The 139823-nt window shown below is 50.9% G+C and overlaps 5 protein-coding genes across 5 annotated transcripts; 2 read left to right on the top strand and 3 right to left on the bottom strand.

Moving 5' to 3' along the window:
- The first annotated feature begins 27851 nt into the window (after nucleotides 1-27851).
- LOC117038886 (inositol-trisphosphate 3-kinase B-like) lies at nucleotides 27852-43953 on the top strand. Its single transcript, XM_033135854.1, has 8 exons — nucleotides 27852-27978; nucleotides 30889-31397; nucleotides 37104-37188; nucleotides 38114-38327; nucleotides 39533-39737; nucleotides 39994-40095; nucleotides 41324-41395; nucleotides 42802-43953. The coding sequence occupies exons 2-8, from the start codon at nucleotides 30987-30989 to the stop codon at nucleotides 43045-43047; spliced, it is 1335 nt and encodes a 444-aa protein (XP_032991745.1). The 5' UTR covers nucleotides 27852-27978; nucleotides 30889-30986; the 3' UTR covers nucleotides 43048-43953.
- Nucleotides 43954-46756: 2803 nt separating this feature from the next.
- On the bottom strand, nucleotides 46757-83263 carry ATG2A (autophagy related 2A). The gene is made up of 42 exons (XM_033174106.1): nucleotides 82973-83263; nucleotides 77483-77645; nucleotides 77208-77360; nucleotides 76898-77000; nucleotides 76127-76298; nucleotides 75812-75958; nucleotides 75378-75474; nucleotides 74946-75107; nucleotides 74340-74482; nucleotides 73654-73729; nucleotides 72544-72784; nucleotides 71569-71719; nucleotides 71225-71329; nucleotides 70393-70557; nucleotides 70027-70264; nucleotides 69481-69583; nucleotides 69132-69294; nucleotides 68609-68751; nucleotides 67133-67296; nucleotides 66730-66884; nucleotides 65715-65865; nucleotides 65254-65447; nucleotides 64549-64629; nucleotides 64215-64321; nucleotides 63628-63720; nucleotides 62686-62756; nucleotides 62361-62437; nucleotides 61366-61536; nucleotides 60317-60443; nucleotides 58886-59097; nucleotides 58385-58614; nucleotides 57347-57482; nucleotides 55770-55985; nucleotides 54461-54562; nucleotides 52357-52441; nucleotides 51729-51864; nucleotides 50840-50912; nucleotides 50072-50154; nucleotides 49636-49757; nucleotides 48884-49038; nucleotides 48309-48464; nucleotides 46757-47404 (listed from the first exon to the last, which is right to left on the bottom strand). Exons 1-42 carry the CDS (start codon nucleotides 83141-83143, stop codon nucleotides 47168-47170), a joined length of 6030 nt encoding a protein of 2009 aa, XP_033029997.1. The 5' UTR covers nucleotides 83144-83263; the 3' UTR covers nucleotides 46757-47167.
- Nucleotides 83264-89159: 5896 nt separating this feature from the next.
- Nucleotides 89160-102460, bottom strand: LOC117061533 (solute carrier family 22 member 6-A-like). Its single transcript, XM_033174387.1, has 10 exons — nucleotides 101911-102460; nucleotides 100206-100309; nucleotides 98274-98428; nucleotides 95614-95782; nucleotides 95035-95158; nucleotides 94225-94337; nucleotides 93520-93734; nucleotides 92986-93094; nucleotides 91755-91958; nucleotides 89160-90160 (listed from the first exon to the last, which is right to left on the bottom strand). The coding sequence occupies exons 1-10, from the start codon at nucleotides 102325-102327 to the stop codon at nucleotides 90079-90081; spliced, it is 1692 nt and encodes a 563-aa protein (XP_033030278.1). The 5' UTR covers nucleotides 102328-102460; the 3' UTR covers nucleotides 89160-90078.
- A 6918-nt stretch (nucleotides 102461-109378) lies between these two features.
- On the top strand, nucleotides 109379-126708 carry PPP2R5B (protein phosphatase 2 regulatory subunit B'beta). The gene is made up of 13 exons (XM_033174386.1): nucleotides 109379-109604; nucleotides 115390-115586; nucleotides 116398-116499; nucleotides 117042-117134; nucleotides 117996-118126; nucleotides 119851-119910; nucleotides 121099-121207; nucleotides 121402-121455; nucleotides 122985-123035; nucleotides 123202-123321; nucleotides 124269-124396; nucleotides 124971-125072; nucleotides 126510-126708. Exons 1-13 carry the CDS (start codon nucleotides 109406-109408, stop codon nucleotides 126655-126657), a joined length of 1494 nt encoding a protein of 497 aa, XP_033030277.1. The 5' UTR covers nucleotides 109379-109405; the 3' UTR covers nucleotides 126658-126708.
- Nucleotides 126709-129052: 2344 nt separating this feature from the next.
- On the bottom strand, nucleotides 129053-133116 carry GPHA2 (glycoprotein hormone subunit alpha 2). The gene is made up of 3 exons (XM_033135787.1): nucleotides 133009-133116; nucleotides 131109-131293; nucleotides 129053-129280 (listed from the first exon to the last, which is right to left on the bottom strand). Exons 1-3 carry the CDS (start codon nucleotides 133103-133105, stop codon nucleotides 129179-129181), a joined length of 384 nt encoding a protein of 127 aa, XP_032991678.1. The 5' UTR covers nucleotides 133106-133116; the 3' UTR covers nucleotides 129053-129178.
- Nucleotides 133117-139823: the final 6707 nt, after the last annotated feature.

The following is a 139823-nucleotide window of genomic DNA, read 5'->3' as shown; positions in this document are numbered from 1 at the left end:
GGGCACAATGGCCCCCCTGTGAGGCTGTTTTCCTCCCCAGCCCCAGAGGCTGCAGTCATGTGAGCCTCCGAAACGAATGGGCTGGCATCCAAAGCCTCCTTCCTGGAGGCAGAGGGTGGTTGGGACTCTTTCCGGCCCAAGGTCAGGTGATGGGAGACACAGAGGAGCATTGACCGCTTTGGGGTGGGGTGGGGAGCGGGGAGGCTCCTCAGAGAATATGTCCCATCACTCCCCCCCCCCATAAAAAGGACAGAGCCTTTCAGAGGCCCTAAGCACTAAAAAGATTGTGGTGCCTTTATCCCCTGTGTAATTCAAAATGAAAACAATACCAAACAGTAAAATATTTGTATTTTTTTTTTTTTTTTGGAATGACACAAAACACGTCGAAGTGGACGCATGCGCATGTCATGCGCAACACATGACAGGATCTGATTTCCTCGCATTCTGTTTTTCGCTCTGCTTCAGGAGGTTAGCCTGCACAATGCGTAATCCAGCATGAAGTGGGTGCCTTTCCTCAAGGAACAGTCCTCAAGGTTAACGCCTGGCTGCGAGGATTTAGGGCAGGGCAAGGGAAGCTCTGGCCTGATCCCGCTAGGAAGCTATAGTAAACAGGGCCTCCGGTCAGGAAAAGGAAGCCATTGCTCTCTCAGCAGCACACTTGGGCTGTGGAAACTCCAGGCGCCTGGCCTGACATCACGACACTCTTATGTCCATTGCGCAGCCACCAACGGAGCAAAGGCGAGGAAAGAATGTGTCACTCTGGCCTACATGTGCTGCTGAGTTAGGCCACAAGCATTGTCATCTCCTTGGCCGCCTGATGCCATCTCTCTTGGGGCGGGTCTTTAGAACAGCCCAGCCCACCACCTGTGGCTCAGCCGCAGCCCAGACACCCAGAGATGCACCCACCTGGGAATCCCTGGGTTGGGGGCACCATGATCAGAAGTGCCCTCCCAGTGGGATCAGGCCAAAGGTTCTGCACCCTGCTCTCCTTGAAAGGTGGGGTTGGGAGGAACCCCCGAGGTTCATCTAGTCCACCTCTGCAATACGTGGATCACGGTGGACAAAAGGGTTGAAAGGCCCCCAGGTCTGACCTGAAGTCTCTCGGTTTGCCTGGCCCCCTCCTGGTGGCACGGGGGGGGGAGAGCTTGAATCTCCAGGTGGGTGCGAGTGCCTTTAATAGTAATAGTAACAACAACAACAACAACATTTATTATTTGTACCCCGCCCATCTGGCTGGATTTCCCCAGCCACTCTGGGCGGCTTCCAACAAAGATCAAATACATTACTGTAAAATATCACACATTAAAAGCTTCCCTAAACAGGGCTGCCTTCAGATGTCCTCTAAATGTCTGGTAGTTGTCTATCTCTTTGACATCTGAAGGGAGGGAGTTCCACAGGACGGGCGCCACTACCGAGAAGGCCCTCTGCCTGGTTCCCTGTAGCTTTGCTTCTCGCAGTGAGGGAACCGCCAGAAGGCCCTCGGCGCAACCATTATTAAGAACAACCATTATTAAGAAGACTGTGCATGCAGTTTGCAAGCTTCAGCGTAACAAGGAGCTGGCTGTAAATTGCAGCACAGACACACTGGGGAACCTGCCCTTTTCCCCTCCCCATCCCTCTCCCAATTAACCTCCATCTCCAGGGCATGTCCCATGACATCACTGCAGGCTTCCCTCTGCAACATCACCAGGGGCCGCCCCAGGATCTCATGTTTGGATCCTGAAATCTCAGGGTCTGGGATGCTCTTGAACTTGCAACCCCACCGGCCAACCACATGCCCATTATGGGAAGCTTGCAATTGTGATTCCCACCAGTGCTTTGGGAAGGCCCCAGACTCCACCCTGCCCCAGAGAGCTGCTCCAGGGCCGGAGAGGGCCACTTGCCAAGGAGGAGGCAGGCACACCCCGTGTCTCTCTCAGCAATGGTTCCTCCATCCAAACAAGCCGGTTTCCATGCCAGGGAAGGAAGCAGAGGCTGGGGACTTTTCCTGTTGACTTGGGCTCAATCATCAGCCACAATGAGGCCTGAAACAATGGGGGCAGGGTGGCTTTTAACCTGCACGGGGACAGGGGATGGGGGCTTTCATCCCCGCACTTCTCTGCAAAGCGAGAAAGGAGGCAGAGTCCCAGACTGTTTAAAGCTGCAATTCCCAGACTCCAGGGACCACAGTTTGGAAGCCCCTGATCAAAAGTGTTGTTGGGGGGGGGGGGATGACTGAGGGAGAGTGCATTAAACCCGGCTCCAAAATTACCTCCTTGCTCCACCGCTACTCCCCTTGTTCCTGACTTCTGGAAACTCACCATGATGCATGGGTCTGTGTGAGCTGATGGGTGGGGTTCAAGGAGCCAGGCCAAACTGTGAGGCACGCAGAGGCCAGCTCCACCCCAGGATCAGGCCAGCTGCTGTCTGCATGTTCTTGGTGCTTCAGTGACAGTGCAGAGCAGCCGGCAGGGAGCTGTTGCTCCGGTGCAAGCCAGATTCCCAACTGCATAAGGCTGATTACATGCCTGTAACTTAATCTAAAGAAGACAGAAGACCTGCCTGCTGGGGAGGAATCTTCTGATTCAGCCTCAGCACTGGATTCCCCAACAGGCAGACAGAGCATGTGCTTAGGGCACCAGCAAAGCAAGAGTAGAAAAAAATGATGTGGTTAAAACAAAACAAAAACAAAAAAGCATTGAAGTATTCAACATGGGAAAAATCAGAACTTTGTTAAACTTCCATATTCTCATATATATTTATTAAATTTTCTGTTTTACAATTTAAAATACTCATTTAACATCCTTAATATATCAATGACTTCCCTTCTTCTCTTTCCATGGTTCATTTTACAAATCATAAATCCTTTACAAAAACTATACCATTCAGTATTCCATTATTGCGTCCATCAAAACTTGTTTACACTGTTTTCAGCTAGACTTCCATTTTCTCCACTCCACACTTATCTCCCTCCATTGGGCCCCTAATGCTCGGCTTGTTCTGCAGGGGGCTGCGCTCCCTATGTAGAATCAGGACTGCAATTCTGGTGCAGTGCTTTGGTGGGAAATGGTGGCCTGCGGTTATTTTAACCAGCTTTGTAATAAGTACAGAGCCGGCCAGAGAAATTCACACCTCGGTAACTTCTGGGATGGGCTGCTACAATCCATTCTACTTGGGGCTGCCCCAGAAGTCTGTTCAGAACCTCTCATTGATCCAAACACATCTGACAGTCCCAGCATGCAGCACAGGGTATTTAATTTCACCTGTAGTTGCTGCTCCATTTCTGAGCTCCATCCCAAGTGCTGGTCCTAACCTTTTAAATCTTCTCCTCTCATAGGTTCCCACCAGTATGTTTTGATCAAGGCCAGACCCCAAACTCACTGCCCCACTGCCCTCTGAGGTTTGGCAGTTTGGCTTGTGTGTGGGGGTATTCCTGGTACCTCAGTTGTGGGGCACCTGGGTCAGTCACTCCCTGCTCCTCAGAACTTCCCTTTTTCCGAGGGAGGCTCTGCCCATTTTCAAAAACGAAAGGAGGAAAATGCAAAACATATAGTTCACTCTCACCTAGGAAAACAGGCCTGGGGGTGGGGGTTGAAATGTTGCATATTTATTATTTAATTGCTGCATTTATATATTGCCAGTGCCTTCCTTCAAGCTGCTCAGTGCAGCAAGCATGAGTCTCTTCCCACCCACCCAGATTTTATCCTCACAACAACCCTGTGAGGTAGGTTCAGCTGAGAGAGAGAGAGGTGTTCCAAGGTCACCCAGTGAACTTCCTGCTTTGAGTGGGGATTTGAACTCACCATCCCATTGCACTTGCCTGACCTTTGTGCTCTATCCATCATTCCAAATTAGCTCTGCTTTCCTAGTTACCCCCTTCCACCCTTGTTGACAATTGCTTCTTCTTTTTCTCCTCTTCCTTCCTTCCTTCTCAGGCCAAGGGCTGCTTGGCAGGGAGGGCGCAGAGAGGAACATACTTGTGCCCTACAAAACTGACAGCCAGGAGACAGGAGGGGGACTGGCTGTCAATTCATAGGTCATAGTAGTGTGCCCTCAGACTGGTTCTGCCTGGGAGCACCACTTCTTCCTGGTTGACCCATCAGAGGAAATGGGGCACAAAGCCTATCCATGCTCTTTTCATGGGCAGATGGGTCATAGCATGAGATCCTGGAGAGCTGGCTCCTGTCATTTTAGACAAGGCCGAGATCAATGGGTCATTGCAGGTCCCTCCCAGCGGCACAATTCTATGGAAAGGCAGCTTCCAGTGGCAGCACCCACAGCTCAGTGGGCAAAGCAGCTGCTTGGCATGCAGAAGGTCCCAGGTTCAATGGCCAGCTGCTCCCGTGATGGTAGCAGGTGATGGAGGGAACAGGTGATGGAGGAGCTCAGGTGGAGGTAGCAGGCGATGCAGGGACCTGAGGCACTAGAGAACTGCTGCTGCAGAGTAGGCAATACTGGGCCAGATGGACCAACAGCCTGGCCTGGCCTGACAGCATCCTGCCTTTCTGAGGGCACCTCCAGACAAGCTGTTATTGAGCTGTTATTGAGCATTGATCCAGATTTGTTTTGCCCGGAAATTGCACATGGCTGTTATACGGCATTGCCATCTAGTGGTTGTGATGGGAAACAACATGGGGGTGGGGGTGGAAGCATGTGATAATGCGGTACTCATATAACCTCACAAAAGTTTTGTGCATGCTCTATGAGCATCTTTCCATGCACATTTTGTGGGAACAAATCAGGAACAACCTCTACAGGATTATTTTGTGTCAAAGTCTTTCCCGGACGTCACCAGTCCCACCTCTTCAGTGAAACACCTTCCCACATGGCTTTGCAGTTTCTTATCAAGCCCTCAAGAATCCCCCTTTATCTCCTCCCACAAACGGTGCTCTAGGCTTGCAGGGCAGCTGTCCCATGACACATGTGCCACACAAAAGATGAGACAGCAAGGAAGTATAACAGAGGGGCCAGAGAAATAAATGCATCCACCCCCCCTCCTGTACGGAAATGGGTTTTCTAAAGCAGTCAAATTTTAAAAGCATTACCTATCAAAATGGCCGTTGGGCTGCTGCATTGCGGGGTGGGGTCAGGATTCTTCCCTGAACCACAAGGTAGAAAATAAAGCTATATCAAAGGCTTGCCGTTCTGAGCAGAATTATAGAATCATAGAATGCTGCAGTTGGAAGGGACCCCCAAGGTTCATGTAGTCCAACTTCCTGCAATGCAGGAATCCCAGATAAGGAATCACTGACAGATTGGGGCTATCCAATCTCTGTCAAAAATCCTCCATTTAAGGAGAGTCCACCACCACCTTCGGACCGACAGACTTTCCCGTCAGGAAGTTCTTCCTAATATTCAGCTGGAATCTCCTTCTTATGACTAGAAGACCACTAGAGTCCTTTCCAGCCCTACAGTTCCACGAAACTTCCTCACTCTGTCCATCCCTGAGCACATGATCCTCAAAGCACCTGGGTGAAAAGATCTCTCCCCTTTGTCCTCCTGGTTTCTTGGTGGCATCCAGATGCTTTTTTGGGTGCCCATCCAAAATAACAGCCCCCCCACTGGAATGGCTTGAGGCTTCCACGTGGAGTTGCTGTTACAGCCGATAGGCACCCCCGATAGGCAGGAGCCCCCCCAACTCCTTTCAGCTGGTGCGGGGTGCTGCAGGCCGCTTCCACTGGCTGCCTTTTCCATGCTGGAGCGGAAGTCTTTGGCCTTTGCCCAGGAGTGACCACGGAGCCAGGGTGTATCTGCAGTGGACAAGCTGTCGGAGGAAAGGAGGAACCAGGATTAGTCCATTCTCTTTGCAACACATGCGGGCCTTCATTGTCTTCTTTGGATTAAAATTTTGCACTCACATATCCAACATACAACATAAAAATAAGATTCCAAGGAATCTCTTGGACTTCCCTCCTCCCCTTTGTGGGTCTTGTTGTTAATCAATTCCTCCTGCATCTTTTATGATAATCCAAAATCTTTTACCTCTCCATTGTGTCGAAAATTCACCATTAAACTACAAGTGATATTCCAATCCTACTCACAATTTTACCTACCGTATTTACAATGGTCTTTAAGATGAGTTATAAATTTTCCCCATTCCTTATTAAAATTTTGGTCTTCCTGATCTCTGATTCCTGTTCTCTGATAGGGACTTAGCGGCAGCTAAGCACAACCAATGGATCAAGCCATAATGAGTGCCCCCGCACCCCTCACAGCTTTGTCCCCACAGAGCTAAAGCACTCTACCTGATCTTTAGAGATCCTGTCTTAAAGAGCAGACAGGGAGATCTTTTACCTACAGGACAGATAAAAGAAAGTTCTTCATGCAGCGCATAGTTAAACCATGGAACTCCCTTCCACAGGAGGCAGTGGCAGCTACCAGCTTGGATTACTTTTTTAAAAAGGAGTGGACAAATTTGTGGAGAACGATAAAGCTATCAAGGGTGGCTCAGAATCAAAGAACAATGGGAGCATGATATAGGCTATGAAATTAACGCTGTCTAATGGACTAGAATGTGGTCTAAACCAGTGTTTTTCAACCACTGTTCCGTGGCACACTAGTGTGCCGCGAGATGTTGCCTGGTGTGCCGTGGGAAAAATTGAAAAATTACTTTATATATAGTCAATATAGGCACAGAGTTAAATTTTTTAACATTTTCTAATGGTGGTGTGCCTCGTGATTTTTTTCATGAAACAAGTGTGCCTTTGCCCAAAAAAGGTTGAAAAACACTGGTCTAAACCATATCAGCCAAAAGAAGGGAACTCACTTTGAAACTCGCCTACAGGTGGAACTTAACACCACGGAAACTGGCGCTGATATGCCCAGGAACCTCACAAGTTGTTGGAGAGGCTGGCACCTCTGCAGGCACATACCTCCACATGTGGTGGGAATGCCCTAAAGCCCAACTCTTCTGGACAGCAGTCCTACAAGAGATGTGCAAACAGGTATTATAACTCACCCCAGAATTGGACCTATAGTGACCACTCACATTACAGAGAGCTTATAACCCACCTACTCTCAGAAGCCTCATAGCTAGACACTGCCAAGAGTAAACATGGACCAATGGTACCAAATCGTATGGGAAACAGCCCTGCTATAAAAGCTAGCCAATAAACCGAAACTGACATGGGGGCAAAGAGGATGCCTTCACCCCAGTATGGCTCCCCTTTATCACATACACAGCCCAACAAGACAACGACAAGGACGCTCCGACAGCATTTGAATCAATCTGGCTTACCTGACACAAGTCTCCCCCCCACACAAATGCAAACAAACCTCATTGCAGCCAACCACAGACAACCAACCACACCCTGTCCCTTAATACACCTCACTACCAAGGAAATGTAATAAACGAATAAAAAGAGAACATATCCAGTAGATGCTGACACAAAACCCCATAGATACACTATACAAAAAGAATATAAGCCTCCCCACCCCTCCTCAACCTCACACTATACTCAACACTAATGTCTCACAACACATGCAACTGATTTGTAAGAAAGACTGTAAAACCTGGAAAAAGAGACAGGCATGTACTTTTGTAAACCATTTTTTTAAAAAATAAAAATGAATGACTAAGGGTGGCAAAGCTCTGCCTCCACAGTTGGAGGCAGCAATGCTTCTGAAAACCAGGGTGGGGAGAGGGGCTATTGTGCTGCTTCTGGGTTTCCCACAGACCACTGTGAGAAGAGGACACTGCAAATACAGTGGTACCTCAGGTTACAAACGCCTCAGGTTAAAAACACTTCGGGTTACAGACTCCGCTAACCCAGAAGTAGTACCTTGGGTTAAGAACTTTACCTCAGGATGAGAACAGAAATCGCGCGGCGGCAGCGGGAGGCCCCATTAGCTAAAGTGGTACCTCAGGTTAAGAACGGTTTCAGGTTAAGAACGGACCTCCGGAACAAATTAATTTCATAACCAGAGGTACCACTGTATTAGTATTATTAGTATTAGTAGTATTTTTTTATTTATACCACATCCATCTGACTGGGTTGTCTCAGCCACTCTGGGCAGCTTCTAACATCATATAAAAACACAACTAAATATCAAGCATTATAAACATCCCGATACAGAGCTGCCTACGGATGTCTTCCAAAAGTTGTTCTTTATCTCCTTGACTTCTGATGGAAAGGCATTCCCCAAGGAGGGCACCACCACTAAGAAGGCCCCCTGCCTGGTTCCCTGTAACTTCACTTCCTGCAGTGAGGGAACCGCCAGAAGGCCCTCGCAACTCTACCTCAGTGTCCAGCCTGACCAACGGGGGTGAGGTGCTCCTTCAGGTATACAGATGGGCCATGGGCCTGACTCAGCTGCCGCCTCTTATGTTCTTACGCTAAATCATCTGCTTCCTCTTTAAGAGTAAATGCAGGATCTCTCTCCTTTTACTCCAGTGAAGGAAAATGCTGCCTTTGAGGGGCTATCAGATGTTAGCCATCCCTGCCCTAAGCCACCCCCCAAATTCACAGCTTCTCCATCTCAGGAGGCAAGGAGCAAACCGGGCATATAACCCAGTTAGGCAGGCACATTTTCTTGGCAGCTCCCTGGCACCCAGGAGAACTTTGCCCTGCTCACTTGGCACCCACAGGAAGCAATGCTAACAGCCGTGCCATAAAGAGCTGGAGCGAAGGGACTCTGGACCTGCCAGAAGCAGGTGTCCAAGGAGCTACCAGCCCAGGCCTCTGCCTTCATCTGCTGGGCTTTGTGGAATTTTGCCCAACTGCTAGGGCTGATGATCATTCAGGGCAGGATGGTTAAAGGCAAATGAATAAATAAAAAAAGGACTTAACACCCTTGGACCCCAGGCCATGAATTGCCCTAGCAAGGCAACTTTCCTACCAACCCACAGGTGCTGAAGTGGGGGGGGGCACTGCTTTCATTTTCTTTTTGGTGGGGCATTGGGCCAGCTGCAGTTACCACCTCACCTTGGCCTCCACAGTCACTTACGGACTCGCTGCTAAGAATCACTGTGTTCATGGAAGACAATCGTACTCGGCTACGAGTAATCGCCAAAGAAGAAGAAGACCACCTCACCACCAGCTTCCTATAACTCAGTGGTCCCCAAACCTTTTCAGGCTGTCTTGGCCCCATGAACTCACTCCCAATGTCCCCTGCCCTACCCTTTAAAAAGCATCATTCAGAACAGCAGTTTGCAGAACCCGCAAAGGAAGATAATAACACCATTGCATTCAAAACAATTAATTGCACAATTAATTAAAAAAAAACCCACTTAACACTCTATAGTTGAATTAATTTGACCCAACTGATGAACTTGATCAAAGTCTGAAAGTCATTTACAGTGCCCCCCACCCATCTGTAATTATGTTCTTAATATTCTGTTGGGAGCTGCCTAGAGTTGCTGGGGAAACCCAGCCAGATGGGCAGGGTATAAATTTATTATTATTATTATTATTATTATTATTATTATTATTATTATTATTATTATTATTATTATTATTATTATCATCATCATCATCATCATCATCATCATCATCCCCCTCCCAGGGGGTGTTACAGCCCAATTTGGGAACCACTGATATGACTGGTGGACCAGCCAGAGGTGTCCTTTGGACTGCATGGCGATCGGAGCTCTGCCGCGGAAAGGGACCCATCAGACTCTTAATCTCCAGGTCGTGGGTTCGAGCCCCACGTTGTGTGAAAGATTCCTGCATTTGAAGAGGGTTGGACTAGATGACTCTCGTGGTCCAGCTCTACAATTCTGTGATTCAAGACTTGGTTACCTTGTCAGCAAGAGCCCTAAGTGGGATGGATGGCGGGGGGGGGGCAGGGCGGGGAGAGACCTCTGCTGTGATGATGAATGTGGGGTAGGGCTTGCAGAGGCAGTGCCACAGCTCACCCCACATTTTTCACATGCTCCCAACTGTGGGGGGGGAGAGGTGTGTGGATGCTGGCAAGGATGCAGTCCCCCCCCTCCATCTTTCCCTGGCTGTGATGGAGCTGTATTTTGGCCATGTGCCCTGGGACCTTACAAGTCCTTCAGACTTGTGAAGGCATTTAGACCTTCCTTTCCCCCATGTCTCCTGCTCTTTGAGAGTCTGAAGACCAGTTTGGGCATGTGCAGGGAAGAGGAGAGGGGAGGGACAGAATACACCTGGTCAGATAGTGGCCAGGGCAGAGCAGGATCTAGGCCAGGGGCTGAGCAGTGCCATATGCTGGAGAGATTACCTACCTGGGGGGATGCTAAGAGGCAAGGGGGCAGCAGGGGGGAGCTGGAGGTGTAAATGACTCTCAGACTATGAAAAGCTAGTACGACCGGATCAAGTCCATCAATTATGTTGAATTAATTAAACTACATAGTTTTAATTGGATTAAATTTAGTTATTTAGTTAGTTCATAAGATTTATACACCACCTGATTGTAAAGAGAGAGAGATACACACACCTCAAAGATGAAACAATAAAATAATCACTAAGAAAAACTGAGAGCAAAACATTGGAGGAGTTAAAATAACAATACTGTAGACCAAAAACTTATTTTGAATAAATGCACAATCAATTGTTACTGTTTTGAATTTTATCATGGCACTGATACCGAGGGGGTGAGGTCCCAAAAAAGTTTAGAAACCACTGATCTAGAGGAACATTGGGGAAAAAATCAAAACCCTCAAAATCACGACATGCTGAAAATACCCAGACCAACACCGAGCAAAAGTTATCCCACAGTTTACACACAAGGTCCTCCCAGCTGGGGCCTACAGCTCCATGGGGCTCATTTTCCAAACCATTTCCCACACCAGAGGTCATCTTCATGGTCCCTTGGCTGCATCTGGGTCATCTTCTTCCTGCACCAAAGCCTGGCTACAAGAAGAGAGTGCTTCTGACCATGTGCAGAGTTTTAATTAGTGGAATGGTTGCATTTCTACCCCCACCTTCTTTTCTTAACCACTTCAACTCTCTCTCTCTCTCTCTCTCTCTCTCTCACCAGCCAGTGTGGCCTAGTGAATACGTCCAGGGACATCCAGTTCAAAGCCCCCTTGGCTCAGCCATGAAGCTCACTAGGTGACCTCAGGTTGGGGACCCTCATTTTCAGGATAGCCTACCTCACATGGGGTTGGTGGAGAAGATAAATACCTTGTAAGCCCTAGAAGGCAGAAGGTGGCATAAAAAAATAACTCAAAACCACTGAGCCAGCCACCAGGCATGCAGTGTGAAGAGGGCAGAGTCTGCTGGGAGGAGGCCCAAGGCCTGCGCAGGACCTTTTGCTGCCCGAGCATCAGGACAAAATGGTGCCTCTCCCTTTTCAGTGTACAGAATCTAACCAGGCTTGCTTAGAGGGCTTAGAGCCGGATGCACAGCACACCCCACTGAGCCCACCACCTGCCCTGTTGCATCTGCGACCTGAAGCAGCTGCATCCTCCTCCTGCCCAATGGTAGGGCCGGCCCTGAATGCCTCTCCATTTGGCAAATTGAGAATGCCCCATCCCCTCATTCGCCCCCCCACCCAATGATAGTTTTGAAAGCAGGTAAGGCCTACTTGCTCCCAGAGTCCAGGACAAACATGCCGGCTGCACCCTCCAAATCAAGAGGGCACCTGGGGGCAGTGGGTGCCCTCAGGGCAAGACTTTGGGGACAGAAGCCACACACCACCCCCCGGGACACAGGAAGCTGCCTTATTCTGAGAGCCAGAGCCTTGGTCTAGCTAGCTCAGTACTGTCTACACTGACTGGCAGCAGTGGTTTCAACTTAACCTGAGGGGGTGTTATCAGAAGCTCCCCACCCTCCCGCAGGACTGCAGGTGAAGGAATACACACATTTAAATAGGCCCTAGAAGTCCCTAGACATCTGTAGACCATCAAGTCTGCCGTCTAATATGACCTAATTGCACCACTGCTTAATGGGGGGGGTCAGGAAGGGAGAACCCCCAAAATAAGCAGGGCTCCCTCCCTCCTTGGAGAGCATCGGGCACAGGGTGGGAATATAACCTGAGCGGGGAGGGGAAGAGACACAGATGGATGGAGCAGGAAAGGTGACCCCCACCCTAAAAATATAAGCTCACCTTTGCCAGCAATGAAGATGGCTATCGATAGCTAGCAGCTGTGCTTTGTCTTCGCGGGGGGGGGGGGCAGCAATGCTTCTGAATCCCAGTTGCTGGAAACCTCGGGAGGGGAGACGTCTCTTGCGTTCGAGTCCTGCTTGCAGGTTCCCCCAAAATAAGCACCTGGCTGGCGACTGCGAGAACAGGAGGGTGTGCTGGGTGGGCCATTGGCCTGATCTGTCAGGCCTGCGTTGTGTTCAGTGGTCCTCAAGCCCCACAGTGCGCCCCCAGGTCTGTCCCTGAGGATGCCCAGGGTGAGAACTGCTCAGCCACCCCTCTCCCAGGGCGCTCATAATGCCCAGGCGGGTTAATGATTACCACGGCTGCAAATATTTGAGGATTGCTCCAGGGATGCAAAGTACAGGCCACAGGAAGACTCCCAAGGGGCCTTGGCAAAGCTCAGGGCTGGCCTCCTCCACCCTGACCCACTGGAGAGGACACTCCCCAGCCCCACCCCAAGAACCAAGCAGGCGGGAGGAGCTCCCTCCCACCTTCCCATCAATGCTCCCCTCCCCTGCGCCCGTGGAACTGAGAAGCTGGTAGGGGTTAATTCCTGATTCTTTTTTTTTTTTAAGAGGAAGTGTCAGGCTTAAAGACTGCAGCCCCACCCCCTCTAAACTCTCACCTCCACCTGGAAAAACTCTTTCCCCTAGAACACTCCAGTTCCCCTGGATGAACCAGGCGTATGCAGTGGGACAAGGGGAGTGCACTCTGCACATGCTCAGAGGAACACCCGCTGGCGGTTTCACCTTTCTGCAGGGCGGGCTGTCTGTTGCTCACATTCAGCCCTGTTGAGGAGTGGGGAAAGGGAACCAGGCTGGCCCCTGTTGGCTGGCACGGCCCAACCTGCTGCTGACAGGATCCGTGCCGTCGTCAGCATCATCATAGAGAGCAATGTGGCATCCTGACTTCTAATAAGCTACAAAGTGGGGGGACGAAAGAGCAAGAGAAATCTCTAATTACAAAAAAAGGTCAGCGATTGTGGGGATGGATGCATCTCTCAATATTGGTTCATTTCCACAGTGTTAAATTTATTTCTCCACATTTCTGCAGCAATTTGCATTAAACACACACACACACACAATTAAAATTTGCAAGTATTTTAGTGCAATTTTCTCCTGATAACCCCATCTTTGCATTTGACAAATGTACACATTTTTGTAAGCTGTTTCCCCTAATATAATGCAATGGTGTGCACACTTTATCTCAGTAAATTCATCTTGCTATACATTATGTGGCTGGAGAAGTGCACTGCAAAATTCAGAGAGGTGCAAAATTCAAAGGAAGGCTGCCTTTCAATTCAAGGGCCCTTTTGGCAGCTACCAAACTTCAGTTGCCCCTAAATGCGTAACCTTGCAGGACTTGCGACTTTTGCTCTGGTTATGAAAACGTGTGGAGTTTAACACTAGCTGAAAAAAATAACTCATAAATTACGTGTCGCCTAAGGCCTGTAGGACCCTGAGATTTTATCTCGTATGCAACAAACAACCTCTCCTTGAGGCAACGTGAAAACTGGCTTTCGTAAGGGTCTTAAATACTTTGCCAAGCTAATATCCAGTCTCTCCTGGATGTTCTGTGCTACTTTATTGTGCTTCTCTTATTTTTATTAGTATCGATTTGTTTTATTTACTTCAATAAAAAAGGACCATTCCGGAATGTTCGAATCTGGCAAGTTCACCTTTGAACGTGAACTAGATCCAACATCTCCTCCCATCCTTCATCCCACCGACCCAGAAGGGCCGATAGGGGCTGGTGGAGAACTTGCTAACTCAGAAGACAGATGCAACCCCCCACCACAAAGTCCAAGACACTCCTGAACCTCCACATTCCTCCTCCTCTGTTTGGGGCTATGCAAACTCATGCATGCACACACAATTGTCACCTACAGTCACCCAGGACCGAAAGTCCCATTTTTCTGTCAGGCACGGAGGTCAGTTGTGGGGCTCCCGTCCCTCCCCCAATGGGCCTGGGGGCCCTGCTGTCTAATCTCAGGTGGGGACAGGGGGCCTTCAAGCTCACCTGAGTCTCTTGGACCGCATTCCCAGCCTTCCCCAAGGAGCACAACCTACCTTAGGGTGCCAACGGGACGTCCCTTGCAGATGAGCTGAGCTGTAGAGGTCTTTTCTGGGTGCACAGGGCCTCTGAATCATAGAATCATTGGAAGAGACCACAAGGGCCATCCAGTCCAACCCCCTGCCAAGCAGGAAACACCATCAAAGCATTCCTGACAGGTGGCTGTCAAGCCTCCGCTTAAAGACCTCCAAAGGAGGAGACTCCACCACACTCCTTGGCAGCAAATTCCACTGTCGAACAGCTCCCACTGTCAGGAAGTTCTTCCTAATGTTTAGGTGGAATCTTCTTTCTTGTAGTTTGAATCCATTGCTCCGTGTCCGCTTCTCGGGAGCAGCAGAAAACAACCTTTCTCCCTCCTCTATATGACATCCTTTTATATATTTGAACATGGCTATCATATAAAAGGATGTCATATAGAGGAGGGCAGCCCCAGCCAGGCCTCACTGAGCATCTGGGGCAGAGGGACCATCCTCAGCCCACCCCCACCCCATTTTTAGAGCCAACTGCTGCAGGCACAAACCCTGCCCTTGAATGGGCTTCTGACCTCAGCCTTCTGCCGGCAGGCCCTTGGGTGCTCTGGGTGGCCCAGTTGGGTGCCTGCCTTGCTGACTGCTGGAAAGGGAGTCTCCTTTCCTCTCTTATCTCCTGCAAGCAGTTGGGTGCGACCTGAGCCCAGCCAAAGGCTGCATTTTCAAGTTCTGCTCTGTTTTTTCCTGGCAAGGCTTAGCAGTCTGGGTCCCTTAGCTTCTGGCAGGTAGAATTTCAGGAGCTAAAGCGCTCTCTCTTTTTTATTTTCCTGACATGGATGGGAAATGGCATGCAGAGCTACACCTGTTGGATGTTTACCTACCCTGCAGCCACTAAAAGACCGGGAGTTCCATGCCCTCTAACATTTCCCGAATGAAAATAGGGGCATTTCTCACTCTCCTCAAACTCCCCCCCCCATTTTTGTCCCCCACCTGCAAAACGTTTCCTATCAGGAGAGAGGCAGGTGCCACCACCACTACACCAATAGGACACAGCGCACACACCCTGAGAAAACCCCTTAATCTCAATGTTACTTTATTTATTTTTCTTCGGGAGATTTACAAAAGGAAAAACACACACCAATAAATAAATTTTAGAAAGGGGCAAGACACACAAAGCATTTTTTTTTTAATCAAGACCCCTTGTGCACTGCCAAAGAGCAAGCCAGCAGTAAATCACACCATTCAATGTTGGAGTTAACTCTTTATTAGCAAAAACACAATTTTCACAGACTTGGCTGAGTGTCAGGCCTAATGAGCACAGCTAGTAGGTCTGGGCCCATTAATCAGTTGCCAAGACCAGGCATAGGCAAACTCAGCCCTCCACATGGTTTTTTGGCCTACAACTCCCATGATCCCCAGCTAACAGGACCAGTGGTCAGGGATGATGGGAATTGTAGTCCCAAAACATGTGGAGGGACGAGTTTGCCAATGCCTGGGCAAGACTGAAGGTCCTCTTGTCTGCAGGGCTTTTTTCCAGGCAACTGGAGACTGTGCCTGCATGTAGCCTGTCGCTGCTCTGCCCATTTCAGCCCTCTTCTGATTCTATTGCAGCAAGAGGGGGACACCCGTGACTCTTCACCAGCCTAACCTGCCTCTCGGCCTCCCCCCCCCCTCTCCTGCTTCAGCTTCAGCTTCTGCCTCTGATTCTGGACTTCTCTCTGCCACCGACTCTCCCAGCTCACTAAGCCCTGTTGCCTCTTCCCAGTCTTCTCCCTCTTCTCCCTCTGACCACTCATCGTTGTCCCACCACCACTCCCCAGCCTCGGGGTATCCTTCCCTTGGTGGTTCCCCAAGCTGGTTGCTCCCACCATTCCTATGCGTCCAACGAGTCCGTGACATGCCCCTACTAAGAAACAGTGCTTCTGGACATGTGCCGAATGCCTTCTTCTCCTCGGCACTGGGGAGCTGCTCCCAGCTCATGCAACTCTGGCCTTAGGGGCCTCGGATTCTACTCCAGCGGCCAGCCTGAGCCCTCCAGTGGCTCTGCATGGGTGGGTGGGCTACCCTAGTAGACAGTGGGGGTTCAGGAGAACCCTGGACTAGTGATCTCACAATGGGGGGCTGTGTGGCGGGCAAGCAAATTCCAGAACGCCTCCACTTGGCCTCAGAGTGACAAGCCACCTGACCAGCACCATGGCTTCCCCAAGGGAGCTTGTGCCCCTGCCCCTAGTCTGGGCGCTGGTGCTGCTGGGAGGGACAAAGGGGGCTGCTCCCGATGCTCCCTGCGAAGCACAAGTACGATATCGTGAGAACAGCTCAGAGACTGGAGGCAGCTGGCTTGGCACAATTACTCTGCTCAGCAGTGTTTGTGCCACGTGGCTTTTTGTTTTTTACGCCCTCCATTGCCTATGTGCAGGCAAGGACCGGTGCAGCCAGGGGCTAGAGGGGGACTGCGACCTGCTTAGGAAGGTGAGGGGAAATCTACCTGTATTCCTGTGTACCTACTGTCAGAGGGAGCCGGCAGGGAGAACAGGTTGTTTGCAAAACAGAGGAAGACTGGGAAACGCCGGTTAACTTAAGGAAGTGGAACAGAGAACACACAGAGACTTCTGTGGGTTTCTCCTGTCTTAGCAGTTGTCCGGACTGGCTTGTAACTCCCTGCTTCACTCTCTAACCCTCTGTGTCAGGCCTCTTCCTCTGTCTACGGCGAGACTCAAAGGACCCTCTCTGTTTCTGCTCGGTGACATGCAGTAGATGCCTTGTTCTGGGGGGGGGGGAATTCCTTCCAGTAGCACCTTAGAGACCAACTGAGTTTGTTCTTGGTATGAGCTTTCGTGTGCATGCACACTTCTTCAGATACACTGAAATAGAAGTCAACAGACCCTTATATATAGTGGCCCTCCTCACTCTCTCACTATATATAAGGGTCTGGTAACTTCTGTTTCAGTGTATCTGAAGAAGTGTGCATGCACACGAAAGCTCATACCAAGAACAAACTTAGTTGGTCTCTAAGGTGCTACTGGAAGGAATTTTTTTATTATTTTTTATTTTGTTTTGACTATGGCAGACCAACACGGCTACTTACCTGTAACTTGTTCTGGGAGTTTGTGGGGCTTGCAGGCTGCCAGCAGAAAAGCTGTCAAGGTGCTTCTGTGGTGGAGATGCCAATCTGATTCCTGTTGGCAGGGGCACCTGCCTGTCCTCCCCCCCCCCCCCACCTTCCAAGCTCTAGCACTTCCCAGATTTCCCCCTCCTCTTAGGTGTGGCTGGTTTCCCACCACCAGGAGCCTGGATCCACATTCTCTCCCTGGGGGAAAGGTGGCTCAGGTGGGCTTCCACCTTGGTCAGGTGGCTTCCATCACTCCTCATCCAGCCAGTCCTTGACACTGACCTTCCCACCCACCTGCCCCATTTACCTTCCACCTTTCCTCCAAGGAGCTCAAGGTGGCAAACGTACTTCTCCTCCTCCCCATCTTATCCCCACAACACCCCTGAGAGGTAGGTGAGGCTGAGAGGCAGTGACTGGCCCCCCGAGGTCACACCCAGTGAGCTCCATGGCTGAGTGGGGATTTTAACCCCATTCTCCCAAGTCCTAGCCCGACACTCTAACTGTGACACCACACCAGCAGGAATCAGCAGGAATCGACTACTTTAGAAGGCAGCCCTAGCCTCTTCTGCTCATGCACTGGTGATCTCTGGAATAGGCTACTGCAATGCTCTCTGTATGGGGCTGCCTTGGATGACAGTTAAGAAACTTCAGCTGGCGCAAATGCAGCTGTCTCATATCGTAGCAGATGCACCATTTGCGGGGGGGTGGGGTGGGCCCGATTTTAAGTGTTGACCTTTAAAATTGTATATGGAGTATTAAATGTGTCAAATGTTATTTCATCTCTCCCCCCCATTATCATATTTAGCAGAATATGTCTGTTCCACCTGTATTTATTCAGAAGCATGTGATTTTTGTACACATTGTTTTTCCTCTCCAAAAGCGGCATTTTTACAAGCGAAGGTGCACCCTAAATAAAATGCACATCCCAAAATTTGGAACATTTATAAATTATTTAAACAGCACAGATTCCACCCTGGAGTAGGGGAATCCCACTGTTTACTTCCTTCTTCTTCTTCTTCTTCTTCTTCTTCTTCTTCTTCTTCTTCTTCTTCTTCTTCTTCTTCTTTTGCAAGAACTGCCCTCTTGTTCCTACCAACATTCCTGCTCTTTGACCAGTTATTCTTAGCCATAACAAGAGGATCTGCCCTCTTATCCCAGGACTTGCTGAGCTTACTCAGGAGCCTGGGGTGGAGAGACTATGCCAAAAGCCGTCTGAGGGTTTGCTGGGTCCCTCGTACCTGGAGATTTATGGAAGGCTGGCAAGATCTGCCTCTCAGCCAAGCTTGGAGCCTTTATCCATTGAGGGTACATTTCTCAGGGGCCTTCTATAGGGGCTCGCATGCTTGCTGTGGGTGGGACCACAGTCAAAAGTGAGTGGGGGTCCTTTTCTTCTCTTCCACCCCCACTTCCCCCCATTTTTCCTCTCCCATCTCCCAAAACAAAGGTTGCATGAATTGGGCCGAGCTTGGCAGCTGGCCACCCTGGCTGGCTTCAGGCTGCCCACCCCTCTCCTGTGTGTTTGGCCATCCTATCCTCAGAATCATAGAACTGTAGAGTTGGAAGGGACCCCCAAGGGTCATCCAGCCTGACCCCCCTGCAATGCAGGATCACAATCAAAGAATCCCCTGGGACAAAGTGTTAATTCTGACTGGTCTGTTGCCTCTCCTCTTCCTCAAGCAGGGCGGCCAGGCAGCTTGTGAGGAAGGAGAAGAGAACCACCTTGCTGCATCTCAGGAGCTGACCTGCACCCGGACCAGGGGCACGTCTCGCAAGCCTCTCTGCAGCCAGGCCCAGCAAGCCTACGCCCGGCAGCTGGCCTGCATGGAGCAAGAACTGGAAGGCTTCCTCTCCGAGGTGAGGAACCGGCGGAACGCCCTTGGAGACATCGTGGTGGAGGAGAGGTGCCCCCAGAACACGGAGCGGGGCCAGGACAAGCTGCGCATCACTGTCTACGAGATTGCAGACACCGAGGGGTCTGGGCGGCCACAGCAGAGAGGACGCAGGCGGAAGACGTGATCTTCATATTAATTATATATAAAAAAAGACATACATGAGAGCTGAGTTGGCCTGGCTTGGAACATGGGTGCACATGGGTTTATATGAGTATACATGAGTGCATATGCATGTACATGTGTGTATATTGGTATACATGGGTTATGTGGAAGTACCTGGGGGTATACACTGGTATACCTGAGTGCATATGAGTGCATGGCTTGCACACGGGAGTGTACATGGGTATACATGAGTGCACGTGGGTGCATATGATTATACATATTTGTATGGGGGACATGGGTGGCGCTGTGGTCTAAACCACTGAGCCTCTTGGGCTTGCTGATCAGAAGGTCGGCGGTGCGAATCCCTGCGGCGGACTGAGCTCCTGTTGCTCTGTCCCAGCTCCTGCCAACCTAACAGTCTGAAAGCACACCAGTGCAAGTACATAAATAGGTACCGCTGCGGCGGGAAGGTAAACAGCGTTTCCACGCGCTCTGGTTTCCGTCACGGTGTCCCGTTGTGCCAGAAGCGGTTTAGTCCTGCTGGCCACATGACCTGGAAAGCTGTCTGTGGACAAGCGCCAGCTCCCTCGGCCTGAAAACAAGATGAGCGCCACAACCCCATAGTCACCTTTGACTGGACTTAACCGTCCAGGGGTCCTTTACCTTTACCTTTTCTACTACAGGTACATTGAGTTACTTGGGGGGTGTACATGGGAACATATGGGTGCAAGTGGGTGCACAGGGGGTGCACGTGGATGAGCTGTGGGACTTCATGTGGCTAAAGAGAAAGCGATGTAGAGATCAGAGTTTGAGTAAAGATGCTTAGCTACAGAGCCTAAAGGGAGCCAGGAGGACTCAAGCATAATTATTTGTTTTCTTTATTGCATTTCTGTCCCATGATTTTCTCCAAGGAGCTTTATTGGCTTCTGCTACAAAGGAGCCACGCCTATATTAATGGCAGTATCGGGGGTAAAAAAACATGGAGAGAGGAGACATTTTAACCCAGTTCCCTGGATCTTAATCACAATGCTGCATATCCTCCAACATTTCTCAGATGAAATTGCGACATCCTTGTCCATCATCATCCTCATCATCATCATCATCATCATCATCCCCTAATATGACTGGGTTGCCCCAGAAACTGTGCGCGGCTTCCAACATGTATAAAAACATAATAAAACATTATACTTTAAAAAATCTTCCCTATGCCGGGCTGCCTTCAGATGTTTTCTACAGGCTGCATAGTTACTTATCTCAGGGGTCAGCAAACTTTTTCAGCAGGGGGCCGGTCCACTGTCCCTCAGATCTTGTGGGTGGCCGAACTATATTTTGGGGAGGGAAATGAACAAATTCCTATGGCCCACAAATAACCCAGAGATGCATTTTAAATAAAAGGACACATTCTCTACGCATGTAAAAACACACTGATTCCCAGACCGTCCACGGGCCGGATTGAGAAGGCGACTGAGCCAGATCTGGCCCCCGGGCCTTAGTTTACCTACCCATGACTTATCTCCTTAGCTCGGGGGGGGGGGTCACATAACTCCATACCCTCCAACATTTATCCAATGAAAATAGGGATGCTCTAAAAGGCAAAGCAGGACATTCCGGGATCAAATCAGAAAGCGGAACGGCTTCTGTGAATCTGGGGCTGTCCCTGGAAAACAGGGGCACTTGGAGGGTCTGATGCTGTTGGGTCTGATTTATGCAGAAAGCGGGGACTTGGTCATATCACCTTGGCAGGGATTGGAGTCTATTGGCAGACTGAACAAACAGCAAGGTCATGCCTGTTAACAAGCAGGACTGTACATCTACTGCAGATTGATCAATAACAGATATCAAACCAAGAGGAGTCCAGCTTTCCTCCATCCCCAGGCAGCGATGGTGATGATGACACAAAGGAGGGCAGCTGTGTGACTCTGGGCAGGAGGGAGGCTGGGCCAGAGGGGCCTCTGGCTTGCATGAAACACCAGGCAAAGCCAGTGCCTCCCTGCCCGCCCCACCTTCTTGGCTTCCCCAAGCTCTTGGCCATGGCTGTCAAAAGCTCCTCCCTGGCGTGGTCCTTCCTGGCCGTGGTCTTCATGGTTGCGGGGGCCGCTGCCGTCCACAGCCCCTGCGGACATCACCACCGCTACCGCAAGCCGCGAGCTGACGCCTACGAGTGGCAGGGATACTTTGTGGCCCTGACCATCCTCCTGGGCAGCGGCTGCGGCCTGGCCTGGTGCATCCTCATTGTCACCTACAACATGGGCCAAAGGGGAGGCCAGGAGTTGCCACAGATCCCCTCTGCAGGTGAAGAGATGCCTGCAGCCATGGTGAGCCTTGGGGAGCTGGTGGGGCGGGAGGGAGGCAGGTTGCCAGTGCAAGAAGGAAGCGGAAGGGAGCCGCCTCTGTTGCAGGAGGCTAGGTGGTCACTTCTCTCGGGCACGTCTGCGGACCTCCAGAGGTTGCTGGATGCAAGGACAGTCCGTAGGTAGCTCAGGCCAAAGCGAGGGGCCTGTGTAGTCCAGCACCCAGTTCTCACAGTGGCGAAATTCCCCATGGAATGTAGGAATTCAGATAGACTGCCTCTGTGCCTGGAGGTTCCATAACAACCTAAGCTGAGCCCTCCCGCTGGATCAGGCCCAAGGGGGACCAACTGGTCCAGCATCCTGTTCTCACAGTGGCCAGCCAGATGCCCCAGTGCACAGCCCAAAAGCAGGACCCAAACGCAAGGGCACTCTCCCCGCCTGCCGTTCCCAGCATATTCATACTGACTCTGACAGCGGCGGTTCCACACAGCCTTCTCTTCCATGAACTTGCCCAATCCTCTTTGAAGGTGACCATCACTGCATCTTGTGGCAGTGAATTCCAAAGTCTATGCACTGTGTGAAGAAGGACTTTGTTTCGTGTGTCCTGAATATTCCAACATTCAGCTTCACTGGGTGGCCCTGAGTTCAAGGATTATGAGGGCGGGGGGAAACCTTTCTCCTTATCACCTTACACCAGGCATATTTTTACACACCTCTGCCATCTCATCCTCCTCCCTCTTTCTCTCCTCTCCTCTAAATTCAAAAGACCCAAATGTTGTAGCCTTTCCTGGTAGGGGAATTGCTCCACCGCCTTGACAGTTTTGGGTGTCCCTTTCTAACCGTCTTCTACGATATCCCATTGGATCAGATACAAATGGTGTAATGACCATTGGCAGGTGTGTCTAAAGACAGGGCCAGCCCAATAAATGGTGCCGCCTGAGGCCAAGGACAAGATGGCTGCCCCCCCCCGACCTTTGCAGGAACAAAAGCTAACCAAGGCTGGCCATTGAACGTTGATTCCTCCACAGCACCTGAGGGCAGGAGACAATGTCCACGTTCACACCAGACATATAAAGAGCTATCACTTTAAACAGTCGCGGCTTCCCCCATAGAATTCTGGGAGCTGTCGTTTGTAAAGGTGCTGGGAGTTGCTAGGAGACCCCTATTCCCCTCTCAGAGGCGCTACAGTTCCCAGAGTTCCCTGTGAAGAGGGAATGGTTGTTAAAATCATTCTGGGAACTGTAGCTCCATGAGGAGAACCGGGGGGCCTCCTAACAACTCTCAGCCTACCTCACAAACTACAGTTCCCATGATTCTGTGTTACCGTTGCAACACCACTATTTAAAGTGGTAACACGGTGCTTTTAATGTGTGGTGTGGATGTGGCCTTGCTTAGCGGGTTCAGAACAGGCATACGCAGCTCTGCCCATTTTCTGCCCCTCAGTATGTGCCGCCTGAGGCAGCAGTCTCACTCTGCCTCATGGCTGAGCTGGGCCTGTGCATTAGGATTGGGGGATTGGGTGGGGTTGTAAATTGCTGTGAGGTCAGAGGGAAATGAAATGAAGCAACTGCAGATAGTGGCAATTCAGGAGAGAATGTTTTAATTGTAATTCGGCCGTTATATGGTGGTACCTCCCTTTGAAAGCCCTTTGTCCAAATATGGCTGCCTTAAAATAAATTGCTGAGTATCTTTGTAGGTTAAAAGGTCCTCCTACTGTCTTCTCAATGTTGCCATTTCTGATTTTGAATTTGGGTCAGGCAGAGGGACCGGTTAGGCATACAGAATCCTGTGTCCTGGATGAACAAGGGAGGTGGGGAAAAGATGGGTAGTTAGGAATACTTTTGTTGACGAGGGGGTCCTGAGGAGGGAGGCTTTTACCATCAAGGCCACGCTAGTCTTGCCATATTTGCAGGCAAAATAGGCATCGGGGGCTAGGAATAGAAACCAGAGCGGCCAGACCTTGCAAGGCCCTGAAATGTGACCTCTTTCCTGCTTTGGACAGGGCCACCAGGACAAATTTAACGAGAAACTGACCCCAGGGATGAACCGTGACAGGTCCGTCAGCTTTGCGACCCTGCCCGGGCTGAAGAACCAATTCACAAACGAGGAGGACCAGCCTTGGCTGAAGCGACAAGTCTCAAATGAGGAGGTTCGGATGAGGTCCCAGTTGGACACAAGCATAGGAAGTCGGACGCCATCCCAACTGAGCATAAACCAGGGGGTTCGGGCCCCATCCCAGCTGAATGCAAGCGAGGCAGTTAGCCCTTTGTCACAGATGAACACAGATGAGGGGGTTCGAACCCTGTTCCAGATGAACGAGGCAAACAGGGTTCCAGCCCAGATGAACATGACTGGGGAGATGAGCGCCCAATCCCAGGTGGATGAAATTACAGTGATTGGGGACCCCACCCAGAGGAACATGAACGAGGGGCAAAGGGTCCCCTCCCAGATGAACACAAACAAGGTGATTTGGACCTCCTCCCAGATGAAAGCAAATGAAGCAGTTTGGACCGCCTCCCAGAGGAACATGAACGAGTTGAAAAGGGCCCCATCCCAGTTGAACGCGCACAAGATGATCTGGACCTCCTCCCAGATGAACATGAAGGAAGCAATTTGGACCCCCTCTCAGAACGAGGTGACTAGGACCCCAACCCAGAGTAACATAAACAAACTAAAAAGGGCCCCAACGCAGCTGAACATAAATGAAACGGTTGGGATCTCATCCCTTCCACCTCAGCAGGAAGGCCAGTCCTCCAGGCCCCAAGAGCGAAGCGGTGGCACTCTGTGGAACTTCATGGAGCAGGAGCTGGAAAGGCTTCTGAACGCCCTGCGCCTCCACCGGGCCCCTACGCCAACCTCCGTGGCTGAGGAGACGCCGGCCCCCTCGGCCAACGATACCCCGAGGGCCCCAGCTGAGGAGGTGCCGAAACCCCCGACTGAGGAGGTGCTGTCCCTCGACCAGACTGAGGACAAGGAGACCTTGATGCACCTCATAATCTGTGAAGTCCCCCAAGACAGAGGAGCCACCAGGGGTCGGGGGCGCAAGAGGAAAGCGAGCAGAGGACGCAAATAAAGTGCAGAGAAAGAGAGAGGCTGGCGGGTCCCGTGTGTCTGTTGTGAGGAAGGAGTCGTCATTGGTAGAAACTGCTTCCTTCGCCACCACCCTCCTGCATGTATCCCCAGGAGATTCCTTGATTTTAAAGCAGTTCTTCGTCCCAGGAGCTCCGAAGGGCCTACATAATCCTCGTAGAATTGCAGAGTTGAAAAGAGACCCAAAGGGTCCTCCTCTGTTCCAACCCCTTGCAATGCAGTAATAGCGGGAACCACTCTGTTAATCTCAAAGCAACCCTGGGAGGGTAGGCTAGAGGCTGCCCCAAGGATACCCAGTGAGAATTGTGACTGAGCAGAGTTTCGAACGCAGGTCTCCCTCTTCTAAGTCCAACAGGCTGAACTTCCCCCAACTTGGTGCCATGGGCATAGCCAAGAATTATTTTAGGGGAGGAACAGGCTTTATGTTGGGGGGGGGGGGAGGTAGAACTGAGCTACCTGTGAATTTATTGACCTTTTTCTTATAACAACATATACCCACACCCACACCTACAATTAAACAAATACAAAACAAATACATTGATAAAACAAATACAAACAGTGTCAAGTTTTCTTGTTGCATCTTTTCTTTGAAAAGAAAATTTCTATTTCCATATCTTGACCATTGACTTCCCCTGCCCTTTCTCCTTCGAGTTCATATCCTTAATCTATTTTATAACCATTTCTCCTGAAATTCAAATTCAATTATATAGTTACACACAATTATATACTCAACATTTAACTAACAATGCATCATCGTAGTAATATCTCATCATAATTCTTCTTCCATTGAAATCTTCACCAATCATTTATATCATATCTATCTCTTCTATCCTTTAAACTGCTGCTAATAACATAGTAACTCAAAATATCTCCTTTCATATTCAAACAAAAAATAAAACAGAAAGATTGTTGACAGTATTCACCCTCCGATTTCAAAATTCCATGACAGGCTACTTCAAATTTTACTTAGTGTTTCACCCCACACCCCCTCTGTCCATTATTCTTCTCCTGGTGGCCTCAACACTGAATTTCCCTGTGGCTTCCCTCTCCAAGCGTCCACAGATCCAGGCACAGTCCAAAACTCTCCTTGCCACGAGCTCCAGGATGTCCATCTCGTCGTCTCTCAGCTTCTCCGGTTCTTTGTAGCATTCCTTTTCTTCTTGTAAAAACCATAATTCTCTGTCCCTGGCCCCCGAGCTCACACCTCGGGGACTGGATATAACAAATCTTACCGTCGCCTTGGGACTGCCACCCCCAAAAGGCGAGTTTCTTCTCCGAAGTAGCTCACTCATTTCTCTCCATCTTCCCAGACATCCTCTCAGCTCTTTGGCAAGACTTTCTTCCAAAGTGTTAAAAGTTTTAAAAGCCTCCTCTGTGGGCAATTGGTTCTCTTTCAGACCCCCACACAAGACTTTGACTTTCCTGTACAGCAGTTCCACCTTCAAAGCAGTGAGCCTCTGTTCGTCCGTTAGTCCAGAGTTCAGTACCAGTTCAAGGACGAAGCCCAGCATACTGGTAGAGGGGGAGGAAGTGGGTATCAAATTTCTACTCCTGCCTCTCTGTTCATCGCCATTTTCCTAAACTGGAGCGCAGATACCGCAACTTTAAATGGAGATATTTTCCACTAATTTACTTCCCAAGAAAAGAAATTTGCCAGTCTCATGTATCAATTTTAAGCACATTGTAGCAGTCCTGTAGCAGCAGTTGCTCAAATTGGTTAGCTTCTTTAACTCGAAGGGAAGAAGGCAGGCTGCCTTTCTCCTTCCCCCCGGATCGTTCCAAAAGCTCGATTTCTGGTCAAATTAGTTACTCACGACCACCGGGTTCCTTTGGCTCCATTCTTCAAAGGTAGAACTAAGACGCTCACCGCGGGCTTTGTCGCCGCATTTGCATCCCGGTTGGGGCATATCCCCGTAAGCCCGGCTCCGTTGTCCCTTCACCCCCACTCCCCCTTTACAGGGGGGGCAAGGGAAGGGTTCGGAGCCTCCGTGGGCGCAGCCGGGGAGCCCAGGGTGCGGGACGCTCTTCCCGCACCCCAACCGGAGCCCCGCTTTGCGGTTGCGGGGCTCCTAACCCCCGGGATGGATCGGGCGCCTCGCAGCCGAAGCAGCCCCGACCACCCGCTATGGCGTCGCCAGCCGGAAGTCAGAACTGAGCTACCTGTGATGCAATTGGTCAGTTAGTTGAGTACTTTTCTTTATTACAGTGGTACCTCAGATTAAGGTCCGTTCTTAACCTGAAACTGTTCTTAACCTGAGGTACCACTTTAGCTAATGGGGCCTCCCGCTGCCACCACACCGCAATTTCTGTTCTCATCCTGAAGCAAAGTTCTTAACCCGAGGTACTATTTCTGGGTTAGCGTAGTCTGTAACCTGAAGTGTCTGTAACCCGAGGTACCACTGTACTTGATTTAGTGGGGGGCAGCAGCTGTCCCACTGCTATGCCCTTGCCTGGTGCCCTCCAGATGTTTTGGACTACAACTCCCAGCAGGTTCCAGGCAGCACAGCTGTATGATGCTAGGATTGGAAGAAGCTTGCACTTAGGCCTGTTACTCTCAGGCTAACCTAGCTGTCAGGAGCCAGAATCAGGGGTGGGTCAGCAATAAAAAAAAACACCTGGTGTCAGAAACCAAAACAGCACAGGCCTAGTGCTCCTACCAACTCTTCCCAGTAGGCAAATTGTCCTTCTTGTAAAGGTATCCCATGTGTACTAAAAGTTATCTAAAGGGCAGAGCTCAAATGACCTTTCCCCACACATGATTTCATTTCTTATACAGAGGGAAATGGTCTCTCAGTGCCACCAGTTTTTGCCAATGTCTGGCTCACTTAAAAGCTCATATAGAACCTTTATTTTCTATCATGATGGAACCCACAGGTAGATACAGTAATGCTTTTATTTTTCAAAAGTCTTTATTATTTGTAAAGGGAGCTTTTATATAAGCTAATACTTCATTATCCCTCTGGAGCTGCACTGGATCATTTGACATGTGTCCTTCCAAGCTCGTGACACTTGATAGTTCAAATCTCTGGATCTTTGGGTTTTTTCTCTCTCTCTTTGTTATGTTTGCACCTTTTTTGTTTTTTAGTCAATTTTTAAAAAAACAAAAACAAAAAACAAATCAGCTAAAAATGACCGCTGTGCCGCGAAGCTATGGCACTCTGCACATGCCCAAGGCGACGCTTTCCCCTTCTTCTGCGCGAGGGGGGTGCAGTCTCGCCATTGGCCGGCAGAGGGCAGCACGAGACAAGCTTTTCTCCCGGGGGGCGCCTTCGTCAGCTATCCCTCCGCCCCCTCCCCGCTCCCCAAACCCGGCCCCGTTTATCTCCCCGCCTCTTCGTGTCCGGCCAGGCAGATCCGCGGCGGGGCCGGGATGGGAAGGGCTAAGAGGGGCGCCCCGTAGCGCATCCCGCGCTCTCCAGGTGAGAACTGGGCAGCGGGCAAAGAAAGAAGGGAGTGGGGTCTAGCGGTTAGAGCAGAGGCTGCGGCTTAGCCAGGAAGACTCATTGAGCCCCCAATGCCACCATTGGGGGGAGGGGAACGCAGAAAAAGAAAGCCCCTCCCGCCCAGCCTGCCAGTTATGGAAGGAGGAGGTGCAACTCTGCTCCAGTTTTGTGATTCGGACTTTGGGCGCTCAGTTCTCTGGGAGCCTCGCTAGGTTTTATGGAGCTTGGGTGGGGTGGGTGGGAGCAGCAGCGTGCCTTTCTCAGGGTGGGGGGTGGGGTCTCCCTTCCCTTGGGTGACATCATTTCCCTTGCTGATAGGCGGGTGGGTGGGGAGTAGGCTTTCAGGGACCAGAATCTATTGCTAAAGTCCAAGGTGTGTCTGGAGCAGGAAGAGAGGGCCTCTGAGGCTGTGCAGAGTGCCTTTGCCTTGCTATCCAGTAGCTGCCAGCAACAACTGCACCTCCAGTTTGGGGGACTAAGGAGAAGGGAGTGAGGTGGGGGGAACGGGTGGCTTCTGGAGGCGCTTGACCCCTAATCACCCTTCCCCTACTTTAAATTTGATGAAAATGGGAATGGATAATGGGACTGATAGATCAGAAGAAGGGAACCCGCCCCCACCCCTGTCAAAAAGCTGCAGGGCACTTTGGGGTCTATATTCCCCCTCCCCCACACACACACCCTGCAGCTATGACATGTATTTAACAGAGGAAGCCTGCTTTACATTGAATCCAAAGCTCATCTAGCTCTGTGGTAGGAGGTGGGGGTGGTAGGAGGGGGCTGAAGTGGGGGCTGTGCCCCCCCTCCGGGGAATATCAGGTACCATTTCCCCACCTAGTTTTGTATATATCTATTGTATTTTAGGGTTCAGTCTCCAGATTGGGCTCCTACCTGAAACCCTGGAATGTAGCTGCCAATCAGTGTCAACTGTACTGGCCTAGGTGGAACAATGGTCTGACTTGGTATAAAGTAGTTTTCTGTGAGCCTATGCCCGGGATTGAACTTGGGATAATCCTGCATGCTATGCGTGTGTGTGTGATGATGGCCACTAAGCAAATGGCCTTCCCCTAAAAAGAAACCAAGGCCCCAGTCCTCATGATCCAGAATGAAGGGCTGATTTCTATAGGACAGAGGAAGCTGCCTTAGATTGAGCCAGGCCCTTGGTACATCTAGGCCAGGCATAGGCAACCTTCGGCTCTCCAGATGTTTTGGCCTACAACTCCCATGATCCCTAGCTAACAGGACCAGTGGTCAGGGATGATGGGAATTGTAGTCCGAAACATCTGGAGAGCCGAAGGTTGCTGACCCCTGATCTAGGCCAGTGTTGTCTGCACTGACTGACAGTGGCTCTCCAGGGTTTCAGGAAGGGAAAATTTCCCAGCCCTACCTAGAAGAAGCTGTTGGGCATGGACCCGGGGGGACCTTCTGCATTCAAACCAGGCAAGGAATTTAAATCAGAACCCTATTCAGAACACTGAGGACTAGCATCCTCATGGGTTTTGTATGCCAGTAAGCCTGGGCTCCACTTTTCAGCTACAGCTGCATCCTCAAAGGTGGTATGGTGCAAGCCATGTTGCTTTTTCTAAACAAAACAAAACAAAACAAAACAAAAGTGCTCAAATGGAGTGGGGTTGGTGGGTGTGGGAGACCGATATCCCATAATGAAGCTCATGAGCATTACTTCCCAATTTCCCACCAAATTTTGGCACCTGGGAGCCTTCTAAATACCAGGAGCCAAGTTTTTTTTAAAAAATTAATATTTTAATAGAAGCATTTCATTTGTAAGAAGGCTGAGTGACAAAAGAAAAAATCTGAATGAGAATGAAAAAGAGGAAAAAATACTCAGCTACATTTCCATACATTAGTATACAGATGTATATAATCTTATTGTCCTAATACACACATAGTTATCAATAACCTAATACATTCTGCGTAAACTCATTCCAAATATCATTGTATTTATCCAAAGAAAGTCTGTGTCTATCAGCTTTCTGTTCATATGTTGCCAATATTGCCATGTTGCCAAGCTATTGAATAAGGGGAATTGTATCTCTATTCCTCCAGTACATCAACATCAGTCTCTTGGCCACCATTAGGGCTGTCCCTGTTTTCGCTGTCCCTTTGTCAATTTCCATACAATGGGTATATAGTTCAAAAGAATATTCACCTCTGAAAATTTTGATATTTCTTTCCCTGTAGTGTCTTGTTTATACAGTCCACATTTCCCCCCAAATCTTAGTAAGTGTGGGACATATTAAAAACAGGAGCTAAATAGTCCTCCACCCGTAATTTAAGAATTGCTGGGAGGAGCAATCCTATACTTGCCAGGAAATACATCGGCCGCCCCCCCCCCCCAGAAAAAACCCTCCCACAAATCTCTTGATACTCTACTAGTGTCCACCAATAAAGGACTTTGCTAGAATGCCCACGTGCTGCCCATAGAGAGGGAGCCAGTGAACTCACTAGCCAATGAACTAGTAGCCATTGATAGACCTCTCTTCCATGAATTGATAGACCTCTCTTCCACATTTTCCATAGTTCAACTTTGCCCTGTGCGAAGGACTTTTATCCATCCTAACTCTTACTTAGTTGGTCTCTAAGGTGCTACTGGAAGGATTTTTTAAAAATATTTTTTATTTTGTTTTGACTATGGCAGACCAACACGGCTACCTACCTGTAACTCTTGCAATGTTCAGCTTCAATGGATGTCCAGGATTTGTTATGGGGGAGAGAAGCTTTTCTCCATGGTCCACTTCTTCCATGCCCTTTCCTGGACCTCTTCCAAATGGGCGATATCCGTTTTGAGGCAAGGCAACCAGAACACAAGCTGCTCCTCTTGGCCTTCCAGCTTGCCCTGCTCCAGTAACACACACTCTTGTTTCCTTACAGAAAGCTGTGGATGAAGTCATGCCCGGGTAGCGTCACTTCCAGCTCATCTCAGCAGGCAACCTTCCCATAGCGGACTCAAGTTGGGCCTGGCCATCCTCATGGAAGGCTATCGCAGACTGGAATGCATCCCTCCTCCACCTGCTGCCGCTGAACCAGACCACTGGGAGGCCCCCGATACGCCTCTGGGCCCCCCCTCTGAATCACAAGCCTCGGCGTGCGGCAGGGGAAGGGATCCCCCCCAAGGGAGGGCGGAATCGCCACCCTTGGGTGCCTCCCCCAGCAGCAATGGCCTGCAAGGGCCACCAGCCACGCCTCCCTGCGAGGTTGCCGGAGCGGGGCCCAGCCAGCCACCCCTTCCTGGAAGCCAGGAAGCCCCCGTTCCTTCTGACCGCTCCGTCTCGGGCTCATCGACCTGCTCCTCGCTGGGAGGGTCTTCCCAGGAGTCGGATGACGTCTTCAGCGATACTGAGGAGAGGAGCCCCCTGGGGAAGAAGCGGGTGCTGCGGAAGGTGAGGTGAGGGAGGGGGCAAAAAAGAAGAAGTTGATAATAATAATAATAATAATAATAATAATAATAATAATAATAATAATAATAATAATATTGGGGTTTGTGTGGCTAGCTGGAAAGCTAAATGCATACTCTCCAACATTTCTCCGATGAAAATTGGGACATCCTATTCCATAATAATAATAATTTTGCTATTTATACCCTGACTGGGTTGCTTTATTATAAACTTAATTAAACATTTTTTAAAAACCTTCCTTGTACAGGGCTGCCTTTGGATGGCTCGTGGGTTGCATAGCACCACACCCACCAACATTTCTCCAATGAAAATAGGGGTGTCCTAAGGAAAAGCGGGATCAAATCAGAAACTGGGATGGCTTCTGTAAATCCAGGACTGTCCCTGAAAAATAGTCACACTTGGAGGGTCTGTAAATGGCGGCGTAATTCTGTGTCTCCCGTCGCCCTGGGACAAAAACGAAGCAGGGTGGGTCCTATTGACATCTAAACAAAAGGTACAGTGGTACCCCGGGTTACGCACACCCCGTGTTGCAGACGTTTGAGTTGCGAACGCCCGCAACCCAGAAGTGTTTCCGGAGCGTGCACAACCCGCGTGCGACCCCCGGATGTGCAGAAGTGCTCAAATTGCACTTCTTCCGGGGTTCTTTGTGTGTGTGTTTTTGGTGCGTTCGTGATACGCACGCCCACGTTACGTACCGCGACCCGGAACGGATTGCGTATGTGACCCGGGGTACCACTGTATTATACAGCCTCAGCAAGGGGATGGTCCAAGGAATACGGGAAGCAAAAAGCTAATCTGCAAGGTTAGATCTTCAGCAAGAAATAGATGGAGCTCTGTCTGAGGCTTCAGAGGAGGCCTCAGATACTGACATGACCAAAGGCAATTTGAAGGTCTCCAAAAGCGGGAAAGTATCTGCCATAATGGAGGAGGACAGGGACTCAGATTAGTATATTATTAATAATAACAACACTTTTCAGTTACAGGTGGGTAGCCGTGTTGGTCTGCCATAGTCGAAACAATATAGAAAATTCTTTCCAGTAGCACCTTAGAGACCAACTGAGTTTGTTGGTCAAGAACATACTCAGTTGGTCTCTAAGGTGCTACTGAAGAATTTTCTATTTTGTTTCAACACTTTTCAGGACCAACCTGGCATTTAAGAGCAGCACAACAGACTAGGATGGGTGGGTGGGTGCTGACTGGCCTGGCCACCCAAGATCCAAAGGCTGATGGGGATCAGGGGGTTGTGCAATGGCCTTGATGTATCTAATGCCTCTTCTCTTAACCTGACCTGGCTGAACTCATTGCCAGACCTCCCCACTAGCTATCATTGCCTGGGTACATTGCTACCCCACATGCTGCAAAATGCAGGAAACGTTTCTCACTGTCAAAACAAAATCGAAAATTCTTTCTAGTAGCACCTTAGAGACCAACTGAGTTTGTTTCTGGTATTAGCTTTCGTGTGTGCATGCACACGAAAGCTAATACCAGGAACAAACTCAGTTGGTCTCTAAGGTGCTACTAGAAAGAATTTTCGATTTTGTTTTGACTATGGCAGACCAACACGTCTACCCACCTGTTTCTCACTGTGACCTCCCAAGATCTTAATACAGCGGTACCTCTGTTTAAGAACAGTCCGGTTTAAGAACAATTTGGTTTACAAACTCCGCAAAACCGGGGATAGTGTCTTGGTTTGAGAACTTTACCTTGGTCTAAGAACAGAATCCGAACGGTGGAAGGGCACCGGTGGCAGGAGGCCTCATTAGGGAAAGTGTGCCTCAGTTGAAGAACAGTTTTGGTTTAAGAACGGACTTCTGGAATGGATTAAGTTCGTAAACCGAGGTACCACTGTATAGGGGTAAGCAAGGTGCAGTGCTGCTCTATAAAATGCAGGAAGGTTGTCGTCATCCATAAGATTGCTGATATGAAAAACATGTCAGTGTAGGAGGCACGAAAAGGATGAAGCACAAAGTCATGCCACAAGACTTCCAGGCACGACTGCAGATGAGTCAGAGCTACAGTCAGCTTGAAAAAGCGGTTCCATAGCGAACTTCCTCTCTGCTGGTGCAGAGCATAGGCCTGGAGCCTTTCACCCTGGTTGCATTCACAGCCTCTGTCCTACAACCCCCTCCTCCCACAGGTAGTTTTTTAATGTTGGCCTCATCTTTCATACCCGGCACCTTTCACCTCGGACCACCCCACCTTGGTTCTCATCCAGGGGACTTTTGCTCCTCCTCCTCCACTTTCCCTTCCCAACTCTTGTACCAAATTTGGGTCAGCACTGTCCCCTGTTTCTCTCTAAACTTCCCTCACTCATCCCCGCTAACAGGGCTGTGGCATCAAGGAGAGCTTTAGAATTGTGAAATTGTTTATATATATATGGCTTGGGCCCAGGTAGCCTGAAGGTTCACACCTCCCTATAAAACCTGCCCAGGTGCTGAGAGCCTTGAGTGAACCCCACCTCTCTATCCCATCAACATCAGTTGGTGGTGACCCAACAGAGAGAGACATAGACATTTCTGCAGCTGCTCACAAATTGTGGGATTAATTATTAAACCTGTGCGTGTGAAGAGGGGAGCACCCTTGTAACAGTGCTTTGTGGTCCTGGATCATTAGAGATCCCTGGCCAGAGATCTTGCATTTCCAGGGATTCTGCTGCAAGGAGGAGCAGGGCCTCTCTCTGGCGGGTGTCACATCTCTGTCAGAGCCGCCCCAAGTCAGGCTGACCTGAGGATGCCCCCAGCAAATGTGCAAGCTGGGAGGCCTGCCTGGAGGGGGCCGGAAAGCATGACTGTGCTGGGGTGAGCCTCCAGCCGAAGGTAGAGGACCGTCCTCTACAAACTCACAGCCCCGGGCAGGATGTTGTGGTTCTGTTGCCAGCCCAGCTGCCTTGCTCTTGTGCAGGTCGAAAAAGCTCTTCGGGTGCAACAGAGGCCTCAGAAAGGTTCTGTGGTGGTTGCTGTGCAGAGCAGCTGGGGTGTGCAACGGTGAGCTGTTTGCACGTGCCACAAGCTCAGGCGCCCTTCTTCCTTGCACAACCGGCCCCGTGCAAGCCGGAGCACACCAGCTCAGCAGAGATTTCCCCGTTGCTAAGCAAATTGCTCTCTCCCCCTGACAAAGGCCTTTCCCTTCCTCTTTTCAACGCTGCTGCTGCCTCCTCCTCCTCTTCGAGCTCCGGCTGCTTCCTCCAAGACGGGTTTCCTCTGGCTGTGGTTAGAAATGCTGATGAATGAACGGGGAGGGAAGAAGGGGGAGGGGAGACCTGACAAGCCTCCTCCTCCTCTTCTCTCTCAGTTTGTCTTTGCTGGGTCCTGAGGAAAAATCTGTTCTCTGCCTCTCTTGTTTCCTGGGCTGCATCTCAGGACCAGTCCTGAGCAGGTCCAGCGTCAGGGTCCAGCCTTGTTGGCTTCTGGGGTTGCAGGTGGTGCTGAATGAACTGAGGGGTGGGGGCAGGGGAGTGTGATGCAGGCTCCCCCCCCCCACCTAAATGGCATGGCTTTGCTGAGGCTGGGTTAACCTTGGTCCAGTTTCTGCCTCCCAGCCTAACCTACTTCGCAGGTTGTTGTGGGAATTAAACAAGGACTCAGGCCTGGGAGGGTTCAAATCCCCGCTTGGCCACAAGGCTCACCGGGTGACCTTGGGCCAGGCACTTCCTCTCAGCAGTGACCTACCCAACAGGGTTGTCGGGGTTGAATGTTGGGAGGGGGAGAACAATGCACACCGCTGCTTTGAGCTCCTCATAGGGGAAAAGCACAGGGATAGAAATGCAACAAGTAAATAAATGATTTCTGGGTGTTTTCCGAAGCCTAGGAATGTGAGGCTTCCTGGCTTCTGAACTGCTGCTGCCTGTGGGGACGTGGGCTGCAGAGGCCCCCAAATGTTGGGGAAAGACCTTTGCACACAGAAGGACCTATGGCCAATCCCTGCTAGTAGGTAGGGCTGAGCAGGTAGGGCTAGCAGGTAGGGCTGAGACCCCAGACAGTTGCTGCCCACCAGTAGAAACAATCCTGAGCTAAAGGAACAAGTGGTCTGACTTGGTGTCTCGGGGTGAGGCAGGATCCTAAGTCAAGGAGAGACTGTAGCTCAGTGGACAGGGCACCTGCTTGGCCTGCAGAAGGTCCCAGGTTCAGTGCCCTCTGGCATCTCCAGGTAGGGCTGGAAACACAGGTAGGGCAGAGAGCCACGCTGGTTGCTCATTTGCTAACTGGCCACGTCCAATGTGTTTCTAGGAGTCTCGTGCTCTACCAGCTGCGCTGTGTGTTGGGGAGTATAGAACCACAGGATTGTAGAGTTGGAAGGGGCCCTGAGGATCATCTACTCCAACCCCCTGCAATGCAGGAATATGCGGCAGTGGTTTTCAACCAGTGTTCAAGGCAACCCTGGGGTGCTTTGAATGATGGTCAGGGGTGCCGCGGGCAACACTGGCATCCCTCCTTTCACGCCCTCTTTTTGCAAAGCTGTTTGTTGCAGCAGCCCTGGCTATAAGCTCCCCAGGCGAATGGTGCCTCTGGGTGGCACCTCTCTTTGGGGCGTTGGTGGGGAGTTTGGAGACCAGGGGTGGCAGCAGCAGCAGCCTGGAGGACTCCCAAGGAGAGGGGGGAGGAGAGGAGGCTGAGGGAACGCTCCACAAGGGATGGTGTTTGAAAAGGGTGAGAGGCTGCCAGCTCTGCAGGCAAGGGGTGACATAACTGGGTTTCTGCGCCCCGCAGGGGTGCCACAGAAAGAATGTACAGTGGACGCTCGGGTTGCGAATGCGATCCATGCGGGAAGTGCTTTTGCAACCCGCGCCGCTGCGTCTGCGCACACGCGTGATGCAATTTGGCGCTTCTGCGCATGGGCGAGCGCCAAAACCCGGAAGTAATCCGTTCCGGTACTTCTGGGTTCGGCACATCCGTATCCTGAAAACACACAACCCGCAGCAACCTGAGGTATGATTGTAGTTGGCTAAGGGAGCTGTGTGGACTCAAAAAGGTTGAAAACCTCTGTCATACAGGTATCGAACCTGCAACTTTGGTGTTATCAGTACCACGCTCTAACCAACTGAGCTTTTTTTCTGTTCTTGTTTTTCTTAATGTATTTTGTATTTTTACATTGTTAACTGCCTTGTGATCTTCAGATGAACAGTGGTATACAAATTTAATAAATAATAGTAGTAATAGTAATATGAAACCCTTAGCAACTTGTGATCAGTTTACCTGCAAGACCGCTTGCCTCCATACATGCCCACTCAACTCCTTCAATCTTCAGAATTGGCTCTGTTACAAGGGCCACATAATACCCATGATAAGAATTCAATCTTCTAGTGAGGCAGTACTTACACTTTGAAACTCCCTGCTGATTGATATCAGGGAGGTCCCTTCATTATACTATTTTCGGTGTCTTCTAAAAAAATTCTTGTATAGCCAAGCCTACCCAGATGCTTAGAAAGCAGATGTGAATTTTAACCTATTGTTATTTAAATTTTCTGATGTCTTCTTCTTGTTAATTTTAGTGATCGTTTTGCTGTTTTCTTTTTTCTTTTTTGGTAAACCGCTTTGCAGTTCTCTACAATCAAAAGGTGCATACATTTTATGAAGTAAATTAACAAGTAAATCAATATAAAGCCCCGCCCCCCCATCTGACACCCTGGGTCTGCGTAGCTTCCTATGTTCCCCCATCATCTCATAACGGTCCCTGTCTTGGAATATTTCCTAGACCAAGTCCTGGAAGACGTTCTTCACGATGGTGCACTGGTCCTTGCGGAGACGCAGCTCTTGGGTCCAGCTGGCCGGCCACGAAGGTACCATTACAGGACCGGGGGCGGGGGGGGGGAGTGTGGCAAGCCAGGTCCAGGAGTGGAGGTGGCCAAGGGAGCAGCTGCCAAGGAATCAGGGCCAGGGGGATCTCCCCCATTGCGGCCTCCCCTGAGCCACTAGATCCGAGGTTGCACCGGGCAGCCCTTTCCCTTCTCCGCAGTTCATTTCTGCCTCCCCAGGACCACAAACCGGGGCTTCCGTGGGGCAGGGCAGGGCTCTTGGGCACAAGCTTAAGCACTTTGTCTCGGTTTCACCAACTTGGATGGGTTTAAAAGTGGGCGGGGCAAATTCATGGAGGTAAAGAACCTAAGGAGGGCCCTGCTGGATGAAACCAACGGCCCACCTTTAGTCCAGCCTCCTGTTCTCACAGTGGCCAACGAGATGCTTGTAGGAAACTCACAAGCAGGATCCGGACACAAGAGCCCTCTCCCCTCTGGTGGCTTCCAGCAACTGGTGTTCAGAAGCAATTACTATCTCCGCCTGTGGAGGCAGATACCCCACTCCTCCATGAATTCACCTACGTATTCCTTTTTCAAAGCCATCTGGGTTGGCGGTCACAGCGCTGCCTCCTGCAGGAGCGAGTTCCATAGATTATCGACGTGCTGCGTAAATTGTAATAGACTTGTATAATAGATGGACCACTTCTTATGCTCTTCTGCAAGCAGAGGGCGGGGGGGGGGGGGAGTGAGCATTGTGGACTCCCTCCAGGGTTGAAGAAGATGTGTCTACGGTCGCCGGTTGCTGGAGAGCACAAATCAGGAGAGTGTTGCTGTTGCACTGATGGGGGATCTGGCCAGAATGCTGGATGGTGCACCCCCCCCCCAAATTCAGCTCAATCCAGCCACTGCAGGGCTTTTCCTGTGCTTCCTTCCCCTCCTGACCATCCTCTCCCACCCCCCACCCCCCCAGGGAATTTCAAGCCCAGCGAAGGAGGCCAGATCCTGAAGAAGTTCAGCTCCGTGGAAGACGCCTGCCTGGCAGAGCTGATGGCCGACGTCCTGCGCCCCTTTGTGCCCGCCTACCACGGGGTGGTGGAGGTGGGGGGCGAACGCTACATCCAGATGGACGACCTGTTGTGCGGCCTCGACATGCCAAGCATCATGGACTGCAAGATGGGCACCCGGTGAGAGCAGCGCCTTTCTGGGGGAGAGGGTTGGGCATAGGAGGCTCCTTCATCTCAGGTGAGACAGGAGGGGGTGAGGGGAAGGCAGAAGTCCTACAGGCACTGAAGGTGGTGTTGGGAAGGAGAAGAATCTTTATCCCTGTCTTCACCACTGAGCAAAGGTCATCACCAAAGGCCAGTTTGCACGGCGCTTTTCCACAGTTGTGAGCCGCCTCCAGCAGGGTTTTAACATGCAGATATTTGCATAATTGCACACACACACACATATATACACACATATACACTGTATACAATGAAAGCAGCCATATATATACTGTATATATAATGAAAGCAGCCATAAGCAATAAATGAAAACGCATCAAAACTTACACCGCAGAATTAAACAATCCCCATACAAGTCACAATCAGATCTAAAGGCACGGAAAATAATAACAGCAAAGTTAAACATCTCCAAAATTTAATATTGACCCCTACAAATAAAAAAAAAACTTTCTAAGCAATACCCCACCCCAAGAGCCAGGGTGGTCTCTGGCTTCTTTGCCAGCCTCAGTTTTTGTAGTTGGAGTCAGATGGAAAGAGGCTGGCAAGGCAGGGATGGGTCAGGTTATGGAGTCATAAGAGTTGGAAGGGACCCTGAGGGCCATCTAGTCCAGCCCCCTTGAATGCAGGTCATTGTCAGCAAGGTGGAATCAGAGGCTGTAGCTGGGTAGCCAGCAGTTGTCTGTGTTTCACATCTGTCTGTTGCATAAGTGTTTGTGTTTTGTTTTTTTTTTTGGTGATGCAGGCCTGCCAATAATAGCAGGCAGATGTGGGAGTCTCCAGAGCACATGTAGCTCAGTATTGCTGCACTGACTGGCAGCAATGGCTCCCCAGGGTTTCAGGGAAGGCCTTTTCTCTGCCCTACCAAGAGACGCCACCAGGGATTGCCCCTGGGGCCTTCTGCAAACAAAACACTTTCCCTTACTCTGACCCCCACCCCACATTGCAGCCAGTCCCCCTCCTTGTCCCGCTCTACCACTCCTTAAGAAAATGAGAAGATCCAGTCCAGCCTCCAGTTCTCACATTGGCTGGCCAAATGCCCATTTGGGAAAGCCCGCAAGAAGGACCCCAGCACGAGAACCCTCTCCCTTCTGGTGGTTTCCAGCAGCTGTTTTTTTTTTTGGAAGCACTGCTGCCTTCCTTGAACACCTCCTGTTTCTGCCCAGGACGTACCTGGAGGATGAGCTGTCGGAGGCGCAGCAGCGGCCAATGGCACGGCGTGACCTGTACCAGAAGATGGTGAAAGTCGACCCGCAGGCCCCCACCGCCCAGGAGCACAGCCAGGCCGGCGTCACCAAGCCGCGGTACATGCGGTGGCGTGAGGGGATCAGCTCCAGTGCCTCCCTGGGCTTCCGCATTGAGGGCGTCACGGTGAGTGGCGGTGACAGCTGAGCAGGAGGTAGGGAAACGGGGAGGCCGCAACTCCTGCCCAGTAATGCAGGAATATGCAGCTGTCCCGTACAGGGATTGAACCTGCAACCTTGGCATTATCAGTACCCCACACTAACCCACTGAGCTATCCAGCTGGTCCCAATAATAATAACAACATTGATAATAATAATAATAATAATAATAATAATAATAATAATAGAACACCCCCACCCCACCCCAATCTCTGTCTCCGCAGATCGAGGGGGGAGCCGTGCGGAGGGACTTCAAGCAGACTTGCACCAAGGAGCAGATTGTGGATACTTTCCTGATGTTCACCAAGGCCCGCCTCGACATTCTGGTGAGACTGCTTGAGGGGAGACTGTGGGACCAGGGGGCGAAATCTCAGCCCCCCCCCCAATCCTCTGTGCCTGGACTGCTCATTCTCAACCTGAAACAGAACCTTGCCAGATATTCACAGGAATGTTGCCCACCTGCATACTTTTGGTGCTTTTCAAGGAATGAAGTATAAACTTGCCAGGTTTAGCACTTCATGACAACACCCTCCCCACACACACATAATTCAACAGCACCAAAATTGAGTTCCAATGAGAAGAATGGAGATTTCTCATTGGGAGAGCTGTGGCCCAGTCATGTGGGGGCACCGGTCTCTCCCGTGTTTTGAAACCTCTGGCTTCTGCATGGTGGGAATGTAGCCTGCCATACCAAGGCAGGCATCATAGCTCTTGCCCCTCCCACTGTTTGCCACCAGCACTGCCTACTGTTCACATGCGGCAGTCAGAAGTTGGTGCACGAGGACGTAACTGAGGTGGCAAAGTTAACATGTTCAATGAGAGAAAAATCATTACCGACATTCTTTGGAAACCCCTTTTTCTGTGAAAGAGAAAATGAACTTGTAATATCTGGAAAAATATTGGTTTATAGAAAATGCAATAGTTGGATGCTAATGAGTGGATACAGTCGTACCTTGGAAGTCGAACGGAATCCGTTCTGGAAGTCCGTTTGACTTCCAGAATGTTCGAAAACCAAATCGCGGGTTCTGATTGGCTGCAGGAAGCTCCTGCAGCCAATCAGAAGCCGCGGAAGCCCCGTCGGGCGTTCGGGTTCCAAAAGAACGTTCGCAAACCGGAACAATCACTTTGTGGTGTTCAGGAGCCAAAACATCTGAGTTCTAGGGCGTTATGGATCCTTGGTATGACTGTACTATATTTATGGTGTATTACAAAAAAGATACTATCGGGTATGAACTTTTGCATATCGTTTGATAAGTATGAATATATATATATATATATATATATATATATATATATATATATATATATATTCTTAAAAAGAAGTTTGCCCGTGAGAAAATACTACCCTGGGACTGAAAAAGCAGCCCATGTAGCAGAAACACATTCAAAGTTAGACAGGTCCCTGTTCTATTTCTGCCCTTGAATTCCATGCCACCTGCCACCTGTTGGTTTAGCCAAGGCTTCCATGACCTAGCAAGGGACACAGGTGTATATGGGGGGGCTTGGCCTTGATGGGGGGGATCCCATCCAAAGCCTCAATGCTTCCTTTTGCAGAGCACATACGCAGCCCGCTTGGAGAGCATGCGCCTGGCACTGGAGGAGTCTGCCTTTTTCAAGACCCACGAGGTAAGGCTGTGAGGGCGGGGGGAGGTTAAGGCGGGCAGGATAAATGGTTTGTTCATTGTATTTATTTAAATCCCACCTTTATCTCCCAGGAGCTCATGGTGGCACACATGGTTTCCGTCCCCCATTTAATCCCCACAACCTACTAGCCAGGACGGCTGGAGGCAGCAATGCTTCTGAATCAACAGTTGCTGGAAACCAAAGGAGGGGAGAGTTTCTCTTGATCTCAAATCCTGCTTGTGGGTTTCCCATCAGTGCATCTGCTTGGCCACAGTGAGAACAGGATGGTGGGCCCCCAAATGGCCTGATCCAGCAAGCTCTTTTCAGGTGCTTATGGCACCCCCCCCCCAACCCTGCCACAGATGCAGCTATTAAACTGACTTTAGCCGCAATTGCCAAGGACAGGCCCTTCACATTTCCAGCTCCTGGGGGAATGGCTGCTTCCTTGGCGCCCTCCTTTCCTGTCGCCTTGCCAAAGCTGTTGCGTCCGATCTGGGAAGGTACATCTTAAGAGTCTGAGCGCCTCCGGGGCCGGCCCTGCGGCTTGTAAAATGAGAGGAGCTCTTGGCTCACACTCCAGGAGCAAACACAGGTTGGGAGTGCCAGCAGGAATCAGGCTGAGCCAGGCCACCGAAACACCAAGGGGATGTTTGGTTTGCAGAAGTAGTGTGGGTGGGGTGGGGTGGGGGTAACCCTAAAGGAGCAGCCTCCCCTCCTCCAACAGATAGATGAGGGCTGAGATGAAAACCTGAGCAAAGATCTTACGAAAGAAGCAACTCTAGCACTCAAGTCTATTGCTGATTTCAAGCCAGACTTGTTTGGTTTGCCATCATTTTTTTTTTTTTTTGATTTTTAAAGCATTCTAATTTAGCCATATTGATTTCAGGGAAGAATAGGCTTTTTAGCGGGGAGCTATAGTTTTGTGGTTGTTTTATTTCCTTGTGTTTTTATCTTGCATTATTTACTTGTGTTTTTATCTTGTATTTTTTTATTTTGTGAACTGGCCTGAGATCTTGTGATGCACACACACGGTATATAATTTTTAATGGTTATTTTGAAGGAGCCGGTGGGGTGATGGGAGACAGAATGGGAGTGCCCTGCTTGGAGGGGAAAGCAATCTGCAACTCTAGGAGAGGCTGTTACAGGGCAGAATTTGTTGCTTTTTGACTCTCATCTTAGCTGGACTCATGGGGAAGGGGAAAGTGCTTTCCACATGCCCAGAGGAAACCCACCCTGCCTGTAGGCAACAGAGCCCAAGATAACCTTGTAGAAAACGGGATTTACGGGCAGGATCCTGGGACTCGGAACGGTCAGCCAGACCAAAGGGGCAAAACCCTCACTCAGTTGCCATCCCTCTGAGCTGCCCGCCCAAGGTTCCTAAAAAGTACTACTTTTTACACACACCCCAGGTGATTGGGAGCTCCCTGCTCTTCCTCCATGACCGGAAGGGCCAAGCCAGTGTCTGGATGATTGACTTTGGCAAGACACTACCCGCCCCGGAAAACCTCAACCTGCAGCACAGCGTGGCCTGGGCCCCTGGGAACCATGAGGACGGCTACCTGATTGGTCTGCAGCACCTCATTGACACCGTGCAGGCCACTCTGCGGAAGGCGGAAGAGCGAGGGCAAGGGCCGGTGCCCCCTGCCCACCCTTGAGCTCGCCCGGAGGACATCCCCCATTGGGCGAATCTGGACGGGCACCCAACCGAAGGAGGGGAGATCCCCAGGCTGTATCAACTGTAACGGCAAGCACGCTGCAGAACGGGGCCCCGGTGGGATCCAGCGACAACGTTGCCGCACTTGTTGCCTGCCCCGAAGGAGGACTAGCCTTCCTGCTGTCGGGAAATAGCAGGGAGGGGAGCCGCAGCCTTCTGGGACCAGGGAGGAAGACCGGGAGCGTCTTGGGACCGCCAGAGATCAACGAGGGAGCGTGTAGGAACGCAGCAACGCTGCCGAGGTCGGCACTGCCATAGGAATGGGCCAGTCCTCCCTCTGATTCCCTTTGCTCCGGCTGGGAGGGACATCTGGGAGGTGCAGAGACATCCAAAGTGGACAGTGGCAGGAGTGGATCCAAGGCTGGAATGGGTGGGAGGCAGAGGCTGGTGCTGTAACCTTACAGCCAAGGGGAGCTTTGAGCTCAGACACACCCCCCACCCTGTTTGTGGCACATCACAAAGCTCAGGCGACAGCCGGGTGGGATGAAGGAACCCCAGAGCATCCCTTCCCAGGCACACAGGTGCATCTCTTTAACATGCAAATGTCTTTCTCTCTGTGCATTCATAGATTCAGACACGCACACCTGGGCAGTCAGGGGCCACCCTGGTAGCGGAGCCTGGGTTTCTGTGGACGAAGGAGCAGATTCTGCCCTGCAGGGTTGTTTCTCCCCCCCCCTCCAAGGCCCACATGAACCCACAATGGTCCTGAGCCCAGTGTGGGGCTGAGGGGGGCACACTGGCACTCAGCTGGAATGGGTGGGAGCTGCAGGTAGGGCCTGTCTGGGATCCAGCGGCGGCTGGGAAGGAGTCTGGACTTTTTATTCTCCTCAATAAAAATAAAACCCTTTGCGTGCTTCTGGGCTGCATCCTACTCAGTCTCTGCCCTCAGCCCACGGCCAGCTACTCTGAAGCTTCTGTTTCCCCCATAAGAAACAGATTCTATTGCAGTCAAACCTCTAGGATGGAGAGGACTGCCTCACAGCCTCTGCCCCCTGCAAGCAAGCAAGCAAACAAGCAAGCAAGCAGTTAGGGAACTGCCAGGACATTCCCTGCCAGCCTGCAAGTGAATGGGGCTGGGCCAAGGTGGAATTCATAGAATCACAGAATTGTAGAGTTGGAAGGGATTCTGTGGGTCATCTAGTTCAACCCCCTGCAATGCAGGAACCGCAGCTACAGGATCCCTGACAAATGGCCACTGGAGCTCTGTTCAAAATTCTCCAGTGAAGGAGAGCCCACCACCTCCCAAGGCAGCCCGTTCCACTGTCAGTCAGCAAGAAGTTCACCCTAATGTTTAGTTGGAATCTGCTCTCTTGTCATTTGAATCCAGTACGTCTGGGTGCTACCTTCTGGGGCAGCACTAAACAAGCTTGCTCCACCTTCTGTGTGGCAGCCCTTCAGATATTTGAAGATGGCTATCCTATCCCCTCTTGAGTCTCCTCCAGACTAAACCTCCCCAATTCCCATAAGTCTTGGTTTTCCAGGCCCTTGATCATCCTCTGCACACCTTCCAGCTTGGTCAATATCCTCCTTAAAACTGTGGTGCCCAGAACTGGACACAGGACTCCAGGTGGGGTCTGACCAAGGCAGCGCTATGGTACTGTTCTGCACTTTTCCTTCTATGAAGGGAAGCAAGATTCTAGTCCCTGTGGGAGCATTGGAGGCAGGCCACCGAAAGCCCTTGGGGTGGGTTACGCAAGAGCACCAAAGGGGCCTCAGGCCAAGCTCTGCTTCCCCTTCTTTTTCCTCATTCTTCTGTGAAGTGTTTTTGCAACATTGCCAGGGAGACTGGGCACAAACAGCACCCCGTTCCCAGGACTGACGCCAACGGACCTCTACGTTGGAGACATCTCCTCCTCTCCCTGCACCGGCCTCCGAAGCCAATGTCAAGTTCGGCAGAGGAACTGGGCCCATCCCCACCCCTTTAAGCCCTGCAGATTTTAACACCCCCGATTCTTCACTGCTACCAATCATCTTTCCCTCCCCTCGCCCCCACTAACTCTTCAACAAGACTGGTTGCTATGGAGATGGTTTTCATTTTCTAACAAGGTGAGGGGGGCGGGCGGCGGAATAGCCACCCAGGGAGTGGAGAAGAGGGGAGCAGGGCCTAGCAGCTACAGGCAAACAAGGGTGATTTGAGGCAGACTGCTGCCCCAAGCAGGGGGGGTGGTGGCTGGGGTCCCAATTCGCCAGTCTGCAAGTGCTGTTATTTTGGGAAATGCCCGGCATACCTATTCAGAGGAGACTGAAGGGGAGTTAATGGAGGAGCCAGAATTTTTCAGTTGCATTGCAATCTCACCTTTCCCTCCAAGAAGTTCAAGGTGATGCATGTAGTTCCCACTCATTAATTCCCACAACAACCCTGTGAGGTAGATTAGGCTGAAAGGCAGCAGCACTCGGAGAGCTTCATGGCGCAGAGGGGATTCGAACCCTGGTCTCTCCCAGGTCCTAGCCTGGCACTCTGACCACTGCACACCACAGGCTCTCAATCAAGAAGGGTCTCGGGCAGAAAGGAGGCAGGACCGGTCCCTACTCTGGACACCCCTCAGCGTAGAGGCCTGAACAGGGAGGGGGAAAGGCCAAGGAGCAGGGCTGAGCAGCAGAGCGCCCCACTTTGCGTGTGAAAGGAAAGGATTTTTACAGGAAAAGCAGGCAGCACCTTTAAGTGTTTCTAGGGAATAAGTGGCATTTCTGCCTGCGGTTAGGGCTGGTTCTGAACCCCTGGCATCTCGAAGCAGGGCTGGAAAAAGCCTTCTGGGCCCAAGATACTGCCAGTCAGTGTAAGCAACACTGGGCTACATGGTCTGACTTTGGATAGCGCCGCTTCTCAAAACTGCAGAGAAGTCACTTCTCCCACCCTGGGACCTTCCAGCTGTTTTGGACTACAACTCCCATCAGCCCCTAGCTGGCAGGGGAGGAGGGGGGAACCTTCTTCACTGCTGCTGCTGCATTCCGGAAACCAGTAACTTGACCTCAGGCCGCTGGCGGCTTGCCTTCTTTCTCCAGAGTAGCACAATCCTGCCCCCTGCTGACTGCTAGGAGCATTGCTGACTGATGCTGGTAAGAGCTCCCATTCCATTGAACGCAGAAAATGTGCTCACCCCCCCCCCCCCAGCAAAGCAAGCCCTTCTAGGGCAATCACAGAGTTTTAGAGTTGGAAGGAACCTCAAAGGTCATAGAGTCCAACCCCCTGCAATGCAGGAATGGCAGTCAATCCTTGCTTGCTCCTTCCTTGCCACACACACTTCCCACAACATGCACACTCCCCGCCCCTGCCCCCCCCCCCAGCACAGCACACAATCTGGGCTTTGTCCTCCTTTATTGTGGAAATATCTCTGGCTTTTGTAACATCCTGGCTGAAGGAAAGACGTTCTGGGGTTGCCCAAAAAGCTTGTGCAGAACTTTTTGCTTTGCTGTTGGTCAGAATGAAACTGAATTGTGTGGTTTGTGGCTGCCTGGGTTGGTCTTCCTGTTCTCCCCACCACCACCAGCCCCCTCCCCCAACATGGGTGCCTGCATCTCTTCCTGCTTCTGTACCTGAAAGGAGTCGCGTCCTTGATCTGTACAGCACATCAAAACACTTTCCGACAGGGCAAAGCAGGCCAAGAAAAGGACACTTCACCCCCTTACCGAATGCCTATGGAAGCAGGAGCTGAAAACAAGTCACGTCCTTTAATGTTCAGCCAACCTTCCTTCTCTCCCAACAACCCCAGAGAGAGAGGGAGACACAGAGAGAGACACACAGAGAGAGAAGTTGCAGCCTGCAGCTCATGCACCAAATGGATGGCAGAAGCTAGACTCCTGACAAGTACAAAAACAAGGGCGAGGCAAGAGGAGGTGGCACCACCCTTGTGATGCCAGGCGTGCTGCTTGAGAGCGCGCCAATCCCGCCAAGCAAAAGCTGTTCCCCACCACGTGGTTCTTCTTCTGCGGGTGGCAAGGCTGGCAAAGCGGGAGGCTGCGTCCTTTCGGTGGCCCTGCCAATGTCCTCAACGGGGTAGATTAAGAGGAACAGCCCCGCTTTTGAGCCCGGGTCAGTGGAAGGCGGCAGTGGCGGCGCCCGGTCAGTCCTGAGCCTCTTCTGAGCGCCACTTCAGGGACTCCTCCTTCCGGGCGTCGGGCTTGATCTGGTTGCGCATACCGCCCAGGAGGTTGGAGGTGGCTTCCGAGGCCACGATGAGGGGCTTGACCACGGTGGGAGGGATCTGCCGCAGGACGCCTCCCACTGCCCCGGTGATACCTTTCTGCTCGTGGCCACGAGTCGCCACGTCGCAGATGGCCTGGGCTGTGTCGATGACACCCTGGAGGAAGAAGAAGAAGTTTGGATTTGATATCCCGCTTTATCACTACCCGAAGGAGTCTCAAAGCGGCTAACATTCTCCTTTGCCTTCCTCCCCTACAACAAACACTCTGTGAGGTGACTGTGGCTGAGAGACTGCAGAGAAGTGTGACTAGTCCAAGGTCACCCAGCAGCTGCATGTGAAGAAGCGGGGAATTGAACCCAGTTCACCAGATTACGAGTCCACCGCTCTTAACCACTACACCACACTGGTGCAGAGGAGGAGGAGGAAGAGGAAGTGAAGGAGAGAGAGAGCGTGCGTCAGGGCCTGCCAGAGGGCTGTAAGCAGGGTTTCTCCAACTTGGGTCTCCAGCTGTTTCTGGACTACAATTCCCATCATCCCTGACCACTTGGCCTGCTGGCTATGGATGATGGGAGTTGTAGTCAAAAAACTGTTGGATACCCAAATTGGGGGAAACCCTGGCTGGAAGGATCATTCCTTTTCAAATATATAAAGATCATTAATTTACAAGGCAACATGTTTTCCTAGTTCAATTTTATATAAGCTGCTGTTGTACACGCTTATATATATATAAAAAAGGGTGTGTGTGTAAACAAATGGTAATGATATTCCGCTAACAGCGAACTCAGACAGTGAGTGCCGATAGCTATGGAGCTAAAATGGGGCTGCTGGAAAATCAAGAGGCAGCATTCGCTTGCCCAGAAGGACCCCAGCATGAGAAAGAGAAAAAGCCTCAAGGAAACTAACCCAAAAGCAGCTCAAGGAAGACAGAGCAGCCCTGGATTTTGGAAGATTCAGGGCAGACAAAAGGAAGCCCTTCTTCACAGAGCGCAAAGTTAACCTATGAAACTCACTCCCGCAGGAGGCAGGGATGGCTCCCAACTTGGATGGCTCTAGGCCTTACCTCTCGCACGGTGTCATAGGCCTTGGCCACCCCTTCACGCAGGTCGGCAGGTTGCTGGCCGCGCCTCAGCTTGCGAGTGTGCTTCTTGTCCAGGAGGGTGCGCGTCATTGGGGGGGCGGTAGGGGACAGGATGTCGTAGACGGTCTCCGCTGTGGCCTGCAAGGGGGAGAGAAGGGATGGCAAACCAGGAAGGAGAGGCGGTTCTGAGAACCCCATTGCCCTTGCGGGGACCAGCCCTCCACAATGCCTTCAAGTATCTGAAGGGCTGTCGCATGGGAGATGGAGCAGGAGGCTTGCTCTTTGCTGCTTTGGAGAGGAGGAACCGAGCCAACAGCTTCTAATGACAAGGAAGGAGATTCCAACTAAACTTTCGGAGGAACTTTCTGAAGGCAAGAACTGTTTTGACAGTGAAACGGAGCTGTGGTTTATGGGGTTGGGCTAGATGACCCCTTGGGGTCCCTCCCAACTCTACAGTTCTACGACCCACTCCTCATCACTAAGGGCTGGAGAAGAACAAGGGCAGCTGCCACCCCTTGCAGACCACCCTTGCCCATCTCAGACCACACAGCCCAAACCTGGATGGCCTGCACCAGGCGGTTGCTGAGCTCGAGGGCCGCCGAAGCGGTCGAAGTGCCGAAGGAGGCTGCCCCACGCTGCAGGCCCCGGATGATCCGCCCGTCCTTGCGGTACTGCTCGATGGGCAGCCAGAAGAGGTCACGGAGGCCGTGGACTGGGAGGGAAAGAGAGAGAGGAGAGGGCAAATGCAAGGGCAGCACCACTGCATGTCAGGCAAAACCATTCCTCTTTACCCAGGCCTATGGCTGTTCAATAATCTATGGCCTGTAAAAGTGTGGAGAGAGGACTGTTATGATTATGATTCTTATTAGGCTGTCTCTGTCTGTATGCTTTATACTATGTTTTTCCATTGATGTTTTGTAATGTGTTTCTAATGTTGCACATCTCCCAGAGATCTTTTGATAAAAGACGGTATATAAATTGCATTATTTATTATTATTATTATTATTAACTGTGCTGCTGGATGAGGCCAAAGGGGGACTTACCTGGTCCAGCATGCTGCTTTCCACCATGGCCAACTGGGTGCACACTCCTCCCCAATGGGAAATCCACATGCAGGGATGGGAAGGCAACAGCTCCCTCTCCCCAGCAGTTGGTTGTTCAGAGGTAGACTGTGCCTGGGCCTGGAGGCTCCATCTAGTCCTCATAATTACCCTCCTATTTGTACATGTAGATAGACAGGAAGCCTTCCAACCACCAACACTGCCGCCCAATACATCCCCAAGCAATCCCCTCCTCCCGCCGGACTTACAGAGCTGCACCACGGAGTGCATAGGCCCCACGCCTCCCAGGATGCCTGGCAGCTGGTTCTTGCGGATGTCCGTCAGCCACTCGGTCAGGGCGTAGCTCACCACCTTCTCCACGCCCAGTAGCCTGAGGAGGCGGAGAAGCAGGGGGTCAGGGGCCCCAAACGGCAACGCCCACCAGATCCGGCCCCCCAGGCCACTGAAGCAAGTGGAGCCATGGGGAGGGGCTGCCGGCGGAAGTGTCTCAGGCAATGGGGTGTGGAAGCACCTGCGGCTTTTCAGCCCAGCTTGACAATGGATAAATGGGGCTGCCTCTGTTCAGATACTGGCTTCTAACTACGCGCCACCAAGATGCTGGGGGTTTAGAGCCCCCTCCTTGCCCTCCTCTCCACCGACACACCCCACCCGGCCACCTTAAAAAGGCCAAAGGTGGCTCCTCACCCGTGTCGACAGCAGAGCCTCTTGAGTTTGAGCTCAGAGCAGTTGAGCTGCGCCAGGCCGATCAGGATGCCGGCAAAGGTGCCCTAAGGAGAAACAGAGAGAATTTTTGTAGAGTGGGAAGGGACCCTGCGGGTCATTCTAGGCCAACCCCCCTGCAGTGCAGGAATCGCAGCTGCAGAATCCCTGACAGGTGGCTGCTCTGCCTTGGTTTAAAAGCCTCAGGTGAAGGAGAGTCCACCACCTCCCGAGGGAGTCCTCTCCACTATCGAACAGCTCTTACCACCAGAAAGTTCTTCCTAAGAAGGGTCGGCACTGACCCAGCGACAGGCACTTGCCTCCCCCCCCCCCCACGCCTTTGTCAGGGTTTCCCAGACTTGGGTCTCCAGATGTTTTGGACTACAATTTCCATCATCCCTGACTAGCTAAGGATGGAGTTGTAGTCCAAAAACAGCTGGAGACCCAAGTTTGGGAAACCCTGGATTAATCTCTCTCCCCACCCCCACCCTTTCCTGGGCACAAGGGCCAGGCTTTAGAGGGGAGAAAGAGGCAGCCTGGTGGGGATCCCCATGCCCTTTCTGTGGTCTTATGCTGAGACCCTAAAACGCAGCCCCCTTGAGCTGTCCTGTCGCAAGAGCAACATCAGCTGGAATGAATGGCTGGAAGGTGGAGAGAGACTGAGAAGCAGCTCTGCAAAGGGGTCACTCGTAGCGGATAGGAAAGTTCCCCAGGCCTGGGGAGGGAGGGGCTCCTGCAGACTCTGCTACTCACCACTTGGTCCACGGTCACATGCTTTCCCTGGTAGTCCAGCCAGATGGGCACTTCGGACGTGAACCGGAACTCTCTAGAGAGGGAGAAGCCAAGGAGAAGGGGAGATGCTTTTTCCCTTGTGGTGGGAAAGTGCTGGCTGCAGTGCCGGCTACCGCTCCAGTGGCCTGTCTACTCCAGCATCCTGTTCTCACAATGGCCGTGTACCTCTAAGAACCTAGAAAGCTAGATAGACTGCCCCTGGGCCTGGAGGTTCCATAAGCACCTAAGAAGAGCCTGCTGGATCAGGCCAACAGCCCATCTAGTCCATCATCCCGTTCTCACAGGAGCCAACCAGATGCCTCTGGGAAATCTTCAAGCAAGACCAGTGCCCTCCTGTGGTTTCCAACCAATGCTATTTAGAAGCATTTCTTTGTCTCCAGCTGTGGAGGCGGAGCATAGCTGGGATGGCTAGTAGCCATCGATAGCCACCTCCTCCTTCCTTCTACGGAACACACACCCTCCCACAACAAGCTGCCGGGCGATGACTCTTGCAGCTCCCATTTCTCATACGCATTATGAATTCCGCAGGGGAAGTGTGGCGTAGTGGTTAGTGTCAGATCACAACCTGGGAGACCAGGGTTCAAATCCCCACAGGGATCACATGAAGCTCACTGAGGGTAACCTTGAGACTGGTCACTGCCTCTCAGCCTAACCCACCTCACAGGGCAGAAAGAAAATGGGGAGTGGGGGAACCATAAACGCTGCCTTGAGCTCCTCGGAGGAAAAGTGGGGTGTAAATATAGCAAAGTAATTGATGCAATTCTCCACTAAGACTCTGCAGGTGGCCCCCGGTGGCCCCTAACATCCACGTGCCCCATCCTTTCTCCCTCCCCACATCAAGCGCTTGTACCGGAAGTAAATGGGCTGGTCGGAGGAGGAGGAGGAGGCGTTGGACAAGGAGCTGTTTTCGCTGGCCGTGGTCTCCATCGAGGCTGTCATCTCCCCCTCCGCTCCCTCAGGCTCTTTCCCCGAGGACTCTGTGCGACCTGTGGAGCGCAAGAGCAGCATTGGGCAATGAGAGAGAGAGAGAGAGAAGAGGGGCACATCTGAGGGTTCCTCTAGGCCAGGGGTCGGCAAATTTTTTCAGCAGGGGGCCAGTCCACTGTCCCTCAGACCTTGTGGGGGGCCAGACTATATTTTGGAAAAAAAATATGAACGGATTCCTATACCCCACGAATAACCCAGAGATGCATTTTAAATAAAAGGACACATTCTGCTCATGTAAAAAAACACTGATTCCTGGACATTTAAAAGGCAATTGGGCCGCATCTGGCCCCCAGGCCTTAGTTTGGGGACCCTTGCTCTAGGCAGCCTCTGCCATCCCTGTGACACTCTAGATGTTGTTGAACTACAACCCCCATCAGCCCCCAACCGGCATGGCCAACAGGCAGCCATGGTGAGGAGGGTGGTGCAGAACTGGGGAAGCCCTCCTCCTCCTCTAGGGAAAAGAGAATCCTCCCGGGAGGCCAGACATTCACCTTCCGAGCCAGCCTCACAGGGCACGACGGGGTTGATGCTGGCAGCCACACTGGTGAAGAAGTCCTTGAGGAAGAACAAGGCATCCTGGAGCAAAAGCAAGGGGAAAGCAGGAGCCTATTATTATTATTATTATTATTATTATTATTATTATTATTATTATTATTATTATTATTATTATTATTATTATTTAGCATTTCTATCCCGCCTTTCTCTCATCCTGGGATTCAAGGTGGCTTACAACATTTGGGGATTTTAATTTTTTTGCAAAGGAATAGAAACTAACAATAATTAAAATGCATCAAAACATATTAAGAACCAGCAATCCAAGTTTGTTTTGATCCCTGTGTATTTTCATTCTGTGCCACTTCTATTTTCATAGCAGGCATACTGTACAATAAATCTAGCAGTTAGTAATATCGTCCTTGGAAGCTCCAGCACAGACATCTCCAGATTGGGCAAACTGGGAGGGAGAAGAGGAGGAATCCACTCTGCTTGGTCTTGCCAGGTCCACCCCTCCCATCCCGAAAGGCTCACAAGGAAGCCGCTTGCTCTGCTGCTGGCTGCAGCCACACTCAAAGTCACCAAACATTGGACACCTGCATCAGGTCCCTCTAGGGATGGTTTTAGAGGTGTGGTGCATGGCCTCGTCTGAGCATATCGCCAGAGGGATTTGAGGGGGGTTACAGAACAAAACCATTTTGATGTTGTAAAGTTTCAGTTTATACACTTTATAAATAAATGCTGCATTTTTCGGACCATAAGGCACACCGGACCATAAGACGCTCCTTGTTTTTAAAGGAGGAAAACAAGGGAAAAAATATTCTAACTCAAAACTGGCGGCAGCAGCAGCAGCAGCTGCGGAGGAGAAAGCAGCTTTTGGGCTGCACGTTCCTCCTCTGCAGCCGCAGCCGCCAGCGGCAAAGGGGTGGGGGGAACATTGCTCCTTCCTCCCCCGCCCCTTTGACGCTGGCTTTAAAGCCAGCAGGGGAGAAGGGGAGGACGATACGGTCTGTCCCTTCTCCCCAGCTGGCTTTAAAGCAAGCGGGGGCAAAGCTGCCCTGACGCTGTGCATGGCGCTAGCGGTTCTCCCCCCCCCCTTGATTTAAAGCCAGCTGGGGAGAAGGGATGGACCTAGCGTCCTCCCCGTCTCCCCAGCTGGCTTTAAAGCCGGGGGGAGATTCGCGGACGCTGCCCGTCGCTGCCTCTCGCTGAATGTGGCGAGAGGCGGGGGACGGGACCAGCAGCCCAGAAGGAGCCCTTCCAGGCCGCTGGTCATGCCGCTGCCGCCGCCCCCACCTCCCGCTGAACGTGGGGGTGATGGCAGGCGGCATCAGCGGCGGGTCCAGCAGCCCAGAAGGAGCCCCTCTGGGCCGCTGGTCCTGCCACGGATGATGCCCGCCGTCGCCCCCACGTTCAGCGGGAGGGCAGCAGTGGGCGGCGGCAGAGGAGATAGGACCAGTGGCCCAAAAGGAGCCCTTTTGGGCGCTGGTCCCGCTGCTGCCGCCTTCGCTCCATAAGATACACAGACATTTTCCCTTCCTTTTTAGGAAGGAAAAAGTGCGTCTTATGGAGCGAATATACTGCACTGCATAGGCCCCCAACAACACACGCCTCTGCCGTATCAATATGTGATGCTTCGAAAAGGTCCCTTTGCAGAATCTATTTTATTACAATGTCTGTCCTGAAGCATCTGTTTGTTTTATTCTACTGCAATAATGTGCTCCACGCAGTCACCGTTTCTTATTTCTTTACCGTTTGTCCTGCTTGCATGCTGCTGTTTCTGAAAACTTACTAAATTCATGTTTTAAAAACAGCTCAGTCGGTAGAGCATGAGACCTTTAATCTCAGGGTCGTGGGTTCGAGCCCCACATTGGGCAAAAGATTCCTGCATTGCAAGCGGCTGGACCAGATGATCCTCTCCAACTCTACGAATTCTGTGACGCTAGGAGCAAGCCAGGCATCTGAGCCACAGCCAAAGGGAGCCATTTTGGCTATGCGCATCCTCCTCCTGTGGGAGGGCAGAGAGTTCCGAGCGCAGGGGTGCTCCCAAAGTGCTCCCCCACCGTCCCTTGCAGAGCACCTAACCCCAACGCCCCCCCTCACCTGGTCAATGTTGAGCCTGAGTGGCATCAAGGAGACACGAAGGCAGCACTCGGGACCCCCCAGACCAGACTCAGGGCAGACGTGCAGGGCTTTGATGGTGAGCTGTGAAGAAAGAGAGGGGGGTGGTCAGTCTTCCAGTGGCCCCCAGTGACAGAAGACGGGGGAGCTTTCCAGAGGCTGAGCTTCAGCAGCACCAACCCACCCCCCACCCACAAAACTGTTTCACTATCAGACTCCAGGCCAGGCTGAACTACCAGTCTCATCAGGCCTCCAAGATCCAGGTGGGTTTATTTTTTCCGTAACATTTCTATACCGCTGATTATTGTAACGGGGGGGGGGGCCTTCAATGCTGTTTACAAAAAGAACAATGAAATTGCTGATAAACAGACATTTAAAGCATTTGGAGAGGGATCAAAAATAAACTAAAATCAGGTTAAAACACACATCAACATTCTATGTATCCGGACAGAGCTGTCTAATCCAAAATGTCTTTAGCAGGAGTACTGTGAAGGTGCCTGCCTGATGTCAATTGGCAGGGAGTTCCAAAGGACCACACCGAAAGATCAATCTCTTACAAAAGCAGAAGGGGTACTATGTGGTACCTGCAGCAGTGCCAGTTCTGCAGCTCGAAGAGGTCGAAAACGCATTAAGCCCATCTCACAAGCAAACCAGTCCCAAGTTGTTAAGGGCTTTCTATACCAGGGGTAGGCAAGCTAAGGTCCATGGGCCGGATGCAGCCCAATCACCTTCTCAATCCGGCCCACAGATGGTCCGGGAATCGGCGTGTTTTTACATGAGTAAAACGTGTTTTTATTTAAAATGCATCTCTGGGTTATTTGTGGGGCATAGTAATTCGTTCATTCCCCCCCCCCAAAAAAATATAGTCCGGCCCACCACATGGTCTGAGGGACGGTGGACCAGCCCACGACTGAAAAAGATTGCTGACCCCTGTTCTATACTAATAGCAACACCTTGAACCTGGGTCCAGCAGCAAACTGGCAAGCAGAAGATCTCTCCGCCCAGGGGTGATATATGCACCGACAAGGCCTCATTCCTGTCAGCAACTATGCTGCAGCATTCTGCACTGACTTCAGCTTCCGGATTGAGAGCAAGGGACGTCCCCACATCAAGCGCACTGCATTAATTTAGTACTGGAGAGCCCCCTCCAAAAAAAAATAGCATACAGGAAAGGGGATGATCATCTGGACTTTTCCAGTCCAAGGAGAGGCGGACACAGCCAAGAGCCACCGACGCAACCCACAACCCCCCACCTGCTCTCAGCTCCTTCTGCTGCTGCCCCCCCCCGTACCATGTTGGAGTGGGCTCGGCGCGGCATGCACTCGCTGCTGTACAGGTAGAGGAACTTGTTGATCTGAGAGGAGGCCAGGCGGTCTCGGATCTCCAGCTCCTGGACAATGAAGACCTGTCTGGCCACGGGCTGCTCCTCCAACTCCATGGAGGGTTTCTCAGAAGTGCTGCTGCCGCTGCCGCTGCTGCTGGAGTAAGTTTCATGCTGGAAACTCACCTGGAGAGGAGGGGAGAGGTGAGGGCAGGTGAGGTCACCACTTTGTCCCCCCCCCCCCGTGTTTTTTTGGCAATTAATTTTTATTCATTCTCAAATTTGTAACACATCAAAACCAAATTAAAATCAATAACGGCTTCCCCCTCTCTCAGGTATACCAACACCCGCGGATAGATAAAACAAAATTATATCAAGGAACGACAAGTGAGGCTGCAATAATTTTAAATTGTTCATTCTCCTCTCCAACTTGCATGTTAGTTTCATTTTCTTATCCCGGGTAATTTTCAGCTTCTGCCTGTTTGCGTGCACCCTTCCAGGGGAGACTTTTGTCTTTCCCCCACTGTTTTGATTCATTCATCTGTCCTCAAAGGAAGCTCAGGGTGGTGTATGCTCCCCACCTCTTTATTCTCACAAACAACCCTAAGAGGTAGGCCAGGCCAAGAGACTGAGAATGGCCCAGGGTCACCAAGTGGGGTTTTTTTGGTGGGTATTGTAGTCCTACCCAGCACCTCCCCCCCCCCGCTACCCCCCAGTGGTCCCTACCCCTTTCCTTTCAGATCTCTTGCACCCCACCAACCAACAGAGCGATTCCCTGCCTTGTAAACATGGCTGTTCTAGCAAGGTCCTTTCTGGGGAATTTTTTTAAAACTTTATTTTCATCCCAAGACCTCAGGGCGGTTCACGGAATAACATACAGGAGAAGAAACGTGCAAGTAAGTAAAACAAAACAGCAGAACAATAACCCACCCCTTCCTACAGGCACATTTAAAAGACTGTCTAATATTAATCAGCCAAAGGCCTGTGCTTGAAGAGGAATGCTTTTGCCTGGCGCCTCAAAATATATACAGGTGAAACTCGAAAAATTAGAATATCGTGGAAAGGTTCATTTCTTTCGGTAATTCAACTTAAAAGGTGAAACTAATATATGAAACTAATATAATATATTGTGATGATTATGGCATACAGCTGATGAGAACCCCAAATTCGAACTTTTATAACAAATAAAGGCTTGACTTATCTCGCTTTGCATGTCATGAGTCTATCTCATATATTAGTTTCACCTTTTAAGTTGAATTACGGAAAGAAATGAACCTTTCCACAATATTCCAATTTTTCAAGTTTCACCTGTATATTTTATCTCGCTTTGCATGTCATGAGTATCTCATATATTAAACACCAGTAGCTAATGAAAACAATTGCTTACATAAATGAACTTTTCCACGATATTCTAATTTTTCAAGTTTCACCTGTATAATGAAGGTGCCAGGTGAACCCCTCCCGGGGATAGCATTTCACAAATGGAATTGGGGCACCCATTTTAAACTCAAAGGGCGAGGCCTCCCTCCTGAGCCACCAGCTCTCACCTTGGTCAGCTGGATCTCCATCAACAGGTCGTGGATGCGGCTGGTGCCCCCCTGAGCCCGCCAGGTGTTCTGGGGCCGGTTGGTGACAGAGGAGCGGGACGGGGACGAGCGGGCGCTGGAAAGAGACGGCTTCGTCCTGGAGAAGGTGGGGCGGAATAAGATGGGGAGCGAGAGCTTGTTAAAGTCAATGGATGAGGCTTGCTCCTCCGCCCCGCCAGCCATAAGAACATACTAGAAAAGCCTGCTGGGCAGATGACAAATGGCCCGTCTGGTCCAGCATCCTGTTCTCATAAATGGCCAACTAGATGCGTCAACGGGAAACCGGCAAGCACAAGAAAACTTTCCCTGCTTTTAGTTTCCAGAAACTGGCACAGGCAACTTTCCATTTATGCGGGAGGCCTCCATGCGTGTAACTGAAATCGTGTGTATTGGGAAGAACCTGGAGAGTCCTAGTGGCTTGTAAGGAGACCCTTCCCCAGAGCCCAAAGAAGATGTCAGTGTGGTGTAGTGATTAAGAGCAGTGGACTTGTAATCTGGTGAACCGGGTCCGCGTCTCCACTCCTCCACATGCAGCTGCTGGGTGACCTTGGGCTAGTCACACTTCTCTGAAGTCTCTCAGCCCCACTCACCTCACAGAGTGTTTGTTGTTGGGGGGGGGAGGGAAAGGAGAATGTTAGCTGCTTTGAGACTCCTTTGGGTAGTGATAAAGCGGGATATCAAATCCAAACTCTTCTTCTTTGGGCTCTAGGGAGGGTCTCCTCGCAAGCCAGAAGGGCAGCGGGGCTTGTACCACTGACGTGCAGGGAGGGAGTGACGGCTGCTGCACTTCCCCACATGTCAGCTGTTAGGCAAGGAGGCTTCCACAAAGCCCCTCTGGCTCACAAGGAGACCTACCCCGGAGCCCAAACAGGATATCCTCTTCAGGCTCTAGGGATGGTCTCCTCGTGAACCAGGAGGACCTTCCGGGGGGGGGGGGTTTAAATTAAAAAAAAACAGGTGGCAGAGCAACAGGTAGGCGGCTGAGGGCGAGCGGCTCACCTGGGTGAGTGGGCGTGGCCAGAGGCAGAGCGCCCCAGCCCAAAGTCCCTCCCGCCATACAGATGCCAGACCACCGAGATCTCCCGCATCATCACCCGGCTCTCGGGGACCGGGAAGCGCGAGGGGGCCTTCAGGAGGTCTGTGCTCCCCAGGGGGCGGGAGAAGTGCCCCTCCTGGATGCGAACGGGGCCTTCCAAGAGCTTCGTTACCACCGGCTCCCCGTCTCGGGGCTGCGGAGAGAGGAAGCAAGAGGCAGGATCAGAGCACATAGGTTCCAGAAACTGGTACGCAGAAGCGTTGCTGCCTCCAGCCGCGGAGACAGAGCACAGCCATCAACAGCACCTCTTAAAAGCCATCCAAGTTGGAAGCTATCAGTGCCTTCAGCGAGGTGTTTCGGCAAGGGCCCTTGCCTTGCTAAATCCACAGAAATAAAGGTTTGGCTCCAGAGACAGGAGATGACCTGAAGCTTGGCACTCTCCTTGCAGAAGGGCCGGTCCGTACCGGGATTCCTGTGCCTGGGGCGTCCAGGATGCAGAAGTCGTCCGTGGCTTCGCTCTCGCCCTCGCTGTCCTCCGAAGGGCTGAGGTCCAGCCCCTCCCCGACAGGGGCAGGTGGTGGGGCCGGGGTCTTTCCTGCTTTGCCCATGGCTCCATTCTCCCCGGGGAACAGGTAGACAGAAACCGGGGACGGCTGCCGCCTGAGCCCAGAGTCACCTGGGAAAGGGGCAAAGGTTATATTAAACAAGGCAAGCCCCACTCAACTTGTGCTCCCACCAACTCTGAGCCACCCTCCGCTGCCTTGGGAAGACCAGCAGGGAGGATGCAAGACGCAGCTGAAGGTGGGATCGAAGGGGAAGCATTCTCCCATGACACGAGACAAGAAAACTTTTTCTTGGTTTTGTCAGGTGTTATATTAGAGTGGATGAGTTTATACATAGCTGACAGATGAAGAATCAGAAGTTCTTTATTTTCTCAACTATTTTTTTCCTTTTCTCTTTCTTTAATTATTTCCTGTTTTTTCTTCCCTTTCCCACTTTATCCCTACTCTCTCTCTCATTCTCTTTCTCTCTCTCTTTTTCTTCTTTCCTTTTTTGTGTTTTTATATAGATCAATGTTTTCATTTTCTCTTTTTCTTCTTTCCTTTTTTGTGTTTTTATATAGATCAATGTTTTCATTTTTTCTTTTTCTTCTTTCCTTTTTTGTGTTTTTATATAGATCAATGTTTTCATTTCGATTAAAAAAGAGATATTTGATGATAATCATTGTATCCCTTTCTCCAATTGCTAATAAAATTTATTTTTTTACAAAAAAAGAAAACTCAAAAAGGCTCATTTGCTGATAGTAATTGTTACTACCAGATTGGGAACCTCAGGTCTGAAGGAGGAATCAGAGAATCACAGGAAGCATCATTGGAAGGGACCCAAGGGTCATCTAGTCCAACCCCCTGCCTCCTGACCTCTCTACTTGGCCCTTATGTCTACCTTGCCCTGCCCAACCCCTCGGCTACTGTTGCCTGGCTGGAACTGTGCTGCTGCTTGCTTGTTAGGAGGATGGGGAGAGCTGCTGCTCCACTCCCCTGGTCCCAGCTGATCACCACCCTGCCGTATCTTGCCCCAATGCTAGGCTAAGAATTGCTTATAAGTATTTAAGATTTATTTCTAACGTAGGATTTCTTAACATTCCAGCTGACGAAGAATTAGCAAAACAGGGCCTTGTCCTGGAATTTATTTCAACTGGAATTTGTTTCAATACTATAATAATAAAACTGTTTGAAGACTTTAAAACTGATCTCTCGCCTGGCCAGAGTTCTTGGATTCTTTATTTTTGATTTCTGGATATTACCAGATAACTCCAATTTCTACAGCAAAGAATCGCTACCCAGCAACATCCAGGGAAAGCCAAGCGTCTCCTCCTGCATACCCCCCCTACTTACCCATCTCTCCGGCCAGTTCCTGGAGGCTGCGCTCCGTGTCAATGAGGGCATCCGTGAGGTCTTGCTGGTTGATGGCTGCGGTCTCAGCAGGCGGGCACGATGGCAGTGACGCTGGGCTCTCGGACAACTAGCAGGGCACAGAAGAGGGCGTGAGCGCACTGGAAGCAGCAAGGGCGAGAGCAGGGCGCCCATCTGAGGGGGGTTGCTCTCCAATGAATTTGTATTAAGTTTCAAAACTTTTAAACAAATTGCATTCCAATGAACCTCCAATTTTATACAAAGTCGACTTCCCACCCTTTCCTGCTGCGCAACGTAACATTTTATCATTAATCGTTTATCCTTTATCATCCGCGGCCGCCTATTTCAAAATCCTTGCTCACGCTTTTAATTAACTCCAATATGTTCCAAAGTCAAAATAAGGGAACCAGTATCACTCAGAAAAACGGAGGGGCGTTGCTTCCAAGTCTCACCTGCCGCTTCATCTGCATTTTTAACTGTAGTTAGATTAAGTTGTGCAGATTGCTGAATAGGGAGCTGGGCATTTAATTGGATTGATTCATTTAATGGGGTGATTGATTGGTGTACGGTGGTGGGGAAGAATGAGTTGATTTTATTTTGCTTCATTGCAAATCAAGTGTGTTGTTTTTTTAAAAGTGGAATTTATACTTTTTAGCTCATTTTTGTTTTTAATTATTTTGCTTCCTGATCTTTTAGGGGATGCTTGGATTTAGTCCTTTACTATGGATTCTCCTTGCATTTTTTTCGCAGCTGATTTTTATGTGGCAATGTTTGTTCTGATACTGACGAGGATACTCGATTTAGTTAAGTTTATAGAACCTAGAAATTCTCCCCTTTTTGTTTTGGCATTTGCTGTTTATTTAAGATGTTTTAACCTATGTTGTAAACCACTTAAAAGAGTTTTGTTTAACTACGAGTGGTATATAAATGGTCCAAAAAAAACCCCTAAAAACATAAGCTTACGGCTGGGGATGGCAGCAACCCCAGGCCCCATTTCGACTGCCCCCCCCTTGCACCCACTTGGCACTCACCTGCACCTTCTGGCCGGCGATCTCTGTGGGGCTGTCATGGTGGGGCGGCGGGTGCAAGTCCCCATTGTTCACCACATACTGGATGAGGTTGGCGAGGGCCGCACAGGAATCTGCGCAGGTGTGCACATGGACCACGTTGTTGGAGCAGCGGAGCTCAAACAGAGGGCGGGTCTGCACCAAAGCGGGAGAGAGAGAGTGTGTGTGTGTTTAAAAGAAAGAAAGAAAAGAAATCGCCCCAGACAAATGTCTTCTTGCTGGCCACCAGTCTACATGTTTAATACGAGGATTAGAGAAATTCATGGGCTATCGATGGCTGCTGGCCACAACAGCTGTGCTCTGCCTGGCCATCTAAAATGATAAAATGTGGTACGTGTATTAAATGTTCATGGAGGAGGAAGCTATTGTTAAGGAGGACGAGGCCACTGATGGCAACTAGCCAGGATGGTTTTGCTCCATGACTAGAGGCAGCAACGCTTCTGAATACCACAGGAGAGGAGAGGGCGCTTGTGCTCAGATGCTGCCTGCCAGTTTCCCACGGGCATCTGGGCAGCCGCTGAGAGAACAGTGCTCTGGAGGGCAGAACTCGAACCAGGGGCTTCAAGTTACAAGGAAGGTGATTTCCGACTAAAAATCAGGAACAACTTTCTGACAGTAAGAGCTGTTCTACAGTGGAGGTTGGGTGGCCAGGGATGATTTAGCTGAGATTCCTGCATTGCAGGGGTTTGGACCAGATGACCCTCCAGGTCCCTTCCAACTCTATGAGTCTATGACAAGAGGCCTGATCCAGAAAGCTCCTCTTACGTTATTTTTGCCCACGTCTCAAAAGGAGATGGAAGACGTTATTCCTATCAGCCCCTTTCCCAGCCCTGGTGAGTCAGGACTTCTGCTCCCCACGGAAGGGACTTACACAGAAAGCAAGCAACTTGGACTGGAGAGGCAAACCCTCCTTGCAAGGCAGCTCCTCGCATCCCCCATAAAGGCCTCTTGGAACTCACCAGCTTCCCTGTTGTGGCTCCCTTAAACGTGGTGATCACCAGCTCTAGAAGGTCCACGTCCACAACGCAAACGTAATCTGAGACCGGGAGACAGAGAGAGGAACGTTACTTCCAGCATCAGAGAAGCTGCTCTGCCTGCAGAAGGTCCCAGATTTGACCACTGGCACCTCTCCAGGTAAAGGTGAGGGTGGGGGTGCATAGCTCTTCAGGTGCTTCCAGGTGCTCCCTGAGAACAGGATGCTGAACTAGATGGCCATGGGCCTGATCCAGCAGGCTCTCCTCCTCGTGTTCTTATGTAGGGAGAGCCAAAGCCCGGCAACGTTACCTCTCCTCAGGTCGCCCATCTCTGTGTCGCATTTGTTTGAGAGGTAAAGGGCCGAGTCGTCCAAAATGAACCTGTGGGGGAGAACAGGGCAGCTGGTTAGCAGCATCCTGGGGGGAAAGAGGTCAAGAGGAGCCAAGAGCTGCTTACGCTGTGCCTGCAGCAATGGGGGGGGGGGGGTTCCAAGGCGGAAGGCACCTGATCTGCAGCGCCTACTCCCGCTTTGCCAGAGAGTTGCGCCAAGGAAGAGGCTTTGCCCACAGCTGCCTCCAAGTGCTCGGGGGTGGTGGTAAGGCCCTCTAGATGCTGTTGTGGGGCCTTCTCAATCCGGCCCATGGACGGTCCAGGAATCAGCGTGTTTTTACATGAGTAGAATGTGTCCTTTTATTTAAAATGCATCTCTGGGTTATTTGTGGGGCCTGCCTGGTGTTTTTACATGAGTAGAATGTGTGCTTTTATTTAAAATGCATCTCTGGGTTATCTGTGGGGCATAGGAATTCATTCATTCCCCCCCCCAAAAAAAATATAGTCCGGCCCACCACATGGTCTGAGGGACAGTGGAGCGGCCCACGGCTGAAAAAGGTTGCTGACCCCTGAGTTAGGAGGACACAACAGAGAGGGAGAAACCCTTGGGACAGGGGCGGGATATATCCTACCTCACAGGGTTGTTGTGAATTAAACAGCTCAAAAACTGCTAGGCAGCCGTAGAAGGGACTGGGTGGCTTTGAGCCACTCACCGTCTGTTGCCCCAACTGACCTCATAAAATGGGGGGGGGGGAGATAAGCAGACCAACTAACTTGTGCTCTTTGGGGGGGGGTAACTAAGTTCCAAGTATGGGAAATCATAGCAGCTGTCTTGACCCTAGACCTCCCCCCTCCAGTGTGTCACGTAGGCTGCAAGCAAAAGGACTCTGGGAAGGAGCAGGGTAGGAGGTTGAGACCCACCGGAGGAGGAAGACGGAAGTGTCCACAATGATGTTGCTGGAGAGGGTGAAGGTCTCGGCTGTGATGAGGACCCGGATTGGCAAGTAGAGAGGCCTGCAGGGGAGAAGACAGAACTCAAGTGTACCAGGGGTGTTAAGACTGCGGCTGCCGTCCTCCCACCCCAAGTCACCTGAACCTCTGTGGGATAGCACGAAGAGGCTGCCTCCTCTGGTCACTTCTCTTCCCACACCCCTGTCACAGAAAGATGTTGCACACACTTCTGCAAGGGATCTGAGCCAAACCTGGACCCAGTGGAATTAATCTGAGCCTTGAAAAAACCACATGGAGCTGAAAGAGGAAGTGGGAAAGAGTGCCACTCTTCCCCACTTCCTCCTTCAGCTCTATGTACTTGTTCAAGGGAGGATGGGGGTGGGAAGACCCTCATCATCCTTATCCTGTGACCAAGGAGGCAGTGACAGGGTAGTGGGCTCTGAGGCCTCATGGGCACCAAGGGAAGGTTTCTGGGGCACCATGTTGGCCGTAATGAGCTCAACAGACCGACGGTCTGAGCTGGCAGAGAAGGCAGCCTCCTGTGTCCCAATAAATACCTGTAATCCACAGCACAGCTGAACAGGTGGGTGTGCAGCACTGTGATGACCGTCGGGGGCACAAAGCCCAGGATGGGGTCATCCAGGACATCCAGGAAGTCAATCAACTGAGGGGACAGATGAGCACAGTCAGATTTGGGGGACACACACCCTCGGCCTGAGACCAGTCAACGCTGACAGCCCTCTATGGCAGCAGAGACCCAGAGGACATCTCCTTCCCCATCACATGAAGTGTGGAACTCCTCTGGGTCACGAATTGTGCTAAACCCCTCGCGGTGCACGACCCGCCTCTCTGCACAGACCATGCAGCCCTTGGGGGGGGGGCAGACCTCACCTGCGTGTACCAGCTCTGGTGGGTCAGGGCCATGCGATGCCGCATGGTTGCCCCTTCGAGGCGCAGCGTCACCAGGAACTCCTGAAACAGACGAGGAAGAAACAGGGGTCTCAGGCCATGTTCAGACATGCAGGCCACATTCAGAAAGGCACACTTTGCCTCCAATTTTTTCTCAGTGGGAGGAGTCCATTGCACAACACCCTGACCAGGTAGGGGCGGATGATGAGAAAGCAACCTGGGTAACGTTGGAATTACTGAAGCAGCTCATCTGGGATGTCCCGACCTCACTATCCCCCTCTCTTTAAATTATTATTAATATTTATTAGTTGCTGTTTTTCAGAAGAGAGAACTCAAAGCAACTTTTTTTAAAAAAGGGCCAAGTGCAAAAACAGATACAGAATAAAACTACCTGAAATACATCAGTAATACAAATAAATATTAGCAGATCCATCTCAAAGTTTAACAGATAAATGGCACTAGACAGAGCCATTTCCTCTGACTCGACCACCTTTGCTGGCTCAGCGTGGTCCTACCTATCACCTTGCAAGCTGCTGGCCCTGAAGGATGGGGCAGGAATAAAAGAAAACAAATCTCCCCCCCCCCCAGGTTTGGAAGAGGAAGTTCCAAAGATCACCCCACCAACCCCAAGGGCTCCCCTTCCCTCCTTCAGATCTGCAGTGAAGATGGCTCCAACGGTCACAATACCTTGATGTTCTTCTCCAAATCCAGGTTGATCTGGATAGCCAGGGAGAGCATCTTCAGGGGCCCATCCTTCTTGCTCCCCAAGGGCCAGGTGATGGGGCCCTCCTGGGAGGCATAAATGGTGGGGTAGAGCCCCTCCGGGGGCAAAAAGTTGGAGATTTCCAGATGCTCCGCCATGAGGTAGTCCTCCACCACAGCTGCAGGGACAAGAGAGGACACCCTGGGTTAACATTTCCTAGAGGTTTGCAACCTTCCCCTCCAAAGAGCAGCTCCCCCTTCGGAGTCCCAAATCCTTCCATATTTGGCAAGGAGAGACGATGCCTTATCGGGGATGGATCACAGGGGGTTAACCTCCATTTGACGTGGCCACCACCCATCCCAGCCAGGGCACAGCCAGCCACAAGTACCCAGTGACCCTGGCACACCCCTATTCCCCCTTCGCTGCCCTGGGGCCAGAGCCCTACCCTTGTGATAAAGTGCAACTTTCTCTGCCTCAATGCAGAAGTAGCCGAGGTCCTCGCGGCCCTTGTACCGCGAGACGCTGAAGAGACTGCCGCTTTCCACGTCCAGGACCAGCTCGCCGTGAGATCCCTCCAGCTTCTTGCCCCCCTCGCCCTGCACAGCCAGAGAGAGAGAGAGAGAGAGAGAGAGAGAGAGAGAGGAGTGACGGTTACCAACTTGGATGACTTTAGAAGAAGACAGATTCATGGAGCCGCAGTGGCTATGCTCTGCCTCCACGATCAGAGGCAGCAATGCTTCTGAACTCAACTTGCTGGAAGCCACAGAAGGGGAGAGGGCTCTTGTGCTCGAATCCTTCCTTCCTGAGGGTTTCCTACAGGAATCTGCTTGGCAAGAGCCCAAGGTGAGCTGGTAACCAGAAGCCATGGGCCAGGACCAAAGGATAAAGGATCATGGTCAAGAGCTCAGGAAGCCCTAGTGGCTCAAGCAAGCCCTAGCTTGCAGGGAGCACACAGCAGCTGTGCCAACAAGCCAAAGGGTCTATGCCATGGGTAGGCAAACTAAGGCCCGAGGGCCAGATCCGGCCCAATCATCTTCTAAATCTGGCCCGCGGACAGTCTGGGAATCAGCATGTTTTTACATGAGTAGAATGAGCCCTTTTATTTAAAATGCATCTCTGGGTTAGTTGTGGGGCATAGGAATTTGTCCATTATTATTTTTTTCCAAAACATAGTCCGGCCCCGCACAAGGCCTGAGGGACAGTGGACCGGCCCCCCTGCTGAAAAGGTTTGCTGACCCCTGGTCTATGCCAAACCTAAGATTTAATGCTCCCTCCCAAATTTAGCCACAGTACACGGTTGAAAGCTTCCCATACTGCTTAGGGATTATTAAAACGCTGAAGGGTTTATGAATGCTTTATAATAAAAATAGCATCAGATAAAATATATATGCCTCCCCCATCTCAGGGTCACATGAGTGGTCAGCCTGTAACCTTCTCTCTCCCCCCTCCCCTCCCTTTACCTTGGCATCGCACAGAGCTGTGACCCGCCCCTTTCCCACAGAGAGCACAACAGAGACACAGCTCTGGGGAAAGGGGCTCCTCTGTTCCCCCTTCTTCCGCTGTGCTGCCTCATCCACGGAGTAGAAGTGAGAATCCTCCTCTTCGGAGTCTGAATCTGGAAGGAAGGAAGAGGAAGGCGGGGAAGGCATTTTTTTACAGACCCCAAAACACCTCTGCACTGCCTAGAATAGAGCCTGCTTCCTGCTGCCCAGGCAGACTATAAAGCATGATTGGCCAAGCTGCAAGATAGTGATGGCCGAGACCCAGTCTTGCCTCTCGAAGGAACTGGTGTGTACTAAGACCCTCCTCCCTTCCCTTCCCTCCCACCCCCCCACCCTCCGACATGGGGGTGCCCCCCCTCACCCAGCTTAAAGGCCGACTTGCACATCTTGAAGTTCTCCTGCCAGCGGGTGTCTGCGGGTGCTTCTCCAACAAAGGGGGCTGTTGTGGACCCAGCGCCCCCCAGAAGCTCGGAGGGGGTGGGGGGTGGGCTGAAGGACTCAAACATCAGGAGATCATTATTGATCCTAGAGGAGGAAAAGAAGGTCAGCGTGAACAGCCTGTCCCATGACAGTGTGGTGTAGTGGTTAGAGTGCTGGACGAAGACCTGGGTGAGATCAGGGCTCAATCCCCTCTTGGCCAAGAAGCAAAGTGGATGACCCAGTCAACTCAGCCTCGCCTCATAGGGTAGCCCTGAGATCTTTTGGTGAAGGGCAGTGTCAGGCTGCTCTTGCCTTTGATGTTGCTTATGAGAAACTGCCGGCTCAAGCAGTGAGCTTAAAAGCTGTTTATTAATCATTAAGAGTAACAGAGTGTTGAAAACATGACTACTCCCTTGCTTTCAGTTTTCCGGACTAGAATCTTCCCGCGCGCGCCAACAAAGGAAACCTCTCATCCCCCTAAAATGACGTCAAAAATGACGTCTCCCCCTCTGCTCCCCCCCTTGTCTGCTACTGACAGTGTGTGAAATCTCTCCCTCTTCCTGAGACGTTTGCTGATGAGGGCTGGGAGAGCTAGAGGTATCTGTACTGATTATAGGTTTTTGCTCTCAATATCTCACCCCCTCCCCCTTACTGTCTGAATCACAATCTTTTCTCTCCTCTGCAGTTTCATCTCTTATCTCCTCCTGCTCCTCTCGAGCAATCCTTCTATCCCTGACAGGCAGTATACAAATTTAATAAATAATAATAGTAATAATAAATAAGAAACTCTGCACTATGTGAATAAGTTGAGTTAAACTGTGGAACTCCCTCCCACATGAAGGCAGTGAAGATCACCAACTTGCGTGGCTTTAAAAGAGGATTGTACGAATTCTAGAGCTACATTTCTGTTGTCCTTATGACCACCGGCTTCCCACCCCTGCAGCTTATCCCAAGGATGCGCAAATGTCAGGGACTGCAGAGACCACCAGCTAGCTTAGAGGGACACAGCGTGGTGTCAATCATGGCCATGCAGGGTAGAGAGATGCCCGGAAGGTCTTGTTTCGATCCAAGGGAAGGGCCACAAGCTCAATGGCAGAGCAGGTGTCCTGCAGGCAGGCTAAGTCCCTGGCAGCATCTCCAGCGACAGTGAGCAGATAGCAGTCAGGAAATATGAAAGACCCTGGAGAGATGCTGCCAGTCAGAGCAGACAACACTGGTCTAGATGGACAAATGGTCTGACCCGGTCTAAGGCAGATTCCTCCCATTCCCCCGATGGAAAGGACAAATTCGGCTTTCTGAGTACTGGGACTCGGTCCCGCCCCTTGTGCAGAAGAGCCCCGAGGAGGACATGCCCAACTTGCTCAGGGGCTCCTGCTGCCCCCCACCCCCTGGGCGCCCAGGCACACGGGACTCTGACCTGTTGTAGATGCTCTCGTAGAAGTCCTTACTGGGGAGGAAGATGTGCATGGTGGGGAAGGTCACCTCCAGGGCATACTGGGAGGCCTCCAGCGTCTGGCTCTGGAATTCCGCCATCTCCTCGGGATCTCCAGGGATCACCATCTAGAGGGGAAAAGGTGGATCTGAAGCTGGCAGGAAGCTGGTGCCAATGCCACACAGCAGAGCTGCAAAACTCCCACCCACAGGGGGCATCTACATGGAGGAGGGGAAGGCGATCAATGGCTGCTAGCCAGGATGGCTGGGCTTTGCCTCCACAGCCAAAACCTGCTATGGTTCCGAATCCCAGTTGCTGGAAGCCACAAGAAGGGAGATTTGCTCTTGGGTCCTGCTTGCGGGCGTCCCATGGCGGCATCTGGTTAGCCGCTGTGAGAAGCGGATGCTGGACTAGGTGGGCCATTGGCCTGGTCCAGCAAACACCCCTTAGGTCATTAGCAGCTCCACAAACACACCCCGCCACCCCCTGGGTCACTTCACCCTCTCACCTCCTCCGTCTCGTACATGGTCCGCTTGGAGGAGAAGGGTGAAGGCTCTGGCTGCTTCAGCTCGCAGGGACTCTCAGCCGTTGACAGCTCCATCTCTCCGGGCTTCGCCAGGGCCAAGTCCCAGGGAATGTCGCTGGCCCGAGGGCGGAGAGTCAGCGCGATTCTGCCAGGGGGAGAGGACAGCACTGGAGAGAGGGGCCAGAACCTTTGTGGGTGCTTCCCCCCCCAAAAAAGACCCATGACATCGGGACAGAGAGCAGGACACCCTCGCCAAGGCAGCACCCAGGCCCACCCTGACTGCTGCAGTGGCTGCTGTAGCAAAGGGAAGTTGCGCACGGAAACCACTTACTTGGGGAGGAGGTACTTCTTCCCCGTCCCTTTGGCAGACAGGTTGGGGGCTTTGCCGACCCGCAAACACGGCACAGCCAGCTTCTCGGCGCCTTCATATGTGCCTGCAAATCACCCAAACAGCGTCAGGGCTCAGATCCCCTCTCCCGGGCGAAAGGACGTGCTTTGGCACGTCCCACGTCCCCTCCTGACTGAGCTGCGGCAATAAGTGGGAGGCGGGCAGCAGCAACTACTGGCAAGTAAGACCCGCCACTGGCAGCACTGCAGGGCTGTTGTGTTGCAGCTGAACAAAGAAGTGGGTGGGAGAGGCACTCTTGGGCGTTGCCCCACTTCATCACAACAGGGGCATTCCTAGGAGGCTGAATCTTGCATACACAAATGCTACCTTGTACCAGGGGGCGTGCCCACCTCGTGACTTGCACAGATACAGGCAATGTTTAGACGCCAGCACATGTCTGCCCTAGCCCACTTGGCGGCTGCAGGGAGAAATCCGACGGGGATCTTTTTGGAGGGAGGGAGCGGGGGTCCTGCAGCAGCCTCTCCTTACCATGCAGGTCACTGAAGGAAACTTCCAGCTGGGTGACGCCTGCCATCCCGAGCTCCGCCCGCAGCTCCACACCGGCCAGGTCCAGGCGCAGGCTCTCCTGCCGCACGGCCTTCTGGGCCCAGGGCCGCCTCTCGGGCCATGGACGAAGGTCCGGGATTGGGAACTGCAGCCTCAGGGTGGCCTTGGGCGCTGCCAGTCGCACACTTGCCTGCCACTTAGCAGCAGGGGGAGAATCTGCCTGGCGCCCAGCCAGGAGGGGGGTGGGGAAGAGGGGGGAGAGAAAACCATTAGAGGAGGCTCTTCCTGGTGGGGGCGGGGAGAGGAGCGGGCGCCGCGGCCTCTCAGTCCGCTCTGCCCCCCACTTACCAAGTGTGCCTCGGGAGGAGGCCAGGCAGGCGTGGAGGGTGTCGTGGCACGGCACAGCAGCGAGCAAAGGCGGTCGAGCGTTGCCAGGTCCACCTCTGAGCAGAAGTCGTCCAGCTCGGCCACCAGCTCCACCGTCTGCTTGGCAGGGACCTTGGCAAGGCGGCTCTGGAAGCACAGCGGCAAGAGTTGGCAAGCTGCATGCGTCTCCCAGGCAAAAACACGAGCTCTGCTAACCCAGGTTTGGCCCAAGTCTTAGGCTGCACTGAGGCTCTCCAAGTCCCATCGGACTACAACACCTCACTGTCTTTGCAGCCTGGGGCTAATGGAAGTCAGGAGTCCAAAAACACCTGGAAAGCCACAGGATGGTTTAGACTTGGGACCTGGCTCTGTCCGGCTTTCATTTTAATTTTATCCAGGTTAACTCTTTCCTAGAAGTATTTTTCAGAAACAAAATGAAACACGGAGGATTTCTGCAGTTCCCAACCAGGGAGAGGCCTTTTTCTGCCACGACACCCCCAAGTTATGGAACGACCTTCCCAGAGAGGCTGGATCTCCTGGTGCCAGCACTGCCACTTTTTGAGCCAGGTGGCTAATTTGTGGCCTGTGGGGCAAACCCAGCCCACTGAGGCACACCGGTCCCTGGCAAAGCACTTTCCTTGCTCTTCAAGGGTGTTGGTGGGACACAATAGGACATACTCATGCACTTATGGTTTGCCAAGGAGGACGAAGGCTTCACCCACCGCTGCCCAGAATTTCTCCAGCAACTGCAAAGGGGAAAGAAATTTGCTGCTGGATCTGTGTGAAAAGCCCCCTGCCTGGCCTGGACACTCACCTTGGAGGAGGAAGGCCGCTTCTCCGAATGCTTGGTTTGTATACGGGCACAGGGGCGAGGCGACTGGCTGTAGGGAAAGGCACTAGGGGTGGCGAAAACCAGCAGCTGAGAAGGAAACGAAACCGGTTTACCAAGGACGCCCTCCAACAAAAGCACCCCATGCTCTTCACCTGACAGGCAGCTGTTCCACTGACAGTTTTGTTGGTGACTCCAATGCAGCCAGGGCTCCGGTGAGCCTCCAGTTTGTCTGGGGCAGGAAGTGCAAGTGGGCTGGGGGGGGGGGAGTGAGCAGCACCCAGGTGCCCTCCACTCTTGCACTCCCCTTGATGGGGCTCAGCCCTCACCTCAGTGTACTCTGGCTTGGCTTGCGTCCTGTCGTCCGCCCACAGGCACTCCAAGATCTCCAGGAGCCCAAAGGATGCATCCCAGCTGAACATGTGCAGCTGCCCAGCGGCCTTGTGCTCGCAGCTGATCTGCACGGCGGCCCCGGTCAGCCTGGAAGAGGCAAACGGACACCCAGATTGCAAACGTGGCAAGCGCAATGTGCAGGGAATGTCCCTTGCCTGCTGGCAGCGAAGCACAGAGCATGGGTGGGGACCCGGGGAGCCTCTGGGTGCGGTTGGACTACAACTCCCATTATCCCTGATCCAGCAGGCTCTGCTCACATTAAGTCACATCCATTGTAGGATGTCTACTATCTCTGGATAGCTCAGTCAGTTAGAGCATGGTTGGCTGATAAAGCCAAGGTTGCAAGTTCAATCCCCCCTAAGGGACAGCTGCACATTCCTGTTGGATTAGATGGTCCTCAGGGACCCGTCTGATTCTATGATACATTTTTGCAAACCAGGCGGAATGGCAATCCAGTGGTTCCCAAACTGTTCCAGGCCAATGCCCCCTTGGTTCCCTAAACTCACACCCTGGACCTCCCACCCTACCTTGTCAAATGCATTCTTTGCATGACCCACTGAGGAAGCTAATATCACAGTGTCATTAAAAACTAACAATTAATTGCACATTTATTCAAAATCCAATGAAAACTATTTAGTTTAATTAATTCAACTATATGGATGAACTTGATCCAGTGATGCCAGCTTTTCAAAGTCTGGTAGTCATTTACACCTCCAGCAGCCCCCTTCTGTCCCCTTGCCTCTTACAGCAGCAGCCCCCCAGGTAATTCCATTGCTACTGCCCACTTTGGAAACCACAGATTAAAAAAAAAATGTTTGAACACAAACACACACCACTGGGCCTGGGCAAAGCACCGGGGAGGGTTGTTGTTATTTTTTGCTGTGCTCAGGCCTTCGGTTCCCAATACACACCTGACGTTGCTGCATGGACAGGCCCCCTCAAAGCACTGGCGCAGGGGCTGGAAATCCCGGCCCCCAAAGGCAGAGTCCTTCAGGCCCCCGAGCTGGGAGAAGAAGCGCTGAGCCAGCTGGAGGTGTGGGGCCTCTGGGGTCTGGTGCAGCAGGGTGAGAGTGAGCCCTCCAATCGTCAGCCGCAGCAACACCTCAGGGCGCTGGTTCTCCAGAGAGGGGGGTTGCGGGTGGCTGGTCTTGCCTATGCAAGGAAGAGAGAGAGAGAGAGAGAGAGAGAGAGAGAGAGAGAGAGAGAGTGTGTGTGTCTTGGAGCAGAAAGACCTGAACTTGGAAGCAGCTAACCCAGAGATTGCTGGCAGAAACTCTTAAGAACCTTTCAGACTGCTGGTCCACCAAGCCCAGCACTGTCTGCTCTGGCTGGCAGCAGCTCTCTAGGACCTCAATGAAACAGATTTTTTTTTTAAAGGAGGTCTGAACACACCATAACTTCTGCATACCAAGCAGTAGGTCTCTTCTTTTGTAACACTCAAGTTTACTTTTCTCCTCCTACCCTCCAACCCATTTTCCTTTAGTGCCACATCTGCTAGATTGTAATGCTGAGAACAGGGACTGTCTCACTACTGATATCTGTAAGCTACTCTGGTAGCTTACAGGACAAGCTACACCTCTATAGTGTCATAAGGAGTGATGGCTTCCTACCTACAAGTGCCCCTCTCTCCCTTTCCTCTCCCCCCCCCCCCGTTCTTTTCCCCTTGTGTGCCACGTTCCTTCAGGTTGTAAGCCTGTAGGTAGGGACTGCCTTGTTTCGACTGCATGTTAGAGCATTTGTACCTTACTCTGGGAGGCTTTTTGGCTGAAGAGAAGGGTACAAATGCTCTAACCAACCAACCAACCAGTCCTCCCTTCAACGCCAGTGGAGGGGGGGGGAACAGCCCACGAGTCTTTCGCACCCGCCTCCTGCTTGGCAGGGGGTTGGACTGGATGGCCCTTGTGGTCTCTTCCAACTCTATGACTCTATGATTCCTTCCTGGCACTACTTGGGGCTTATCAAGAAGTCCTGCACAATCCCACCCTCTCCCTCCCACTAATTTGCAATTTAAACCATCTTACTTGGTATCTTGTTGAGGCACGGCAGGGTGGCAGCAAAGGGTGACCGTCCGTAACGCCTGGGACTGCTCAACATCAGCTGGGGGGGGGGGCAGAGTGGAGATGAGAGAAAGGTGGAGAGTTGAGAACGGGGGCAAGCAGCTCTGGGAGCAGAGCAGGCTACTGACAAGGCCAGCAAGGCCATTGGGCAGAGGAAGGCAAAAGCCTCAGACAGCAGTTGCTGAGGGATGGCAGCAGCACAGCCTCCTTGGCTGTTCCCCTCTGTGGCGTGCAGAAGTGGGAGAGCCCTGCACCCCATAAACTAGCCCACAGCCCTCAGACATGCTGGGATAGGGGGTGCTATCCTGTTGCCAGCACTGAAGTCTGAATCAGCTCTCAGTCTGGCCAGCTTCTGAACACGGAGAGGGGGGATGCGCTGGTTGGTCCTTTAGTCTTGGGCCAGCTGTGCTAAGTTGCCCCCTGGCAACTCGGGGGCAGCATTGAAGCTGTGTGCCTGGGCAGCTGGCGATGAGATGGGATAGGGAGCAAAGGGAGGCCCCCCCACACACACGAGGAGGCCTTTCCCTGGGTCCTCCTGCCCAAACTCCTCAAGCACCCAGGCCTCAGGCATGACCTGTCCAAGCCCACCGGAAACTTGCCCAGGGTCATCCCTCCCTCTGCCTTCCCCCATAGCCTGCTGGGGCCCTTACCCCTGGCGTGAAGGGCAGAGCCTGTAGGCGGCTGGTGCCAGCGTCGCTGTGCATGGAGGAGTCCAGGTCGATGTCAGAGAGCTCGCTGGCTGAGCGCACGGAGGTCACGCTGCTGGTCATGGGAGCCATGGAGAAGAACATCTCTGAAAAGGAAGGGAAGGTTGGCCAAGGAGGGGAAAGGAGGAGAGGGAGGGGGGCCTAAAGCAGCCACCAGCTGAGTCCATTAAGGGGGCCAGTTAACACGCCAAGACCTTGCCCGGAAACCAAGCAGGACTCAAGTGGGACTTCATTTCAAGGTCACTCAAACATCAGTAGGCAACAAAGGAAATAGCCTTCCACTACCTGAATCCTTTTAAGAAGGGGAATGCAAGGGATTGAACCTGGCCCTGGTAGATGCACCCAGGATGAAGGAGGAGAAGAGGTGGAAACATAGGAAACTGCCTTAGGTCCCTGTTCTGACTTGGTCTATCTCACTCAGTACTGCCTGCACTGACTGGCAGCAGCTCTTCAGCCTCTCTGCCCGGAGCTGCTGCTATTGGGGATTTGACACCTGGGATCTTCCTGCATCCAAAGCTGCTCAACCCCCCCCCCCCCCGCAGCAGTCACCTCCGTTCTCCAGCCCGACGCAGGTCTCCATCCCCTCCAGGCGGGTGGGGCCAGCCCCCAGCCCTGAGTGCAGCTGTTGGCTGAGGTCCTGCTCAATCAGCTTCAGGTCCTCCGAGTCAAGGGGGCGACTCTTGCTCAGCTGCTCCTGCAAGAGGCTGGATTCTTTGGGGGGAGAGGAGAGAGAAGGGGATTAGGGGAGACCTGCAGGGCTGCGGAAGGCTCAGCTGTCCCAGTGCTAAAGTTGGCACCTCCTCCAGGGAGGGGGAAAAGGCATGCGTGGCTTCAAATGTGTTACCCTGACAGGTCTTGCAGGCCTGGACCACAGGTGCCACAACAACCCCATCTCTTCAGGGCAGGAGGTCAAACCTCTTGTGGGTTTGCACAGTGCTCTTTCTCCATCTCTCCTCCCCACCTACGTTGCACAGAGCTCACCAGAGAAGTTCAGGGAAGACAGAAGATCCAGCAGGTACAAGATCTGTTGGGGGGCAAGCAGGAGGTGCAGCGACCCCATCTTCCCATCCACTTCCAGCTGCGCAGAGAGAGGGGGAGAAAGTTCAAAACGTGACTCCTCACAAGCCAGGGGTGGCCTCTGTTGGCGGGACTGCCTCAACCACCTTCACATAGGGGGCAGGCCCCCACTTCCTCGCAGGAGAAAGAGGCAGCCCAACCGCCTGCCTGTGCAAAGGCAGTCGAGGCACCGGGGGGGGGGTGCTTCTTTAAACCGCTCCACTGGGGGGCGGGGTGCAGCTGCCTATGCCTCAGCAGAGCAGTCCAACGAGGCCCCCCAGCTCACACAAGGCATGGCTTTCCCATGCATCAGCTGCTCGCTGGAAGGCTGGAGAACCCCAGGCACCCTCTTAACTCACCTTGGGCCCAGGAAAGGCCTCATTCTGCTTCAGCTTGATCCTCATCTCCGTGTATCCAGAGCAGCTGCCAATCTGAAGTAGAGAGCTGGGGGAAGCCTCTTCCTCCTCTGCCTCCTCCGCCTGGGACTCTGAAGAATCGGCAGCCCCCTAGGGTGGAGAAGAGACGAGGCAGTTCTGAACACAGGGAAGCCCGCAACACGCACCCTCCTCGCCCCTCGGTGGATGGGAAGCCCAAGACGGACAGAGTGCTTTGACACCCATGAAAGTCAAGTCGTCCCCCCCAGCAAGGAAGCCGCCCCCCCGGGGGGGCTGTACCTTTGGGACAGGGGACGACGGCATGTGGGCGCCTGCGCCACCCGCAAACTCCTCATAGTAAAGCAGGACCCCGCTTAGCTGCAGGATCTTGTGCACAAATGGTGGAGGCTGGTGGATGTCAACGGTGATTGCCTGCCCAGGTTCTTTCACAGCTTCGTCACAGTAGTCCAATCTGGGGGGGGGGGGCGAGGGGGGAGGGAAGGAAGGCAGCAGACAGCAAAAGCATAAAGAGCTCAGCTGGGGGCAGAGAGGGAACAAGCCGCCCTCAAGCTCTACCTACCTAGGGAAACCCCTTCAGTTATTCTGTCCTCCTTGTCTTCTCTTCTCTCCCCTCCCTACCCCAAGAGGGCTGTATTTCAAACCATGACCTTTCTGAATGTCTGCTTAGTCTTGAGAGGTCACCCTCTGTTCCCTCCACTGCTACAAATGTGTTGTTCAGCCACGTTAAAATCATATGCACACGTCAATTCCTGCCATTTAGGCTGAATGGGACAGCCTCTTCCACAGGCAAAACAGCACAGGGTTTATGTTCAAGAGAGAAGCTTCGGCAGGGCTTTGCAGGGTGGAGGAATCCTGGGGTTTTGTACAAAAAGTGGGAGGGAGAACCCCGCAGGACAACCCAATAAGGATTGAGAATGGGCAGGGACAGAAGAGAGAGGCGGGAATGGAAAGCCAGCTGGGGAGGGGTTGGAATCCTGAGCAGCAGGAGCTCCTCCCCCTCCCTGCCCTTCCTACCAATAAAAAGCACCTGAGCACCTTAAAGCCAATTACCTTTTGATGTGCATCTCAAGGGCCACGCTGCCCTGTGAGCCACTGGGCACATGCTCCACACGTATCACAGTGTCCAAGAAGGTGACTTCAATCCTTCGCAGAACTGGCAGACAGCAAAAGGAGAACGGGGGGTCAGGAGCCTGGCAGGCAGGGAAGGACAAAGTGGGGGGGACCTCCCCGCCCTCAGTCCTGCCTGCACCACTTCAGGAGCAGGCTGTTGGGGGTGGGAATAATCCCAATAGGAGCTGCTAAACCACCAAAAGCTCTTCCAGCAGAACAGCCACCCAATTCCCCTTGCCCAAGGACTCACCGGTTTCAATGGTTTGGGCAAACATCTCGAGCCCCTCCAGGGGCTGGGGGGTGTCCGAGGGCTCCTCGGTCTGCTCCTTCAGGCACTCCTGTGCCAGCTGCATGCTGGTGGTCATGCATGATGCCCAGCTCTGTGACTCGGAGCCAGGGGCAGCTGCAGGAGGGCAGAGGGAGAAGAGAGACCAACCAGGTGAGGCAGGCAGGAGGCTGCCCACTTGCCCACCCCCAGCTTCCAGATCAGTACTGTCCCCTCCCTCCCTCTCCTCCGGTTCTCACCAGTACGATACTTCGGCCGGCACGTGATCTGCAGGCCGCTCACTTCCACGGTGCAGTTCTCTGTGACTAAGGCGGACCAGGGGATGGTGACGGCGATGCTGTCGATGAAGCCGTCGACGATCTCCAAGGGGGCTCCGACGGACTCCAGGAACTCGTTGACGGACTGCAGCGGAGAGAGAGAGACAGGGCTGTGTTGAGGGAGCAAGGACTGGCCCCGTGAAATGCTAACCAGCTTCCCATGGATACAGTTCCAGGGATACAGCCCACAAGTATTGAGTGGGGTGCGGGGGGAGAGAAAGGATTGTGGTTATGCAGCAGGGGGGTGCAAGTGGGGTCCCATAGATGTATGTACCCGCACAGCACCGGAAAGGTAACTGATTCCATAGCTAAGGGCTGGGGAATCCTCTTCCAGCCTGAGGGCCACACTCCCTTCTAGGCAACCCTCCAAGGCCAGTGGCAGGCGGGGCCAGAGTCAAAAGTGGGTGGAGCAACAAATGTAAATTTTACCTCTTACACAGGCTATGCTGTATACCTACTTGCATACTCCATCCAGACAAGCACGAGAGATTATTAGGGTTCATCTCAGCCAGGGAAGAATTCTCAAGATTGGGTGAAGCAGGCCCAGTGAAGGCTATGGCCTCGGAGAGGAGGGGTGGCCTGAGGTTAGTTCCCCAGCCCTGGTATGGTGCCATCACTTTGCATGCTGCTTTGCAGAGTCCCTGCCCCAAGGAGCTTACAATCTAAAATCTGACACAAGGGAGATCTGACAGCTGAAGGAGAGCGAAGAGGAGGCAGGCAGGTGTAGGCTGGGGAACTAACACCCTCCCCACAGAGGTGTGTCTGGCACCTTCCAATATGCACCTCTTTGCCTTTAACTTTGACACCTGAGGTATATCTTTTTAGGACCCACCTTGTTTCTGCAATTGTATGTTGTTTTAAACTGTTTTAAATACGGTGTTTTAATGCTATAACTTGACCTGGGACCTGAGGGTAAAGACCCGATCATTAATAATAATAATAATAATCAGGATGCATGTGTGTTTATTTCAGTTGCTGCAGAGCATAGGGAGCATAAGGGCTGTAGAAAAGGGTTCACGGAAAAGCTTGGTTCTGAAGAGAGATTCGATCACACAGGTGGTGTGGGAGGCTGTCCCAAACATGCAGGGACAGGGCAGAATATTTTGCAACCACACTTAAGAATATTGCGCACAGTTCAGATTGCATCACCTAAAAAACAAAGATATCGTAGAGCTGGAAAAGGTTAAGAAAAGTTGAAGGGGGTGGAGCAACCTCCCCTGGGAGGAAAACATTGCAAAACTTGGGTTTTCCAGTGTAGAAAAGAATGAAAGTAAGCGAGGAGGACATGATAAAGATGCATAAGTTTAAGTGCAGGGTGAAGAAAGCGGATAGAGATATATTTTTCTCTCCTTATCTCACCACAGCAGCAGAACTCAGGGACATCCAGTGAAGCTAAATGTCCCTGAGATTCAGGACAGATAAGAAAGAAAGTCCTTCACACAGCGCACAGTTAAGCTATGGAGATCCCTCCCACAGCAGGCAGTGAGTGAGGCCACCAACCTGGAGGGCCAATACTCTGATTCCAATGCCAGAGGCAGTCTATCTCTGAATGAAAGTCACACATGAGCAAAGAGTGTTGCTGTTACACCCAGCTTGCACCCAGCTTTGCAAGCTTTGCAGAAAAATCTGTGTGGCCACTGTGAGAACAAATGCCTGATCCAGCAGGAAGGCTCTCTTCATGTTCCTATGTTCTTATTCTCCTGACAGAGAGATGCCCTGGATAATTCCCACCCCCACCCCCAAGCAGGCTTTCCTTGAAAGAAAACAGGCTGGGACTTCTGCAGCTGTGAGTCTAGCATCAGCCATGCCAGTGAGGCAACAGCAATGACGTGGTGAGGAAGCATGTGAGTCCAGGAGACAAACAAGCCAGAATTCCTCAGGCTACTTGATACCTCCCATCCTGTCTTGCTGCTCCAGGAAGCTGCTGAGATCCACTGGGCAAGAACCGCCCTGATCTCTCTATCGCACACCTTTGGGGGCCCTCCCCTACCTAAGGCTGCTACCCTGGGCTCCTTTGGGAGGAAGGGCAGGATATAAACAAGAAGAGGAATTTGAGGGTTGCAGGATTGCCTCTGAGCCAGAAGAAAGTGCCCCAGCAGGGAGCGTCCACATCACCCTAAGCCTGTGTCCTGTACTGAAGCAGAGGTGGAGGGGGCTTCATTCTAGATTGCACCCTAGCAGGAAGATGGGGGCAGGGAGGGCTGTGAAGCAACTGGGAATAGGGCCCCAAAGGACCTAGGCCTCCCTAAGCAACCCAAATTCTGCTTGGGCTAAAAGAGGCAGGCAAGCTCCCTTCAGCACAATCTTGCGACTTCTTGCAGAAAAGCTAAGAAAAGGGAGGAGGTGGTGTGGGGAGAAACTGGGGGAAAGATGTGAAAGGACAGCAGGGGAGCAGGAGGCAGTGACTGGCGAAGATAATTATAGACAGCTGGCCTTTCTCCAGAGCAGGATAGTGGATCACAGCACCAACAGCCTGGGAAACAGCACCACCTCCCCATTTCATCACGAGACAAGCTGACGACAAGCCACAGCCATCTACTTCAGAGGCTTATTTGTTCTGGAGTAACAACCATCCTCCCCATTTGGAGATGTGGGGTGGGGAAACCCACTGATTTGCCACCAGGACTGCAACTACGGCTGGGTGGCCAAAGGGTCTCAAGGGGAGTGATCTCACCTTGCCTGCTCCATAGACTGGCAGAGAATTCCCAGGGAATGCCTGCATGCAGGGCTTCCTTTTAGGCAGATCCCAAACACTAACTTCCTTGTTTACATTTCCCCTTTTATTTGAAATAGAATGAGACGGTTCTCACAATGTGCTTCCACCAAGATGCCCATTTGCCTGAGATGGGAGCAAACACTGGCTGAAGGCTGGTCAAAAGCCAACCTACATGTCCCTTCCAACATCACCGTTCTAGGATTTTTGCCTTTAGTGGCCGCCTTACCTGGGCTTCCTATTGTAGTGAAAGCCTTCCCCCCCAGTTTACCACTTGAGAAGCTGGGTCATCTGCACTCACGCACCCACTGTTCACCCCAAGCCCTGCATCACAGCCCCCAGCCCCAAATGCCTCTTCAAAGGCTGGAGCGAAGCGGGCTGCATTACAGGCCAAGACACCTGGTTACAACAAGGCAAGATAAAGTGGAGGTGGGATGGGGAAACTAGGGTGCTGCCTCATGCCAAGCCTGGGTGTTGGTCCACCAAGCACAGTACAGCATTGTCAACCTGGACAAGTAGTGGCTATCGGACAAAGAGTCTTTTCTGGCGCTACCTGGAAATGCAAGGGATTGAACCTGGGAGATTCGGCATGGTAAGGAGGAGCCTGGCCACCAAGCTGCTGTCAATCTGCCTGAGCCCCATCCCCAGTTATCAAAGGGTCAAATGGCAGACATCACTGAAAAGAGGCCAGAAGGCTGCCCCACTGCCACTAAGCAGAGCAAGGCTGGCTGTGCTCAGCCACCAGCAGGAAACACCTGGCAAAAGCTCAGCCCAACAACAACCTGTAGAGGAAACCCAGAGCACATTCCTCCAGGAGAGTGTCCCACTGCAAGGGAGGCAGGGCAAGGCCACCTCAGACACTGGGCCCAGGGAGCAGCATCACTCAGCAAAAGACATCAGCTTGCATTCGCTCCCCCCACCCCCCAGCACTGCACCTCCGAACAGGACACGGCATGTGGCTTTCCAGATGTGTCTGGATTGCAACATCATGCCTGGACATTGGCTTTGGCGATGGGAGTCAGGAGTCCAAGGCCACTGGGAGGGCCCAGAGATGCCCCACTGCCCTAGCCACAAACCCCATTCCCATCCAAATACAACAGGCACCCACCATATCTGCAATTTCTTGAAAGACTTGAAGACATTTTCATTCAACAAGCATTCCCAGCTGGATAAATGGGTAATTACCACTTTGTTAAACTTTTAGTCTAGCTTTAAATGTATTTGTTGTTTTTAACTGTCTTATGTAATTGTAACAACAACAATAATAATCCTCGTGCAGTAAGGCAGACTGTCCCTCTTCCTGCTCAGAGGATATTCTGGCATTGTCAAGACAATGGTTACATGTTGAAATGCTCAAACTGGTTGTTGATCTACCTGTTAGTTATCTTATTGAGAACTCATGTGCAGAGGAAGTGTCTCCCTCCCTCTCTTAATAACAACAACAATGGCTGGTGGCACCTTAATAGTCTATCTCTAATCAATTGCATTATGTCAGAAGCTTTTGGCATGCAAATGTATTATTAATACTCATAACAATTTCCATTTTGCACAGAATTCTAGACCCAAGGAACTGAAAAATATGAAGCTTGTTATACTATACTAGGGCTCAATAGAAAAAAAAATTCCACCAACAAAGTAAAACAAAACTAGGCCCAAGTAAAATACAAGAGAAAACCCTGCTGGCTCCCAACATCATCCCACAATGGGGAGTGGGGAGACTCACCCCACACCTACCCCAACCCCAGCTAGATCAACATACATAACTCTGGAGGGAAAGCCCACACTTTTAGCGGGGTGCTTCCTGGAGCCCACTTAAGAAGAGGCTCAGTGTGTTCTACAGAAAGCCCGTGTGGTGGTGGTGTATTCTTATTAATTACCTGCCCTTCACCCTAAGGTCCCAGGGCAGGTGACAGCATTAAAAATCTGAAGAAGTGTGCATGCACATGAAAGCTCATACCAAAAACAAACTTAGTTGGTCTCTAAGGTGCTACTGGACGGAATTTTTTATTTTGTTTTGAGCATTAAAAATGTAATGTTTAATGTCCAGCTAGGACTGGGGAAACCCAGGTTCAAATCCCAAATCAGGCAAAAGCTCACTAGGTGGCCTTACTCCAATGCACACACCTTCCACCTAACCTGCCTTACAGGGCTGTTGTGAAGACAACATGGGGTGGTCGAAAACTTTTGGGTCAGTCGCCCCATCTCACCGGCACACCCTTTCTCTAAGCCTAAACACTGCCTTAAAGGGCTGTTGTGAGGATAACATGGGAGGCTGGAGAGACATGTGAACTCCTGGGCCAGCCATCCCACCTGAGGTTTGCTGCGGGGAGGAGGAAGTGCCCCAGCGATGCCACCTTATTCTCCTTGGGAAGCCCAGCTGGCACCACATATTATGGGGCAGATATTTATAACTCATAACAGGAGGACGCTTGACCGAGGAAGGACAGCCAGGTAGGCCGTGACAAGAGGGGCGGCTGCGAATGGAGAGCAAGAGGCAGCCCCTCCGCTCAGCCACAGCTACCTGCATAGAGTGAGGGGATGGGAGTGCTTTACCGGTGGAACTGCCTGCCTGCCTGCCTGCCTGGGGTACCCTTCCTGGCCTGCCCTTCTTCCCACTCCCGGGGGTGGGGAGGCCCAAGAAGGCCGGGCTCGAGGCAGAGGCGGACGGGGCACCCTCCCTGGGGCTTCGTGAGCCTCACCCAGACGTCGAGGTGGATGCGGCTGAGCTTCCCAGCGCCAGCGTAGAGGTCGAGGCTGAGCTGCTCCAGCCCGAGCCGTTCCTCCAGGAAGTGTCCCAGGTAGTGCTGTAGCAGGTACCGGCAGGCGCGCTTCTTGATCGAGCTCGACCACGGGAAGAACCACCGCGACATGGCCGGCCCCGGCGGCCTCTCGCCCGGCCGCCACGATCACTTGACGCCCCGGCTCCGCGCCCGGCTTCTTTGGCCCCCTAGGCCCGGCCCCGCTGGCGGCCCGGCGCGCTCATTGGCCCCGCCGCCCTCCTGCGCTCGTCTCATTGGCTCGCCGAGCAGTAGGCGGGGTGCATGACGTCGCGCTCGGGGCGGGGATGAGACGCGGAAGGGGGAAGAAAGGAAAACACACAACCCCCCGCGGGGCGTGATATAAGTCCCCGTTGTGGAGATGCGCGAGCGCGAAATAAGTCCCCTGTGTCTTGATACAAGAAAAGCTCAACAGAGTAACTCGCGCTGCTTTGTGGATAGGCAACTTCCGGGAACACTTCCCACGCTTTACTGTATTAACATTTATAAAGGATGTAAAAATTAGTAAGGGGTTTTTCTTTATATTGGTGTGCTGCTCCCTCAAAGCAGAGTTACAACATAGTTTAACTATACAGTGCGTGGAGAAGGCCTTTCTTTTCTCTGCCTTGAACCTTCCGACATTCATTGCCATTGGATGTCGGTGTCCTCAAATTCTAGGGCTCCGAGAGAGGGAGGAAAGCTTTTCTCTTATCACCATTTTTTCTTCCCCTGGCGGCATTTCTGTCAAATTTTGCCTTGGGAAGGAAAATGGACCGGAAACAGGAAGTTGTCGCTTTAAAAAAAGCGCGGGAAACAGAAGCCGCAGCCATCTCTATCATAATCCGCATCTCTGGTCTGTGACTGCAATGAATTGATTCATTCATCGCTTGCGTGGAGGCAGTTTCTGTCGGTCGCCTCCGGTCATTCGGTCACCTCCTGGCCGTAGGCATAACCAGGATATTTTAGGGAGGGGCAGGATTTACGGGTTTTTTGGGGGGGGCGCAGAACCGACGCAGTTGGTCAGTTAAGTATTTTTATTTCCTCACTTGATTTGGAGGGGGGACTAAGGAGGAAGCCGGGGGGGGGACAAGCTGTGCCCCCCAAATCAAGTAAGGAAATAAAAATACTTAACTAACCGACCAATTGCGTCGATTCTGCGCCCCCCCCCCTAAAAAGCAGGCGCTGTGACGTGAGGGAATGGGGTGTCACACGAAGGCTGCCTCTTGCTTGCGGGTGTAGAATAAGGGGTCCAGCGTGGAAGGAAGAATCAGGTTTATGAAATGGGCCCTTTTGAAGGGGACGCATTAAAAGAATCCCTTTGGGTTAGGCAGAGAAAGAAGATGCTCTTTTGCCGCAGCCACGTGGCCTTTCCTCAGTTGTCATTAGCCCAGTGTTTCCCAAACTTGGGTCTCCAGCTGCTGTTGGAGTGTTGTTGTTGTTTTAGACTACAATCATCCCGGATCACTGGTTTTGCTAGCTAGGGATGGTGGGAGTTGTAGTCCGAAAACAGCTGGAGACCCAAGTTTGGAGAGCACACCACTAGCTCCCAAGCTTCCTGGGATATTGTGTAGGTTTTCTGGGGGAAGGACTGTGTGTCCTTATTTCAATTCCCCCAGGAAAGTTGGAGAGAGCAATAAAATAGCTGTCAAACAGTAGTGGTGGCACCATGGGTAAAAAAAGAATACAGTACGCCTTACAAATAGGACCAGGGTGGGTGGGGAAGCCTTGTCCTACCTGTTTTATATGAAAGGTGTGTGGGGTGTGTGTGTGCTCCCTATTCTAAATGTATTTCCTCCAAAGTGTCTTTTTAATTTGAGGAAGTTAATTTTTAAGTAAGCAATTTGGAATCACAGCAGAATTTCTGGATTACCGGTACGTTTCACCTATAATTTGTATGTGGAAAGTGCTTTTTCTTGAAGGTTCAGCAGTTGGGTAGGAAAGCAAGCTGCTTCTCTTAGGGAGCACTACTTAAACTGTTGACCTTTAAAGCCCTAAACGGCCTCGGTCCTGTATACCCCATCGTTCAGCCCGGACACTGAGATCCAGCGCTGAGGGCCTTCTGGCGGTTCCCTCACTGCGAGAAGCAAAGCTACAGGGAACCAGGCAGAGCGCCTTTTCGGTAGTGGCGCCCGCCCTGTGGAACGCCCTCCCATTAGAGGTCAAGGAGATAAACAACTACCTGACATTCAGAAAATACCTTAGGGAAGTTTTTTATCTGTGATATGTATATGTAATGTATTTTAATATTTGTTGGAAACCCCCCAGAGTGGCTGGGGAGACCCAGCCAGATGGGCGGGGTACAAATAAATTATTAATAATAATTCAATAATAATAGTATCTGAAGAAGTGTGCATGCACACGAAAGCTCATACCAGGAACAAACTCAGTTGGTCTCTAAGGTGCTACTAGAAAGAATTTTCGATTTTGTTTCAATAATAATAATTCAACTCTACCAAATATTTGGCACCATGGCTGCTACAAGGCCATCATTCTGCAGTTGATACAAAAAGCAGGAAGCTATCTAGAAAAGACGAGGGTACATCGGAGGATATGTTAAAAGCGTGGCGCTTACTGTAACAACTTCATGGTGAGTAGAGGCAGCTTTTTTCTAGAAAAAAAGCACTCCCCTTTCTCCATGCATGATTTTATAAACTTCTACAGTGTAGAAGTTTCATGTTGCTCCTCGCCCAGCTTGCTCAGTTCATCTTGCAGACTCCCATTGCTGGGCGGCTCTAAAATTCTGCCGGCCGGACCAAGTTCAAGTTGTTACTTAACAACCTGGCATCGGTTTATTTGCGAGATCGCCTAACCCCACATACAGTATGCCCACTCAGCTTCTTAAATTGGCAGAACTGTCGATTGCACAGGTGCCACATAATATTTTTGTTTCGTGGTGCACCGAAAATAATTTGGTACTAAATATCCAAAAGACAGTAGAAATGGTAATTGATTTCAGAAGGCACTCTTCTGTTCTGCCACCACTTTCCATTCTTGGTAACATGGTTGTAATAGTAGAGTCCTTTAAGTTCCTGGGCTCCATAATTTCTTATAACTTAAATTGGTCAAGCAACATCAATAGTATTATTAAAAAGGTCCACCAGAGGCTGTATTTCCTGCGTCAACTAAGGAAATTTAAATTGTCCCAGGAAGTGTTGATTCAATTCTACAGAGGCATCATTGAAACTGTTCTCTGTAATTCTATAACAGCTTGGTACGGTACAGCCTCTAAGAGAGACAAGAAAAAGCTCCAACGAGCTGTAAGAATTGCAGAAAGGGTAATTGGTGTTAGCTTGCCTTCAATAGAGACAATTTATGCTACCCGAGTAAGGAAGAGAGCAGAAAGAATTGTAGCAGATCCTTTACATCCCGGTCATCATCTGCTTGATTTACTTCCATCTGGACGTCGCTACAGGACTTCATATACAAAATCGGCCAGGCACAAGAATAGTTTTTTCCCTTGTGCCATTAAATTGTTAAATTCGTAGTTGTATAGCTTAAAGGGAGGTAAAATATGGGTGGGGTTTCTTTACTTCTTTGTATTGTGAGAGGAACAGTGTCTGTATGTTTACATTGCAATGTAGCCGAAACAAATTCCAAGTATGTTGGAAAATGTACTTGGCCAATAATAAATTATTCCTATTCCTATTATTCCTAATATCCCTCTCGCATTTGTAAGAACTTGGGTCTTTTAGTGTGGCACCACTTACCCTCTGGAACTCCTTCCCTATTGATGTATCAAGCAGGCGCCTTCACTGTCCCCTTTTTGGTGCCTGCTAAAAACATTTTCATTTAGGCAATCCTACCCCAGTTGAAGGGACGCGGGTGGCACTGTGGTTTAAACCACAGAGCCTAGCGCTTGCTGATCAGAAGGTCAGCGGTTCGAATCCCCGGGATGGGGTGAGCTCCCATTGCTCGGTCCCTGCTCCTGCCCACCTAGCAGTTCGAAAGCACATCAAAGTGCAAGTAGATAAATAGGGACCGCTCTGGCGGGAAAGTAAACGGCGTTTCCGTGCGCTGCTCTGGTTCGCTAGAAGCGGCTTTGTCATGCTGGCCACATGACCTGGAAGCTGTACACCGGCTCCCTCGGCCAGTAACGCGAGATGAACGCCACAACCCCAGAGTCGGACACGACTCGACCTAATGGTCAGGGGTCTCTTTACCTTTACCTTTTTACCCCAGTTGATGGAGAGTTTCAATTCATTTTTAGTCTATTGTTATTTTAACTTTTCAGAAGTCTTAAATTATTGCTGTTAATTTTTCTTGGTGATAATTTTGTTGGTTTGTCTTTTTTGTAAAGCTTTTTTTTTTAAAAAAAAAAACAATCAAGTGGGGAAACCCAGCCAGATGGGCAGGGTATTAATTATTATTATTATTATTATTATTATTATTATTATTATTATTAGAAATTGCAGCAATTAAAAAATGCATTTATGTATAGATGGTAGCATATTCTAATCTGTCCTCACTCTTCTTTGTATTGGTGATAGGTAAGTGACCACTGTACCGAAACCATGAGGTTCACCAGGGCTGTCAGCTTGACCAGTTGGACAAAGACCAGGGCAACTGGGAAAGAGGTTCTCTGCAGGCAGCCCACAGGAGAGGAGAGAGACCAGCTAGGATTCTGCCTTCCCCTAGTCTTTCAGTTCTTTGGCTTGTGTTTACTCTGGTTCTAAGCAGACTGGTAACTTTCCCAAGTAAATCTTTGACCAGCATCAAGCAGGGAAGACTGAGACCATGCTTGGAAAGGATAAGAGGCATGGTTCACTGGATTTCTCAGAAGGATTAATGGTTCTAGAATTTTAAAAATAAATAAAGCCTCAGACAGAGCTCCGTCTATGTCTTCCTGAAGATCTAACCTTGCAGATTTGCCTTTTGGTTCCCCATATTCCTTGGATCATCACCCTGATGAGGCTGTATAAAACTTTAGTTTAGATGTCAATAGGATCCACTCTGCTTAGATTTTGTCCCATGGCAATCAGAGACACAGAATTATGACACCATTTAGCTTTCCAGCTAGCCACCCCACCTCCCATGATAGCGGTATTGTTGTCTAATTTTCTTATAACAGTATTTAATGTTTATAAAGCACCTAAAATTTTCGAAGCTCTCTACAGATATTAAAAGCCAAGTCAGGACTCGGCTACTGACTCCCAGTCTAATATAAGCAACATACAAGGAAGGTGGAAAATGAGTGTTAGATGTAAGTGTTCTTTGTGGCAGGGATTGCATGGAGAGGGGGGGGCAGTTGCTCCCAGCCCCTTCTCTGGCTAGTGGATGAGGTCAAACTGGTCTCATCATTGCCTTAATGTTTCTCCTGGGCAGTGAGGGAAGCAGCCTTCTGCGTGGGTTTTGTGCTGCTGACCAGTGGCACAAGACAAGTGGTGCTTCCCTTCAGTTCTGCAGCTCTTGTTTTACTTTTGTTTAGAGGTATGAACAGGGTTTTGCATTGCTACCTTTGGCTATTGTCTTCCAGTACTGTCTTACTGAGGACACCTGAGATAAGGGACTCATAGCACTCAGCAGGTGGAACTTACAAAGGATCCTTTCACACACTGACAATTTAGCAGCGCCTAATCCTTGCTAATCTGCTTTAAACTATAAATGGAATAGCAGCTCTGCTTCCAGACTTCTGGAACCCAAATAACATTTTGTAGCCAATATTTCCCCAGCCCCAAATGTTGAGGGGGGAGGGCCCTGGTTTTCATTGTGAGACCACAGTGTTAAGTACTCCCAATCATGAATCCCTGACCCCTGAAATTGGGATGTGGAGAGGAGGAAAGAAAATAAACACAGTGCTGTTTGGAAAGTGAAGGGGTTAAGTGACAGAGCTGATTCCTAGAGAGAAGAAACAGACGACAGAGATAGAAAGATAGAAATGTCTAGAGCAATCTGTGTGGGCCATAACTAGTCAGATTTTCTGAGCTCAGTGAGGAGGGAGAGCTGAAAACGTGAGAGTGATATGCTTTGTTCATGAAGTCACCTGGATGCCCTGTAAAAAGGGAGTACACAAAGTGTGACTATTCCACAGCAAATGCCCATTGTGGAAACAGCACCAGTGTTTAGTGTTACTCAGCTCTAATGCTCTGTAGTTCCCCAATTTTATGCTTTCCCAAGAACTCGGCATCTCAAACAGGTAACAAATGCAACTGTTTATTTATTAACAATCAACTAGCATAGACACAAAATAAATAGTGCTCAGAACTAGTTCTGGAAGCAAAACCCCTGTGCAGAGTAGTTGTGTAAGCAAGTCAAGAAAGGCTGGCTAATTTGTCAACCCAGAGGGGGGAGGCCTCTCTTGTATTCCTCTGAGATTTGTCTCCCACAGGCAGGTATGTGTAGAGTGTTGGAGTTGTTTCAGCGGCCTCTCCATCCATCTGTCAGTTTCGGGGATAAGTCACACCTCCCATTCCACCAATCTTTTAAATCCCACAGTGAGAAAATTCATCCCAGTCTCTCTGCAATTTCCACATCCAACGTTCTGTCCAACCAACGACAAAAAGGTGGTCTGGCAACCAAAATGGAGAAATAGTCGGGCAAGGCTAGTTATGACAAGGGGAGTGTATGTGTGAGAGAGAAAGGCAGAGTGCCCACTTTGATGCTTGCTGAATCATTATTTTTAAATACAAACCATAAAACTGGCAGCAATAGCATCACCATTGAAAGTTTTTAAAAGCTGGAGTGGGGAGGTATTTGCTTGGCACCACAAAGGTTACAAAGCAGGGGCTTGGCAGGCCTCCCTGGGGAGAGGATTCCATCAATGAGTGGCCACCACTGAGAAGGTCCTTCCTCCAGTCGCCTCCCACCTCACTTCGGATGGAGGAAGCACTCCAAGGAGGGCCTCAGGCGGTGAGCTCACTTCCACAGGTGGGCAAGGAGGCAGGAAGGTGTTCTTCAAGGTTCCAGTTCTCTCTGGAATATGGATGTCCGCAGCCTAATTGTCCCATGCATTACAGAGTCCCTCGAAAGAGGCTGAGCTCCAGTAAGGAATATTGCTCTTCCTGCCCAGGCTGGCTCCCAGAGAATGATCCTGTTTCTTGTACATCTGAAGCTCAGAAGCGAGTCGACCAGACGACTTGAGCCCTGCTCTTCTCCTGCGTCTCCTTGAGAACTGCTTTGGGTTTCCGTCTGGCTCTAGGAACATGACATTCAACAGTATTAAAAGCAGATACTCCTATTGGTGAGAGGAAGAGGAGATGGGAAAATGCAGCCTTTTGGGAAGGGAATAGAATATGAACAGAGCTGAGCTCGCTGCGCATGAAGGAAGGGTGTTAAAAGTGAGGCGTGGAGAGAGGGAGAGAATCATTTTGAAATGAGACAGGAAAGAGCATGTGATCAGAAAATCGGAAGAGACCAAAGCAGCTGCATTTGGCCCCACAGAAGCAGCTGCGGGGGATGGGAGGGAGGCAAGATAACACATTTTATTCCCATTAACTCATTGAAGTGCAGAGCACCAGCTTTTGTGTCACATAGGACTCTTCCTCCAGATTGGATGTTCAAGGTTTATAAAACCACAAGCTTTCCCCATTATAGGAAGAAGGGAGAGGGGCTTTGATTATTATTACGGTATTTGTTGTCGGCTGCTATTATGATTGTTACTAAGACTGATGTGTTTGGCTAATACTGGCTGTTGTGTGTAAGGATGTGTAATAAAGAAAGAAGAAAGTCCTATTAAAGGTGTGATGGTGAAAGGGAAAGTTTGCGAGAACAGCTGTGTGGGTAGAAAGCTTTTGAGAAATTGATTAGTGTTTAACAGTATACACCAGGGGTCAGCAACTTTTTTCAGCCGTGGGCCGGTCCACCGTCCCTCAGACCATGTGGGGGGGAGCGGACTATATTTTGGGGGGAAGAAATGAAAGAATTCCTATGCCCTACAAATAACCCAGAGATGTATTTAAAATAAAAGCACACATTCTACTCATGTAAAAACACGCTGATTCCTGGACCATCCGTGGGCCGGATTGAGAAAGGAGATTGGGCCACATCCAGCCCACGGGCCTTAGGTTGCCTACCCCTGGTATATACAGAGAAACATTTTGTCCAGCTGTATATTGATACAATTATTACTAAATAAGGATATTGTGTTGTACTGTATATCAATGGCCTTGGATTTTTTTTCCTTCTCAAACTAAGAACATAAGAGCCTGCTGGATCTCGCCAAAGGGGGCCCATCTAGTCCAGCATCTGTTCTCACAGCGGCCCACCAGGTGCCTGTGGGAAACCTGCAAGCAGGATCTGAGCACAAGACCCTTCTCTCCTCCTGTGGCTTCAAGCAAACTCAGAAGCATTGCCGCCTTTTGGTTATGGAGACAGAGCTGAGACATCATGGCTTGCAGCCATTGACAGGGCTGTCCTCCATGAAACTGCTGTGGGGCAGTGGAATTACCTAGGGAGGCACTAAGAGGGCAGTGGGGGTGGGGCGCAGGAGGCAAATATCAGACTTAAAAAAGTTGGCATCACTGGATCAAGTCCATCCATTTTGTTGAATTAATTAAACCAAATAACTAATTGGATTTTGAATAAACGTGCAATTGTTACTACTTTGAATTTTATTGTGTTGCTATCTTCTTTAGGGGTCGGTTATTCTGAATAATGCTTTCTGCCTAGGGTAGGGTAGGGGGGGCCTCGGTTTATGGGACGAAGCGGATGGTGGCACTAGACTAGACACACACACACACACACACACACACACACACACACACCTAGAGGGGAGGAAAAAAAGACTCACCTTTCTTCCACTTCTTCTACCGTGTCCAGGAGGGGGAGGTTGTGTATCTCGGGAAGGAAACCAGCGGCAAGGCCGGAGACTATGGGAGTGATGCCAAATATCACGAGGGGCAAGAAGGGCTGGAAGTCGCCGGCCGTCAGCACCCCTGGGGCCACAATGCCACCCAGACGGGCCATCACCATGGTGAAGCTGGTGCCTGTTTGCCTGCCAAAGTAAAGAGCAGGGGTAAGATCTTCAAAGAGCGCCCGCCTCTCCTGGGACTTTTGGCTCTCTGCCTGCAACGCTTTGACATGCACATATCAGAATTAGATGATGATGATGATTAGAATTTATATACCACCCTATACCTGGGGGGGGGGGTGTCTCAGGGCGGTTCACAGAACAAAATCAAGATATGAAACCACAAAATACATAAGAAAAATAAAAACAACCAACGCTTTCTCAAGGCTAGGGTTGAGTAACATCCCTTTTCATGGATTCTCTACCTTACCCCTGATCCTTTATTATTATTATTATTATTATTATTATTATTATTATTATTATTATTATTATCATTCTATACAACTTTTAGAAGGCATCTGAAGGCTTCCCTTTATAGGGAAGTATTTAATTTTTGATGTTTTTCTATGTGTCAGAAGCTGCCCAGAGTGGCTGGGGCAACCCAGCCAGATGAGCGGGGTACAAATAATAAAATCATGATTTAAATAGTTTTTGAATACATCAAAGGCCTTTTTTCTGACAGTATTCACAACTGTACAGAGTACCAGGATTCATACAAACCTATCCAATTTCGGGGGTTTGGACAACACCACTTTGTGTCCCTGTGTCTCCTTTTTTGTTGCCTGTGGCAGCCATTTTTGTGGTGGCACCCTTGGTTTTTATCAATATCTGAGTACCAGTACCCCGTTGTTGTTTTTTACTCAAAAAAATACAAAAGTACATTTATAACTGTCCTTTCCTCCAAGGATCTAAAGGTAGCACACATGGTTCTCTTCCACCTGTTTTTTGTCCTCACAATATCCCTGTGAGGTACATTACGCTGAGATGTGGCGATTAACCCAAGGTCACCCAGGAAGGCTGTGTGGGGGTTTGAGGGGCCTCCCCAGTCCAAGGCTGATACTCTAATAAAACAGGGAGCAGGAGCTGATAGGGGCAGCCACTATTTCCCAGGGTCAAGATCCAGTTCACACATGCACATACATTTTTCATCCTTGCCCAGTGCTGAGCTCACCTCACAACAGTTGGGAAAAGCTCCCCACCATAGAGATACAGGCACATGGAGGAGGCTGCCAGGCAGCCTTTCCCCAGCACCACAAGGGCCAGGCGGCCTGTCAACATTTCTAGAAACAAATAGGGGGGAGAAGATGAAAAATAGGTTAGAAACATTATTCCAGAGTTGGAAGGGACCTCCACGGGTCACCTAGTCCAGCCCCTGGCAATGCAGGAATCTGAATCAAGCGAGTCATAATTGTCGCTCCATCCCCACAGGAAGACACATCCCAATTGTACAGTGTGGTAGCGGTGGGCACACTGACCCCCACCCCAGACCCCTAACCCCACTCTCTGGTAGCCAAATCTGTCCTCCAGCTTGCGCAGGGTGGGAAAGCCAACCCCATGGTTTTTCAGAATTTCTTGCTGCAGCATCCTGTCCAGGAACATCTTGGCTATGAATTGACTGCTCCAGAAGAAGCCTCCCCAAGGGTTATTTGGGGGGCGGGGGCGCTCACGTCACGCCCAGCCCCTTCACCCAGAGGTTGCTCCTTACCAGGGGATACCGCAAGGGTGAGCAAGAGGAAAACTCCAGCCAAGATGAGGGAGAGGCTCTGGATGGTTCGCCGGCCGAAGAATGCCAGCAAAAGGGCGCAGCCCATCTTGGCCAGCAGGTCGATGGTCCCGAAGAAGAGCTGGACCACGAAGATGTCCAGGCCAAAGACAGAGAGGTCCATGGAGAGGCCAAAGTAGGCCAGGTTGATGGAGAAGCTGGTTGGGGAGAAGGAGGGAGGGGGTCAGAGGGAGGCTCAGCCCTTGCTCACCCCTTGCATTGAGATGGACAGCATTCTGGCAGAGTCGCCGGGAGATGCAGTGAACCTTTGGGAGGTCTAGTCATCTCATTCTACATCAGTGGTGGAGGACATCCTAAGGTCTGCATCCCCCTGTAGGCACCCCTTCGGGGTCCACATGCTGTTTGTTTGTAGGCAGGGCTAGAGGCAAAAGTGGGCAGGCCAGCTGGATGTGGCTATTATTTTTGTATAGGGGTCTGCATTGCAGCCATGCCAAGACCAGGGGTTCCTCCCATTTCTCCATCCATGGATGTAAAAGGCATCATCACAGATCAGGGACATGTTCAAGCGGGGCGGGGGGGGGGGAGTTCTGATGCCTACACATCTTCTGTATCTGCTTTTGCCCCCTAACCCATTTGTTTGTTTGTTTGTTTTTTGCCCCAGCCCATTCTGGGAGCCTCTTAGGGTACCTTATCAACATGAGGCAGCAAGAGATGCGTCTCAGGGTCGGAGTGCGGAACAGGTCCAAGCAGGAGTGGGTGCCCCTCTTTGAAGTGCTATTTGCCACTTCGGTCTCCAACATCTGAGGAGGAACGGAAGGCAAGAAATCTCAGTGCACTGGGTAGAGGGAAGAGGATGTGATGGCTGAGACATCACAATCTCTGCTGTGCCTCATTTCCAAGGGGAAAATGAACCCTGGGTAAGGACCAAGACCCCTGTAATCTCACACTGCTGAGCGATTGAGGAGGTATGTAACAATAAATATTGTTCTAATAAAAACTGTGAACGCACATTTTATTTTCTATCTCCTGTAAAGATTATTACTTGGTCCAACCTTGCTGGCGGACCTTGGAAAACATTCACTAGGGCCCAAACCCACTCTCAGTGACCCTGCCCCACTTTTCAGGACCATCAGCAACTAAAGATCTGTGGGGTGATATTTTATCTCCCCCGCTCTCCTTTCCCATCACCTAGTTCCGGCCAGTGTTCATCTTAAGCCTTGGGTCCCCAGATGTGGTTGGAATACAAAACTCTTCATCCCCAGTGAGTTTAGACAATGGTCTGGGACCCAAGGCTGTTCTGAGAAGGAGGGTCCACTGCATTTCTGAGTGTGGTGCCCAGTAGCTGCCGAAACCACACACAAATGTTGTGTGCCACTGACACAGTAGGATGTGTGCCCGAAACGTATTTCCACCAGGACCCACGAATGCTCAGCTGCCAGACTGACCCTTGGCGGTGGGTCATGCCGCAGCCAAAGATGGCCGGGGGTCTTCACTCACCTCCAGAACCACGGCCTCCCCTGCAGCCGCCTTCCCATTGATCTTGGCCACATGCTTCAGGTTGCGGAGGGCGGCCTCCCGCTTATTGTTCATAAGGAGCCACCGGGCTGATTCTGGTAGCCACCTGAGGAGGAATCCCAGGACTTGTTTGAAACTGGCCGTCTATTCATTTATACGTATTGGCAGCAGAAAAGAAGCTTTCCCCCCTTCCGTGCGACAGCCCTTCAGATATCTGAAGATGGATATCCCATCAACCTCTCCATCTCCTCTCCTCCAGGCTAAACACCCCCAACTCACTTAACCGTTCTCCTCCATTAAGGCTTGGTTTTCAGACCATTTATTATCTTGGTCGCCCTCCTCTGCACACCTTCCATCTTGTCAACAACTTTCTTAAATTCTGGTGCCCAGAAATGGACACAGGACTTCAGGTGGGGTCTGACCAAGGCAGAATAGAGCGGTAATATGACTTCCCTTGATCTGGACATTCTACTTCTGTTGATGCAGCCTAGCTCCTATGCTCTTTCGCTCTTCATTCCCCTTCCCCATTTCAGCCAAAGGGGCTGGGACCCCAAAACTCACCAAGAGTAGGCGAAGAAGACAAAAAACGGGGCGGAGATGGCCAGCTGCAGCCAGCGCCAGTCGCGGAGGCCATAGGCCAGGCCGGCAAGGAGCACCTGCCCAGCTGTGCTGCTGTAACTCTGCGTGGCAACCACCGTGGCACGATGCTTAGTGGGCACCCACTCCAGGCCTGGGGAAGGGAGAACAGGAAATCCCAAAGTCTGAATATGGAGCTGGACCTGGAGGAACCAAGGCGGTTCAATAATGTCTCTAGTTGTGTGCTTATATATGGAGAATATTGGTTGGTGGATGTTTTTTTTAATAACAGGTTTATTATTATTACTTATTGCATTTATATCACATATCCAATGCCCTTTTAAAATGTGTTGGGGAGTTATTGGGTTTTTCTTTTTCTTTTGATTATGTATTTTGTGATTTTATATTGTGATTTTATCTTGTGAGCTGCCCTGAGACCTGAGAGTATGTTGTTGTTGTTCAGTCGTTCAGTCGTGTCCGACTCTTCGTGACCCCATGGACCAGAGCACGCCAGGCACGCCTATCATACACTGCCTCCCGCAGTTTGGCCAAACTCATGTTAGTAGCTTCGAGAATACTGTCCAACCATCTCATCCTTTGTCGTCCCCTTCTCCTTGTGCCCTCCATCTTTCCCAACATCAGGGTCTTTTCCAGGGAGTCTTCTCTTCTCATGAGGTGGCCAAAGTACTGGAGCCTCAACTTCAGGATCTGTCCTTCTAGTGAGCACTCAGGGCCGATTTCCTTGAGAATGGATAGGTTTGATCTTCTTGCAGTCCATGGGACTCTCAAGAGTCTCCTCCAGCACCATAATTCAAAAGCATCAATTCTTCGGCGATCAGCCTTCTTGATGGTCCAGCTCTCACTTCCGTACATTACTACTGGGAAAACCATAGCTTTAACTATACGGACCTTTGTTGGCAAGGTGATGTCTTTGCTTTTTAAGATGCTGTCTAGGTTTGTCATTGGTTTTCTCCCAAGAAGCAGGCGTCTTCTAATTTCGTGACTGCTGTCACCATCTGCAGTGATCATGGAACCCAAGAAAGTGAAATCTCTCACTGACTCCATTTCTTCCCCTTCTATTTGCCAGGAGGTGATGGGACCAGTGGCCATGATCTTAGTTTTTTTGATGTTGAGCTTCAGACCATATTTTGCGCTTTCCTCTTTCACCCTCATTAAAAGGTTCTTCAATTCCTCCTCACTTTCTGCCATCAAGGTTGTATCATCAGCATATCTGAGGTTGTTGATATTTTTTCCGGCAATCTTAATTCCGGTTTGGGATTCATCCAGCCCAGCCTTTCGCATGATGAATTCTGCATATAAGTTAAATAAGCAGGGAGACAATATACAGCCTTGTCGTACTCCTTTCCCAATTTTGAACCAATCAGTTATTCCATATCCAGTTCTAACTGTAGCTTCTTGTCCCAAATAGAGATTTCTCAGGAGACAGATGAGGTGATCCGGCACTCCCATTTCTTTAAGAACTTTCCATAGTTTGCTGTGGTCGACACAGTCAAATGCTTTTGCGTAGTCAATGAAGCAGAAGTAGATGTTTTTCTGGAACTCTCTAGCTTTCTCCATAATCCAGCGCATGTTTGCAATTTGGTCTCTGGTTCCTCTGCCCCTTTGAAATCCAGCTTGCACTTCTGGGAGTTCTCGGTCCACGTACTGCTTAAGCCTGCCTTGTAGAATTTTAAGCATAACCTTGCTAGAGTGTGAAATGAGTGCAATTGTGCGGTAGTTAGAGCATTCTTTGGCACTGCCCTTCTTTGGGACTGGGATGTAAACTGATCTTCTCCAATCCTCTGGCCACTGCTGAGTTTTCCAAACTTGTTGGCATATTGAGTGTAGCACCTTAACAGCATCATCTTTTAGGATTTTAAATAGTTCAGCTGGAATATCATCACTTCCACTGGCCTTGTTGTTAGCAAGGCTTTCTAAGGCCCATTTGACTTCACTCTCCAGGATGTCTGGCTCAAGGTCAGCAACCACACTACCTGGGGTGCATGAGACCTCTATATCTTTCTGGTATAGTTCCTCTGTGTATTCTTGCCACCTGAGAGTATAGGGGTGTCTATAAATTATTATTATTATTATTATTATTATTAAAGCTCAAAGTGGTACACACTGTTATTCCCCTCCTCATTTAATCCCCACAACAGCCGTGCAAGGTAGGTTGGGATGAGAGAATCAGTGACTGACCCCCAAAGTCACACCCAATGAGTTTCATGGCCAAGTGGGGATTTGAACCCAGGTCTCCCAAGTCCCAGTCTGACACTCTAACCACTACACCACACTGGCTATCTCTCAAGATGGACAAACATTATGGGAAGGGGCAATTGGTCCTCAGCAGGACACCTGCACTGCACAGGCAAGGCCTCAGTTTCAATCCCTGACATTTAATAAAAGTATCAGGTGGCAAAAGTGATGGAGAAGGTCCTCCTCTGCCCTTGACCCTAGAGAGCTGAGCAGCTGTGGAGAGAGCAATGGGGAAAGGCCAGGGGCACCCATGGGAGATTTCCCCCACCACCGAAGCAAAGACCAGTTTCAGCAAAGGCCTTTTCCTCAGAGCAGGGAGGGTGATGTTCTCCTCCATCCCCTCCACCATCATCCCAGGTTGTCTCCAGGGCACAACCAGTGGCACTCACTGAGGCAGACGTAGTTCAGCAGGAAGCCAGAGATGCCCACGCCGCTTAGGAAGCGGAAGATGCAGTAGGTGGCAAAGGTGGCAGAGAAGGCAGCCCCTGTCCCCGTGACAGCGACCAGCAGCAGCGACCAAATGAGGATCAAACGGCGCCCAAACCTGTACAACCAAGATGTCAATGGTCAGCTCTGGGAAATGCCTTGTAGGCAGCATGTGTGAAGTTGCTGAAATGTTCTATCTCGTCATTAGAAGAGCAACGGTGCCTGAGCTTGATTTTTTCCTCTTCCCTCCCTTTCCCCCTTCCCTTGCGTGCCGTGTCTTTTATTTATTTATTGTAACCCTGCAGGCACAGTGACCTGAGTAGCATGTAAGCCACTCTGGGAGCCTTTTTGGCTGAACAGTGGGGTATAAAGGCTCTAAATAAATGAATAATATTAGGAGGGTTCGTATGACAACGAGGGATGGGTTGCGACAGGCCTTGTGTGCTTGGGCCTCCCCTCTCCTCCTCTGGCATAGGCTGTGGAATTGGTACCTTCCACTTCCATTTTCAAGTAACCACAATTCAGCATTAGGAATAAGAGCCCTGCTGCCTCAGGTGGTACATACTTGGCGGAAGGTGTGTTTGTGTGCGCAGAGCAGTATATGCCTGTTCTGAACCCTTAAGCTAGGCCACATCCATAGCATACATTTAAAGCACTGTTGTGCCACTTTCAAGCAGTCAGGGCTACTACCCCCCAAAGAATCCTGGGAGCTGTAGTTTGCAAAGGTTGCCGACAGGTTGCTGCTGACAGGAAGAAACACCACCACCATTCCCCTCAGAGAACTACAGTTCCCAGAGTGGTTTTAACATCTAATCCCTCTTCACGGGGAACTCTGGGAATTGTAGTTCTGGGAGGGGAGTAGGGGTTTCCTGGCAACTCTCAGCACCCTTTGCCAACCACAGCTCCCGTAATTCTCTGGGGGAAGCCATAACTGTTCAAAGTGGCAGGATAGCTCTTTATAGGCATGGTGTGTGAACATGGTCGTTGTCACCAGCCCTCTGGTATACTGGAGGAAGTTGACGTTAACTGTCAGCTGGCAGCCTGCTTAGCTTTCATTCCTGGAAGAAGAGGAGGAGCCATCTTGTCCCTGGTCTCAGGCAGCATCATTTCTTTGGCCGGCCCTGTGGACCACACTCCCTAAGGCACCTGACTGGCCCTCATGGGACCAGCATGTGGGGCTAGATAGGCCTTTGGCCTTAAATGACCCAGTTGCAGGTCTCGCATCGTTCTGCTCTTCCTGACAACCTAATAATGATTAAGTGAGGCTTGTGAATCAATTACAGGCCCATCGAGCAATGCTGCAGGATTCCCATTGCTGGGTTATTGGTGCCAATAGGGAGCCTGTGGCCGTCTGGGTGTGCCTGCACCCCAACTCCCACCAGCCCCAGGCCCACGGAGAACAACAATGGGACCTGCAGACCAGAAACATGGCGGCGGGGCTGGGGCACACCAGTTCCCCACCTCTGACACAGATTTGGAGTGTTATGGGGAGCAAGCTGCATCCAAAAGGCCAATGTCTGGGAGAGAGACACTTGTAAGAACACAAGAAGAAAGTGATAGATCTGGCCAGTGGCCTCAGTGGGAAAACCTCAATCAGGATTCGAACACAGGAGCAACTCTCCCCTCCTGCTGTTTCCAGCAACTGGGATTCAGAAGCATTGCTGCAGATCATAGCCATTGTGGCTAGGAGCTGTTGACCGTCAGCTGAATTGCCTCTTTGAGTTCAGGAGAGGTAAGGATTTGTGTGTGTGTGTGTGTGTGTGTGTGTGTGTGTGTGTGTGTGTGTGTGATACAATTATTCAAGCTGACAGATCCAGAAGGAGAGGTTATGGTTTTTGAGGGAGGTGGGACCACCCAGTTAAGAACAAGGTGAGGCGAGCAGGCTGGCTTCTTACCTGTCTGAGAGGTCTCCAAAGATGAAGGCTCCCACCAGGACTCCTCCCATGAAGAGGGACTGAGCCAGGCTCTTGAGGGGTTGTAGGTGACAGACCAGATCCCACTGCAGGGAAGCGAGAGGGAGGCAGATTTGGTGAGGCAGCCTTTGGGGAGGGGGAAATCAGTGAAACATGAGCTGTCAAACTGGTCCTTGTGGGCAGCATGCAATGGAGGGGAGTGGGTGGAGACTGAGGGGGGGAAACCCCACTCAAGTTCCTGTTGCATAGCTGTCAACTTTTCCTTTTTTGCAGGAAATTCCCTTATTCCAGCGCTGTTTCCCATTGCAAAAAAAGGGGAAGTTGACAGCTATGGCTGTTTCCCAATGCAAAAAAGGGAAGGTTAGCAGCTCTGTTGTTGTTGTTGTTGTTGTTGTTACCTGCCCTTCACCAAGTCCTAGAGAGGGCTGCAACAATTTAAAACTCAGAATGAAAAACAGTTAAAACACACTGCATTCACAATACAAGTGGTACCTTGGGTTACATACGCTTCAGGTTACAGACTCCGCTAACCCAGAAATAACGCTTCAGGTTAAGAACTTTGCTTCAGGATAAGAACAGAAATTGTGCTCTGGCGGCACAGCGGCTACGGGAGTGGTACAAAAGGTTAAGAACACTTTCAGGTTAAGAACGGACCCCCGGAACGAAGTACGTAACCAGAGGTACCACTGTATTGTAAAAGGGTGGATCCTGAAGGCAGGGTGGTGTAGTGGTTAGAGTGTTGGACTAGGACCTGGGAGAGACTGGGGTTCAAATCCCCACTTGGGCTGTGATAGAAATGCAATAAAACAAATAAACAAAACATTGGTGTCGAAGGCCAGGGTAAACAGGTGCATCGCCTCCTGGATCATTTCAAAGCTGCCTCCAAGATGGGCTGCCAGGCTGCCTTGGCATCTGATAGGGCAATGCCTTCCCTCTTTGTCTGTTGTCACCCTCCCTGCAGTCTCCTTGTGACATAATGTTTTGAGGCCACCCATATTGGTCATTTGGAACTGGGTCTTGCCTGGGGTTCCAAGGTGAGTGTTGGGCTAGAGACAGGAAGGCCTGGGGCTATTTATTTATATAGTGGCGCAGCAATAAAACTGTTATTCTATTCACAAAGCTAAGCAGGGTCCAGTATGGTTTCAAATTGGATGGGAAGCTGCGTGTCGAGATTCCTGCATTGCAGGGGGTTGGACTAGATGACCCTCAGGGTACCAACTCTCTGGTTCTATCTTATATTGTTTAAGGAGCTCAAAGTGGCCCACATACTTCTCCTCCCCATTTTGTCCTCATTTAATCCTTACAACAACATCCCTTTGAGGTAGGTTATGCGAAGTGGCAGGGACCGGCCTGAAGTCACCCAGTGAGCTTCACAGCCAAGTGGGGATTTGAACCCTGGTCTTTCCCAGGTCCTAGCCTGACACTCTAACCACCACACCACCACTAGCTCTCACATTGGTTTCAATGGGCAGTTTATAAATAAATTATTATTATTATTATTATTATTATTATTATTATTATTATTATTATTATTATTATTATTATTATTATTTCCCCATGGAACCATGATGCTCACTTGAGCCAACCTCTCTCTCTCCACTTAACCTACCTCACAGGGCTGTTGTGAGCATAAAAAATGGGGAGAAGCCAGGTGTGAAGCCAGGAAGGCTGTTAATGTTATTCATACCTCAGTGACGATGGTGGAGGTGAAGGTGCTGCGGTCGTACTGCCAGCCATCCTGGCATGGCTCCAGCTCAGGGTCCCTATCCTGGCTCAGGGAGCCATTGGTGTCAAGGGCCAGCCTGACAGCAAAGCGGTGGCACCTGTCTGGCCAAACGCTCTGGTCCAGAAGGAGAGGGTGACCGTGATGGGAGGTGTTGGCCGGCGACGGCAGGCGACATCGGTGCTCCGGGGAGGCGGCGCTGAAGTTCTGCACCAGGTTGTGACTGGCGAGGAGCAGGACTGGCAAGGTGAGCAGCAGGACAGAAAAGACCTGGAAGGGGCCCATGCTGCCCACTTTCTCCAGCAGGTCCCCAAAGGGGATAGCAGCTACAGGGCCCTTGGGGCAGAGGGAGAGGCGACGCAGGCCTTTGGCAGGAGACATCCTTCCTCTTGGCGTTACCTTTGTCCCAAGCGCAGGGTGCCCTTTTATGCCAGGGGGAAGGATGTGGAGGGTGGTTGGGGAGGTGGGTTAATCAGTCACCACCTGGCCATTGGGGTGGCTGTGGCTAGGACTGTACGCATGCGTGTGTATGTGTGAACATATACCTGCTCTGTTCCTGGTCTGCAGCAGCATGCAGAGCCCAGTTGCTGAGAAAGATGCAACTGGAGAGTAGAATTGTAGAGTTGGAAGGGAACCCCAAGGGTTGTCTAGCCCAACCCAATGGCCACATTCACACCAAACATTTAAAGTACCACTTTAAACAGCCATGGCTTCACCCAAAGAATTCTGGGGGCTGTTGTTTGTTAAGGGTGTGCTGAGATTTCTTGGGACTGGGAGACCCCCTATCCCACTCCCAGAACTGAGGATAGCTCAGTTGGTTGGATAGGTAAATAATGGGATAGGTAGTTGGATAGGTAAATAATATTCCTGCATTGCAGGGGGTTGCACTAGAATCCGCAGGGTCCCTTCCAACTCTACAATTCTATGATTCTATAAGTCTAATTCCCAGAGTGGTTAGCAATCCATTCCTCTACACAGGGCATTATGGGAATTGTAGAATGGTGGCTTCCTAAGAAATTTCAGCACCTTTAACATACTACAGCTCCCAGGATTCTTTGGGGGGGGGGGAGAGAGAGAAGCCATGGCAGTTTAAATTGGGTATCCTAGCACTTCATATGAAGAGAGCAATAAATTTCCCTCCCCAAGTCAAGGCATCATGTCCAGGACCAGCAGCCAAGCTTCTTTTGCCACATGATGCAGAAAATCCCACAAGCATAATACTTTATTACTGAACTAAAAAGAACTTGCTGCCCTTCCAGGATTCTCAGAATCAGTTGCCCAAGGGTGGATACCTCATACCTAATGATAGGGTTGGCTCTGATTCAAATGCATTTGGCAGTGTGTGGGTCTCATTACATTCCCTTTTTCTATAGGTATTGGAGCTAAAGAAGAAGAGATTCCTTGTCCCACCCCTGTTAAAGTCCCCCCCCCCAACTCCCTGTTTTCTTTCTGACTGGAGAGGCAGCTTAGAGGGATTCTCCCCTCCACCACCCCACAAACACAGACACATTTTGCAAGGGTTCACCCATTTAATCAGTACAGTACAAAGACACAATAAACTAACGGTGCCTCCCCCCAAAAAAGATTGACCTACTTACGTCTGAGGAAGAAAGAGCAATACACAAAATAGTTAATGATTCATGATTTAACCATCTTATTTCCTGCCAGGCACGAGGCCATTGCCCCGCTTCCCCTCTACCCTGAATCATGGCCATTGGGCTGCAAATTCCTAGAAACTGCTTCTGTCCCTCTCTCACAAACAAACAATGGCACACACCCTGTCCTGCTTCTCCAATGGGGGCGATTTCCTCCAGGTCTCTCCTCCAGGCATATGATGATGCAGAGGTTGCTTCTGTTGCACAATCAGAAGAGTGCAGTGACACATAGCTAGACACTCAGCATACACAAACACTTGGTTTGAGTCAGGATTACCTGGACTCATCCTCCGAGTTTAGTGCCAGCGCTGGAGTTTGACATGAATAAAGATTGCCTCTGAGTGCGTGCAAAGAGCACCGTTTCATTTTAAAAGATTTATATACTGCCGTTCAGCAAAGAAACATTTGCAAAAAACAGGATCAATGCCGCTTCCAGTTGTAAGTCACAGGGTGTTAAAATAGCACATTTTGAAAGCCAGTGTGTTATAGTGGTTAGAATGCTGGACCTGGGAGACCCGGGTGAGAACAGGACTTTGGACTAGGTGGCTGCTAGGCCTGACCCAGCAGGTTCTTTTTAAGTTATTCTGGATGTGCCTGAATAGCTCAGTTGGTTACAGCATGGTGCTGATAACACCAAGGTTGCAAGTTCGATCCCCGTATGGGACAGCTGCATATTCCTGCATTGCAGGGAGTTGGTACCAGGATCCTTTCCAACTCTACAATTCCATGATTCTATGGATCTATCATACTATGAATCTGCAGACGGCTTCTTGCAATCCAGAGTAGACTCTGGGGTGAGCCAGGGCCTTTTCTCTTGCATGTTCCAACCTCAAAGTTTCGCCATCTCTGCCCACGGGTCAGTGCCCAGGGAGCCTGCAAGTTCTGCCAGATTCATCCCTGGCTTGCCCTGGAGTTGCTCCATAGGGCAACTCTTCTTCCTGCGAGATGCCTAATGAGTTCAGTTAAGGAGGGACAAAGCCACCGATGCAGAGGATGTGAGCGGGTGCAGCAGGAGGGAGATAGGAAATGCTAGCAGCCAGCTATTGCTCAGCTAAACAGGGTTGGCTCCAGGTTCTCAAGCACCTTCGGGCAAGATGCCCACTCGCCTCCCCTTTCCCTTTGGGCCCAATCCACACAGCTGTTCAGAAGGAGATGGCAAAGGGAGCACACTTGGAGGGGGCAGAGCCAGGAGAAAGGTGGGTTGCCAAGGGGTTGGAAGACGAGGTGCAACTCAGGTTGTTTCAGAGAGGCTTGTGTGGCTTTTTAGAGGCTAGAGGCAGATAGAGGAGGTGGCCTCCAAATTCCTAAACTGTCTCTGTCCCTTTGGTCTCTGTGCTGACCTGTCCTTTGAAATGAAGGTGGAATGTGTGAGGCTTGAAAGTGACTGGACAGATTCATGGAGGAGAGGGCGAACTAACCATGATGGCTGTGCTCTGCCTCTATGGTTGGAGGTAGCAATGCTGGAGACTGCAGGAGGGGAGAGGGCTCTTGTGCTCAAAGCCTGCTTGTTGTTGTTGTTCAGTCGTTCAGTCGTGTCCGACTCTTCGTGACCCCATGGACCAGAGCACGCCAGGCACGCCTATCCTTCACTGCCTCTCGCAGTTTGGCCAAACTCATGTTAGTAGCTTCGAGAACACTGTCCAACCATCTCATCCTCTGTCGTCCCCTTCTCCTTGTGCCCTCCATCTTTCCCAGCATCAGGGTCTTTTCTAGAGAGTCTTCTCTTCTCATGAGGTGGCCAAAGTACTGGAGCCTCAACTTCAGGATCTGTCCTTCTAGTGAGCACTCAGGTCTGATTTCTTTGAGAATGGATAGGTTTGATCTTCTTGCAGTCCATGGTACTCTCAAGAGTCTCCTCCAGCACCATAATTCAAAAGCATCAATTCTTTGGCGATCAGCCTTCTTTATGGTCCAGCTCTCACTTCCGTACATTACTACTGGGAAAACCATCGCTTTAACTATACGGACCTTTGTCGGCAAGGTGATGTCTTTGCTTTTTAAGATGCTGTCTAGGTTTGTCATTGCTTTTCTCCCAAGAAGCAGGCCTGCTTGTAGGTTTCCCATTAAGAGCACCTGGCTGGCCACTCTGTGAACAGGATGCTGGACTAGATGGGCCATTGGCCTGATCCGGCAGACTCTTCTTATGCTCTTATGACCAGGGTACCTGGAGGCCCGGCTGTCTCCACACTACCTGTTCTGCAGCCTTTGGGAGCCAGCAGCCCTGGTTGCCAGGAGAGTTTTGGACAACTCTCCTACAACTTCCCAACTGTGGTTGCCCCACAAATTGGTATACAGTAACAGCATTTATTTTCAATCTCTTGAAGGAAAAAGGGCCACTGCAGTCCTCTAGGAGATGCCTTGTACTTGGGCCTTGTTCAAAGGCATTTTTGTTTTGTTTTGGAAGGATTTTACGTGAGGTGTGTAACCTAGTCATAAAATTCATATACAGCTTCATTGTAAAACAAACAAAAAACCTTCAGAGCAGTTTACAAAAAAGAACAAAACAATAACATCACCAGTAGGAACAGTCAACAGCTATTTAAAACATTAAAAAACAACCAGTTGAAATCAGTGAGGAGCTAAAAGATTAAAACATACTCAACATTCTACCGTGTCTGGGCAAGCTTGGCAGGTGCCAAAAAGAGTGTGGCAAAGGAGCCTTCCTGATGTCAATAGGCAGGGAATTCCAAAGTGTAGGTGCTGCCGCACTAAAAGATCAATTTCTTACAAATGTGGAATGAGTATTATGTAGCCTCTGTAACAGTGCCAGTTCTGCAAGCTGAAGAGGCCGAGTGGAAACTACCTACTGATGAAATGCTTCTGCTTTTAGAGTTTGTATGGGTGGTTTTAGTGTTCTAGAGTTTGCTCAATTGATTTGATTCTTCTTAGAGCCTGTATTCCTGCATTTCATTCTGTTTCTACCCTGTCCAGTTTAGATGGCTAATTGCTGTGGTCTATACATTTGTTTAAAAAACTTAATCAGTCGTTTCCAAAGTGGGCAGTAGTGCCAGGGGTGGGGGTGGGATTACTTAGGTGGGCACTTAGAGGCAAGGGGGTAGCGGGGGTGGGTTGGGTTTTGGAAGTGTAAGAGACTGTCAGACTTTGAAAAGCGTGTCTCACTGGATCAAGTTCATAAATTTTGTTGAATTCATTAAAGCAAATAGTTTTATTTGGATATTGAATAAATATGCAATTAATTGTTACTGCTTTGAATTTTACTGTGTTATAATCTTCCTTAGCAGGTTGTGCAAACAGCTATTTTGAATAATGCTTTTTATAGGGGAGGAAGCACTGGGGATGAGTTTATGGAACCAAAGGCGTAGTGGCCCTCAAAAGTTTGGGAACTGCTGATCCAAATGAATGATAGCTATATAAATAAAGGCTGCTGGCTGCCTCTGCCACTAGGCGGTGTTAGGCAAAGCCAGGCTTCCTTGGGCAAAAGGACTGATGCACAGGATCTGGCTGCAAGATGGAAAATCACCGTGGGGAGAAAATTCACAAGGGTGATGCCAACCAGCACTCTCTTGTACTTCCCCTCTGGCCTGCCTCCCTTCCCAGGCCTGTTATGAGACAGCGCTAATCGCCAGCGCCTAAATGGATTAATGGGCCCATTATCGCTCATCTCGCAACTCAACTCTCCCCCCCGGAGAGCGGCTCGGACAGCCGCAGCCGCCACGAGGAGGGGAGGCTGCAACAGCTTAAATGCACAGGAGGCAAACAAGTGCTCCCTTGCATTAATCCTTGCGCTCAACAGATATATATTTGCAGATGAGATGGGTGCGCGCGCGCGCGCTTAACAGCAATCACCTGCCCGCAAAAAGAGCGGGGCGAGTGTCAATCCACCTGTTTCTTCCCTGTTCCCCTGCAAAGGTCAGCGTCAATGTCAATTAAACGGCTGGCATTGATGCGATTAAAAGTGGTACATCGGAGGGGGGCGGTGGAGGTTATTATTTTCCCAAGAAACAGGAAGCAGCGGCAAGATCTCAAAGAAATAAAGCATCGAGCGGGGCGTCGGGCGGGTACAATTAAAGACCAACTACATTGCGCAAAGGAAAGGAAAAGAGCAGTGAAGGCTTTGGGTGAAGAGGCCCGCCCAACCTTGCATTGTGGGTGTAGGAAGCTGCCTTATACCAAGTCAGACCGTTAATCCGTCTAGCTCAGTGCCGCCTGCACTGACTGGCGGGGGACAATCTCCCAGGCCAGCCCTGCCTGGAGACGCCAGCGGGCAAAGCAGGGGCTCTGCCACACAGCCAGCCCCCCCCCCCCCGTGGTCCAATGCCAAGGGGACAGCGCAGGTGACCTCACAGGGCTTTTGCAACACCCCACTCCTTGCAGAGCGCGCGGAGGCAGCCCAGCCGTGTCTGGAGCGCGCCTGGGCTTCTGCCCTGATAGGGCAAGGCAGGCCTCGCTCTCCAGCCACCGCAGCTCTTTCCTTCCTCACTTTTCATCCTCCTCCTCGGATGGCCAGTGGAGATGACATCATCCCTTAAACGGATGACGCAGGTTCTATTTTTAAGGGGCCAATGGGAGCTCTCCGGCGGGGGTCACGTGGGCCGGGAAGGTTACTTAGTGTTACAGCTTAAGCGAGGAGAAGCGCATCAAAGGAAAAGGCAGAGCGCGTGCGCGTGCGCAATAGAGGCGGAGGCAGGCTTTGGGGCTGGGTCCGAAGCGAGGAGGAGGAGGGGGGGCACGCGCGTGCGCGCGCACGCACCGTATTAGCCTTCTGCTGCTATTGCTGCTGCACCGGGATTAGGTCTCCGTCTGTCTCTCGCGCGCGCTTCCTTTTCCTTGCATTGCGCGGGGGAAAACAGCACCAGGAGCTGTCGCCGTTGCTGCTGCATTAGCAGCAGCAGAGGAGCCAAAGGCGGAGGAGGGCAGAGGAAAGAGGCAGGGGCCTGCCTTGCTTGGCTGCCGCTGCTACTCCTGGTGACGGTGCGCCGGGGCCGCGCAATGCACCTGCCCGCACCTGCCGCCGGATAGAGAAAACAGCCAGGCCGTGCCGGGCGCCCTCCCGGCGGCGTCTCTTCCTCCTCCTGCGAGCCAGCTGCCGCCGGGTGCCCCATGGGAGAGGAAGGAGGACGACGGCGACGACGACAAGGGGCTCTGGCAGGAGGCCGGCCCCGCCTGCTTCCTTGCCCCCAGGATGCCTCCTGCGCCGCTACCGCCGCCGCCTTCGGCCTGAACTAGGAAACAGACGGCCTCTGCATCTTCTCCAGCCCCACAGGCTGGTCCCCTGGACGTGGGGAAGAAGAGGAGCCGCTTGGCCTGGGCGCTGTCCCTCCAATCCCTTGGACCCCGTGGCAGATCTTGAGGGGTGCCCCCTGGGCTCAGGCTCCTGCGCCCGGATTGTGCCTGGAGCTGTTAAAGCAGGTTGCTGTGGAGGGGGGGGGGTGCCCACTTTCACCTCAGCAAGGCACCAGGTGTTGTTGTTTTTTGAGGTTGGCCTTTGCAACATCTGGGAAAAGCCACCTTTGCAGCCCCTTGCACCACAACTTGGGGGGGGAGGTTGCCCTCCATGCTCCTCGCTGGCATTCAGCTCATCTTGGCCCTTAGTCGTCCAGCCATGGCAGCCAAGTAGGCCAGGAGTCACGCTGGAGGTGAGCCCCCTTGGGCTTGGACGTGCCGACGAGACCCTGAGCCAAGGACTCGGACCGCAGAAGGAGGCCCCGGCCTGTGTCATGGGGCAGCTGCTCCTGAGGCCTAAGGAGACGCCAGACGCCGTTGCGGGGTACTAAGGACACCCTTCCTCCCCAGGGCCCTCCTGGCATAGACTCACAGCAGTGGGGGCTCACCTGCCTGCCGACATGGAGACCAAGATCCCGCCTGCCGTGACCCCCACCAGCCCCTCCTCCCCGGGGCTGTCCCCTGTGCCGCCCCCGGACAAAGTGGACGGCTTCTCCCGACGGTCACTCCGCCGTTCCCGCCAGAGGCGCTCCCACAGCTCCTCTCAGTTCCGGTACCAGAGCAACCAGCAGGAGCTCACGCCTCTCCCTCTGCTGAAAGGTAGGTCCCCAGAGGCCAGAGGGCTGGGCCTGCCTCCACACCTGGGTCCTCCTAGCAGGGAGACCTGCCACAGAATCATTGGGTGGGAAGAAACACCCACGGTTCATCTAGGCCAACCCCCTGCAATGTGGGAACTGTAGCCAAAGAATCCCTGACAGATGGTCACCCAACCTCTGTTTAAAAACCTCCACTGAAGGAGAGTCTGCCACCTTCCAAGGTCCAACAGCTCTTAATGTCAGCAGAGGCCTGCCATAAGCGCAGGGGGGGGGGTGGTTAGTTGGGGGACACACCCTAGACAAAGAAAGCCCTATGTTGAGACTCCCTCAATCTTTGGTTTGGGGATACCGCCTCATTGCTAAGCTTTCGAGAGGTGCCATTACATCTGGATCTTCGTTTCGGTCACCAAAAATGGGTTTACCGTGTACCTAATCATTTTTACAGATTCAGTACATTTCTATCGCACTTTCCTTGCGAGGAGCTCAAGGTGCCATGCTTAGTTATCTGCTGTTTTGTTCTATCCTCACAACAACCCTGTGGGGTAGGGTTAGACTTGAGAGACCACCACCTGCCCAAGCTCACCCCGTGAGCTTCATGACGGAAAGGGGTGCAAATTCTGGTCCTGGTCCGACGCTCTAACCACAACACCTCAGAGGCTCTTACATTGAGCTCCAGGAGGGTAACCCTGGTTTCCTGTTGCAGGGAAGGGCATCTTCACCTCACCGAGAGCATTGGGCTTGGCTCTGGCCAAACGCAGGCCCAGAGCTTTGTGGCAAAGCTCTCCTGTGGTCTCTCTGCTTACTTTGGAATCACAGCTTTGAGCAAGAGGCAAGCAAAGTAAAATGCAGTTTGGGGAACAATATTCATCATACGTGGAGCAGTCATAAACTGCAGGCGTGTTTGGGGGTTCAGGGAGTGGTGCCCATGCTCGGTGTCCTCATGTGCATCATGCTCACCACCACCCCTTAATCCCCGACCTCTGAGTCGCATGGGGAAGGTGTGCAGGGAGCTTCCACTTGTGATCAGGCAAATGCAACTGGAAAGCCTTGTGGGCCACCCCCCCCCCCCGCTTACCATAAAACCATAGAACTGTAGTGTTGGAAAGGACCACAAGGGTCATCTAGCCCAACCTGCTGCAATGCAGGAATTTTTTTGCCCAACGTGTGGCTCGAACCCACAACCCTGGGATTAAGAGCCTCATGTTTCACCAACTGTGCTAAAGGCATTTTCATTTGCATGGGGGGGGGTCATTGGGGGCTGAGTGTGTGGGGTGGTGGGCACCGGAGTGTTGGGGGCAAGTCTTGTGTGGCCACACAGGTGAAGTTTGCACATTCAGGCAAATGGGGCTTTCCAGCAGGGTAAGAAAGCAAAGCACCTGCAAAAGGTCCCAGGTCCAGTCCCCATCCGCATCACACAAGTAGGGAAGGTCCCCCTGCTTGTAACCCTAGGCAGCTGCTGCCAGTTGGCGTGGATAATCCAGATGGACCCATAGTTTGACACTGTCTAGAGCAGCTTCCTATGGACCTCTGGCTGGAGTGATGCGGCTGCTTCTTGGTGCTGAAAGTCCTTCTTCACGTAGTGCATAGTCAAGCTGTGGAACTCGCTCCCCCAGGAGGCGGTGGCTGGAGAAATTCATGCAAGATCAGACTGTCAGCGACTGCTAGCTACGATAGCTATGCTCTGCCTCCGCAACTGGAGGCAGCAATGCTTCTGAACACCGGTTGCTGGAAGCCACAAGAGGAGAGAGTGCTCTTGTGCTTGGATCCTCCTTGCGGGTTTTCCATACGAGCCACTGTAAGAGCAGGATGCCAGACCTGGTGGGCCGTTGCACTGAATTGGCAGGCTCTTCTGATGCTCCTCAGTCCTCCTTGGGTACCACTTTGCAACTGAGAGCAGCAGCCGGGAGTTGTCCCCTCTCGTGCTGCTGCCGCCGCTCTGGTATTGTTGGATGCAGCCAGCAGGCCAGGCCAGCATCTTCCACCCCTTCTGCATCCTCCTCCTCAGCTGGGGAGGCAACCCCAAGCATCCTGCCTTCTTCTGTAGCCATGCTCCATCAAGAAGTGCACATTGGAGTCCTTATGCCACTAAGTAAGCTCCCATGGGAGAGGACCACAGCTCAGACGTGCCTGTACAGGCAGAACGCCATGGCTCTTTCAGCTAAAAGAAAAGAGTCCGCAAGTGATGGGAAATGCCTTTCTCTGCCTAAGACCCCTGAAGAGTTGCTGTCTGTCAGGTACGGACAGATTTCTGACCCAGTATTAAAGCAACATGCTGTATTCCCATCCCGAGGATTGCTTCTGTGACCATGCAGAGAATTGCCCACTCGGGCCTGCCTTTAGGGGTCTGCAGCAGCCTGATAATGGGGAGGGGGCAGAGTTCCAGGAAGTGCTGAAATTGCAGGTGTGTGTCAGAGGGGACCCTGGTCCCCATACCTTTTGAGGCAGCCTCCACCACGCCCTGTAAGCCGCTGTCCTCACAGGAGGGGGCCATGATTTGACTAAAAACCAGGAGGGAGTTGGTGGGTGGGGTTTGTGTGTTGCAAATAAACACATAATAATGGAAATAACAGATTAATTTCTGCCCGTGAGCTCGGAGTGGCCTTCAGCATGGATAAAAGCAGCCGCAAAATACATTGCAAACAGGCAATTAGCTAAAATCAGCAACGATGAAAACAGATGATGCATTAACTCGGTGGGAAGCATAGTAAAATCGGGCAGAGTTTCATTAGCCACCCCCCCTCCCCTCAAACACTGGGCCAGGCCTTACTGTTGACTTATTGAGGTGGAGTTGCAACATCAAGAAAGGTTTCCTCTATGCCAGACTGGAGTGTCCTGCTGGCTTCTCTATTAGAGGCATCTTGGAATGAGGAAATGCCATCTTTATTTATTAATGGTATTTCTTGCCTGCTCTTAAGGTCCCAGGGTGGGTTGCATGAGCTAAAATACAATCACAGAACAATGAATCATCAACAAACCATAAGTCAACAGAAGCACAAAACATATTCATCTAATAGACCATTTACAGGAGAGACAACCAAAAATTCATATATTGTTTCCAAAAGTGGGAGGCAGAGTGAGTAGCCAGCCCCGCCCCGCCCCGTAACTGACTGCAATAGAAGCTGTTTTAATGCCCAGGTTTTGGTTTCCTTCGATTTGGTTAATATATTGGCTTTTCGCCCTAACCTTCCTCCAGAAGGAGCCCACGTTAGCTGCACAGCATCAGATTTATACAAAATTTAAAACCACTCTGCTGCAGACGCTCTTTTACCCTGACTTTTGACACTTGAGATGGCATATTTATTTATACATGTTTATTTTTAGGAACCACCTTCTGTGATTTCGTACTGCTTTAAACTGTCCTTAAATGTTGTTTTAATTATTGTTACGCACCCTGGGCAGGGTGAATAATTAATAGTAATCATGATAAAATGGTAAGTGGGAAACAGGAGCGTCTGGCCTCATGCTGGGCCGGGGGCAGAAATGGCTCTCTTCAGCTGCTCTCAGTTTCCTGGCCTTGAATGCTGCTCAGTTTCAAAATACATTTTAGACTCTCTCTTCCTCCGCAGGCATAAATATTTTTTGACTTTGGAGACAAAACCGGAATAGGTTCTCAAGTCTTGGGAGATGCCCATTGCATTCATCTAGGCAGTCCCGCCCCCCCCCCCCAAAATATTCCTGCATCCCTACTGATCCCAGAACTCAGAGCTGCTCATCATCTCTGTCTCCGGATGTGGCTGATCAGCCTTATGGCTGCCATGGTTACAGTTCCCAGGGGGATTCCCAGGGCTGCTTCTTGCCCCAAGGGGTAAGGAGAGGAGGCAGCAGCAGTATGGCTTGTGTGCCTGAGTCTGTCTTATTTTTTAGGGTGCTTTTATACTGCCCTTCAGACACACACACACACACACACACACACACACACACACACCAAACACTGTTACAGGGCAGTTAACAGCAAAATAAAGTAGACCGAAACAATCCAGCTGATCAAAAACAATTCACGTCAAATACCTGTATAACTAAGTGTAATAGCAGCATCCTGCTTAAAACTGACTTCAGCCTTCCCAACCCTCCACCTCTAAGATCCTGATATTTATTTGTTAAGTAACTGCTGCATTTCATCCTTGACTTCCTGCTCTCCTGGGGCGCTCTTGGTGCTTTCCAAGTGCTCATCAGTTCACCAATGCCTCGTTTCCCTGTTTGGGAATGGCTGGTCTTTGCTCCTCCCATTGTTTTTGGGGAAAGCACCCAGCCTGGCACCTTCTGGAGTGGGCCCAGCTCCCTGTCAAGGAAAAGGCTGAGGTGGGCTCTCCAGGATGACTAGGGCCAGTTGGGTGAGGCTTGTTTAATTTTGGAAGGCCGAGCGTTTGAGTGTGCCACTCCACCCTTGACCTCGCACAGGACTAGTGTCTTGCGGAGTTTACTGGTGCCTGCAACTGAGGAAATGGCTTATTGGTGCCACAGCCAAGGAGTTAGAGAGCAGGCATTGCTGGCTCTTAACTCATTGTTAGGCAAAAGTGACAGGCAGCTCTGACTTGCCAAGGTGGTCGTCCCCAGAGAATGATGTGTGTTTTCTGGAAATTTTTGGATCGGAAATTTTCCCCACTGCACTAAATTGCTGGAGATCTGATTTAACATGTTTGTTTTATACTGAATATTTTTTTTTAAAAAAAAATTACGCAGTGTTCATTTTCTATGCTGTATAAATACAAAGCCTTTTCAGGTGCGTTGGAAACAAAATATTTAATCTAGGGAAAGAATTCAGTAAAGCGCCACTTAATGTGGTTTAAACATGGTGGTGGAAACTGTACTTGGAAACTGTTTTTATTGCAATACTTGGAAATAACTGGAGAAAAAAAATGAAAGGAAGAACAACAACCTTGGTTTCAGGAAGAGCCATAACACAGCCTTGCATGCAGGATGTCCCAGGTTCAATCCCCAGCTTACCATCTTGGTAACGCCTGGCGGGGCTGGGAATGCCCCCTGTTTATAACCCTGGGGACTGCCTGCTAGTGTCCCAAACCACATGGGCCCATAGTCTCACCTTGGAGAAGGCAAGTTCTGCTGTCTGGAATTGTGGGTCTTGCAAAGTTGCCACTGGGGGTCTCTGGGTTCTGGTCTGGCCTTGCCACTGCGCCCCTGCTTGCTGAATGGCTGCCTGGCCAGTGTTGGGGGGGGGTGCACCTGGCAGAGGCTACATCGGCAGGACCAGCAGGCTCCTCCCTGCATGGGGGGCAGGCGGTTTGGCCCTGTGAACCCTCCATGCTCTCTGCTCGGTGGGGGCGGCAGTGGCAAGGGTTGGGCTGGCATGGGGAGCTTTGTTTGCCCTGCACGCCCAACCCCTGGTCCTACCTGTTGCATGTTCCCTGGGCTCCTGCAAAGGGCACAACCCTGCTGGTGTTCTGTCTGTGGAGCTGTGCTTTCTTCCCCCAGAACCACCTTTTGCCAGCTCAGGTTATTTGTCCACTTGCATTTCCAGAGTTTCAGATGGGTCTCTTCTTCCCAGCCCTTCCTGGGGGTGACATGGATTGAACCCTCTGCGTGCATAACAAGTGTCTCCCCACCCTGGCCAACAGCCTTTTCCTTACAAATAATTAAAACAGAGCAAAAATGCACATAGCCTGCTTTTTCTCTGCCACTAAATAGCTGCAATCGGGCCGCCCCAATGGATTACGGAGAAGGGGGCTTTGATTTGTTGTAGGGTGAAATCGGCCAGCATGTTTGAGCCCCAGCTCCTCTTGCGCAAGCACCTGCTGAGCCCTGTGTGTGTGGTCGCTTCCTCCCCCCTGCAGATGCTCCTGTCTCAGAGCTGCACGACCTCCTGTGCAAGAAGCTGCAGCAGTGCTCCGTCCTCTTCGACTTCCTTGACTGTGTCGCTGACCTGAAGGGGAAAGAGATCAAGCGAGCAGCCCTCAACGAGCTGGTGGAGTGCGTGGCCACCAACCGTGGCATCCTCATTGAGCCGCTCTACCCTGAGATCATCAAGATGGTAAGCAGGGAGAGGGGAGGGAAGAGGATGGGCTCCCCTGCCACACAAACCAGCACAGGCAGGGCAACTCAATTGGTTGCTGGTCACTGGCAGCAGCCGGGGAGGCTGCATTGGTCGCTGGCAACAGCCAGGGAGGCTGAAGGCTAGGAATGTGTTCTGCCAGCTTGAGCAAGAGACCCCTGGCACAGATTGTGACTCAAGGGGAGGCAAAATGACCTCCAGTTAGGGATGGATGGAGCACTCTCCAAATCTTTCCTGTTCCATTTCTGCATTTAATGTGTATGGGTTAACACACACACACACACACACACACACTGAAAAGTAATAATGCCTTTCTGGACAGAAGTGCTGACTATTATACAAGCAAGTACAGGCAATGATCTCCCTCCTTTTACTTCTCTCTGAAGTTAATAGTAGGGTGCCAGGGAAGATCTCATAACAGTGCCATTGCAGCTATGGGCACTATGTTGGCAACCCCTGTGAATGATCTCATTGCCCTTTCCCTGAGATTCTTTGGGCTTCTGGCTGGTCCCTGTCAAAGCCAGAAGCTCGAGGAGTATATTTTTATTGGGGGCAGGGGTTTACCTTGCAGGGGTTTAGAACAGCTTGCTTGAAGTGGTAACTAGTCTGTATAGCAGGCATAGGCAAACTCAGCCCTCCAAATGTTTTGGGACTACAACTCCCATCATCCCTGACCACTGGCCCTGTTAGCTTGGGATGATGGGAGTTGTAGTCCCAAAACATCTGGAGGTCTGAGTCTGCCTATGCCTGCTTTACAGCTTGGCTGATTTCTTCTCTCCCCTCCCTACAGATATCCGTCAACATTTTCCGGACGCTTCCACCCAGCGAGAACCCTGAGTTTGACCCCGAAGAGGATGAGCCCAACCTAGAACCCTCGTGGCCACATCTCCAGGTAGGACTCCTCAGTGGGGCTGCCTCGTGTGGGCATGTGTCATTTTGCCTGCGCGGCAGAAAAGAAGTGGGTGCAATCTTAGCCACCTCCACCCCTGGCTTGCTGGTGGATGCCTTAAACCAGTGGTTCCCAAAGTGGGTGGTGGGTTTACTTGTAATGGCGAGTGGTGGGGGGCACCAAGAGTCAAGAGGGCAGCGGGGGGGCATATGCTGGAAGTGTAAATGACTATCTGAAAAGCTGGTATCACCAGATTGTTTTTTTTAATTAATTAAACTAAATAGTTTTAATTGGGTTTTGAACAAATGTGCAATTAATTGTGGTTGCCTTTAATTTTATTGTGCTAAAATCTTTCTTTGTGGGTTGTGCAAACTGCTATTCTGAAAAATGCGTTTGATATGGTAAGGGGGCACCAGGGATAAGTTTATGGAACCAAAGGGAAGGTGGCCTAAATTTGGGGGGGGGGGACAAAAGTGCCGTGGGGGCGGGGAACTGGAAGAATTTGTGGTGGCGATTAATGGCTCCATCTCTCTACCTCTTCCCAGCTTGTGTATGAATTTTTCCTCCGGTTTCTCGAGAGCCCAGACTTCCAACCTTCGGTCGCCAAGCGTTACATAGACCAGAAATTTGTATTGCTGGTGAGTGAGAAGGAGCAAGAAGGCTGAGCAAAGGAGTGTGTGTGTGTGTGTGTGTGTGTGTGTGTGCCTGGGGCAGCAAAGCCAGGTTACTGGGCATCGAGTGCGAGTCCTCTTCGCAGGTGGGTCACAAGCCTTGCTCCTTCTGCAGTGACTCTGTTGTGGTACTGCAGAGAAATGAGGCTGTTTTGACTTCCAAAACGCCTGTGGAAAACTTTTCTGTTCCATCAAACATATGCGGGCAATTGAGAATGCATGTTTTTGTAATGGTTGATGGTCTCTGATTCTAAAGCTTTTTTTGTGTGTGCATGTTAATTGTATGCAGACATCCTTGTCGTAAACTTCTTTGACATTTTTTAAAACAGGCAGCAGCACATAAATATTTTTAGACGTAAATAAATAGGACATGGCCAGGAAGGAGCTGGATGCCCTCCATGGAAATGGGGCACCGAATAATAATAATAATAATAATAATAATAATAATAATAATAATAATAATAATAATAATAATAATTTATATGCCACCCATCTGACTGGTTTGCCCCAGCCATTCTGGGCAACACCCAACAAGAAAATAGTAAAATCACAATACAAGCTTGGCTTCCCTCTGGGGCACCTGGTTGGCCACGGTGAGAACAGGCTGCTGTGCCAGGACCCCCTTTGGGCTAATCTTAGGCTGTACACATGACTCTGCTTGCAGAAGGCAGCAAGCTAAGTCACTGGCATCTCCCAGCTGTGCTGGAAGCTTGGGGAGCCGCCACCTGGTGTTCAGTAGAAGGCCCAGGAAACTCTCCAGGAGTTTCACAGGGGACGTTCCAGGCTCATTTGCTCTGACTCCTCCTCTCCCCTCTCCGTTTCCTTCAGCTACTGGAGCTTTTCGACAGCGAGGACCCTCGGGAGCGCGAATACCTCAAGACCATCCTCCACCGCGTCTATGGCAAGTTCCTGGGCCTGCGTGCCTACATCCGAAAGCAGTGCAACAACATTTTCTTGCGGTGAGTCCTCTTTTCTCTGCTCCACCCCAGGGTTGCTCCACATCCTGGCCTCCTGCAGCACAGGCTTCTCTCCCCACCACTTTGCCCACTCGGTGTGGTCAGAAGCAGTTGCTCAGGTCTCGCTGCCATCCTCTTTTCTGGCCAAGAAGGGGATTTGCAGGTGGCCTGCATCCGAATGCTGGAAGGTTCGGAACATGTAAAAGAAAGTATCTTCTCCACACAGGCCAAAGTTAAACTTTGGAACTCCTTCCCACAGGAGGCAGTAGCCTAGATGGCTTTAAAAGAGGATTGCACGGATTCGTGTAGATCATAGAGTTGGAAGGAACCTCAAGGTTCCTCCCAGGCATAGGCAACCTTCGGCTCTCCAGATGTTTTGGCCTACAACTCCCATGATCCCTAGCTAACAGGACCAGTGGTCAGGGATGATGGGAATTGTAGTCCGAAACATCTGGAGAGCCGAAGGTTGCCTATGCCTGCTCTAGCCCAACTCCCTCCAGTGGGGACCCTGAGATTAAGAGTCTGATGCTCTACCAACTGAGCTAGCAAGGGCTACTAGTCATGATGTCTGTGTTGTGCCTCTATAATACTTCTCAATACCAGTTGCTGGAAACCGCAGGAGGAGAGAGTGTTCCTGTACTCGAATCTGGCTTGCAGGATTCCCTTGGGTGGCCACTGTGAGAACAAGATGTTGTTGGACACCCAACTCCCAGCAGCCAGTATGGCCAATGGGTGGGAGTTGTAGTCTAGCAACACGCAGTCGATAGAGCACAAGACTCTTAATCTCAGGGTCGTGGTTTTGAGCCCCACGTTGGGCAGAAAGATTTCCAGCATTGCAGGGGGTTGGACTAGATGACTCTTGGGGGCCCTTCCAGCTCTACAATTCTAGGATTCTGTGGTAGGACTTGCATAGCTGTCAACCCTCCCTGCTGTTTCCCAATGCTATAATAAGGGAATTTCCCACAAAAAAGGGAAAGGTTGACAGCTATAGGTAGGAGGGGCTTACACTGGTCTGGTGCCCTGAATACCCTTCCTGTGGGCCAACTTGACATCACAGCACCCATGCTAGCTGGGCTAGGAAAGAAGAGGATCTGGGCAGAAAGTGGCAGTGGAGCCCACGTAGCAGTTCTGCTTTCTCCCCAACCTGAAGGCGGCTGTGGTGATGTGATGTGATGCTGCTGTTTGTTTATATGCAGCCTTTCAGCCGAAAAGGCTTCTGAGGCAGCTCACAAGAATAAACTGATAACAGTATACAGGCAGATACAAATGCAAAGCATTTCAACTATATTAAAAACCCAACATGGCTCCGTTCCTGCCAGAAAGGCCAGGAACAGTCCCTGCAAAAAAAAAAGGTTAAGAGAAGAGAACCCGTGGTAGTGCAGTGGTTAGAGTGCCGGACTCTGGGAGAGGCTTGGGTTCGAATCCCCACTCGGGCATCGCGAAGCTCACTGGGTGACCTTGGGCCAGTTGCTCACTCTCAGCCCTAGCCTACTTCGCAGGGCTGTTGTGGGGATTAAATGAAGAGCGGAGGAAGAACCGCGTGAGCCGCCTTGAGCTCCTCGGGGATATAAACAGAATAAACAAAAATGAAGAATACTTCAGCAGCATCTTTGCCTTACAATGGTCCCAGGCGGGGTATGTGGGGTGGGGCAAGGCAGGTGGAAAAGCTGGTGGCCGTGATGATGATGAGATCCCTACCTCTCACCCCCCCACCCACCCACCCCCAGATTTATCTACGAGATGGAGCATTTCAACGGCGTGGCGGAGCTGCTTGAGATCCTGGGAAGGTAAGCACCTTAGGATATGGAGGACGGGCGTCAGCCAGAGCTTGCACCCTCCTGCCTCTGTTGAATGTTGCGGGGCCTCTTTCCTTCCCTCCTCTCCCCTTCAGCTTCCGCCATACACCAGCTGGGCTCCTTCCTGGCTGCTGCTGCTGCTTCTGCTGCTGTGGGTGGAGCAAAAGGGCAAGACGCTGAGTCATCGGAAGCTCAGCCATGTGCTCCGTCACCCACGACTCAGGAGTCCGGGTTGCATGACAATACAATCCACAAGCTCACGCTGTTTTTATTTTACTTTATTTTGCCACGTTTTCAGATTCAAGCGTTTTTGTTTGATCCACCTCGCCTTCATCGCACTGGTGACTGCCGCGGCATTTCCTTACCCAAATATGTAGAAGTATTTGTTAAACGACAACAGTGCTTATGCTGTATTCGTATTCTGTGGGTGCTGCACAATGGTTTTCTTTCGGCATCTTCTCCTGCCTCTTTCTTACTCCCCCCCCCCTCTATAATTTTTCCCTTCGCTTATAATTAATATATATATATAATAATAAATTAAAAGGAAGGGTGAAATGTCAGTATTTTAACAAATTTAAATTACATTTCCTGTAAAGTCCAGGGAATTTTGGAGTGATGGATGGAGAGGCATAGGAACAGTAGTGCTGGTTTCTTCTCCCCACCGCCCTGCCCTGCCAGCAGTCAGGTGTTGAAGATGGGAGTCGAGGGCTCCTCTTTCTCAGAGCTACTCGGGAGAAAAGGCAAGGGGGTGTTCCTTCCTCTGTTTGGGGGACAGCAGCATTCCCAACCACTCCCTCCCCCAGTTTTCTATTTATTTATTTTGCTGCAAAAAAATGTATATATTCCGCTTTATTGCAAAAACCTCAAAGCGGTTTGCAAAAAGGAAAAGAAAAACAATTACTGAAAACAATTAAAACATCCCAAAGATTTAAAGCCAGCAATAAACAAAAAAACGCACATCTGCATATCTGGGCAGGCTTGTCTGACCAGAAATGTTTTCGGCAGGCGCCAAAGAGTATGCAGTGAAGGTGCCTGCCTGATGTCGCCATCAATAGGCAGGGAGTTCCAAAGCTGTTAGTGCCCCACACTAAAGAGATCGATTTCTTGCAGTTGCGGAACGGGTGTCTCACGGCACCGGCTTTGATGCCTCCCACTGTGTTTCCTCCCTCCCCTCCCCAGTATAATCAACGGGTTTGCTTTGCCCCTGAAGACGGAGCACAAGCAGTTCCTGGTCCGGGTCCTCATCCCGCTGCACTCTGTGAAGTCCCTCTCAATCTTCCACGCCCAGGTGAGCCTCACACTGCAGGGACCCCCCCCCCCCCGGTCTCCCATGATGGCCAAAGGGGCCTCTGCTGTGAGGTGGGGAAGATCTGCAGTGGAGTGATGCCTGGGTGCCTGGTGGGGGTTGTGGGGAGGGGGGGTGCACTTGGGTGTCCCCGAGCTCTAACCTCCGGCCCTTGACCCCCGCTTTGTCTCCTGCAGCTGGCTTACTGCGTGGTCCAGTTCCTGGAGAAAGACGCGACGCTGACCGAGCACGTGAGTCGGGATTTTGCCGTGTGGGGTGCTGGTTGTGGGGTGCAGCAGAGCAGCAGGTTGGGGGGGAGGAGAAAACCCAAGTCCTATGGGGAAACGGTTAAGGGAGCTGCATATATTTAGACAGAAAATGACAGATGCTGTGACAGCCACCTTCAAATATCTGAAGAGCTGTCCCGTGGAGGATGGAGCAAGCTCGTTTTCTGCTGCTCCAGGTGTTGGGACCCGAACTAAAGGATTCAAATGACAAGGAAGGAGACTCTGACTAGCCGTTAAGGAGAACTTTCTGAGGGAAACAGGCGTCCAACAGCGGAACGGACTCCCTGGGAAGGGTGATGGACTCTCCTTCCTTGGAGGTTTTTAAGCAGAGTTTGGACGGCCATCTGTCATGGATGATCTAGTTGAGATTCCTGCATCGCAGGGGGTTGGACTAGATGACCCTTGGGTGTCTACAATTCTGTGATTCTAAGAGGAGGCTCTGGATTGAGGGGCGGGGAAGGCAGAAAATAGCCCAGTGGGTTTGGTAGGTTGGTGGGGGGCTTCTCTGGGGGGAAAGGGCTGAGCAGAAGAAATTGCCTTAGACTAGATCATTCCCCACCCAACCTAGTTACTGCTCTTCTCGGGGCGGGGGGGATCCTCTAGCTGCAGATGCTAGTCCTCAAGTGTTGCTACAAACAGCAAACTGCCCTTTCCCAAGTCCAACCATATATTCACCTACACTGCCTACACTAACTGGCAGCAGCTCTCCGGGGTTTCAGAGAAGGCTCTTCCTCAGCCGTTACATGGAGATGCCCTTTGGGATTGGACCCCTGGGACCTTCTGCATACAGCACACATGCCCGACCCCTGAACTATGGACTGTACCACTGAGGTATAAAACCAGGGTTGGATGGGGAAAGGGGGGGGTGTGAGTCTTCTCCTAGGAAGGGCCCACTCCCCATTTCAGAAATGGGGGATTAACATACGTTTTTGAAAAACTGTTAAGTTGACCTGGCAATACCGGGGGGGGGGGTTGTTATTGGGTTTTCTTTGCTCCTATTTTTATTCTGTATTTTGTGTTTTTTATATTGCAATTTTATGTTGTGAACTGCCCTGAAATCTATGGGAATAATAATAATAGTAATAATAAATAAATAAATAAATAAATTTTTATTTCTCTCCCACCCTTCTCAATCCAAAAACCGGGCTCAGGGCAGCTAACAACAAATATAGGACAATGATTAAAACAACTTAAAAAACAGCATAAAAACAAACACCAGTGGGATCACCAGGGCTAACTGGCCAGGTTAGTCATGCTAGGCCAGTAGGGAGACCAGGGAGGAATTTTAATGTAGGGACCCAGAAGGGTTTCTTCAGAAAAAAGGGAAGGGGAAAGGGAATAGGGGATCAGGCTAGATTAAACGCCAGGCGGAATAACTCTGTCTTACAGGCCCTGCGGAAGGAGGTCAGGGCAGTATACTATTATCATTAGGCCAGTTCCGGGATGTGTGTCTTAACTTTTCCATGTTCTGACCTCTCTCCCCACCTTCCCAGGTGATACGTGGCCTTCTGAAGTACTGGCCGAAGACCTGCACCCAGAAGGAGGTACAGAAGGGTCAGGTGGGGAGGAGGGTGTGAGTGGAGGAAGGATCAGGTGGGGGAAGCCTTGGTGCTGTTTCCCCATCTTGGCCCAGTGGCACCGCCAGTGCCTGCATCCCAGCCTAATCCCAACCTATTCTGCTCACCTTTCCCTGCCCGCATGTCCACCCAGGTGATGTTCCTGGGAGAAATCGAGGAGATTCTGGATGTCATTGAGCCCTCTCAGTTTGTGAAGATTCAGGAGCCCCTCTTCAAGCAAGTGGCTCGGTGTATTGCCAGCCCCCACTTCCAGGTGCTCTTGGGGCAGCGGCAGGGGGGTGGGGTGAAGGGAGGGGAGATGAAGCCAGTGCTCATTCAGCTTGCGGGTTTGGCTATTTTTGAGAGGACAGCGGCGGGAGGGCACACCGATACCTCACTTCCATGAAATTGCCCAATCCTCTTTTTTAAGGCTATCCAAATTAGGTAATTCCTCCTGCAGGAATGAGTTCCATAGTTTAACTTTGTACTGCATGAAAGAGGACTTCCTTTTATCTGAGTCTTCCGACATCCAATTTCCATTTCATTCCGTTTCCTCCCACTTCTAGTTTGTTTGCCGCCATTCTAAAGGCGGTTTACAAGTTGAAGAAACAGCAAACTATACAGCAGAGATCACACACCTTATAAACAACCTGATCCAATACCAAAAAGAAAATCATAATAAAAACGTGCTTTGTTTTTATTTAAGCTGTTTATTTTAAAGCATTAAGCATTCAATAATCCATTAGAATATAACAGCGCATAATAAAATTAAATACTGGCAAATAATACGGTAATTAAACATAAAATCACTCTTTAACAATTACAGTGAAAAATAACCAAACTGTAACCCATAAAAAATAATGTGCATAAGATTCCACAATACATACGAATCCATGTAAAAGGATCAAATTGGAAAACAAAAGACATGCAGTTTATAATATTACTGGATGCCCACCAGTTCTAGTGTTATGAGTGAGGAATAGAAACGTTTCTTGATTCCCTTTCTCCATGACATGCATACCTGGGTACAACATGTTTACTGCGTGAAACAGCTTGGAAGAAACTTTGAATTTTTGTACATAGGGGGGGCGCTTTATTTGCGGTTTCCAGCAACTGGCAACTGGCATTCGGGAGCATTGCTGCCTTTGACCGTGGAGGTAGAGAGTAGCCATTTTGGCCAGTAGTAGCCTTCCTCCCCTCTGAGCCCTCCTCTCGCTCCAGGTTGCAGAGCGGGCTCTGTATTTCTGGAACAACGAGTACATCCTGAGCCTGGTTGAGGACAACTGCCACACGGTGCTGCCCACCATTTTCGGCACCCTCTACCGCGTCTCCAAGGAGCACTGGAACCCGTAAGTGGCTGCCTGGGTTGGGGTGCCTGCAGGACCCCTGGGGTGGAGGTAGACCAGTCCTGCAATGTCCCTCTGCCCCCAGTCGCCAGCAAAGCCTCATTGCTCCCATCGCCCAACTTTGGGGAAAGGCCACAGATTTATATCCTGCCCTGTATCACTTTTATTTATTTATTGCTCTTAGCTTTTTCTCTGAAGAGCTAAAAGTGGCAGACATGGTTCTTCCCACCTCCTTTAATCCCCTACAACAACCCTGTGAGGTAGGTTAGGCTACCTGAGAGGCATTGACTGAGCTCAAGGTCAGCCAGTGAGCTTCATGGCTGAGCGGGGATTCGAACCCTGGTCTCTCCCAGGCCCTAGTCTTAGGCTCTAACCACTCCACCGCACTGTCTCTCTAAGTGTAAGGCTGGCTACACCTTCCAGGGCCTCAGTAAGCAGAAGGGGACCCACTTTTAGGTTGAAAGATATCCAGCTGTTGACTGATGGGGTGGGGCTGGAGGTGGCTTAGCAGCCCTGGGGTGTAACATCCAGATTTCCTCCTCTCCCCCCCCCCCGGCACTGCCACCCCCTTTTCCAGGACCATTGTTTCTCTGGTCTACAATGTCCTCAAGACCTTTATGGAGATGAACGGGAAGCTATTCGATGAACTTACGGCCTCCTACAAGGTGGAAAAACAGCAGTAAGTGTCTACGTGGCGGACGAGGGAGAGAAATTGCAAGTCTGGGCAGCTTCTCCTGTTTATTTATGAATATTCATTGGGAGCATTTATACCCTGCTGGCTTGGGCCGGTGGGATTTGGGAGTCTAGCACAATCTGCAGGGACCCCTCAGGTTCTTGATCTTCTCTGCATCTTTTGCAGCAGCACATGTGAAAGCACAGTATATATAGGGGTATTCGCAGACCGCAAACTTAGCATGAGTCAGCAGCGTGATGCAGCAGCAAAAAAATTGAATGCAGTTCTAGGCTGCATCAACAGAAGTATAGTGTCCAGATCAAGGGAAGTAACAGTCTTGCTCTATTCTACCTTGGTCAGACCACAACTGGAATACTGTGTCCCTTTCTGGGCACCCCAGTTTAAGAAGAATATTGACAAGCTTGAATATGGGCCGATGGAGTGAGCAAGGTGATCAAGGGCCTGGAAACCAAGACTTATGAGGAACAGTTGAGGGAGCTGGATATGTTTAGCCTGGAGAAGAGGAGACTGAGAGGGGATAGGCTGGCTGAAGAGCTGCCACAGGGAAGATGGAGCAAGCTTGTTTTCTGCTGCTCCAGAGGGGTGGACCCAAATCAATGACAAGAAAGGAGATTCTGACTAACCATTAAGGATGACTTTCTGAGGGGGAGAGCTGTTAGGCACTGGAAAGTACTCCCTCAGGAATTGGTGGACTCCCTTTCACTGGAGGGTTTCCAACGGAGGTTGGATGGCCGTCGGTCAGGGATTCTGAGATGCTTTCATTGCAGGGGGTTGGACTAGATGACCCATAGGGGTCCCTTCCAACTGTGTCTGTTGTTTTATTGTATTTTTAATCTTTTGTTGGAAGCCACCCAGAGTGGCTGGGGAAACGCAGCCAGATGGGCGGGGTATAAATAATAATAATTTGTTTATTTGTTTGTTTATTTATTTACAATTCTATGATTCTCCATTTTCAAACTGTGGAGGCAGAGCATAGCCGTTGTGGCTAGCCATTGGTAGCCCTCTCCTCCACAAATATATCCAGTCCTCTTTTTAAAGACATCTAGGTTGGTGGCCCTCAGCTGCCTCCTGTGGAAATGAGTTCCACAGTTTACTTTCTGAAGGAAGCACATTCTTTTTTCTGTTCTGAATACAAAGCCAAAAAGAACCATTCTGCCAAAAAAAAACCCCCAAAAAACAAGCTGTAGTTACGGAAAATACCAAGAAACCTTTGGGAATTCGAATACAGACCCCAAATAACAAAACTCTCTTGGCTCACTCCAAACGCCGACCCTTGGAAGACGGCATGCCGTATCATAGAACTTTAGAGTTGGAAGGGGGTCCCCCAGTGGTCATCTACTCCAGCCCCCCATGATTCAGGAACTGCAACAATTTGCATCCTTCGCTGCATCTCCCTCTCCTTTTAAATTTCTCTGCTCCCAGGGAACTGAAGAAGGCGAAGGAACGCCAGGAGCTCTGGAGGCAGCTCGACGAGCTGCAGTTGCGGAAGCTGCAAGGACTGGAAGAGGCCAAGATGAACCGCCTAAACCTGCAGCACTCCCTGGCTGTGCAGAGCGGAGGGGCCAGCTAGGAGCCCCCCTCCCTCCCCTGGAGCCCCCCACCCCCTGCCCTCCCCACCCACTGTGGCTTGTGGGAACAGCCCGCCCGGGTGCAGGGCCCATCCCAGAGAGACGGACGCTCCCTACCCCACCCCCAACCAGCCTGTGCCAAACCAGAGCTCCTGCCTTTTGCTCCTCCTGGGGGGGTGGGCCTGGCCCCCACCCACTCACCCACCCACCCAGGGGGGTGACCACGGAGGAGGCCCCTGTTTGCTGTGGCTGTGAAGCAAAATGGTCTGAGTGCATGGCTATGTTTGCTGGGTGTGGGCAGAAGGAGGCGTCAGAGGGGCTTGTTTTGGGGAGGGGGAAGAACGGTGGTGAGGGGGGAGTTTTAAGAGCTGTGAGGCCAGAGTTTGGGGTGGGGTGGTGGGGATCTGGTGGGTGGTACCCAAAGCAAGATTAAGCAATAGGCCTCTTGATCCAAAACTGCCCTCCCCATAGTGCTGGGGCTTTCTGTTTGGGAAGAGGGGGGAGCACAAAACAATGGGGGGTGTCCTGATTTGGGGGGGCTCCCTGGCTCCCTATTGGGGAGCATAGGGGTAAAGGAGGGTAGCTTCCCTCTATCTCTGAGGACCTTGTTCACCAAGGCCTAGTCTGGTGGTTTCAAGCCCTAAACTGCTGCCCCCCTCCCCAAGTGGAAGAGCCGCAGCATTTCTCCACCCCCCTTCCCCTGTTATGTCTGCGCGCCCCCCCCAATTTGCAGGATTTCGGGGAGGAAAGGTGGAAGAGGACTTTCCACAAAAGCAGAAATGGCACGGTTGAGAAGGATCTGGGCCTATGCATGCTCTCATGGGACTCTACGGGAGGGGGGGGAGCGCACTGGGGTTCTTTCCCTCTGGGTTTAGGGCTGGGGGGGGGGGCTGGCAGCTGCTTTCCCCCTTCAGCAGTTTATTTGGGGGGGCGGTGGGCAGGTTGGTGCGTGTCCCCCTGGAAGAGATTCCTCCCCTCTGGGGCTTTTATAGTTTTCACACTTCTGCATCCTCGGGTGGTCAGGAGCGTGTGTGTAAGGAGGGGGGGAGAGAGAGAGAGAGACTCAGGTGCACTTTGCTTAGATTCTCACAGCCCCCTACCCCCCCCAAGATGGAGCGTAGCTCTTAACACATTCCCCGTTCAGCTCCCTATTCCCACCGGAGCCGCAAATTAGAGGGGCGGGGGGGATGGGGCGAGCTCGACGGGAGAAGAGTGTTCAAACTCCTGCACTTTAGAAGGGCTGGTTGTTGCACAGGTGGAAAGCAGGGATGCCTCTAATTATGGGTGGGGTGGGGTGGGTAGGAAATGCTTGCTGGGAAATTGAGTTTTTTTGGTGGGGGGGCTGTGAGGGTCAGGACATTTCAAGGGTAAGCAGACAAGGATGTACCACCTCTCTGCAGGAGGAGGGGGAGGCGGTGGCTGCAATCTTCTCCTCCTCTCTCAGGTCTTGCGGCGGGGGGGGGGCGGGGGCGGGGGAGACAACATTTGGTGTTGTGGGACTCCGCCATCGCTGACTGGGGCTGGTGGTAGCTGGGAGAAACATCTGGGGTGTTCCAGGTCCAAAATACTAGGGTGCTGTTGTTGTGGTGGCGATAAAGGGGTGTGGGGGGGAGGCCTTGGTTTGCTGACTATATCATTCCCCCTCCACCAAAGGGTTTAGTATCTGTGGGGGGGGGAGCAGGGGGAGGGGTTAAAAGCTCCCCACTGCCACCACTGCCACCCCTCCCTCTTTGCTCGGCATGATGACCTCAAAACATTATCTGTAACCAGAAGAATAGTCACTGGGTGGTTATTTTGGGGAAGGGGGGGGGCATTGAGTGTATTACAGTTTTATTTTTTAGCAGAACACTGAAGCCAGTTGGGCACTGTAGTATCTGGGGACACCTCCTCTTCTATAGTCTATTTAGATGCCACACTTGTGTAGTTTCCACAGGGGGGGAGGCCCCGAGGCACCCAGGGCTGGGGTGGGGCGGGGGGAGGATGCTGCAGAAGAGAGCTATTTTGTTGAAGGGGGGGGCAGGGGCATCGTCGGTCTTATTTATTAAAAGTTTCGCCCTTGCCCTGTGTTCCTTTTGCTGGACGAGTCTGTATTCAATAAAGATAAACCTTCCATGTCACGGCTGGTTTTGACGTCTGATGTCAGTGGCTTGGGGGGGTGGGGTAGCGTGGCTGGGCAGGTGGCACTGATGCCTCTGAGATCTGAATGGTGAAAAGATGTGGGAGAATCATGGTTGTGGTTTTATATTTTTATTTCATTTATATCCGTCTTGTTTCCACAAAAGGTTTCTTCTGCCTGCTTTTGTTTGCGACTTGTGGGGCAGAGCCCCCTCGAGGGGGGGGGAGTGGTCCTGGCCTCTCCCGCCACTGCAGCCTTCAGGCTAGTTGAGTTTGAGCTGCCCCTGGGCTACATCCTTGAATTAAGCAAACCCTGGTTGGGAGAGGGGAAGGGGGAGGCCAGGGTAGTGAGAGCCGGCAATTGATAGCATAGAAAGGCCGCAAGCAGGAATGGCTACCGCCGACTCCCTAGTATCTGGAGAGGCGGCACACGTCACACTGGCAAGTCTTTGCTGTGAAGACTTCTATGGTCTCGGGCCGGGTGCCCCCACAACGCAGATGCACCTTTATCTGTAGGAGAAAGAAAAGAGCAGAAGATGGCATGTTTAGCCCAGGAGAAGAGAAGAGGTGAAAGGAGAGCCATCTTCAGCTATCTAAAGGGCTGTCACATGGAAGATGGAACAAGCTTGTTTTCTGCTGCTCCAGAGGGGAGGACCTGAACATACGGATTCAAATGACACGGAAGGAGATTCCAACTAAGTATTAGGAAGAACGTTCTGACAGTAAGAGCTGTACTTTGGAAGGTGGTGGACTCTCCTTCACTGATGGTTAAGCAGAGGTTGGATGGTCGTTGGTCGGGGATTATTTAGCTGTGCTTCCTGCCTTACGCGGGTCGGACTTGGGTGACCCTTGGAGGTATCCTTCCAATTCTACACTTCTAGGATGGTAGAATCCTAGAATTGCATTTGGAAGGGATCCTGACAATGATCTAGTCCAACCCCCTGCATTGCAAGACTATGTAGCTGTCCCATACGGGGATCAAATCTGAAACCTTGGCGTTTTCAGCACCATGCTGGGGGGGGGGGGCTGGCTTTTCCTGCTCTGACTTCAGCCCCTTTTCTAACCAGGCCTCTGTCCCGGTTTCAACCCCCGCTTGCATCTCCCGGGAGGGCTGGGGGAGATTCCCGTCTGAAATCCCAGAGAGCTGCTGCCAGTCAGTGTAGACAATACTGAGCTAAATGAACCAATGGGTCTGACTTGGTGCCTATCATTCTCTCTGCCTCCACTGGCTGAACCAACCAAGCAGGAGGGGCTGGAGCCACCACCACCTTTTCCATCACCACATTGCCAGTTATAGGAACATAAGAAGAGCCGGCTGGATCAGGCCAAAGGGGCTCCATCTGGTCCAGCATCCTGTTCTCACAGCGGCCAACCAGATGTCATTAGGAAACCCACAAGCAGGACCCCCGAGCACAAGAGCCCTCTCCCCTCCTGTGGCTTCCAGCAACTGGTATTCTAAAGCATTGCTGCCCCAACAGTGTCAGCAGACCCTCCAGGTGTCCCTATTTTCCAGGGACAGTCCCGGATTTACAGAAGCTGTCCCGGTTTCTGATTTGATCCCGGAATGTCCTGCTTTTCCTGTTTTCAGCGGAGAAATGTTGGATGGTATGGAATTACGCAAATCCAGAGCCAAGGAGGTGAAAGTAACTACAGCCTTTAGAAGACATCTGTATGGGGAAGTTTTTTTAAAAAATGTTCAATGTTTTAATTATGTTTTTAAAATATGTTGGTAACTGCCCAGAGTGGCTGGGGCAACCCTGTTAGACAGGCAAAAGTATAAATAACAAATCATTATCATTATTATTTCATCAGACAAATATTGGAGGGTATGCAATGGAGGCAGAGCCCAGACACTGAGATCCAGCTCCAAGGGCCTTCTGGAGGTTCCCTCGCTGCGAGAAGTGAGGTTATAGGGAACCAGGCAGAGGGCCTTCTCAGTGGTGGCGCCTGCCCTGTGGAACACCCTCCCAGCAGATGTCAAGGCAATAAGCAACTATTTTACTTTTAAAAGACAACTGAAGGCGGCCCTGTTTAGGGAAGTTTTTAATGTTTGATGCTGTATTTTTAATATTCAGTTGGAAGCCGACCAGAGTGGCTGGGGAAACCCAGCCAGATGGACGGGGTATAAATAATAAATTATTATTATTACTATTATTATTATTAGCCACCAATAGCCTTATTCCCCACGGATTTGCCCAATCCTCTTTTGAAGCCATCCAGGTTGGTGTGCATCCTGCAACAGTGAGTTCCACTGTTTAACTCTGTGCTTGCGGTTTAACTCCGGTTGCAGGGTGTGTGTAAGTTCCAGTTACTTAGATGGGTGTCCGCTTTTACTCACCTTCTGCATCTTTGCGATGGTGCAGCACTGGGAGACGGACGTGACGTTGTGCTTGAAGTTGCTGGCCAGGAGGACGGAGTACTTGGAGGGGAAGGCGCTGGATTCGCAGTAGCCCACGCAGGCCTGGACCGTTTGCCTGCTGCGGCAGCTCCCTCGGGGGTCACTCTTGATGGTCACGCTGAAAGCTGGGAGAGGAGGAGGAAGAGCAGGGCAATTGTGGGTGGACGGCAAAGGCTGACCAGTGACTTCCAGGGCAGACGCTGAGCCAAGGCTGTTGGGTCTCCAAGCTGGTTATGTGCTGCTTGGAAGGGAACCTCGTTCATGGCTGCTCCTGAACTTGGTTTTAGACTAGGGATTCCCAAACTTTTTTGGGTCACCACCCCCTTAGTTCCCAGTGCCCCCCACCCCACCCTATAAATAGCATCATTCAGAAGAGTGGTTTGCACACCCTAGAGAGGAAGATGCCAGCACACAAAAATTAAGCACAGTAATAATAAATTGCACTTTTGTTCAAAACCCAATTAAAACTAGTTTAATTAATTCAGCAGAATGGATGAACTTGATCCATTGATACCTGCTTTTCAAAGTCTGATGGCCATTTACACCTCTAGCGCCCCCCCCCCTGCTGCCCCTTTGCCTCTTAGCAGCCCCCAAGGGGGCTTTACCATCCACTTTGAGAACCACTATTAATTCTATTCCTCAAAAAAACACAAATCATTAGCCGACTTAAATAGTTTTGACACCCCAGATAGCTAGTAATAAGCAAAAGAAATGTGTCTGTATATAATTAGGGTTGCCATGTTTTGAAACGCAAAAAAGAGGACGCTATGATGACTCATTTTAGGTTCCCCTGCTATATGTAGGCTATAGAAGCTGTGATATACAGTATTGGGGAAGGGGCAGGAGAAGGGGGGGGGAGCAAATCTTCAACCACCAGTTATGTCTATGTCTCATCCAGAAAGTATAGCCAAAGACATTTTTGCAAATATAAGAAATCCACCCAGGCAGAAATTTTACCCCTGAAAAAGAGGACGTCCTGGGGGGAAAGAGGACACATGGCACCCTTAAAACATGCCAAAGGAAGGAATGATTTTGCTTTAGAACAAGGCTGGGGTTCTCCATCTCGTTCAGGGCCAGATGTGGCCCTCTCTGGCCCCCCAGTCTCCCTACTGCCCACTCCACCCCACACAGCAGTTATGCGCAATACAAAGGGTATTCCAATTTTAAAAAAGAAGGGAGGAAAGGGGCTTTTCTTGGCCTATGGTAATAACATTCCTGTTATTGTTTTGAGTTTTTTTAAAAATCAAAATCTCAAATTCTTAATATATGCTCTCTATTATTTTCTTTTGGGGCGGGGGGAATCTTATCGTGAACCTATCCACCAAGGATGGATTCTAAATAATTGGTGATAATCCAGGATGATCCAAAAACCTGCTTTGACAAAAAAAGGCAAGAGTTTCCCGTTTTGTTGTCTCCTGCCTTCCCAGGCTGAGATCCTTGCATTCCCAGCAGGGCTCAAATCCCTGGAAGGTCTCCTGTTTTGTTGGTCTTTATGGCACTGAACCCACTGCTTCTGAAAGGGTTTGGATTGGTATTGCTGCTGCATTGATCCACGAAATTGCATAGCTTTGCTGGGGCCAGCCCAGAACTTTTATTATAGAATCCTAGAATTGTAGAGTTGGGAGGGACCCCCAAGGATCATCTAGTCCAACCCCCCTGCAAGGCAGGATTCGCAGCCAATTGAGCAAGACACTTGTGAACGCTGGACGCCAGGCCCTACAGGTGTGAGTAGCGAACGAGGCTGGGTGTCTCAGCAAGGGCCCAGGCATCTTCCCTCCCCACCGCTTCTTTGCTGAGGACTGGCTGCTTTCCCCCCTAACCCCCAAGGCCTGCAGCTCACGATGGAGGTGGCAACCGACTCCAGGGGTGGCTTCAGAAGTCCAGCAGCCTGTGGCCAGCAGCACCAAGAGGATGGCGGCAGAGAGGAGAGTTGGCATTGCCTCTGGGGTCTCTGAAAGAGAGAGGCTTGGCATTGGCAAATACACAAAGCAACATCAGTGTATGTGTGTGTGTGTGTGTGTGTGTGTGAGAGAGAGAGAGAGAGAGAGAGAGAGAGAGAGAGAGAGAGAGAGCACAAAACAACACACACAGAACTGTTGGTTGAGAAGGGACCCCCAAAAGTCATCTAGTCCAACCCCCTGAAATGCAGAAATCACAGCTAAAGAATCCCTGGCAGGTGGCCATCTAATATCTGTTTAAAAAAACTGCAAGGAAGGAGAGTCCACTACCTTCCAGGCAAGCCCATCCCACTGTCAAACAGCTCTTACTGTCGGAAGGTTCTTCCTAATGTTTAGATAGAATTTCCTTCCTTGCCGTTTGAATCTCTTGGTTCAGGTCCTCCCCTCCGGAGCAGCAGAAAACAAGCTTGCTCCATCCTCCATGGAACAGCCCTTCAGATATCCTATTTGCAGCATCAAGCCCAGCCTGCAAGTCCCCTGCCCCGCCCTCTCCAGGTCTGTTTGCATGCCAATCAATCGGGACATGCCATTTGCGCATCATGTTGGGTGTGCAAAGTGGTTTTGAACAAAAGAACTTGTTTGCTGGATCAGGCCAGTGACCCACCTAGTCCAGTATCCTGCTCTTACAGTGGCCAACCAGATGCCTGTGGGAAACCAGCAACTCTCGGCTGGTATTCAGAAGCATTTTTGCTCCCAACTGTGGAGGCAGAGCATAGCCAATGTGGCTAGTAGCCGTCGTTGCCCCCATGAATCTGTCCAACCCTCTTTTAAAGCTGTCTAGGTTGGTGGCCATCACTGACTCCTGTGACAGCGAGTTCCATAGGTAAACTACATTAAAAAGTAGTGGATAAAGTTAAGCTTTATTTTGCAACTTTTATCCCTTGCAACATCGCTCCATGGCTGACTGTGACTTGCCCAAAATCCCAGGTCAGTTTGCATCACCCAGATCCTTGCAAACTGCACTTACCTGCAGAGCTTGATGGAATTATTCCAGCCCACTAACAAAGCAGACTTTTGACTTGTCTCTATTCCCGAGAGGTGTCTCTAGCTCAGGTGGCTGCCTCTCCTCTTCACCTGGGCTCTTCCCTTTTTAAGCTCCCACCTCCCTTGTCTCCCCACCCACTTCATCTTGACTGGGAGAAGTAAACCGGTGCCACTCACGCAGCTGCCCACCCATCTGCCAAAACGGAAGCCCCACTGAAACCCAAGCGCCACAACTTGTCTAGCCTTCAGAGTTCCTGGAATGATTCTGCTGTTCTGGGCCCTGCTGCCTTGCAGTAACCGAGCCCACAGCTGGCTAGCTAGACTTCCCCTAAACACCTGCAATCCGCACCCAACACAGAATATCTGTGCAAGAAAAAGCACAGAATGTAGGGGGAGCCTTGGCTGAGGCGTGTTAAGAACACAATAAGAGCCTGCTGGATCAGACCTGTGGCCCATCTAGTCCAGCATCCTGTTCTCACAGTGGCCCACCCACAAGGGAAACATACCACCAGCAGGATTTGAGCCCTCTCCTCTCCTGCAGTTTCCAGCAAGTGGTATTCAGAAGCATTTCCTGCCTCTGGCCATGACGTTGGTGGCCATTCACTGCCTCCTGTGGCAGTGAGTTCCATAGTTTAACAATGTAATGAGTGAGTTTCATTGGAAGTCTACCAACCCCAGTGTTATCTCCTCCTGGCAACATGGCATTCTCTGACAGTCCCCTTGGCACTGGTCAAGGCCCTGTTCCTCCCTCTCATTCGAATTTAAATCAAGCTTTTTTACGGGGTGGCTGTCCCAGGGAGGGTGTTGCCTAATTCCTTTCTTTATTTCATTTATGTTGGGGTGTGTTTAGGTGTCTTGCAGAGAGGTTCTGAGCACAGCCAGTTTTTTTTTCCTGCTGCAGAATAAGCATTTTGCCATGCCCACCACAACTCTCAGATGTGCCCCCAGAACCCAAGAAGGTAGAGAACTCTAAGGCAAGGGATCAGGGCTGGAAACCTGGAATTCTCTCAGTCTTGGATAGAGGCAAATCTTCCCTTATACCAGGTCAGGATACTTGTTCATCATGCTCTGACCAGCAGCAGCTCTCCAGGGCTTCAGACAGGGAGTCACTCCCAGCCCTGCCTGCAGATGCCATTGGGGACTGAACCTTTTGCACCCAAATTTAATACTCAGCCTCTGAGTTTTAGTCCTCCTGATAAAGAAAGCTGCCCAAAACAAATCTCCTGTCTACTGTGGGTTCTTAAAACTGTTTTTGTTGCTCTAACTGGATAGCTCACTTGGTTAGAGCATGGTGCTGATAATGCCAAGGTTGCAAGTTCGAATCCCTGTATGGGACAGCTGCATATTCCTGCACTGCAGGGGGTTGGACTAGATGATCCTCAGGATCCCTTCCAACACTACGATTCTAGGATATGTGAGCACAAGGAGATAGGTGGATAGATTGGCTGAGATTGGGCCAAGGGGCATCAGTGGCTGTTCCCCAACCAGCCCACCTCCTTCTGGGGAAACTGCCCAATGGGGGCTGTAGGCGAAGGCTCATAACTCAGTGGAAGTGCTTTGAAGGCACCAAGTTCAGTCCTCACTGGCATCTCCAGGGAGGGCTGGGAGAGAGCTCTCTCTGAAACCCAGAAGAGCTGCTGCCAGTCAGAGCAGGCAATAAAGAACTAGATGGACCAATGGTGTGGCACAGGGCATGGCAGCTTCCTCCTGTTCCTGTGCTGGGAATCAGGAAGGGGAGAAGCCCCGGGCTGAAGGTGTTCAAGGGACCAGGTAAGGGAAACCCCTGCGGGCCAAGCTCTGTGATCTGAGCTAGCGGGCAGGCGCCAAGGCAGCCCATTTCCTTGCCAAGGGGCCTGACAGTCTTCTGGCTCTTATGTGCACTAAGTGGGTAATTCTGCTGCTTCAGCAAAGATGCAATCGCCCTTTCAAGCGGTGCTTTAGCCAGTTTGGCGCTGAGGTTATTCCAGGACACGAGGCTCTTGCTCCATCCAGGAGGACCCTCGCAGAGATGCCGCTGGATTGTAACCATCAGGTCTGCAGCCACATTTATTTATTGAAATTTATATGCCCTCCTTCTCCCCAAAAGAGCAGAGGGCATCAAACAACAAGTGATGAAATAATACTAATAAAAACAATCCCAGTACAGATGCAGACGAGAGTCGAGATCCACACCTAAAAGGCTCGTTGGGAGAGGAAGGTCTTCAGTAGTTGCTGGAAAAAATGACAGAGATGGCGCCTAAGACAGTGGATAGTTCCCAAAGTGAGGGTACCACCCCCTGGGCGGCAGCGAAATTCCAGGGGGGGGGAAGGCTCTCTAAGAAGCAAGGGGGCAGCAAGGGGCACTAGAAGCAGGAACATATCTAGGCTCCCTTGCACCCTTGGCAAGGAGGTGTTGGTCATTCAGAGGAGCAGCCCAGGGAGCATATGGCAAAACAGGTGGGCTCCTAGCTACTCCCAGCCAGAGTGGAGAGGCACAATTTTTTGCCCCTGCACCCTTGTGTGTGGGGTGTCAACCTTTCCAACTCCTGGCTAGAAGTATGAATGACTGTAAGGCTTTGAAAAGCTGGTATTATCATTGCATCAAGTTAATCCGTTTGGTGGAATTTACTTGTTTTGTACAAATGTGCAATTAAACTGTTCCTGATTTGGATGTTATTGAGTGATTGTCTTCCTAGGTGGTTCATGCAAGACACTTTCCCAAATCATGCTTTTTATAGGGTAGGGTAAGGGGGCACGGGTGTGTGTGTGTGTGGAACCGAAGGGGCAGCAGCTGGGAAAAGTTTAGGAACCACTGCTCTAGGAAGTCGCCTTCTACCAGGTCAGACTCTTGGTGTAGCCAACCCCGATATTGTCTGCTCTGACAGGCAGAGGCCATTCCCATCAAATCTTTCGAACTGGAGATACTGGGAATTGAACCAGTGGCCTCGTGCATGCAGAGCCTGGGTGTTTCTGCCATTGAGCTATGAAGAAGAAGAAGAGTTTGGATTTGATATCCCGCTTTTTACTACCCGAAGGAGTCTCAAAGCGGCTAACATTCTCCTTTCCCTTCCTCCCCCACAACAAACACTCTGTGAGGTGAGTGGGGCTGAGAGACTTCAAAGAAGTGTGACTAGCCCAAGGTCACCCAGCAGCTGCATGTGGAGGAGTGCAGACACGAACCCGGTTCCCCAGATTACGAGTCTGCTGCTCTTAACCACTACACCAAACTGGCTCTCTATGACCTTCCCTAAATGAATTGTCTCTTTGTTCATTTATAAATTTAATAAATAAATAAATAAAATTTGTAGCCCATTCAATCCTCTTTGTATCTTGCTGGGGCATTTCAGGGACATGTTAAGGATATCGCAAGCAGAATTGGAGTCAATCTGGAATCCTTTAACTACCAAGAGAAGCTGTCTTCATGGACCATGTTGGACCCCTACATACAGAGTTTGTATTGCCTGCTCTGACTGGCAGCATTTATCTAATCCAGTGTTTTTCAACCTTTTTTGGGCAAAGGCACACTTGTTTCATGAAAAAAATCACGAGGCACACCACCATTAGAAAATGTTAAAAAATTTAACTCTGTGCCTATATTGACTATATATAAAGTAATTTTTCAATTTTTCCCACGGCACACCAGGCAACATCTCGCGGCACACTAGTGTGCCGTGGAACAGTGGTTGAAAAACACTGATCTAATCTCTGGGCAGGGAAAAAGTCTGTATGCAGAGAGTGTGCTCTGCCACTGGCATGTGGCCCCTTCCCATGCAACTAAGTTTACTGCTAAGTATACATGCTTTAACAAGCACTGCAGCGGTGAATTGCATTCATGCATCCAGGTTTCAAGTCCAACTCAGCTTTGCCCAGTAACTGGCTTCCCTTGGTGGGGCAGAAAATCAGTGCTGTGCATCACCCACCTAGGTCCAGTGGCTTGCCTTTTCGGCCTTGGTGGAGGCTGGGCTCCTCAGCCAGGCAAGGCAGCTCCTCGTCCTCCTCCTCTTGGGAGTTTCCACTCACCTGCCCTGGGCGAGAGAAGACTCGCTCTATCCAGCTGAAGAACAGGAGACTGAAGGGCCTTTGTGTGCCAGAGAGGCTTGCCCCGCTTTTTCCACAGTGCCTCCAGAGCAAAAGATAAGCCACCCATTGTTTGGTTCCTTGAGCGCCTCTGATGGAATTGCTCAGTCAGAAAAGTTGAAGGGTGTCAAATCCACAAATCCGCTGGTTCCAAAACTGCCTGAAGGGAAGAAAGGGCAGAGCACAGCAAGAACACCTCAGATGCATGCATCTCTCTCTCTCTCTCTCTCTCTCTCTCTCTCTCTCTCTCTCTCTCTTCCGAGGGCCAGGCAGGTGCTCAACCACAGCACTTTAAAAGTGGGTGCTACTGTCCCATGGGGGGATTAACTGGGGGCACAAAAAGGCAAGGGGGTGGCAGGAGGGGATCTAGTAGCATGTTGTTGTTGTTCAGTCGTTCAGTCTTGTCCGACTCTTCGTGACCCCATGGACCAGAGCACGCCAGGCACACCTATCCTTCACTGCCTCTCGCAGTTTGGCCAAACTCATGTTAGTAGCTTCGAGAACACTGTCTAACCATCTCATCTTCTGTCGTCCCCTTCTCCTTGTGCCCTCCATCTTTCCCAACATCAGGGTCTTTTCTAGGGAGTCTTCTCTTCTCATGAGGTGGCCAAAGTACTGGAGCCTCAACTTTAGGATTGTCCTTCTAGTGAGCACTCAGGGCTGATTTCTTTGAGAATGGATAGGTTTGATCTTCTTGCAGTCCATGGGACTCTCAAGAGTCTCCTCCAGCACCATAATTCAAAAGCATCAATTCTACGGCGATCAGCCTTCTTTATGGTCCAGCTCTCATACCTTCCAACATTTCTCGGATGAAAATGGGGGTGTTCTATTCCATTATTATTATTATTATTATTATTATTATTATTATTATTATTACCCCATCAATCTGACTGGGTCGCCCCAGTCACTTTGGGCAGCTTTCAACACACACACACAAATATAAAATAAAACATTAAATATTAAAAGAACTATACAGGGTTGCCTTCAGACGTCTTCTAAAGGTTGTTTAGTTACCAGTACTTATACTCTTGGCTTGGAGGGTCACATAACTCCACACTCTCCAACATTTCTCCAATGAAAATAGGGACGTCCTAAGGAAATGCGGGACGTTCTGGGATCAAATAAGAAACTGGGATGGCTTCTGTAAATCCGGGACTGTCCCTGGAAAACAGGGACACTTGGAGGGTCTGTAGTAGGAGAGGCGAAGATTAGAATTGTTTCTTTGTAAGATAATGGCCGTGGCTGCTGGCCACTTAAGTGCTTCCCACAGCATCTAAATGAGGTTGCTCTGTTGCCATGGAGAGAAATGGGTGGGCCTTTTCCCACCTCATCTGGCTGGAAGCCACCATCCTCCTAGGGTGGGGAACAATAGGCCAAGCGGTTCTGTGTAGGGAAGGGTTGTATGTGTGTGTTGGGCTGATGCGGGGAAGAAGTTGGAGACACAGAGGCATCTCTGCTCTGTGCTAGACTTTGAGGCTCTCCTGGAACCCTAGTGGGGATGCAAGATCTGCTGGGGTGTTGATTCTGTGAGCACCTCTATCCTAGGCTCAGGTGGCATATATATGTGTGCATGTTAATAAAACCATATCTTATGTATGTTAGGGATGTATATTGAGGGGAGAGTTCTGCACCAAATGTGCATATGTGGTAAAATTCC

The sequence above is a fragment of the Lacerta agilis genome, chromosome 17 (genome assembly GCF_009819535.1).
Source record: "Lacerta agilis isolate rLacAgi1 chromosome 17, rLacAgi1.pri, whole genome shotgun sequence".
Lineage (NCBI taxonomy): Eukaryota > Metazoa > Chordata > Lepidosauria > Squamata > Lacertidae > Lacerta > Lacerta agilis.
This window is presented reverse-complemented; position numbering and strand designations above follow the sequence as displayed.

Bases quoted from the DNA above. Each gene is read 5' to 3' on its own strand.
- LOC117038886 (XM_033135854.1), top strand. From the start codon at position 30,987: ATGGAAGGCTATCGCAGACTGGAATGCATCCCTCCTCCACCTGCTGCC. The intron at 39,738-39,993 runs GTGAGTGGCGGT...CTGTCTCCGCAG, and splicing joins TCCGCATTGAGGGCGTCACG to ATCGAGGGGGGAGCCGTGCG. The intron at 41,396-42,801 runs GTAAGGCTGTGA...CACACACCCCAG, and splicing joins CCTTTTTCAAGACCCACGAG to GTGATTGGGAGCTCCCTGCT.
- ATG2A (XM_033174106.1), bottom strand. From the start codon at position 83,143: ATGTCGCGGTGGTTCTTCCCGTGGTCGAGCTCGATCAAGAAGCGCGCC. The intron at 73,730-74,339 runs GTAAGGGCCCCA...CCCCCCCCCCAG, and splicing joins CTCTGCCCTTCACGCCAGGG to CTGATGTTGAGCAGTCCCAG. The intron at 54,563-55,769 runs GTACGGGGGGGG...CTTTCTTCACAG, and splicing joins GCCGAGCCCACTCCAACATG to CTCACCATCAAAGCCCTGCA.
- LOC117061533 (XM_033174387.1), bottom strand. From the start codon at position 102,327: ATGTCTCCTGCCAAAGGCCTGCGTCGCCTCTCCCTCTGCCCCAAGGGC. The intron at 95,159-95,613 runs GTGAGTTTTGGG...ATTCCTCCTCAG, and splicing joins GTCTTCTTCGCCTACTCTTG to GTGGCTACCAGAATCAGCCC. The intron at 91,959-92,985 runs GTGAGCTCAGCA...TTACTTTGGCAG, and splicing joins CTTTTCCCAACTGTTGTGAG to GCAAACAGGCACCAGCTTCA.
- PPP2R5B (XM_033174386.1), top strand. From the start codon at position 109,406: ATGGAGACCAAGATCCCGCCTGCCGTGACCCCCACCAGCCCCTCCTCC. The intron at 109,605-115,389 runs GTAGGTCCCCAG...TCCCCCCTGCAG, and splicing joins GCCTCTCCCTCTGCTGAAAG to ATGCTCCTGTCTCAGAGCTG. The intron at 119,911-121,098 runs GTAAGCACCTTA...TCCCCTCCCCAG, and splicing joins CTGCTTGAGATCCTGGGAAG to TATAATCAACGGGTTTGCTT.
- GPHA2 (XM_033135787.1), bottom strand. From the start codon at position 133,105: ATGCCAACTCTCCTCTCTGCCGCCATCCTCTTGGTGCTGCTGGCCACA. The intron at 131,294-133,008 runs GTGAGCTGCAGG...CTCCTCTCCCAG, and splicing joins AGTCGGTTGCCACCTCCATC to CTTTCAGCGTGACCATCAAG. The intron at 129,281-131,108 runs GTGAGTAAAAGC...TTTCTCCTACAG, and splicing joins CCATCGCAAAGATGCAGAAG to ATAAAGGTGCATCTGCGTTG.